We start from the raw sequence: 144,179 nt of genomic DNA on the forward strand, positions 1-144,179 counted from the left end.
GAGACGACACTTTATGGGAATTCAAGAGATGAGGAAAGAGCCAAACGACGACCCGACTAAAAGCAGGTGGGAGACAATAAAAAATATATAGGAGTGACATAATCCTCTTATAGGTCACTGTCTATTGCTCAGTTTTTTTCCCAGTTAGTGTATTCCACCTCTCATGCAAGATTCGGGAAGGTTTTCAAATTACCCACCAACCGCTAGCATAAGCTCTTCGTAATCTAGTAAATAGGGCGGATATTGCAGCAGTTCATTCTCCAAGTTCCTTAGCTGTGGCTGAACACATTGTCCTCAACAAACGTGTTATTTTTTGTGGATAGACTTATTGACCTCAACAAACGTGTCATTTTTTGTGGATGGGCGTATTGTCCTCAACAAACCGGACATTTTTTTCTTTTGTGCCTCTTTGCATATTTTGTTTCCACTCACCTGGCTCAGAAGCCTACAAAGGTAATCAATAATAATAAACCAGTTACAATCATCACACTCTGGCGATAGACTCATAGCATTAACATCGATTTTTTTTAAAACAATCCAAGCATGATTAAGAAATTCAACCACATTTTCTTTGTCTCTTTCTTTTGATACGGTCACTTTGTCAGGTATTTCACGCACCTTGAAGGTTGCCTCTTACACCTGCAACTTCCAGTTTTCCATGTTTTATACATCTGATAACTCGGGAGTAGATTTGTTATGATATTTCTGTGTTCACTAGCCGACACCTCTCATGTAAAGAATTGTTGCAGAATGGTACTGGTCTGTTTTGAAGACACTCTTTGGTGAGCGGTAAGGTTCAGTTAACAGGGTTGCAGCACAGCCAGTGTGAGAGCAGTATGATAAGTGTTTGAATGTGGAACAAAAGGCTCTGTTCTGTACTACTGTGTCCTGTGGTGCTGTGGTGGATGCACGATGGAAGTGTGGCTGCTCTGGAGACGACCATCGACCTAGTGTAGCAAAAACGGTACTCAACTGAAGAGCCGACACATTTCCATTGATCGACTGTCGAATCCCGAAAGTCCCGTGTGCTCTGCAATCCTAACTGACAATTTTGTTGGGTCAACATGTGAACACGTAGAAATGGTCTGTTGCGGAGCTCCATGTTCAACAATGTATGATGAACGGTGTACTCTGATACACTTGTGCGTGCAACATCATTGTGTTCTTTCGTCAGAGATGCTACAGTCCCGTGTGCACTGCAGTCCTAACTGACGCCGGCCTGAGTGGCCGAGCGGTTCTAGGCTCTACAATCTGGAACCGCGCGACCGCTACGGTCGCAGGTTCGAATCCTGCCTCGGGCATGGATGTGTGTGATGTCCTTAGGTTAGTTAGGTTTAAGTAGTTCTATGTTCTAGGGGACTGATGACCCGAGAAGTTAAGTCTCATAGTGCTCAGAGCCATTTCCCCTAACTGACGATGTTGTTTGGTCAACATGTGAACATGTAGAGATGGTCTGCTGCGGAGCTCCATGTTCAACAATGTATGATGGACGGTGTACTCCAAAACACTTGTACGTGCAACAGCATTGCGCTCTTTCGTCAGAGATGCCACAGATTACTATTCACCATACTTTACAGAACAGACAAGCCTCCGAAACCCACGTTCTGTGAAGAGTCGGGGACGTCCAACCATCTGGCCGCTGGCGGAGTTTTACTGTCTTGCTACCTCTTTCCTTATGTGCTCACAACAGTAGCACGTGAACATTCGACCAATTTCGCAGTTTTGGAGATAATAGTTCGCAGGCTCTGCGTAATAATAATCTTCTATTTGTCAATGTCGCTAATCTCAATGGATTTTCCCATTTGCAGCCCCTGGCTTTGCTATTATGATCCCCGGTCCGTGTCTGCTCCGCTTACGTACTTTTGTTAACGCGTCACGTGCCCGCGACGCCGCGAGGCGGCAGCCAACATTGATCAGTGTACGTAGATACCGTCTGCTAACTGTGTTGCTTATATAATTGGTGGTAAAGAAATGATAAATCAAAGCGTCATATCTGTTACTGAAATTTTACTACTTGGACAGCGAAAAATACAGTAAGAAATAAACTTTCATAATTTTACGAAGGTTGTCAGCGAGAAAAAGTTTCGTGAAGATCTGAAATTGCGTGTAAAGTTTGTTGAGAGTCACTAAGTGCTCTCATTCTGAAATATTGGATGAATTCAGCCCGGTTATACCCACGCCATCGGTTACACTGCGTCAAGACAGACATAGGGCTTCTGATTGCAATACTTGTTTACTGTGTTAAACTTTTAACGTAAGATAAATGCCTCTTAATGAGTAGAAAATGACACCGTTTTAATTTTTTTAAATCGGTCTATAATTACATGAAATATTGAAAATAATATTTTAGATGAACTTTCAGGGGGAGTGTGGGGTACATAGGTAGTAAATATCGAAATTATCCATTAGTTATAGGTGGAGAGCATCCATTGACTGGGAAAATTACACGTTTATCACAGGAGGCAGAAGCAAAGATTCATGTGAAGTTCTTCTAGGAGCGCTCTCAACATACAACCTTGAGCAATTGGTTAGAAAACCAACTGTAGATGGGAACATATTAGATATCTTGGCGACAAACAGACCTGACCTTCTTGAGGAAGTTAATCTAGAAGAAGGTATTAGCGACCATAATGTGGTTGTGGCTTCTATGTCAGTGGAAGTTGAAAAAAATAAAAAAAATAAAAGAGCGTAGAGTTTCCTTGTTTTCTTGTTTGGGAAAGCAAAGAAAAGTGTTATCAATGAATATCTTCATAGTCAGCTCCAAGCATTCACCGCGGGACACAAAGATATTGAGCATATTTGGTCGGAATTTAAAGGTATTGTCCACCATGTGCTAGAGAAGTATGTGCCTAGCAGAAGTATAGGGGAGGGAAAGGATCCATCTTGGTACAACAAACATATTAGGAAGTTGCTGAGAAAGCAGAGAATTTTGCACAGTCGTTTTAAACGTAGTCACTGCCCCGCTGACAAACAGGAATTATGCAAAACGAAAACAGCTGTCAGAAGGGCAATGAGAGACTCTTTTAACGAATTTGAAAGCAATATTTTATCTGCAGATTCTAAAAATAACCCCAAAAAATTTTGGTCGTACGTAAAATCTATGAACGCTACAACTAATTCAATACCTTCTCTTGCTGACAGTACGGGTAACGTAACTTGTGATGATAAACAAAGGCCGAAATTCTAAACCTAGATTTCAAAAACTCGTGTACGATAGAGGACTGCAGCACCGTCCCCCCTTTCAATTATCGAACAACCGAAAGGATGGCTGAAAGTGTTTAGTGTATCTGGGATGGTAGAACAGTTAAGATCCTTAGACGCAAGAAAGGCATCTGGCCCTGACGGTATCCCCATAAGATTTTATGTTGACTATGCTACAAATATAGCTCCATTCTTATCCGTCATCTATCAGAGATCATTGGAACGGCGTAAAGTTCCACGGGACTGTAAGACGGCCCAGGTCATAGCAATCTATAAAAGGGGTAGAAAATCGGATGCACATAATTACCGGCCAATTTCACTGACACCGATTTGTTGCAGAACCATGGAACATATTTTGTGTTCAGACATAATGACCTTTCTAGACTCTGAGAAGCTCATCTGCAAAAACCAGCACGGTTTTAGGAAACAGTGGTCATGCGAGACACAGCTGGATCTCTTTGTGCATGATATACAACCGGCTCTAGACACCGGCTCCCAGGTTTATGCCATAATTCTCGACTTTCGAAAGGCGTTCGACTCAGTTCCGCACTGTAGCTTGCTACAAAAAGTGCGCGCTTACGGTCTATCCAATGACATATGAGGTTGGATAGAAAGTTTTCTAACAGACGGGGAGCAGTATGTCTTCCTGAACGGTGTAACTTCAACACAAACGAGAGTAACTTCAGATGTTCGCCAGGGCAGGGTAATAGGTCCTCTGGTTTTTACGATTTACATAAACGATCGGGTTGATGGTATTGGCAGCGGCCTTAGACTGTTTGCCGATGATGCTGTAGTCTAAATGAAAGTAGTATCACACAAAAGTTGTGAACATATCAATAAGGATTTGCAGAAAATAAGTGCGTGGTGTAATGACTGGCAGTTATCTCTCAATATTAGTAAGTGTAACCTACTTCGTATAACAATGCGAAAATCCCCATTAATGTATGAGTACAAAATAAATGATCATTCTTTGGAACCGGTAACTCCCGTCAAGTATCTGGGTGTGACTATTCGAAATGATCTCAAATGGAATGATCACATTACACAAGTAACGGGTAAGGCGAACTCTAGATTGCGGTTTATTGGTAGAACCCTGAAGTGATGCAGTCTTTCAACAAAGGAAATAGCTTACAATACATTAGTTCGTCCAGTTTTAGAGTATTGTTCGTCTCTATGGGACCTTTACCAGTTGAGTCTGATTCAAGAGATTGAGAAGGTCCAAAGAAGAGCGGCAAGATTCGTGACCGGTACATTTAGCCATCGCGAGAGCGTTACAAATCTCATAGAAAGTTTGAAGTTGGACACACTTGCAGATAGACGACGCGCTAAACAGAAGGGGCTGCTCACTAAATTCCGAAATCCAATATTCACCGAGGATGTAGAGCATATATTATTACCACCAACTTTCAAATTGCGTAATGATCATCATTCAAAGATAAGGGAAATAAGAGCTCGTACTGAGGCGTTCAGACTGTCGTTTTTCCCTCGCGCGATCCGCGAGTGGAACAGGGGGCGGGGGGAATGACTTAGGCCCGAATTGTGCCCTCCGCCACATACCGCTTGGTGGCTAGCAGAGTATACATGTAGATGTAGATATAGAAGCCATGAGATAGGCAACATGCAATTGGTAATGGGATCCTGGTCTGAGATAGTCGCTTAGTAATACAGATCACTTAGATTAATTCTGTTGTCGTTTCATTATATATATATATATATATATATATATATATATATATATATATATATATATATATATATATATCACTTTTATAACACTGGCCTTGAGTAACCAAATCACCCCAACTTTAACTGTAATTCAAAGTAAAATTACGTCCTGTAGTAGTCTTTGTTCTAAATAGGTAACTTAAGCATTCAGTTATTTTGTACAGAAAGTGTAATGCTCTCCAAAGGCTCAACTTATAGAGCTTAGTTACTCCGTCAGCAGGAAAAATTCTGGGTGCCTCCTTGGGTATTATCAAGTAAACTCTGGGTGTTCATGTGGTTAGCAGGCGTCTAGAAGGGCAAACACCTAAGCGTTCATTAATGCTATAGCTGGTTGGCCGTACTAACTGACTGCATGGCGAAAGGATTAAACATATAAAGCTTATCATTTTAACGCTACGTATGCTTTTCAGGATCCAGACCAATTGAACATTTTGAGAATTCAGAGCCTCCAATGAACGACAAATAGCAGGTCCAAGATGGTCAGATCAACTGCTCTTCAGCTTCATTAGCTGCAGATTATATTTGAGCTTCAAGCATTAATCATGAAAATGACATTGTTGTACGACTACATATCACGACTACGCCTTCAGAGTACTTGGCACTGTGCCTCAAAATCATTGCGAACCTCTTGCTGAATACAAGCTTTCACATTCTAATCTCAAGGGAGGAACGTTAAGCAACTAATCCTGAAAAACGAGTCCTTAGATAAATACAAATCGTACTTAACTCTGTACATGTCAGAACAAGACCTATTTTGCAAAGTATTTCCGCTTTATGTGACTGCTTTTAATGATGGTCATCATGGGGAATGAAACTAAACACATTAGCGATCGCACCCCTAACAAAATCCTCTAATTTGCAAGAAAAAGATGATGACTTGAAATACCACAACCAAATTCTGTATTGTCAGTAAGCTTTAGAGCGTGCATCCGCTTTCTGGTTTGTTACAAAATACCGCGAGAAATGCATCGAAAGTCATGTGGACAGATACAGAATGGGTAGAACGAAACTAAACCGAAAAAATTGTCATTTTCTTTGCAAAATGTTATATTTCTTTGAAGACACAACATACCTTTTAGACCGCTTGGTCATAATGTCTCTGTTTTTTCAAAAGCGCCCATACAATCAAATAAAGGTAACTTTAAGAACCCATGAAATTCCATGTCGAAGAATGTGGAGATACTGAATTATCTGCGCAGTATAACTCTCATAGTAAAAGACGTACAATTCTTAGTAAAGCTATACTAAATGACTTCATTGAATGCTGTGGGGCAGAAATTACTTCGCAAACATTAAACAGAATAAAAAAAAAAACAGATTCTGCAGTATTGGGTTTGATGAGACCACTGAGATTAGTCGCAATACTCAGATAACCATTTTTCTGAGTCCTATTTACCAAGATATGATAAGAGAAGGTTTCATAGGTTTTTATCTGTCAGCGGGAACCAGAACAAAGTCTGTGTACCCAAACTCTCAAAGTTCATAACAAACGTACAATGCGAGTAAATAAAGATTTCTCTTCAACTTCTGAAAGTGAAAGTGGTCAACAGGAGTTTCTTGATTATGTAAAACATGCCAATATTTATGACCAAGATGAAGCAGATGAAGAGAATAAAGATATCCCGAATAACTGTAGTAAAATTAGGTAAAACTGTGCTAAACATTATGAGAAGTCTTCATCTGGATCTTAGTAAACGCACAATTGCACTGGTATTGCAACTGATCGATGCTCGGTTATAAATTCAGAGGCTGTGGGACCAGTCGCTACAAAAAAGAAACAATGTAATAATGCATAACGAACCCCTTGTTTTAAACATTCTTTAAACTCGTCTAAGCGCTCTGATGTGCAAAAGAAGTTGTCTCTTTTTTTCAGCTTCGCCGAAAAGAATTGCTCTATTCATAAAGCTCGCAGGAAATCAGCTATTCTTCATGTTTGAATAAAACAAGATGGGTAGAAAGGCCCCTGCCTGCAGATCCTTTTCTAAAAAACATTTAAAAAAGCATTGAAAAAATCGTGTCATAAGCGTGTGCATCTCTTTGCGTTTGCCTATGTTTGACTTAAATTCCTGGACACAGAATCAGTCGTTAGAAATTATTGCGACTGTGTATAGACGGTAAAAGGATGGATAGGTAACTTAAGCGACCACTCCAATCCTAAACTGACTTGTTAGTAAGCCTCCATCATAGCTCGTCGGTTTAACGTTTGCTGTCTGAACTGTCTTCTCTCACTTCCTGTCACTAACTCACACAGTGCGTTAAAACATATAGATACCTCTTAAAATAAGACAAAATAGCAAAAGGGCTGAAAAGCACGCTCTAGATTAGTGCGAAACGTTATGTCACATAGCTGAAGGTAAGCTTCGGTCTTTCGTTTACGCCAATTCTAAGCACACAGCTTGACAATTGTTAAGAAGTAACAATACTGTTATAGGTTAAGTGAGCATGCATGCTAAGATCTTGTGAACTCCGTTATGTGTGTGTGTGTGTGTGTGTGTGAAATGAACAATAGTGGAGCATGTGTGGCATGTTGAAACTATACAACATATTCGCAGACTCCCCGTTTTCTGCTAAGAATTGTATAAAGTGAACATGCCTGTTAGTTTATATTTGCTACTTACATTTTTACATAAAACAGCGAACCTTTTTTGGCATTTACTTTCTGACTTTACCATATTTAAATATATTGGCTGGATGTGATTGAAAAATGGTTTGTACTCAGGTTTTGAGGATGACCGTTATAGACCAAAATTAAGTAGATGAACTCGAGTATTATGGAATAGTCGGGCAATATGGTATACCGTGATTTCTTATCCGTCGAGCGGTGCTCCCAAACAGGAGATGCATCGTCTGCTTCAAAACGTTTGTTTGATGCTCTGTATCGAGTCCAATTCCTCTCCAGATATGATGTGAGTTATGCCGCAGAAAAATTGTTTTCGTAATTTAACAAAAAATTTTACTTTACATTTTAAAAATTGTGCCATAATTATTGAAAATATACACTAACAATTAATACCGTCCAATTTATTAAGTAAATTAGTAGTAATTCGTTATTACTCCATTTTTGCTATGGTTAGAGTTGGTTCTGCTTCTGTGTTTTGAGGTCCAACATGGCATGTCGGGCAGTATAGAATAATACTTCGTTTTTCATAAAACTCAGCTTGACTGTGTGGCTACTGAGAGCAAAGATTGCAGTTTTGATTTACACAGATAGTTGAAAGTAAAGTTCTATTACTTATACGATTTCTTTTAAGAGTTTAAGAGCAATCTCTGAATTGTATTTTGAGTACATAGAATGTATTTCTTCCTAAATTCACGTGATTATCTGCATTGTTTACAAACCTGCTCCATATTTGGTGACTGTTCCATATTAGCGTACTGATGTAAGGTTTTTAAACGTTTTCAGTGGAAATTTTTATAAATGAAATTAAGAGAAATACAAATATTTATTGCCGCGTAGCTGAAGTCTACGATAAAGTGGTTTTAGAGCTAAGAATGAGTGTACTTTGTAGATACAACTACAAAAGTGAATGGCATTCCATAATGCCAGAACTTCATCTATCTGGTGCAATATGTTGTGGTCCATAACTGGAATAAATATAAAAAAACCACTGTGTTATTACGAGGGTTGGAACATTAATGGTGGCAACTGATGTAAAATAGATACGTGTTTCAAAGTTCCACTTTACTTCAGAATTGTCACGAGCATGGTGTACAATCCGTTGCTGGCGATGTGGAAGTCGTAGGATACCATTAGCAGCTCGAGTTGTGTTGATAATTCGAAATAATGGTCTGTCCCCAATATATTACTGTAACACTTATGAAACAATGTCACGAAGTACTTTCTCCTTCTTAGGAATCAAATCGAAGACACAAGGGATCAAATCTGGGGCGTACAGTGGATGGTACAGCATTTCTCAGCCCCATCGATCGAACAAATCAGTTACAGCAGTGTTATACAAAATGATGCGTGGTTTCTGCAGAAAGTGGTGCCGCTCCTTCCTCGAAGCTAATCGCTGGTTATGTTCCAAAAAATGAGCAGTAAAACAGCACATTGACGGTCAGCCATTGGAGAACGGTATGTGTTAGAAACGCATCGTCACAGTGGTATGTGTACATCATCATAACTTTCACACTGAAAATGGCAGCCATCTTTCTTTTCGAGAATACTACCTATCTAATCCATACAGCCGGGGCGTTACGAACTGAATTAGCCTGTAATTCTAGATGAAGCCCCCAAAACGAGCAGATGGGTCGTCTACTATGGAAGAGTTAAGTGAAGTGGGGTATCCCATTCTCCTTCACTGGAGAATACCAAAGGACCACTGCTGTCTAAAATAAAACATTCCACTCTTATTTAGTAATAAATATAACAGTACGAAAGTTTATATAATAACATAGAAGATTTCTGCTCCGATTTGTCTGTCAGGTGTTCCGCCAATGGTAGGCTTCTTGTATGATCTTCGTAATGCTCGCCTCCCTATGTCTTTGTTTACTGTGTACAAGGCGGCGTCCATCTTTGTACCCTTCTACAGTATTACACCATATTTAGTAACTCTGAAGAAAAACTATTATGTCCAAATATACCGGAACTGTTACATCAGGTGTACCTGCGGGATGGGAAGCACTTAACACTATCATGTCTCTCCGCTCAGCTCATGAATCGTTGGGCGTCAGTCAGCTCAGTATCGCGGTTAAGACTGGACATTTCTTCTTCACTGACACTGAGACGACCTAGACCAGGATATCTGTCACGTTTTGAAGACCCTCATTGAAACCCGTTATCGACCTTGCCACTGTTTTGTCAGGAATGCAGATTGTCTGCAAGCCTCTTGAAGACTTTGGCGACATTATCACGCTGTACATCCTGCGGCACACTCAGTTTTTATCCAACTTCGTTATTCTTGCTTCGAAAATATCGTAAGCAAGAAACCAAGAAACTTGTTTACTGTTGAGCTACAGTTTCCTTCCTATGCTTTCAAGATAAGTTCATCGAAAATACTTTCAGTCAACTGTGAAGATAATATTTCCCCGCACAACTTTCTTGTATTTCTCGGCAGTGGAGGAGCCTCGCGGACTATTCTAGAATAACAGCATTTCTCTTAGGTGAGAACGCCTCCGACTGCACTGCCGCTGCATTTCATTCCTATGTTAATGAGGATATCTACATCAGCGTTCTCTTCCCACGTGTTTTCCACACCGTGGGTGCAACAGCATCTGATACAAAAACAAAGGCTACCAAGAACGACATATTATCCGGCACCTACGTTCGCTGACTGCATCGATGTCTTTCACAACGACAGAGGATATAGCTCTTCCTTATCACATTATCTTGTTGCCACTTGAACAGAAAAAGTACGATCTGTGATAGTCATCTAATTTCAGGGACGGAAAGAGTTCTGCTGTTTCGTATCGTAGAGAGTATTTCCTTGAGAAAAACGCTGTCAGTTTTAAACTAACCGTGAAATTATCGTTATTCCTATACGTTGCTTGTCAAATCACGTCTTTCAGTATATATTCCGATCACTTTAATCAGACACTTGCGTAATTAAACTTGTAATTTCTATCTCATTCATATCTACTGCCACCGTATAAAAATTTTATTACTTACGTACTACCCATTCATTTACGAAAAGCGTTTTTGTCCTCATAGTGATTGGGATTCATGAATACAAACATCTTCAGTTGCCTGAAATTATCAATGTATTTTTTTGAATTTATTAGTACGTGGGGTAAGTGATAATCGTGATCCTTGACGTTTTCCCGGCGTAATGAGTAATCTCTGTGGTTTGTGATTTGCAGCCGGATGACGTCGACGTCGTGCCACGATATTTCCGCTGACAATTCATCCCTCTTCAGATGAGTTTTACACTAGAGATCTTGATTCACATCGCTGACCTTACATCGAAAATGGGCGCTGCAGCAAAAGCACATAGGTTTTCGCTGTATGACTGCCCTCTGTCGAGTTTAGTGCCGTCTGTCGAATATTGCCCTATCTGAGCCACGCAGGCGCATGCATAATGGTGATATTCCATGGCCCTCTATAGAATGCGGGCCAAGGTCAGTATGATGACAAAACTAACTGTTGCTTGACGTGTCATTAGGTGTAAAACTTTCGTCTCCCTGAGAATATAAAATTACTGTCTCCAAGTTTTATCAAGTTGAATGTCGCCATCACGATCAATAAGATCTTCCAACAACCGTGCTTGCATAGATTCTTTCGTAATTAAATCCCAGAAGGATTTCGTCATGCCCAAGACTTTCGTGATACTACAGTGTTGTGGAGATACGATACTTGGATATGATTCTCGTATTGCCTGTGAAAGGCGAGTGTAGTAACCATGTTCCACGCGCCTTTCATGAAATGTGCAATGAAGGTTCAAATGGTTCAAATGGCTCTGAGCACTATGGGACTTAACATCTGTGGTCATCAGTCCCCTAGAACTCAGAACTACTTAAACCTAACTAACCTAAGGACATCACACACATCCATGCCCGAGGCAGGATTCGAACCTGCGACCGTAGCAGTCGCGCGGTTCCGGACTGAGAGCCTAGAACCGCTAGACCGCCGCGGCCGGCTCTGCAATGAAGGCTTTTCCACAATGAGATGTTATCAGTAGACTAGTTGAGTAGGAGAGTAGTGGGCATTACAGATAACCTGTAAATGACCTTTTACAGGAAATCGTTGATGTCAACATCAGCATTCCTGGAATCACAACATCAGTGGTTCATTTCCCCTGGAATTCTTCTCCTCCCTCCCCCCATTTTCCTGGAATTCCTTCCCCCTCCAACCTTCTCCAACGGCAAATGGCGTTATGTATGGGCATCGACATCATCATATTCTCGGACAATCTCTGTGGGGCCTGTGGCACTGGACAATGGTGTGCCAGCTCAGGCCCCTACTCCTCGATTTTTATATTTCGACATCATGAGTGCCACCATTTGCTGTTTACACTTCGAGTAGTTGAGAGGACAAAGAGGCCCTTCTGGTGTAGGGCAATATGCTTCCATTCTAACTCGATGCTCTGTCATGGGAGGATTATGGTTTGCATATTTGTTATAACAAATTAACTTTTTCTTGTCATTCAAGTTAAACAAGTTTTGCCATTTGCTATAATGAGAAGACCAGCAAAGTTAAAAAATGTTGAGGTAAGATAGTCTGACGCCATAAAATGACGACATTGTAGCATAGCCTGCAAAATAATGGAACACAGTCGATTGACATCAAATCTAGAAATTGGCATATTTGTAGTAAATTGGGAGTACTGGGTGTACAACTGGCAAACTGGTAGGACACCAAATCCGGAAATTGGTAAAACTGGCAGTCAGATAAGGTGCCAAATCCAGAAATTGGTAAAACTAATAGAATAAGTTAAATTGAAGATATACCAGCTGGAAAAAAATTTAACACTTTATGAGGATGTGCTTCTACCTGCTTCATAAATGAGTCCATTCTTGCATGAAAATATGCATGCAATGAAGATGAGCATTTATATTAACTAAGTGCTGTGATCTATACTATGCGTTAATGATTGCTACAGACAAGCTGAACTACTGGAATCCATTTATTAGAGTATGATTTTGTAAAGCATGTGTTTGTTATAATACGAAATACATGACAGTCAGTTAGCAGCTTGCTTGAACTCACATTTTTGCATGTCTCAGCCAGTCCTGGAAAATGAACACTTGCACTTTGGCTAAGGCAGTGGCTGCTAGAAGTATTGGCTCACTGAGTAAGTGCATTTGCTGGTGCCACTTTGTCAGCACTTGTTGATATGAAATTGCAGACAAACATTCTGTCTACTGAGTGAAATTGATGTTGTATGCAAACCACTGCCTATGCCTCTGCATAAGTGCCACTTTAAAGCAGGAAGAGAAAGATATTTTTCATCACAGTACCATCAGATAAGGGTATTACCGAATTATGATTGAATCCTACAAACAATGTTATGTCGTGGGTGTTAAGGAAAAGAACCAGTGTATCTAATACAGACTATTATCTAGCTGTCTGCAGTTTTAATTATTTAATGAGAAACCCATACACTATTATGTAGGAGGTAGTACCTCATCTTGCAGCATATGTTTGGTCGTAGTATGCTCTGGGTGTATAGCCGCTCTCAGCTCTGCCTGCAATGCAAGACAGCCTCCTTGTAAGAATGTAATAAGTTTTCTTCATCTGATCCTGTGAAGTGTGGAAGGTTAATTGCCATAGTTCTAGCACCAGGGAGTACTCTGGCCAATCTCGTTTTGATAGCAGGTGGAGATGTTTGTGTTCTTACATACAGGGTATCTACAAAGTATCTACTTCCCGCACATACATGTCTGGCTTTTTACACATACTCACAAAGGTATGACTGCAACTTTGCTTGAAAGCTGCAAGTTTTCTCATGCCACCAACTAGTCCGTTTATGAGAGATGCACTGCGACCCAGCATTGGGCAGTTGTTCATGGCTATGAGTGAGACCCAGTAGCCGGCACACATCTAGTGCACACTGTTTCTCAGTAAACAGACACAGTTCTGCCTTCTGCTGGTTGTGAGGTCTAAAATCAGCAGGTAGCTACACACAAGCGACCTAGAATTCCGAGAATAAATTTCACTGACATTGCGTTTCCAGGAATGTTGATGCTGACATCAGCTATTTTCTTTCCAGATCAGACAGTGATACCCTATTTATTACATGCACAAACAAAGTTGACACTCGGCACTGTGACTGATATTAGTGACTGTAAAGGCATTTCCCTTTTACAGTAGCTCCCATCAGCCACTGTGTCGATTGTCAACTTTGTTTGCACAAGTAATACTCGGTCAATATACACACACCTATTGGCCTATATTGGCTCACCACTCTGCAACAAACCACAGATGGCCTTCGAAATCTGATGGACTGGGCACTCATTGTATCTGACAGAGACACCCCAACCAAGGGTCACACAACTGTTCATGAAAGGTGATGGAATATGTTGTCACAATCTGAAAGCCAAGTAAGTCAGCCATAGCCAACTGTTGCCCCTCCACAGCATTGGATGTTCTATGGATTAGCCGAATCTGCCACAAAAATCTTGGTCACGATGTGATCCTTTAGAGATTCAATTATTAAGGAATCTATGGAAATACGTTTGGTGAAAGAAGTTAGTAAGCATGATGGTGGCATCCAACTCAATAAGGCTTAGGGAACGAGCGACGTGGCACAGTGGTTAGCTCACTGCGCTCACATTCAGGGGGATAACCATCCTGATTTAGGTTGTCTATGATTTCCCTAAATCACTTCGGGAATTGCCAGGATGGTTCCTTTGAAAAGGCACAGCTGACATCCTTCCACATCCTTCCCTAATCCAATGGGACCAATGACCTTGATGTTTGTTCCCCTCTCCTGAAGCAACCAATCGCCAACCAAGGCTTAGGACATGGTGATTTCTTTTATATCTCCAGAAAAATAAAATTTTTGTGCCTAATGACAAGTTCAACAATACTTAATTTTGTTATTTTGACCACCCTGTGTTAACTCTGCAGACCTGTTGTATGATACGTATGATGGAAAATCGCCCTTTCCATTGTGCATGTGCACCTCAGATGGAGCAATGTTCAGCAGAGAGTGGTAAACATGACAGACAGTAAGTAATGAGGCAAAGATAATGTACATGCATGCATCACCCCATCAAATTCTGGCATAAAGTCAGTGGTGTGCACCAGCAACCTTCAGTGTGAAACTCACCTAAAGCTGGGGGGGGGGGGGAATGGTTTTGAGACAAAATATCTTGGTGATATGCCAATGCCATTTGGCTGCAAGCCCAAAACCATATGGAATATATAATTAATAGGAAAAATTGACAAGGATGTGAAAGTATACAATAGCAGAAGCAAACCCATTGCAGTAAACATGGGTCTGCAAATGAACGGTTTATAAGATAATTGTCACTGTGTGGTTACAATCTGCATCTGACTTCAGTCTGAGATAGTGACATAAATAAAACAGTACTGTGTTTGAAACGTAAATGTTTCTATTAAGTCCCAGCTAATTTGGCCCAAATTTCATCCACAGCCATTGGTTGGGGAATGTGGTACAAGCATGAAGGGGTGCCAGACATCAGATACCAAATAGTAAATAGGGAGAAAATAGGGAAAAGACAAGATGGCAGTGAGGAAGAGTATGCAGAATCGCCCAAACGAGGTTAGGTAATAATATCGATTTCATAAATACAATGGTATAGTTAAATTTTCACTGGAAGAAAAGAAATCAGCATATAAAACCCAAGAAATGAAATGAAAGAAATAAAATTGTCAAACAAAAGATAACTAAATGATACAAAGGAAATAAAATTCTCAAATAATAGGCTAGAAAGTCGCATAAAAATGAAAGTGTGAAATGCAAGGCAAGAGAGAAGAAACTGAAGAATTAAAAATAGAGGCGAAATCGGAACTTCAAGGCGTAAAGTATAATCGGGAAAAACAAAGATTGCACTTCAAGGAAATATACAAAACCTCATAAATAGGAATTGGTGGGGAAATAAAATTGGTAAAAAGAAGAATAATAGAAAACTAACAACAAAATAATGTCAAAGTTTTTCAAACGAGAAATGTAAACAAAGGAAATCAGAGGAAAACAAGAAAGACAACATGAACCAACTGTTCCATTTACATATGGAGTACAGTGATAATGACTACTTAAATGTCTCTTTACACTAGCGAAATGGTTTCATCATATCATATATGGTATGTACAAGGCAGCTGCGTATATCTGCACTCCTCACTGACTACTTGTCCCTGAAACTTTGTAAGGATGTTTCCATGGGATAGTTGGAGTCTATCTTCAAGTGTCAGTAAGTTCAGGTTTTCAGGATCTTTGTGACCTCTCCCATGAGTCAAACAACACCTGGGGCTGTTTGTGTATAAATTTTGTATAAATTCGTTATCCCTTTTCAGGCTTCTTTGGTAAGGGCCCCAAACACTTAAGCAATGCCTAAGATGGGCCACGTGAGTGTTTGGTAAGGAATCTCCTTTGAAGACTTTTTTCAGATACTGTTTTATTAAACATTACTATTGTTGCTATTGTCTACCATGTCGTTAATACACAATATGAACAGCAAGGGTTCCAAAACACTTCCCTTTGGCAAACCACCTCAAGCTACTTTAATTACTTCTGTTAATGATTCTCCATCCAATACAACATGGTATGCCCTCTCTAACAAGAAATCATCAGTCTAGCCACAAATTTCAGTTGATACACCTGAAGTCTATATTTTCGTTAATATTTCTTGTTGTGGTTCGTGTCAAATACTTTCGGATGGTAAAGAAATACAGTATTTACCTAATTTCTTTTATCCATGGGATGTCACATGAGTGAAGTGTGAGGTGGTTTAACATGTTCGATTTTTTTGGAAGAAAGAAGGAAAGAAGAGTAGAGTTTAACGACCTGTCAAATATGCAGTCATTGGAGATGGAGCACAACCTTGGACTGCAAAAGGATGGGAAAGGAAACTGAAAGGGCCGTTTGCAAAGGAACCATCCTGGCATTTGCCTGGAGAGATTTAGGAGTGTCACAGAAAACCGAACTCTAGATGGCCAGATGGCGATTTAAAGTGTCATCCTCTCAAACATGAATCCAGTGTGCCAACAACTGCGCCATCTCGCTTTATCCTATTTTATCGGAAATCAAGCTAGATCCCTGAATAACCGGACATCACCCATTGGTATTTTTTGTGATCTCTCAAAGGCCTTTGATTGTGTAAATCATGGAATTCTTTTAGATAAGCTAAATCATTATGGTTTGAGTGGGGCAGTGCACAAATGGTTTAATTCATACTTAACTGGAAGAATGCAGAAAGTTGAAATAAGTGGTTCGTGTAATGTTAAAACAGCTGATTCCTCAAACTGGGGTGCTATCAAGCACGGGGTCCCACAGGGTTCGGTCTTAGGTCCTTTACTGTTCTTGATATACATTAATGACTTACCATTCCACATTGATGAAGATGCAAAGTTAGTTCTTTTTGCTGATGATACAAGTATAGTAATAACATCCAAAAACCAAGAACTAAGTGATGTAATTGTAAATGATGTTTTTCACAAAATTATTAAGTGGTTCTCAGCAAACGGACTCTCTTTAAATTTTGATAAAACACAGTATATACAGTTCCGTACAGTAAATGGCACAACTCCAGTAATAAATATAGAATTTGAACAGAAGTCTGTAGCTAAGGTAGAATTTTCAAAATTTTTAGGTGTGTCCATTGATGAGAGGTTAAACTGGAAGCAACACATTGATGGTCTGCTGAAACGTCTGAGTTCAGCTACGTATGCTATTAGGGTTATTGCAAATTTTGGTGATAAGAATCTCAGTAAATTAGCTTACTATGCCTACTTTCATTCACTGCTTTCGTATGGCATCATATTCTGGGGTAATTCATCGTTGAGTAGAAAAGTATTCATTGCACAAAAACGTGTAATCAGAATAATTGCTGGAGCCCACCCACGGTCATCCTGCAGACATCTATTTAAGGATCTAGGGATCCTCACAGTAACCTCACAGTATACATATTCCCTTATGAAATTTGTTGATAATAATCCAACCCAATTCAAAAGTAATAGCAGTGTGCATACCTATAACACCAGGAGAAAGGATGATCTTCACTATGCAGGGTTAAATCTGACTTTGGCACAGAAAGGGGTAAATTATGCTGCCACAAAAGTCTTTGGGCACCTACCAAACAGCATCAAAAGCCTGACAGATAGCCAACTAACATTTAAAAATAAATTAAAAGAATTTCTAGATGACAACTCCTTCTACTCATTGGCTGAATTTTTAGATATAAAGTAAGTATAAAAAAAAAAACTTAATCATTAGTGTCATGCAATATTTTGTGTAATGTAATTTCTTGTACAGACATCTTTTATTAACCTGACACGTTCCACATCATTACGAAGTGTCATATTCATGATCTATGGAACAAGTATTAATCTAATCTAATCTAATCTAATCTCCCATGGAAGAGGTCATTCTCTTAAAGATACCTCATTGTGTTTGAGTGAAGAATATGGACTACAGTTCTAAAACAGATGGGTGCTAATGATTTTGTATAGTAGTTTTCTGGAACAGTTTGCACCCACTTAGAGAAGTATGATTTATGCTTTCTACTGGACAGTCTTTTGTCTGAGAGGAGAGGTATGTGGTGTATAATAGTTAAAAGAATCGCTAATGGCTGCTATGCTAAAAACAGGTCTGACACAACATGGAAAATTTGGCAGGAAATCTCATCATAATGTACGCTAACTCTATCGCAGCATCTCTCACAATAGTTAGATTGGCATCTCTGTGTTGTTTTCATATTTACAAACCAAACGTGTGATGAAGCACATTGCTTTACTTTGGATGTTTTTGCCTCCTCTAATAATTCCACCTGGCTACAGTCACAATCTGATAAGCAATATTTAAGAGGGTTTTGTAAGCTAATATTATGAAAATGATAGACTGCTACTCGCCATATAGTGGAGATGTTGAGTCGCAGAGAAGCAGAACAAAAAGATTGGCTTTCTAAAGTAGACAACACATACACACACATTTACACAAGCACAACTCACACACACATGACAACTGTCTCTGGCCACTGAGGGTCTAATATACAACAGTCTTTTTGTTGTGCCTGTCTGTGACTCATCATCTCCCCTATATGGAGTGTAGCAATCCATCCCTTTCATAATACTGTCATTATTCCATTCTGAATTTTCCATTAGTTGGTTTTGTAAGCTACCTCTTTGCAGAGTTTCCTTGTGCCTCTTGCAATGAATCTCAGTCTTGCACAAGATTTTAGACAATGTTTTCAAGTAATCATTAATAATTCAAAAATTACAAATAATTGATTTTTAATACTGGTCTAGTGTGATTGCCAATAATATTAGCACTGATTAATTGCCACAAGGCTGAGATACAAACTTGGTAGTGGGTAAATGTAAGAAGAAGCTAAATATTTTTTTTTAAATATTATTTATTGTGCAGAAATGTTACAAAGCTGTATCACTTTTCAACATAATCTCCCCCATCCTCAATGCAAGTCCTCCAGCGCTTACAAAGTGCATAAATTCCTTTAGACGAAAATTTTTTTGATAGTACGCGCAACCACTCATGCCCAATGTGGCGTACCTCTTCATCAGAACGGAACTTCTTTCCTCCCATTGCGTCTTTGAGTGGTCCAAACATCTGGAAATCACTTGGGGCAAGGTCTGGTGAGTATGGTGGATGAGGAAGACACTCATATTGCACGTCTGTGATTGTTGCAACTGTTGTACGGGCAGTGTGGAGCCTTGCATTGTCATGTTGCAAAAGGACACCTGCTGACAGCAAGCCTCGACGCTTTGATTTGATTGCAGGCCATAGATGATTTTTGGGGAGATCTGTGTATGATGCACTGGTGACAATGGTCCCTCTAGGTATGTAATGCTCCAAAATGACGCCTTTTTCTTCCCAAAATAGAGTCAGCATAGCCTTCCCTTCTGTTCGAAACTTCTTTGGTTTTGGTGATGAGGAATGGCGACATTCCTCGTTCGCTCTCTTCATTTGCGGTTGGTGGAAGTGAACCCAGGTGTCCTCCCCAGTAACGATTCTTGCAAGGAAGCCATCACTATCTCCTTTAAAGCACCGAAGAAGTTCTTCACATGCATGAACACGTTGTTCTCTCCTTTCAGGAGTCAGTTGCCATGGCCTCCATCTTGCAGACACTTTGTGAAACTGGAGCATATAATGCATAATGTGGCGTGCTGACCCATGACTAATCTGTAAACATGCTGCAATGTCATTCAGTGTCACTCGGCGGGTTTCCTTCACTATGGTTTCAACTGCTGCAATGTTCTGTGGAGTCACAACTCGTGCCTGACCTGGACGAGGAGAATTTTCCACTGAAGTCACACCATTTGCGAATTTCCTTGTCCTTCGTAGACTTGCTGCTGTGACAAACATGCATTAACGTAATGAACCTTCATTCGTCAATGAATTTCAATAGGTTTCACACTTTCACTACACAAAAACCGAATAACAGAACGCTGTTCTTCCCTGGTCCAATCGCAAATGAGGTAGCCATCTTTATACTGATACTGCAACGGTATGTGTGCATCTGCACTATGCTGCCACCTACAGGCACGCTTACCAACTTACAGGATAACGGCGCGACATTTCGATTTCTTATTACAAATTTGAGGTTTTCATTTGACCCACTCTCATATAAAACAAAGAGTGAATAGAAATGTCTAGTGGTTGACAGGTTCTAGGAATATGGAGTTAACCCACAGAAATGCTGCGTTCTGTTATAATGCAACTGGCAGGTGCAGTGGAAGTATATCAGCCTACTTAATGAAAACCTGAGAAAATTGTTGCAAATTATGCTACACTACTACACATCATCAAATTAAGCAAATCATGGACAGTTGAATCATATGAACATCAATTAACTAAGAACAAAGAGTAAAACAACGAAACAATGTAGAGGTTCTTGAATGGGAAGAAAAATAATTTACGAGTAGTAATGGATGTAAAAGAAAAATCCATGTTAAGCTTTCAAGTGTGGTCACTTCTTCAGAAGGACATTCTTGCAATGAAAATCAGAATCAAAGTAGATACTAAGCTTTTTTTTATAGGAATGTGATATTTGACATTTGACAGTGTAGTTCTTCTGCATTAACAGTATCTAAGACAAAATCTAAAAACGGCCTGACTAAACTATAATATGAAGTTCAGTGTATGTAACATTTGCAGATATTCTTAAAAATAGGTTGTACAATTTCTTAATTTAGATGATTTTAAAATTCACTTAATTTATTGGACTACAGTGTTTATTTTCTCCATGCAGTGTAATTGTTTACAGCAGGAACCAAGGACAAAAATTCCCTGTGTCCTAAATATTGTATTGTGGCATTCTCTGTGAAATGCATTGAAAAGAGAGTGGTAAAGATGCCAAAGAGAAAATAGGGCTCTTATGATGTGAAACACACAGTACTCTATACAGATATAGTTGTGGAATTCATACCTGAGATGTTCACCTATAATATCCAAGGATAATCAAGTCAATCTCTGTTTTCCTCTTACATCTTAAAATTATTTCTTAATTGTTTCCTCTTTTGCTTCTCCTCTACTTGGTGAAATACTCTCCACCAATGCATATAATTGAAGAGCACTCCCAGAGTGTATTTCTTTTTATGATTATCAAGAAAAAGCATTATTACACGTGACTTCAACAACCAAGTACAATGTTATGATGGAACATTCGGTTTCTGATGTGGTTAAAAACATTTATGTAGCACTTTCACATGATTCAACAAATTGTTTAATCTTGGCACTCAAGTCTTTCTTCAAATATAATTAGTTTTCCCAACAAAATTAGTTCATTACTGTAGAAATACTATTCACTTATAAATCATCATATGTGGCATCATATGTGTATCTGCTTGAAACATAAACAAAACATACCTCCTTCTCTCCCTCTGTGTCCACCTCTCCCTCACTCCCTCTGTCCACTTCATCCAGCCACCTCTGTCTATCTCCTCCTCCCCATTGTGTCTCTTCACCTCCTCCTCCCCCTACCTTTTTGATTTCCTCCACCCCCCTTTCTGACCATATTTTCCTCTCTCTTATCATATCCTCCTCAAACTATGACAAAGATCAACTGGGTATGTATATTATGTCTTCTGTCCTGTGTCGTATGTTATCTCTCTATCTAGAAAAGCTTATGCTGTAACTGTACACAAGTAGTTTTATTACTCAGCAGATTACAAGAATGACACTTGTCACACTTTTATTTCACACACATATATCCAGCAAAACTAAAATAATTTTTATATGCAAAGCACAATCACATCCAACCAGTTTCACAATGTCCAGTACATAGCAAAAAGCAACTGTTCTGAGATTGGTTCAGCTGAGATGACTTTAAATATTATTCCTAAAACTGGTCGGACTCTAGCGATTGACAATGACTTTAAGAGTCAATAACACCACATAGTTTCCATAGTTTACATGAAAATACAAGGTACAAGTATTATCACTTTCAAACCTACACACAACATATACATAACAGAGTCAGTTATGTAATGTGTTATTATAGCAATTCTGTTATTTGCAAGGACTATCAAAAACTTTTTTAATTACTATAGCAAAGCTATTCTTAATAGAAAATCACTCTAATTAATCCAAGGTTCTAACTTTATGCAACAATACGTCATAATTCGGTTTAATTAATCCTGCAAAATTTTAAACAATTTTTGGTTTATTCTCATATACTGTTATTGATTGCATAATATATTGACACTCTTCCTGAAATAAAATAAAAATTAAATTGGTTTAAAACTTTTTGTATGTAATTATTCTTTGTGTCTTGTTATTTATTGCAAAAATCTATCTTTTCTTTTGTTGACTCAAAGATATGATAAACTTCCTCACTCAGATGCTAGTACTACATAAATAGTGTCCTTGGTCTGGAATCCTTATTACTGAAATATTAACGATAATTTTACTTAACTTTATTTTTTAGCACCATTTTATAGTTGCTTCCTGTTAAATATTACCTCGTTTAATTAGTTTCAAGTTTTTATATTTTTAATTACTGCAATTTCATGTGACTAACACAAAGAATAACAAATACCTTTGGTTGAAAATACTGTTATATGTCAGACACACTCACAAACAGTTTATCATACGCAAACTTCTCTTTAGTGAACCTATCTCCCTGCTCAGTACATCTCTATCCTTGAGTTAATTTTAAATTTGCATTCCCATGTATTGGGGTGTCTGTCAGTAGAGTTTTAATTGATGTTGTGGAAGCATGAAATTTTCTTTGCGTCTACTGTCGTACATAAGTTTGAAATAGTTTTCTTCCATTAGCTCACTGGCAGTACGTAAAAAGATGATAATTTCAAATATGTACAATGGAGGGATATATAATGTTTTTAAGTTTTTCAATAATGGGTGGCAGGGTGTTCTTGGAGGGGCAGCAAAAATTTTCTAACAATTCTTTTATGAAGTAGCAGGATTCGTGACATGTAGCTTGAATATTCCCCAAAAATTAAACCATATCTAATTATGGATTCAAAGTAACTGTGCTACACCACTTTTCTACAGCTTATGTCTATTATTCCAGATAGTATATCCACTGCAAAGGTAAGGCTGTTTATTTTTGTAGTTAAATAATCTAAATGTGCTTGCTAGCTTAGATTTTTGTCCAAGTTTAGTCCCACAAATAACTTGATTTTTATGTACAATACTGGTGTCACTGATTTATGATTGTTTGGTTCTACACTGTGTAAACAAGGTCTTTGAAAATTTAAGTTTAAAGCCATTTTGTTGAAACCATATATCTAGGTTGTTTAGTGTGTTTATTACACAATCCAGAATTTCTCCCATATTTTGTTTTTCAAGGAGTGCTGGAGTATCACCAACAAATATGACTGGTTGGGCATTGATATTAAGAGGTAAATCATTTATGTACAAGAGAAACAGTATTGGCCCAAAGACTGAGCCTTAAGGGACTCCTTGTGATACTGTATCCCACTGAGATGCATAGTTTATAGTGTTACATGTTATGATTATCCTTTGTCAGATTATCCTGTTTGTCAGAGAAGACCTGAGCCACTGCAGAGCATTTTGCCTAATGCCATATCTGTGTAGGTTATGAAGTGCTTCACAGGATCGAATCCCTTTTTAAGGTCACAGAAGATACCTTCTACTTTGTTGCATTTGTTTAATGGTGAGCAGATTTTTTCAATGAATTTATTAATATCAGTCATGGTTCTTTTGCCTTTCTGGAACCCATATTGGTTTTTAAGAATGACACCATGTTTCACAATAAAATTTGTTATCTGGACTGCAGCTATTTTTTCAAATATTTTGGATAGCACTGGGAGGATAGAGATGAGGCGATTATTTCCCATATCCTCTCTTGATCCTTTTTTGTCTAGTGCATACTTAAGCACACCAGGGGGTCACTATTCTGCTCCAGGAAAAAGAAATTCACACTGTTTTGATAAGTATTCACATTTACATCGATATTGTTTCATTTACGAGAAACTTATCAAAATATTGGGCTATTTGAGCATGGGTTGAAATAGTTTTGTTATTTTGTTTGATTTTTGAAATTTTCTTTTATTATCTGTTGTAACTAATTCTGATTTAATAACAGACCATACTGCTTTAGACTTATTCTTATGTTCCCTTTAGGACTTCTCATTTAATATTCATCTGGCAGCTTTAACAGCACTTTTAAATATAACTTCATAATGTTTCGCATAGTTAACAAATTTAGGATTTTTATAATGTTTCATTTCTTCATCTAGGTCTTGTTTTCGAGCACTATTTACTTTTAAGCCTGGAGTAATCCAGTTTAGTTTACTTTTAACTTTTGGTGCCAGATCCTAGGTGGGAATTATTCATTGAATACCTCTAAAACTTCTTACAAAATTATCAGAGATCTCAGTGCCTGACACACTATTATTCATGGGCCATTTCACTGCATCTATCGTGTCATGGAATAGGTTCAAGTTACTTCTACCAAAGTCTCTTTCCATAAAACCGTTCTGAACATTTGGTTTACTTTTTTCTGACAGCTGAATAAACAATGCAGAACGGTCAGAAATTCTTAAGTGTACACAATACTTGTTTTCACTGTCACTCACATAATTTGTTAAGATGTTGTCTACACAAGTAGCTGAATTTGCATTTTTCTCTAGTGAATCCACAAAAATTTAGTTTAATGTCAACAAACTGCTTTGAGTCACTGTCTTGACTTTCACATTAAAATCAGCTGCTATTATAATATTTTTCCTCTTTTATTTCTTAAGTTTATTAAGAACACACTTGAGTTTGGAGAAGACAATGTTAGTTACTGCACTTCCCAGAATTCTGTAAATTGATATGACTATTGTGTTCATGTCTTTTAGTTCAACACAACTACTTTCAAAGGAGCACTCCTCATTTAAATAATCAGAAACTGTCTTCATTTCATAATGCACAAGCCTCCATGGGATCTGTCTTTTCTGCAAAAGCTGATTGCTACGTTGAAATGTTTCAGTTTATTTCAACCAATGCTCATTTAAACAAGCAATTTTGATATTTTGGCTTTGATTGAGAGTAATCTGCAGTTCTTCAATTTGATACTACCTGCCTTCAGACCATTTATATTCCAAAGCATTAATAGTTTTTTTTACTTTTCTTTATCTGTCTAAGTACAGATTTTCGTAGCTTTCTTATCTCAGTGTTTTCCTCACATAACTTACCAATAAAGAATCCTTCAGATGGGCTGGTGGAGAGACTCTTCTCTTTTTAAGGAGAGAGTAGTAGTAGTAGAGGGGTTTTGGGCACACAACAGCAAGGTCTTCAGCGCCCGTTCAGTAACTTAGTGAGACGGGTGTCAAGAAAAATCCCAGAACAGGAATATAAAACGGAACAGAAAACATGGGTAATAATCGTCGAAAAACATGTGCTCACCCACACCAAAGCATTGGATGAAGCAGAGCGTCAGCAGTAAAACATGGACAACACAGGAAGAAAATGATAGAAGAAGCTAAAACAATGTAGCACATGGAAGTGGCTGGCTGACCGCAAGGAAAAAAGGGGAGGAGTCAGCCACTCTGCAATACACTAAAACCTCCAGCCTAAAATTTTAGGCCAGAGTCCAGACACATCACAAAACTTAATAACCCTAGACACACACGTCTCATCATTAGCTAAAACAGAAGGCAGATCCCCAGCAACTTGTGCTTGTGCCCGTGCATCACGGTATAAAATGCAGTCTGTTAAAATGTGCCGGACAGAGATGTGCACACCACTAGCATCCTCCCGCCGAAATAAAAAGCTATGTGTGAGAGGACAGTGCCCGATCCGAAGACATGTGAGGGCCACCTCCTCCCGCTTGAGCAACCGGCAGGAGAAACGCCACGACCGAGTGATTGACTTTATCAACCGCAGTTTATTGGCCATCACCACCAGCCATTCGTCCTGCCACAACTCCATGCACTTCCTGTGGAGTGCAGCGATGACTGACTGCAAGGGAATAGGACACTGGACCACATCCTGCTCTCTGCAGGCCTCCTTGGCAGCCCGATCGGCCTGTTCATTGCCCCAGATGCCAACATGACCAGGCACCCAGCAGAAGGATACTTCTGTACCTCGCTGTTGGAGCAAGTACAGTTGGTCATATATCAGCTGGACCATCGCCTCAGTCGGATACAGGTTCTGCAGTGATTGTAAGGCACTAAGAGAATCGGAGCAGAGAAGAAATTGATCACCCCAAACATGATTCATCTGCTCCAGTGCCTTCAGGATCGCGTGGAGCTCCGCTGCGAAAACGGTATATTCAGCAGGGAGGTGAATCTGGGTAACTTGATCAGGGAACACTACAGAACAGCCAAGGAAATTCTCCTGTTTGGAGCCATCAGTGTAAACGACAGTGAAACCGTGATGCACATCTAAAATGTTAAAAAACAGACATTGGAATGTAAAATCTGGTGTGCGATCTTTCTTAAAATTAGTCAAATCTAAAATAAGTTTGGGTCTCCGGAAGAGCCAGGGGGGGATCTGCTCCAACCGCGATGCAAAACATGAAGACCAGCCATAGACATCGCAGCGAGGCAATCCTGTGCGCGAATCCCATAGGGCTGCGTCGCACCTTGCCGGGTATGAAATAACTGTGCCAGAGGAGGCTGAGCAATGGCAGGGTATGCAGGGGTGTATGGTGTGGACAAAGTTTTATACGCCTGGCGCACTGTAAGTAGCCGTCACCCCATAGGAGGCTTGGTATGGGGCTAGTTCGGAATGCCCCAGTGGCCAATCGAAGCCCTTCATGGTGCACAACGTCCAACATCGTCAAGTAAGAAGGCCTCGCAGACCCATACACCGTGCACCCATAATCGAGCCGAGATCGCACAAACGCCCTGTAAAACTGGAGCAGGCAAGTCTTGTCAGCTCCCCATGTACTGTGGCTAAGACATTTTAAAATACCTAAAGCCTTAAGTGATCGTCGTTTCAGGTCTTTAAGATGAGGTAACCACGTGAGCTTTGAGTCAAAAATGAGCCCCAGAAACCTCACCGTGTCTTTAAAAGTGAGAATAGTGTCCTTCATCTGCAACTCAGGAAAGGTTAAAATCGAACGAGAACGGTTAAAAAGAACACATAGATTTCTCGGTGGAAAACTTAAAACCACTCTTCCGCGCCCAGTCAGCCAAACGTCTAATCGTAAGTTGCAACTGACGAGTTGTCGTTGCAAGGCTTGAAGAAGAGCAAAACAAAGAGAAATCATCTACAAACAAAGAACACTGAACAGGACTTTTCACTATGGACGTAATGCTATTAATAGCGATGGCAAAGAGAGTCACGCTTAAAACGCTACCCTGAGGGACACCGTTCTCCTGCTGAAAGCGATCAGACAGGACGTCACCAATTCGGTATCTAAAATATCGTGGCGAGAGGAAAAACTGAATAAAAAGAGGAAGACAACCCCGAAAACCCCATTCGTGAAGTTGCTCCAGGATGAGACGCATCCAAGTGGTATCGTAGGCCTTCTCAATGTCAAAAAATACACCTAGAAGGTAATGACGGCGTAGGAAAGCTTGTTGTATAGCCGCCTCCAGTAGGGCCAGGTTATCGAAGGTGGAACGAAACTTCCTGAACCCACACTGAAAGCGACTAAGGAGTTGCCGGGATTCTAACATCCAGGCGGCAGTTGACCATTTGCTCCAAGGTCTTCCCTATGCAACTAGTGAGGGCAACACTATGGTAGCTACTCAGGCTCGTGCGGTCTTTCCCAGGTTAAAACTGCTTGACGCCACGCGCCAGGAAAGTGACCCGACGCCCAAATTCCATTAAAAAGTGCGAGGAGGATTTCTTTCTTGCACATTGTGAGGTGCCATAGCATACTGTAATGGACCCTGTCGTGACCAGGAGAGGTGTCACGAGCTCCAGACAATGCAGAATCCAGCTCCCACATAGAAAATGGGCAGTTGTAAACTTCGTGAGATGTGGACTGGAAGTTCAGACTACATCTCTCACCAACGGCCCTATGGCGCTGGAAATCTGGATCCTGACTGGTTGTTGCAGTAACTGTGGCAAAATATGCTGCCATAGTCTGGGCAATGTTTCGCGGATCCGTGTGGAGAGTGCCGTTATTCATTACAGCAGCTATGGGACACCTCCCTCCTCTGCCAGAAATTCTCCTGATGGTCTCCCACACAATGGAACTTTTGGTGGAACGATTAATGGTGTTCTACATCTACATCTACATCCGTACTCCGCAAGCCACCTGACGGTGTGTGGCGGAGGGTACCCTGAGTACCTCTATCGGTTCTCCCTTCTATTCCAGTCTCGTATTGTACGTGGAAAGAAGGATTGTCGGTATGCTTCTGTGTGGGCTCTAATCTCTCTGATTTTATCCTCATGGTCTCTTCGCGAGATATACGTATGAGGGAGCAATATACTGCTTGACTCTTCGGTGAAGGTATGTTCTCGAAACTTCAACAAAAGCCCGTACCGAGCTACTGAGCGTCTCTCCTGCAGAGTCTTCCACTGGAGTTTATCTATCATCTCCGTAACGCTTTCGCAATTACTAAATGATCCTGTAACGAAGCGCGCTGCTCTCCGTTGGATCTTCTCTATCTCTTCTATCAACCCTACCTGGTGCGGATCCCACACTGCTGAGCAGTATTCAAGCATTGGGCGAACAAGCGTACTGTAACCTACTTCCTTTGTTGTCGGATTGCATTTCCTTAGGATTCTTCCAATGAATCTCAGTCTGGCATCTGCTTTACCGACGATCAACTTTATATGATCATTCCATTTTAAATCACTCCTAATGCGTACTCCCAGATAATTTATGGAATTAACTGCTTCCAGTTGCTGACCTGCTATTTTGTAGCTAAATGATAAGGGACCTATCTTTCTATGTATTCGCATCACATTACACTTCGCTACATTGAGATTCAATTGCCATTCCGTGCACCATGCGTCAATTCGCTGCAGATCCTCCTGCATTTCAGTACAATTTTCCATTGTTGCAACCTCTCGATACACCACAGCATCATCTGCAAAAAGCCTCAGTGAACTTCCGATGTCATCCACCAGGTCATTTATGTATATTGTGAATAGCAACGGTCCTATGACACTCCCCTGCGGCACACCTGAAATCACTCTTACTTCGGAAGACTTCTCTCCATTGAGAATGACGTGCTGCGTTCTGTTATCTAGGAACTCCTCAATCCAATCACACAATTGATCTGATAGTCCGTATGCTCTTACTTTGTTCATTAAACGACTATGGGGAACTGTGTCAAACGCCTTGCGGAAGTCAAGAAACACGGCATCTACCTGTGAACCCGTGTCTAAGGCCCTCTGAGTCTCGTGGACGAATAGCGCGAGCTGGGTTTCACACGATCGTCTTTTTCGAAACCCATGCTGATTCCTACAGAGTAGATTTCTATTCTCCAGAAAAGACATCATACTCGAACATAATACGTGTTCCAAAATTCTACAACTGATCGACGTTAGAGATATAGGTCTATAGTTCTGCACATCTGTTCGACGTCCCTTCTTGAGAACGGGGATGACCTGTGCCCTTTTCCAATCCTTTGGAACGCTTCGCTCTTCTAGAGACCTACAGTACACCGCTGCAAGAAGGGGGGCAAGTTCCTTCGCGTACTCTGTGTAAAATCGAACTGGTATCCCATCAGGACCAGCGGCCTTTCCTCTTTTGAGCGATTTTAATTGTTTCTCTATCCCTCTGTCGTCTACTTCGATATCTACCATTTTGTCAACTGTGCGACAATCTAGAGAAGGAAGCACAGTGCAGTCTTCCTCTGTGAAACAGCTTTGGAAGAAGACATTTAGTAATTCGGCCTTTAGTCTGTCATCCTCTGTTTCAGTACCATTTTGGTCACAGAGTGTCTGGACATTTTGTTTTGATCCACCTACCGCTTTGACATAGGACCAAAATTTCTTAGGATTTTCTGCCAAGTCAGTACATAGAACGTTACTTTCGAATTCATTGAAAGCCTCTCGCATAGCCCTCCTCACACTACATTTCGCTTCGCGTAATTTTTGTTTGTCTGCAAGGCTTTGGCTATGTTTATGTTTGCTGTGAAGTTCCCTTTGCTTCCGCAGCAGTTTTCTAACTCGGTTGTTGTACCACGGTGGCTCTTTTCCATCTCTTACGATCTTGCTTGGCACATACTCATCTAACGCATATTGTACCATGGTTTTGAACTTTGTCCACTGATCCTCAACACTATCTGCACTTGAGACAAAACTTTTGTGTTGAGCCGTCAGGTACTCTGTAATCTGCTTTTTGTCACTTTTGCTAAACAGAAAAATCTTCCTACCTTTTTTTAATATTTCTATTTACGGCTGAAATCATCGACGCAGTAACTGCTTTATGATCGCTGATTCCCTGTTCTGCATTAACTGATTCAAATAGTTCGGGTCTGTTTGTCACCAGAAGGTCTAATATATTATCGCCACGAGTCGGTTTTCTGTTTAACTGCTCAAGGTAGTTTTCAGATAAAGCACTTAAAAATATTTCACTGGATTCTTTGTCCCTGCCACACGTTATGAACGTTTGAGTCTCCCAGTCTATATCCGGCAAATTAAAATCTCCACCCAGAACTATAACATGGTGGGGAAATCTACTCGAAATATTTTCCAAATTATTCTTCAGGTGCTGAGCCACAACAGCTGCTGAGCCCGGGGGCCTATAGAGACATCCAATTACCATGTCTGAGCCTGCTTTAACCGTGACCTTCACCCAAATCATTTCACAATTCGAATCTCCGTCAATTTCCTTCGATACTATTGCACTTCTTATCGCTATAAACACGCCTCCCCCTTCACTGTCCAGCCTATCTCTGCGGTATACATTCCAATCAGAGTTTAGGATTTCATTACTGTTTACGTCTGGTTTCAGCCAACTTTCTGTTCCTAGTACTATATGGGCGTTGTGACCGTTTATTAATGAGAGCAGTTCTGGGACCTTTCTATAGACGCTTCTGCAGTTTACTATTAGCACATTAATATTGTTATTCCTTGTTGCATTTTGCCTACTCCTGCCTTGCCGCGTCTCAGGAGGCGTCTTGTCGGCCTAGGGAGGGAATTCTCTAACCTAAAAAAACCCCATGTGCACTCCACACGTACTCCGCTACCCTCGTAGCCGCTTCCGGCGTGTAGTGCACGCCTGACCTATTCAGGGGGACCCTACATTTCTCCACCCGATAGCGGAGGTCGAGAAATTTGCACCCCAGCTCTCCGCAGAATCGTCTGCGCCTCTGGTTTAAGCCTTCCACTCGGCTCCAAACCAGAGGACCGCGATCGGTTCTCGGAACGATACTACAAATAGTTAGCTCTGATTCCACCCCGCGAGCGAGGCTTTCCACCTTCACCAACTCCGCCAACCGCCTGTACGAACTGAGGATGACCTCTGAACCCAGACGGCAAGAGTCATTGGTGCCGACATGAGCAACAATTTGCAGTCGGGTGCACCCAGTGCTCTCTATCGCCGCCGGTAGGGCCTCCTCCACATCTCGGATGAGACCCCCCCGGCAAGCAGACAGAGTGAACACTGGCCTTCTTCCCCGACCTTTCCGCTATTTCCCTAAGGGGCTCCATCACCCGCCTAACGTTGGAGCTCCCAATAACTAATAAACCCCTCCCCCCGTGTGCCTGCTCGGACCTTGCTGAAGGAGCAGCCACATGTCCACTCACAGGCAGAGCGGGCGATGCCACACGGCCAGCCTCCACATTGACCCTCCGCCTCGTGCGCCGCGAACGCCGCTGAACCCGCCACTCCCCTTGGGGAGAGGGTGGCCCAACCGCGCCCGGTACCCGCGAAGATGTCTCGACAGCAGGGACAGTGGGTGAAGCATCTAACACCTGGGGTGCACCATGCGACGCACCAGACTCCCCACTGCCGCTACACTCCGAGGCAGCAGCCTGAAGACGGCTGACCGCGGCCATCAACACGCTCAGCTGTTCGCGAAGAGTGGCCAGCTCCTCCTGCGTCCGTACACAGCAGCCACACATCCTAGCCATCCTAAGAAATCAATTTACTATAGAGTGTTAATCAGCTTTTAACTAGACTGCTAATTCACTAAAGGCGGTTGATTATTGACTAAACTGTGATTGCTAACCACTTCTTGTAGAAACAAGGAAAATAGCACTACCTGTCTCTGGACGGTATTGAAAACAAACACTAGCACTACGAGCACTATGGCTGACTAAAGGGACTCTCTGACTGTATTCGAAACACACACGAGATCTATGGAACACTTAATAGCACTCTACTATTAAAGCTTCCTAAAAGCAAAAACACGCAGAAGAAGAAGTGACAAGTAAGAAAAATACAGATAATACTTAAATTAAGGTAGCTCGCTGCACAGCACACGTGAAGCAGACGGCGGTTAGGGCGACACTGACACTACTGGCACTATGGCTGACTAAAGGGACTCTCTCTGACTGTATTCAAAACAAACACGAGATCTATGGAACACTTAATAGCACTCTACTATTCAAGCTTCCTAAAAGCAAAAACACGCAGAAGAAGAAGTGACAAGTAAGAAAAATACAGATAATACTTAAATTAAGGTAGCTCGCTGCACAGCAGACGTGAAGCAGACGGCGGTTAGGGCGACACTGACACTACTGGCACTATGGCTGACTAAAGGGACTCTCTCTGACTGTATTCAAAACAAACACGAGATCTATGGAACACTTAATAGCACTCTACTATTAAAGCTTCCTAAAAGCAAAAACACGCAGAAGAAGAAGTGACAAGTAAGAAAAATACAGATAATACTTAAATTAAGGTAGCTCGCTGCACAGCAGACGTGAAGCAGACGGCGGTTAGGGCGTGTTCAGGAACTGTTGCCATGACCTCTTCTTGCTCTCACAAATAATGCGGCGACACCTTGCCCTCGCCACCAGAAATACTGCAAGATTCTCAGCAGTCGGCCGAGACTTGAACCGACGCAGAGCCGCACACCTGGTCCTGATGGCAGAGTGGCAGTCGGCACTCCACCAAGGCACAGGTGGCCTCTTCCGGGGGCCCATGGACTGTGGAATGGATGCTGCAGCGGCGTGGTGGACCGTTTCGGTAATGTGATCCACCCACACCTCAACAGTCGCACAGTGTTCGAATTGGGCTAACTGGCTATAAAGTGTCCAGTCAGCTCCACTGAACACCCATCGTGGTGGTCTCCTTTTGGGGTCCACGCCATCTGGCAGGTGAATCCAGGAATCCAGCTGGGGAAATGATCACTGCCATACAAGTCAGCGACCACTTCCCAGTGAGCACTGGCGGCAAGAGCTGGAGAGCAAAGCGAGAGATCAATGGCAGAGAACGACCCAGTCGCTGTGCAGAAATGAGTACTCTGTCCTCCATTGAGCAAGTAGGCACAGGATGACAGGAGAAGCCTCTCAATTGCTCTACCCCTGGGGCAGGTAATTGGAGAGCCCCAAAGCACATTGTGTGCATTAAAATCACCACAAATAATGAATGGTTGGGGGAGCTGTGTAAGATCGTCGGTGAGGACCACGTCATCAAGTGCCTCATGTGGGGGCAAGTAAGGTGAACAGACAGTCAATGGTTGACGTACTTGCACAGACACAGCGACAGCCTGTAAAGTCGTCATAAGCGAGAGAGGCGAGGAGTGGTAGTCCGTCCTGACGAATATACCTACACCTCCTCTAGCTCTCTCTCCACGCAGGTCGTCCTTTTTGTGGAGCGTATAGCCTCGCAGCTCAGGGGAGTATGAGGGATGGAAATAAGTCTCCTGGAGACAGAGACACAGTGGTCTACCCTGAGAGAGTAGACGAAGTTCCTCCACATGCGTCCTGAACCCTTGCAAGTTCCACTGAAGTATGGGAGCCATCTATGTTGGGGGTAGCACCTTCATCCTGTCTCTCCGACGGGGCGGGGAGACCACAGCAGGTGGAGGGGCAGGTGTGGGGTGAGCTGATTGCCCCACACATACGTCGTATTCCATCAACTCTGGTGAAGAGTCAGATGAAGCCTCACGTAAAACAACAGCCACATGGTCATACGGTTTACCAGGGGATTTGACCCGGTGTTACTGCAGTACAGGAGCTTTTTGTGATTTGGTGGGCTTTGGGGGAGCTGATGTGGGAGTGGTAATTGGCGCACTGAGCTTGGGAACAGCCTCAGCTGTTGGAGGCGAGAGGCGCTGGCCCAAGTTCGCAACTATACCCTTGTCTGCCATTCGAGAAGGGGATACCGGCTCTGAAACACTGGCTGTGTTGCAAGTGCACTGACAGCTGCAGGTGTTAGTGCCAACACTCACCACCTCGGTCTGCGTTGAGGCATCGACTTTTGCAGTAGGCTTCTGAACCAGGGATGCGAAAGATGTAGCAATTTTGGGAGGTTGCAGTCCCTACTCCAAACAGGGTGGTTCCCAGAGCAATTAATACATTTAGCCGGAGACGAGCAACCAACACCTTCAGGAGCAGCCTTACCACAGTTGCCACAAGTCGCTTCGCCTTTACATCCTAATGTGGTATGCCCAAAACTCTGGCATTTAAAACAGCGCATTGGGGTCGGGAAATAAGGCCTCACACTAAGGCGAAGGAAGCCAGCTTTAACATGTTCAGGAAGTTTTGTGCTACTGAAGGTCAGAATAAAGGAGTCAGATTTGACAAGATTGCCATCAACCCTCTTCATGATGTGTTGGACATCAACGATACCTTCTGGAGCCCACTCACGTTGCAGTTCGGCCTTGGGAATATCAACTAGATCCTGGCATGTCACAACACCTTTGCTGTAGTTCAAGGTGCTGTGCAATTCAGTGTCTATGGTGTACTCTCCAAGACATTTAGCAGATTGGAGGTTAGTTGCTTGCTGGGAAGTGGAAGTTTCCACTAGCAAGGTCCCATTACGTAAGCGCTTCACCGATTTCAAGGACCCACAGATGCCCTCCAATCCCTTTTGTATATAGAAGGGCGAAACCTTCTCGAAACTACCCTCCTTCCGTTTCACAATGAGAAACACATTCTGAGCACCAGAATGCATCCAGTTACTAAAGACTGCACTTGTCAAAGATGTGCTGCAGTCAGGGGGACTGACTGCACGAGCCCTCTTCAGAGACTGGGTGTTAGAACCCTCCAGCGGCCCACCCATTCCGCTGGGAGGAGGAAAAGAGGAGTTTGAAGAATCCATCTCGGTCCCACGAGCAGCTAGGGAACTAGAAGTCCACCTAGACAGAGCCCCGCGTGCCTAGGTAAGCCTTATACAACTGAGGTGCGGCAGGTTCCCCAGAGGTTGCCCGCTAATGACTGTTCCACCTCAACAGCCATGCATGTCATCGGCGCGCAGCACACCTTGAGATTGAGGGGTTGTTTATAGAGGTTTATTCCATCCTCGCGATCCGGGCGGCCAAGCCAAGATCCCCACTCCCGGAGACACACAACATTCGACCGCCGCGCCGCACGGTGGTCGTTGAAGCATGCCCAGAGCTTACGGTGACAGGGGACTGGCGGCGCTTACCAATCCCCAGCTCAGGAACCCCGGGGTCGCCAAGCCCGTACCCAGCAAATGAATGCTGAGCCCCTGAGGGCTGTTAAGGAGACAGGTAACTCCTGTTGCTTCTGATGTTGTTGGTGTGTTTCTGTTATTGGTGTTTCTTTTCTCCTTTGGCTCACTTCATTAGACACTACAACTGGTTCTCTTACTTCCTCATTTATTTCCACAGGACAGGCTGGAACTGCTTAATACTGTATATCTACTGTCAATCTCTGAGAGGTCTTTCTTTTGTTCCGTTTCTGAGGTTTGGGATATGTCACTGCACTTTGTATGAAACCGCTTAGCATTTTGTCGAACTGTTGTAATTTCCTGAGATAGAGGAATGGCAGTTCAACTAGATGTGTGGTGAATTGTCTCCATAGTTGCCACGATTTTATTACAGATGGGTTTTTCCAATGGCCATGACTGGTGAAGAGATCATGGTGCATATCCCCTGTGTGGAGAAAGAATGTGTTCTGAAAGGCTTTGGTAATTTTATTGCACAGAATGTTGGCTTTCTCTATCTCTTTGTTTACACAGGAGAAATTTGGGACGTCATATCTGTGCAGAATACCTACCACTATCGTTGTTTGTTTTTCCAGTAACATTAGTTTTTTTTAGGTATCTTGTAGCTCCTTTAAGATCATATTTCTAAATGTCGTTTGCGCCTGCCATTTGAACTGGGCAACGTTTATTTTTGGAGCAGTTCTTGACGATTTCACACATCGGAGCTCCTGATTTAACGTAACTAGTGGCATTTACTCGATGATCAAATTTTAAGATGTTTGCGATTCCTCTGCCATGACTGTTGGAATATAAGCAGATTTCAGAGTTATTCGTCAGGTTATCACATAGTGTTGGATTGTCACTACTAATTGCTTTCGTCTTGTTTAATGCATGTGGCATGAATAAAGGTTTAATCGCTGCACCCAGTGACGGAAGTGATTGTTCTGTGTTGCTCTTGGGTTTATTATTTACCTCCAATACTAATTTTCCGTTCCGAATAAACCTTGAATTAGTTATATTTGGTGTCAAACTATCGTATTTGTTGATTGGCATCACATGACGGTTCGTCCATTTAGCAAGGGATATAAAGTTTTTGTTTTACGAACTGATCTGAGACGAATCATTTGTTGACTTCACAGGAGTTTGAGTAATATTCCTTACCGAATCTTCAAGCATGTTTTTGTTGTATGTTTTTCAGCGTTTTTCCTATTGTCAGCTCATCCAATTGCACATATCTGGTACTTGTCGTTCGAAAAATCTACTGGTAAAACAACGATCTGAAAGTTGTATTTAATTGGAAGATGTCTTCATAGTCTTCTTGCAAAAGGTCAAATGAGGAACTGAAACTGAGAATTATATTCCATTTTTTTAGAATTTTGAACTTTATGAAGCGCAGTTGTTTTGGTATTCTACAAGGATAAAGAACACACGTAAATGAAAAGCTTATGCCCTACAATTACAATTATAACAAAAATAAATTTTGTGAAATACTTGCAGCCAGACCACTCTCGAGGCCGCCCGCCAGACTTGCTTACAAGGCAGTGACTTGCCGGCAACGATCATAGCCAGGCGACGGTTTCGTCTTTCGTGTATGAACTTTGGCACTTTGACAGTGTTGTGATGAAAGAATTGTTTACAAACCGGTATTATGTAATTGGATAAATGTTAGACCATGCTAAATAAATGCGTTCGAAAATTAAAACATGGGAAGGTGAGGTTCTCATTTACTTGCCCTTCTTTTCTATACGTAAATCTGTTCACATTTATTTTCCCGCATCTAATGAAGGGGAATGATTATCATTCTTTTTGTGCTAAAACTCCCTGCATTTAAAGCAGTGTACGTACTACATGGATTAAAATGTACAACAACCTGTTTCATTTCACATACGAAAATAAATCAGCAAGCTTTTAACTGACGACGAGTTTTATTTTTCCCTTCTTCCTTGTTTTGTATAACTTCATAAATATGTGAAGTTAAATGGCGTTAAATATAGTACTCCCACAGCGATGCAATGTTTGTGCAAGTGGATATAAACATGAACTTTACTAACATTATTATTTATACGATTTTTCAGGAGTAGAGAACAATCATTTGTACTTTGATTTTTGTTTCAGACATAAGCTGTGGAGAGCACAAGCCAAAAAGATGAGAAGAAAACGAATACGGCAAAGAATAGCACAGGAGAGGGATGCTTTGCTACAGAAAGGTTGATAGCCGGTTGTTTTAAATTTTTGCTGTTCCTAAAACTGCTGAGGCTACATGAAGCACTTCTAGGTTCACAATTATGCTGCTTCCCTGATGTATTTGTCACTTAACACGAGTGTTAAAGTGAGCTCCTGTTCTCAAGATTTCAGATATTCTCTTCAAATATTTTCCACCACTTGAACAAATCAGCTTTCAAATTTCTGCTTTTCCACTTGCTGTATAACAGAATTAACACTTACAACTTTCGCAAAGTTAGATTTTTACCTCTGTGCTCTTTTTATTTATATTTATTTTTTGTGTGTAGCCACAGCTGGCGAAAACTGTTATTTATTTCATAATTTATTCTGTCTAACCTTTTCTCCCTTTAATTGACACTGAATGCTTCTCATCATCCTTATTGTCATCATCTTTTTGACCTGCCCTGGTCCTAGTAATATTGTTACAATCTTAATTTGAAGTTTTCCTTTCAACTCATCATGGGATGTTTCAAAATGCTTCTGCTGCAGGACTAGGTATAATCACAACTGTTTTTTACTGATGTATGTGTACTACAATATTGTTTGCATTTAAAGTTCTTGTAAGCTTTCATTTGTTTCTGTGTCCAGTTTTGTGTAGGTTGCAGTGCAGTACATAAACTTCTTATTGATCATTATTCTGTTCTCCTTCCGTGCTATCATAACGAAGCATAGCTTTTGACAAAGTGTTTGTTTACAAAATTTTGTTTCATTACTGTCTTAGTTATGGAAACATGATTCATTGTGTAAGTGCCAGACAGAGAGAGAGAGACGGAGAGAGGATAGAACTTGCAGGCTTTCTAAGCAGTGAGCATAAAATATTCAGCTCATACAATCAAGATGTAGTGCACAAATGGAGTAAACTTAAAACCATTATACAATGTGCTTTAGAGATGTATGATCTGAGCAAGATTGTGAGTTAAGGGAAAGAGCATCTATGGTTTAATAGATGTATTAGAAATTTGCTACAAAGCAGAGAGAGCTTAATCTACTATTCATGTGAAGCCAAACCCTACTTGACAAACGTAAGCTGAATAAAGCCACTTTGAGTGAAAGGAGAACAATGTGAGAATCATTTGTTGAATTTGAAAGAAAAATTCTGCCCAAATATCTTACAAAAACTCCTTAAAAGTTTTGGTTGTATGTAAAGTTGGTAACTGTAATGAAATAGTGTATTCACTCACTCGGTGACCGGGCTGACACTGAAACACATTGTGAAGGAGAGGGCGAAATACTAAATACAGACTTTCAAAATTATTTCATTGTGGAAGACCATAATATAGTTCTGCTTTTCAATCATTGTGGGAGTGGCGAGACGGTAGATATTGCGGAAAGCAATTATCGAATAGAAAATCAGCTAAAATTGCTTATCATTGGAAAGGACGGGATGAGATACATGTGATGTCAGGAGATACAGAACAACTTCCGCCTTTTCTAGCAATATTTTCTTGTAGGTTGCTGGACAAACAAAGGAAAGCACATGTCATTGCCAAGTTTAAAAATGATTGCTGAATTGAGGCACATAATTATAGGCCTATACTCCTGACGCCAGTCTGTCGTAGAATTATGAAACGTGTTTTATGCTCTTGCATCATAATGTTTTTGGAGAACGAACATATTGTACCTTACTCCATTCATCTGTCAAACGCTGAGTAACATAGACAAAGGCTCCCAGGCTCATTGTGTTCTGTGACTTCCGGAAGGCATTCAGTGCAGCAGACAACACAAATGTTCATTAACAGTTGTCGGCTTTGACCAGTGTCATAATGTTAATGGCTGCAGTAACATCACTTTTTGATGACTATTTACGCAGTTTGATGTTAGTTGGTGAAGCCAGAGATTGTAGAAGCAAACAACCTGGTTGTGGTGTCAGACTGCTAAATAGCTTAGCCCACTGTCTAGGTTGGTTGGGAGGGTGACTGTTTGAGAGTTGGTGAAGCTAACAAACGTGGAGTGGGGGGGGGGGGGGGGGAGAAGCAGGATTAAGCAAAAAACCTGGTTGTTGTGGCACACTGATATGTAGCCTAGCCAGTTTCAAAAAACTCCCTGCTGATATCGCCTTATAGTTGCCATATTGTTTATAATGTTTGAAGCATGTTTACATCATCAGTAGTTATAGCTGATGACTAGTACTGAATGTTCCTCTTTGTCCCGATACAGTTCCACACTACCTTATAATGAATAAAATATGCGGATACTGAGTATCGGACCAGATTTGTGATTGGATTCAAGACTTCTTTGTAGAAAGAACTCAACATATTGTTCTTAATCGAGGAATCAGCTGTAAAATTGATTTCTGGAGTACCACAAGGGAATGAGCTTTAGAGGAATGTTACTGTTTACACTTTATTTGAATGATGAGGTGGATAGATTTGGAATTTACATTAGGCTACGTACAGATGATGATGTTGTGTTTTGGAAAGCTGCAATGCCAGAAAATTGAAGCAAAGTAAAGGAAGATGGGCAGATGATCACCATGTGGTGCGTGTACTAGCAGTTGGCCCTTAAAGTAAAAATGTAACAAATTGTACATAAATAGGTGAAGAGACTGACTGCCGTTCGAGTACTGTTATTTGTGACGACTGGAAATGATAACTGTCACAGAATTCCTAGGAATAACTGTCTGGAGTGTCTTAAAGTGGAATAACCACATAAAAATAATACTATCAAAAGCAGATGCTAGGCTGAGATTCATTCACATAACCTTAAATAAAAGTAATTCATCCACAAAAGAAGTGGTTTATTAATCACTTGTTCTGTGGATCTACATCTACATGACTACTCTGCAATTCACATTTAAGTGCTTGGCAGAGGGTTCATTGAACCACAATCATACTATCTCTCTACTATTCCACTCCCTAACAGCGCACAGGAAAAACGAACACCTAAACCTTTCTGTTTGAGCTCTGATTTCTCTTATTTTATTTTGATGATCATTCCTATCTATGTAGGTTGGGCTCAACAAAATATTTTCACATTCGGAAGAGAAAGTTGGTGACTGAAATTTCGTAAAAAGATCTCGCCGCGATGAAAAACGTCTTTGTTTTAATGACTTCCATCCCAATTCGCATGTCGTATCTGCCACACTCTCTCCCCTATTACGTAATAATACAAAACGAGCTGGCCTTTTTTTGCACCCTTTCGATGTCCTCCGTCAATCCCACCTGGTAAGGATCCCACACCACGCAGCAATATTCTATCAGAGGACGAACGAGTGTAGTGTAAGCTGTCTCTTTAGTGGACTTGTTGCATCTTCTAAGTGTTCTGCCAATGAAACGCAACCTTTGGCTCGCCTTCCCCACAATATTATCTATGTGGTCTTTCCAACTGAAGTTGTTCGTAATTTTAACACCCAGGTACTTAGTTGAATTGAAAGCCTTGAGAATTGTACTATTTATCGAGTAATCGAATTCCAACGGGTTTCTTTTGGAACTCATGTGGATCACCTCACACTTTTCGTTATTTAGTGTCAACTGCCACCTGCCACACCATACAGCAATCTTTTCTAAATTGCTTTGCAACTGATACTGGTCTTCGGTTGACCTTACTAGACGGTAAATTACAGCATCATCTGCGAACAACCTAAGAGAACTGCTCAGATTGTCACCCAGGTCATTTATATAGATCAGGAACAGCAGAGGTCCCAGGACGCTTCCCTGGGGAACACCTGATATCACTTCAGTTTTACTCGATGATTTGCCGTCTATTACTACGAACTGCGACCTTCCTGACAGGAAATCGTGAATCCAGTTGCACAACTGAGACGATACCCCGTAGGATCGCAGCTTGATTATAAGTCGCTTGTGAGGAACGGTGTCAAAAGCTTTCCGGAAATCTATAAATGCGGAATCAACTTGAGATCCCCTGTTGATAGCGGCCATTACTTCGTGCGAATAAAGAGCTAGCTGTGTGGCACAAGAACGATGTTTTCTGAAGCCATGCTGATTACGTATCAATAGATTGTACCCTTCGAGGTGATTCATAATGTTTGAATACAGTATATGCTCCAAAACCTTACTGCAAACCGACGTTGGATTCTTCATTATAGCTCACAATTCAACCTAAGTTGAATCAATCAAAGCGATAGAAAAAATCCAATGAAGAGTGGGACATTGAATCACAAGATCATTTAGTCTATATGAGAACCTTACCAGGAAGGGGAAATGAGAAAAGATAGTCATACCAGAAATGCCCTCTGCTTGCAGTTTCAGATCTAGAGGAAGACAAGGAGACTGTACCTACAGTAGCATCACTTTTAGTAAAGCATTGCCGTGTTCAAACCAACTTTCTGGTTGAGGAAACCTTCATTTAAACTCCTTAAATATTAAACATATGTACAGCTTCCAGAAATGGTAATTCGAAACCAAGATTTAAGTTCTTTCACCCTTTTCGAGATGATATTTATACTGATTTTGCTTTTTGTGGAGTCTTTGCAACATATCAAAATTTTTGATTATTCCCATGGAATAATTACCTGAAATATTTTTAAGATTATGACTAGATCTTTATAAATGGTCTTCTGTTGTTGCTACTAACGTTAAAAACTATTAAAAAAAAAAAACAGTCCTCCTAAATGTAGATTTTACGAATGTAGGCTTGTTTTGTGATTTGAAATCTCTTGCTGTATTCATATATATGTTGTGAAGAAGGAGAACAGACCACATCCCAAATGTGATCTTGCATCAGTATTGTCAGCTACTTGTTGTAGTTCATTATGTCAAAGGCACTGTGTATTTCCCATCAAGATTTTCATTGCAAAGTGCCTGACACAGCATGATATTCCCTTCTGAAACCATTTTGTTCTTTACTCAAAATTTTGTGAGTGCTGCCCATTGCTCACTAAACAACTCTGTTGGGTAGTAGAATGAAAACTGCTCCAGATTAATGTCACACACCAGCACGACGGCCAAGAACAGATGAGCAGAGAGGGCTGTGAGATGATGTCAGCCAATAGTACACTGATAGGCCCTTCTTTAGGGTGACACTGAGACAGGAGCAGCGTCTGCATGAAGAGAATATAAGCGTCGTGCTGCCTGTCCGTGGCCCAAGTTGAAGTTGAGCCGACCCATGAATGCTACAGCATTGACTTAGAAAATATATTGATATACTGAAGAGCTTGCTTATGTTTGTCTGTCACCCCTTGCTTGCGACATGTCTATATCTCACAAAGTTAAGTGTTGTAATAATTTCCTTTTAATACAATTTACTTGAAATGTTATCAAGTGATCCGAGGAAGCAGCTTTCTTGGGCACCCTATATTAGATGAGTGGGCAGAACACAACAAAAACTAATTAATTTTTGATGTTTTGAAGCAATATAGAATTGATTTAATGTTTTGGAACTGATGTGGATAGCAAATTACACTAAGCTTAATCTTCCAAAATACTGTTTATTATAGGTCCTTTACTTGTCAATAAAGTCTTAATTATTCTTGAAGCGAAGATTTGTATTTTGTATTACTCTCCGCTTTATGTTTACACTCTTCTTGTCTTTTGTTGGTTTGTTTTTGTTATGACTTCAGGTAGTCACATCCTTGTTGCTCTTCCATGTTTTTTATTTCATATATACATCTTCAATTGGGTCACCCTTTCTGACATGTTCATATGTTTTACAACCCAACAAAGAACCCCCTACGTCCAAGTACCACCAGTTGTCTATCTGTTCTTCCCAGTTCCGTTTCATTTTCATGAGAGCTGTAATTACATCTGGCATCTCAGTTTATTCTGATAAATTTGTTTATTTCTTGTTTCTCCGTGTATTTCCCAGCATATCCTTCTCACTGCTTGCTGAGCAACCCCAAGTATGCTTAATGAGTGATTTATACTGTTACCAGTTGGAATTATATCTTGACAGCTTTATTTGTAGTATTCAGGAGGTTTCTGTATTTCCTAACATTACATTTTACTCATGACTTTTTACTTGAAATTTGCAGTTCCTTGATAACCTCTCAAGATGTGCCATCACATTACTTGAAATTAAGTTTATGATGTTCTATTTATTTAATCTTATAAATAATTTTTATGTCACACTCCTTTGCTCACATATTTCATGTATTTTTTTATCCATAAAGGTTATGCAAACAGTGCACATAATTTTCAGCTTCTCTTTCATTGGTAAACCTCACCACAAGAATTGATCTGTTTGTTCAATGTGTTCTATTGACACTATTGCGAAGGAACTTATTAAGAGCTGCGGAGTGCAGTAAGAGAAGGAAATATAAAAAACTAAGTCTGTTTTTTGGTTAACATGAGCAATTACTACTCTGCTACATTCTACTGATAAATAACCAGGACAGAAACTTGACAATACATTAACCTTCACAAATTTGAATAGTAATATCTGCTGCACTATATACTTTTTGCAGCCTCTACCATATGGATCACAGCTGTTGTGCAAGTTTGTGGAAATGTCCCACTGTTCAATTTTTGAGCCTACAGACTGATATTATTCAGTTTTCTTCATACTTACAGTATTTGCAGCTCAGTGCCTCGACATCAAAATCTTCTAAAGCAGTGTTATGAACTTCTAAAAAAACTCACAAAATTAATTTTATAATGATCTCTGAATGCTGGCACATTGAAGTCATGATTAACAAATATTGCATCATTTTTTTTTATAAAAATATCTTTCTGTTTTAATTACTATATAATACTTTTGGTATAAAAAAGAAAAACATCAAATCTGCACTAATAACAAAACTGTCAAACCATCTTGTCTATCTGTCTGAACACGCTAATCTCCATAACTACTAGACGAATTTTTGTGGGGTTCCACATGTAACTTGACGGTGGCATGGGGAGCAACAAATAGACTTTATTTACCCAAAACTAGAAAAAAAGGTTATTTTAATTTCAAGTTTTGTTTTTATGGGACTTCGGAATGAACAGGGGGCAAGCTAGGGTAGTCCATGCAGTTATGCAAAGCCACTGTGCTAGGATTGCGTAGTACTAGTGCATCTGCCTAGTAGTGAGCAGAAGACCTGGGCTCAAATCCTGGTTGTGGTACAAATTTTCATTTGTCACTTCAGTCTACGTGTATACAACATAGTTGTTTGAGATTTGAAAAGATCTCTGACATCATATAGTTGCATTTGATTAAAGCACATATTCCTTGGTTTCAGGCAATATCCCTGTTTCGGTCAGTGATGATATGATATTTGAATATAGTTGGAGAGCTGCTGCAGTGCTGTTCGAGTTTAGGGGGAATAGAAAGTGGACTGAGATGAGGGGGATGAGGAGGAGGAATGCTAGGGTAGTCTGTGGCCATTGTGTCAGGATGGCATGGTGGTTAGCACATCTGCCTTGTGAGCAGGAGACCTGGATTTGAATCCTGTTCTTGGTACAAATTTTCATTTATCGCTTCAGTTTGCATATATACATTATATATGTTTGAGACTTGAAAGCGTCTCTGGAACGACATAGTTTTATTTGATTATCCAAAACTGTCTGTTCAGCTTAGTGGTTTGGATGTTTAAGCATCAGAAAGTAAACCATATAACCAGTAGATGGCACTGTTAGTTTTGTACTACACCAAAGATTAGATTAGATTTGATTAGATGAATACTTGTTCCATAGATCATGAATACGACACTTCGTAATGATGTGGAACGTGTCAGGTTAATGAAAGATGTCTGTACAAGATATTACATTACGCAAAATATTGCACGACACTAATGCTTAAGTTAGCTTTTTTTCCCTCCCTTAATTTATATCTAATTCAGCCAATGAGTAGAAGGAGTTGTCATCCAGAAATTCTTTTAATTTATTTTTAAATATTGGTTGACTATCTGTCAGGCTTTTGATGCTGTTTGGTAGGTGACCAAAGACTTTTGTGGCAGCATAATTTCCCCCTTCTGTGCCAAAGTCAGATTTAACCCTGCATAGTGAAGATCATCCTTTCTCCTGGTGTAATAGCTATGCACACTGCTATTACTTTTGAACTGGGCTGGATTATTAACAACAAATTTCATAAGTGAATATATATACTGTGAGGTTACTGTGAGGATCCCTAGATCCTTAAATAGATGTCTGCAGGATGACCGTGGGTGGGCTCCAGCAATTATTCTGATTACACGGTTTTGAGCAATGAATGCTTTTCTACTCAACAATGAATTACCCCAGAATATGATACCATACAAAAGCAGTGAATGAAAGTAGGCATAGTAAGCTAATTTACTGAGATTCTTATCACCAAAATTTGCAATAACCCTAATAGCATACGTAGCCGAACTCAGACGTTTCAGCAGACCATCAATGTGTTACTTCCAGTTTAACCTCTCATCAATGGACACACCTAAAAATTTTGAAAATTCTACCTTAGCTACAGACTTCTGTTCAAAGTCTATATTTATTACTGGAGTTGTGCCATTTACTGTACGGAACTGTATATACTGTGTTTTATCAAAATTTAAAGAGAGTCCGTTTGCTGAGAACCACTTAATAATTTTGTGAAAAACATCATTTACAATTACATCACTTAGTTCTTGGTTTTTGGATGTTATTACTATACTTGTATCATTAACAACAAGAACTAACTTTGCATCTTCATCAATATGGAATGGTAAGTCATTAATGTATATCAAGAACAGTAAAGGACCTAAGACCGAACGCTGTGGGATCCCATACTTGATAGCCCCCCCAGTTTGAGGAATCAGCTGTTGTATTAACATTACATGAACCACTTATTTCAACTTTCTGCATTCTTCCAGTTAAGTATGAATTTAACCATTTGTGCACTGCCCCCCTCAAACCATAATGATTTAGCTTATCTAAAAGAATTCCATGATTTACACAGTCAAATGCCTTTGAGAGATCACAAAAAATACCAATGGGTGAGGTCCGGTTATTCAGAGCATTTAATATTTGATCAGTGAAAGCGTATATAGCATTTCCTGTTGAAAAGCCTTTCTGAAAACCAAACTGACATTTTGTTAGTACTTTATTTTTACATATATGGGAGGCTACTCTTGAATACATTACTTTCTCAAAAATTTTTGATAGAGCTGTCAGAAGAGAGATTGGGCGATAGTTGTTGACATCCGACGTATCCCCATTTTTATGCAATGGTTTTACAATGGCATATTTCAGTCTATCGGGGAAAACACCCTGCTTCAAAGAGCTATTACATACGTGGCTGAGAATCCTACTTATCTGTGGGGAACAAGCTTTAAGTATCTTGCTGGAAATGCCATCAATTCCGTAAGAGATTTTACTTTTCAGTGAGTTTATTATTTTACTGATTTCAGAGGGAGAGGTTGGTGGAATTACAGCTGTTTCAAACTGTGCAGGTATCGCCTCTTCTATTAATAGCCTTGCCTCTTCTAGTGAAGATCTAGATCCTATTTTCTCCACAACATTTAAAAAATGATTATTCAAAATATTTTCAATTTCTGATTGTTTGTTAGTGCACTTGTCATTCAATTTTATTGCACTAAAGTCTTCCTGTGCTCTTGGTTGCCCTGTTTCCCTTTCAATAATATTCCAAATTGCTTTAATTTTATTATCAGAGTTACTGATCTCAGACATGATACACATGCTTCTGGACTTTTTAATAACTTTTCTTAGTACCGCACAATAGTTTTTATAATATTGAACAATTTCGGGGTCAGTACTCCCTCTTGCTGTTAGATACAGTTCTCTTTTACAGTTGCAAGATATTCTTATTCCTTTAGTTAGCCAAGGTTTTTTATATGTTTTCTTGGAATAATGTTTCACTGTTTTCTTGGGAAAACAATTTTCAAATACCCTTAAAAATGTATTGTGAAATAAGTTATATTTCAAGTTTGCATTGGGTTCCATATACACTTCATCCCAGTCTAGCTCCTTTAGGCTTTCCCTAAAGTTTGCAGTATTTAATTGTTAATTGGACGCACTGCTTTGAAATTCTGATTTGATATACTGCATGGAGCTATGCCATATACTGTAACTAGCTGTGCACCATGATCTGAAAGACCATTCTCAACAGGATAAGCATTTATGTCCTTAAACTTATCTTGGTCTATAAAAAAGTTATCTATCAATGTCCTGCTGTTCTTTGTTATCCGAGTAGGAAAATCAATGATGGAGCTCAAATTGAAAGAACTGAGTAATACTACAAGGTCATTCTTCCTATTACACTCTTTCAGGGAATCAACATTGAAATCCCCACAAATGATAATTTGCTTCCCCCTGTCTGACAGATAGCACAACAACCAAAGAACCAATAGGTGGTGCCGTTAGTCTTTTCAGCTCAGTGTAAAATGTATTTTTGGAAGTTTATGTCACAGACAGAGTTAAGCCCTGCAGTCTTATCTTTACGAATACAAACCAACAGTGAAATTGCTTGGGTAGGATATACAGATTTTCTGATTTCACTTTGTGTATTAAAACTTAAAGACATTCCTTTGTTTCTTTCATTGTGTTTTATTTATGTTCTTTGCTGAAAAAATCAATTTACTAAGTTTTCTTTGTGATTTGTGTACCTACTCATTACATTCTGATTTCATTTTGTTCATGAATAAAAATACCTTGAAAACTGTTGAGGCTTTCTGAATACACCAGAACTCCTGAAAGACTGAAAACTGTGTGATCTTAAGAATCCAGTGAATGTCATGATGGGAGACTAGCTACAGATCGAGAATGTCAGGCTTTAAGTCGCTCTTTGAAAACTCCTCTCAAAGAGGTGCAATAAAACTCTTATTGAGCGTCATGCATTATCTCTTTTCTCATTTATCAGAACCTATCACTCATAGAGGCTTAAATTTCCTTCTCTCCAATGTAACACCACACAAGAGAAAAATTTTGACAGGAAGTGGCAGAGGTGAGCGAATTTTTGTACACTAAGTCTTGATTAATCCTAACAGTTTATAATTTTAACATGTTCAGTTCCAGGTGAGCTTATGTTATGCCACAACAATAAGCAAACTAAAGACCAGACACTGCAAACTGTACATGACTCACCCATATTAATAAAGCAAACGAGCCCTTCCTTTTTGTCCCCAATCATACTACTTCAAATATTGTATACAAAGAAGCTTTATAAATCAAAAATAAATTCCAGGCATACAGTCTCAAACACAGCTTTAAGTAAATAGTTGTGCTATGCCAGGTTTCTTACCTAGTAGACAGTAAGTACTTTTTTATTTCAAGAGATTGAACAACATTTTTGTAACAAATTTTAATTTGTAGTGAATACTCAGATTTGTGAGAGTACACACCACTGACAGAAAAAAGTCAGAAGTGCAGATTTTGAGAGGCGGTATGATGAATTTTTCTTTACCAGCACAAATGCTGTATTCACACTTTTTAAATGTGCAGACAGATCAAACACTATGACTACGAAGTCTTTCGGGACTGAGTGCTTGCATAAAAAGTTCTCGGTTTACTTGCCGTGTCATATTTGGATCAAATTTCAAGCTTTCGATGACTACCTCCATCATCTTCATCAGTTTTACCCCTGACAAAGATAGTCATCGAAAGCTTGGGATTTTATCCAAATTTGACACGGCAAGTAAACCGAGAACTTTTTAACCAAGTTCAAACACTACTTTTACTTACTTCAGGTTATTGCTTGGCTATACATTCTCATACTGGATTGCAACGTTATGCACATATCTTTTTCAGCTTCTTTATGACCTTTAGAGGAGGTCATGTCGTAAGGTTGTCTTCTTTGAACGTTCCCTGGTATGTACGAGGGATATTCGGAAAGTAAGTTCTGATTGGTCAAGAAATGGAAACCACTGTGAAAATCTAATAAAGTTTTGCACATATGTGTTCAACAGTGTCTCTAGTATGCCTGTCGATTACATCACTTCCCTCTTTTCAGTTCTGAGCTCATGGTGAGCACATAAAGATGCATAGAAAATAGTGTCTCCCGCCAAGTATGAGGTTCTTGTGAGAGATTTCGTCTGATGTTATGCAGCCCACATTACAGAACTGTCATACGGTTCCTACTTCATGACAATTCTCGGTCGGGGCAATGAAAATGCTCCTGCAGTGTTTTTGATGGGAAGTGTTTGATCACCTACACTACAGCCCGTAATTGGCTCGCTCTGTGTTTCATCTCTGCTCACATTAACTACAGGCTGTGAAGACAACATTTTCGCACAGAAAATGAGCTACAGATGAGTGCAGAGAATTGGTGGGAAGCACAGGTGGCTGCCTTCTATGACGGGTATTAGAAAGTTGGTACAATGCTACGACAGATGTCTATGTTGTAATGGTGACTATGTAGAGCAGTGGCTGGAAGCTGTAGCTAACTGTAGCAGATAAAATATTTCTGATTTTTGATGTGATTTCCACGTTGCGATCAATCGGAACTTACTTTCTGAATAGCCTTAGTATGACCTGTGATGGTATAGTGGGGAGGGAAGGGGGTCTGAGGTCTGTGTGTGTGTGTGTGTATGTGTGTGTGTGTGTGTGTGTGTGAGAGAGAGAAGAGAGAGAGAGAGAGAGAGAGAGAGAGAGAGAGAGAGAGAGAGAGAGAGAGATTAGCTGTTTTATGATTCACAAAGGGACAAACCATTACATAGTACTTTGCCACATATGTGAAATGAAATTAGAACAAAATGAAGATGGAAAAGCAGAACATAAGAAAATAAAGTAACTGTGGAAAAGACAACAGCAACAAATCAAGGCTTATATGTTGGGTGAGACTTACATGTGCAAAATAATAGTTCACCATTCTATTAGACTTCATCTGCTGAAATAGCTGACTCATATTCGTCCAGGTAACAGTCAAATTCCTATCCAGCCATCCAGATTTAGATTTTCTGTGATTTTCCTTAACAAATCCCAAGATGGTTCCTTTGAAAAGGTATATGGAGAGTTTAAAATGCAGGATTGAATATAACTATGAGAAGGAAAGTTGCTTCTTACCATATAGCACAGATGCTGAGTCACAGATAGGTACAACAAAAAGACTCTCACAATTAAAGCTTTCGGCCATTGGACTTCGTCAACAATATTCTCTCTCTCTCTCTCTCTCTCTCTCTCTCTCTCTCTCTCTCTCTCTCTCTCTCTCTCTCGCAAACACATCCCACACACACAAATGCAGTCTCAGGCAACTGAAACCAAATCATTTCAGTTACATGAGACTGCTGTTGTGTGTGGTTTGCATTGGTGTGTGTGTGTGTGTGTGTGTGTGTGTGTGTGTGTGTGTGTGTGTGTGTGTGTGTTTGCATTTGCAGTATGTGTGTGTATTGTTGACAAAATCCATGGCCATAAGCTTTAATTATTGTGAGATTGTTATATGGACAGTTCCCTTCCCAAGTTTGAGCTTGTGCTCGATCTGCAATGACCTCATTGTTGATTGGGTGTTAAACCCTAATATTCCTTATGTGTTGATTATCATATTTCATCCTGCAAAATCCGTGAAATTGCTGGATCTGTAGTTACTTGACATAGTGCACATAAAACATGTTTAGTCTTGCATATGATCAAAGCATGATATTGTACAACACATGGCCTAAAATTTGCTGTTAGGGTACTGCCAACATTTCATGGCAGGAATTGTATGCTCGTGTTTAGCTTTCTGATAAGAGAACTTAATTGATTAACTTAATTATATAGTCTTTATACAACAGAAATCAAACAAAAAGAGAATTTAGCGATATTTGTGTAAAGAGTGAAAAATGCTGTAGTGGTGATAATTGCTTCAGTGGGTGTGCTTTGCATTGAAATAGCCTTAAATTTCATTGTATTGACATAACCAACCTAGCAATCAATTTCAGAGCAAGAAGAAAGAGAGAAATCCCCCAGATATCAGGCATGGAAAGCGTCTCAAGAAGAACTAGAAAAATTCCAGGAAGAGGAAGAAGCCCGTTTGCACCAAGAAAGGCACAAAAAGTGGGAAGAAGATGAAGCAATGGCACAAAAATTGTGGCAGGAAAGACAGGAACACCTTGCAAGAGTTAAAAAGGAGAAAGAACAGCAAGAGGTAACGTGATCTGCCAGCAAATATCTTAATTTATAGTTTATGTGAGATGAAAGATGGGTTTTGTGCTCCCTCTCATCTCTCCTCTCCTCTCTTCTCCTCTCCCAGGTCCTCTCTCACCCTCATCTCCATTACAGCAGTAAAGTAGTTCAACAAAAGCTTGAAACCTAGTGCAATTTTCATATGCTTAAGTGTACCTGGGTGTGCCACCCACTGTTCACCTACAATAATGTCATTCCTCATTTTTCTTGTTATCCAGGAATTTCTCTTATTGAAATACACTGTGTAATATTTTGAAGAAATGAATGCATTGCATTTATGAATTTGAGTAACATTGTGTTTAAGGTTTTATGCATTAAGTATATGATCTGGCCTAAATTTGTATTTGTTTGTGATAGGCGATTGCGGAAGGAAGGAAATATTTTTTATTTTTTATTTATTTATTTTTTTGTATTTGCATCCCTGATGGGAGTAGAAGCTATTGCACATTGTAACACACTCTTGAAATATTTCGTAACAAGAATGATGACAATGTTGTTCTTTTTTTGACCATTCACAGTTTTCACTTAACTCATAACGTCAAAAGCAATATAAGTCCGTTTATTTATGATTATGGGTACAGGACAGTCACGGAACCAGTAAACTGTGAATAACAGTAATAACACTCAATAACCATTCAAATTATCATAAAAATTATAACACGTATGACACTTAGTGCAGGGAGCACCAGTTAACCTTATGCATAAATAAATGTTACACATTTTACAAAAACAGCCAGAAGGACTCATTATTGTTCAGTTGCATGATTGGTGAACAGCCATTGGAAGCAGCAGTAACCATGGAATATCTAAGGAGTGTGCATCTAGAGTGTCCTAAAGCAGAACAATTATGTAACATTAGTTACATGAAACTCAGTTTCCAAAATGACATTCAGTGAATTAATCCTAGAGAAATGAAAGTTTTGGTGGATTAATCCTAGAGAAATGAAAGTTCTGGCTTACAAAACCTTTTCTAATCTATTCTTGAGTATTTTTTGTGAGATGAGGAACTAGAGGAGATAGAGAAGGTACAAAGAAGACCACATTTTGTCATATGTTTGTTTAGTAAACATAAAAGCATCATGGAGAAGCCCATCAAAATCCAATGGCACACACTAAGGGAGAGGTGCTAGTGCATCATGAAGAGATTTACTGCCAAGGTCTGAGAATGTCGATTCAAGGAAGAGTCATGAAGTATTGTTTCATACAACATTAATATTTCATAGGTGTGAGTTTGTTGAGTTTTTAACTCTTTTTTCCCCTCCGAGTCCCATCTAGTGACATTGTGCAAAATGGACATATCAGTTTGTCCAGTATAACCTCCTGCCTGCCAAAAAAATGTTATAAATTTCAGTGTTTCTAGCTGGACCTTCCAGAGCCTTTGTGCAAGCAGGTACTGCTGAGTGACCATTGAGAATGGATGCGTCAAATTGCATGGAGACTCTGCAGCTAGCATTCGTTTGTATTGGCCAGCCCACGGCCGCATCTTGCGAACACATTTCGCAGTTTGTAATATTATGGAATAAACATATTTTTATATAACAGGTTGTTTTCCATTTTATCTTTGGAGTGGAAATGAGGAGGGAACAATGAATCCTTGTGCACTATGTGCTCAAACTCAAATATACCAATGCAGGACCAGAGACCTGTAAGTGAATTGCATGCAAGATGAAATAGACATATTTGCTTCTTTAATGCATAAGATTAAAAGATAAAAGTGGACTTAATAGTCAAAATTAAACAATGGAAAATCCAGTTTGGAATAGCAAAAATATGAATTAGGATAGACTGCTAGTAATGACATAGCGGAGGCATCGTGTAGTAAACAATACATTTAAAAGTAGACTTTTGGATATGAATCAGTTAGTCTTTATGTTATAATCACAATATATATAATCAGCTTATCATAAAACAAGAACAACTTCGAAGGTATTAAAAGTTTTTATTTTTTTTAGCTCCTTATTCGGCAGGAGTGGGAAGAGCAGCAAAGAAAAGAACGTGAAGCTGAAGAGGCTGAAAGAAAACTTAAGGAAGAAAAACAGCGTAAACAGGTAAATTAGATTTCCATCAGTAGAAGTAAATAATTCAGTTTTGAAATATTCATATATATTCTGATCTTGCTATAACCATAAATAACTATTTACCAGGCTATAAGACAACCTCCTTTCTTTGGAGTGGTTTTGTTAGAAATTTTTATTTTTAACATATTTTAACAAATCAAAATTACAAATTGGTCTGCTATTATAAAGCATGTTAAGACCTGCCAAAAAAAAAAGAAAAAAAGCACTATCTCAGATAGTTTTTAGTTTAATGTCACTGGTAGCTGCTAAGATAATGTTGTTCTGGATCGTAACATAAGTACCATCCTCTTCACAACTCTAATCCACCACCTTGTACTTCCTGTAAATTCTGTGATGCAAGCAGTTGGAAAATTCCCTTTTATCTCTATTGCCTTCATTCAGATAATTTCTCAAGCAAACAAGAAGGTTTCACTGTGTGTGCCTTGCATGGGCTGCACAACCTGCTGCTCCAATTTATGAAACCTGCCATGATTTGCGGTGCTGAAAGTTTGACATCTAGAACCAGTAATCTTAACTTGTTTTTCATCTAACACCATCTACGAACATTAATTTCCATGATACCAAATTTTCTTCCTGCTGCATAGTCTTTTGTGATCTCTGCTTCATGAACCACAATTAACTGAAAATTAGTGTCATATTGCCGGCATGGACGATCTGTGAATTACAAAATCATAGATCCACATTCCTCAAGAGAGTCGCAGTTGTGATTTGCATCCATTATCATTGCAATTTACTGTTCTTACTGCATTGACAGTTTAAGCTAACTGAATAACAGCAATAAGTTATCCTTTCAGCTCATAAGTGTTGAAAGAGCTGAAATCAAACCAATGTGGGCTGAAAGTATGCTCCATCATGTGTTGCCAGTCTTGAAAATTGACGGTCCTGTCTAACGGTATCTGCTTTTGTTGTGCCACATTTTGAGTGTTCTGTGTGAAGATATATATATTGGAATTCATTTGTTTCTTGTAGAAATGTAAAGTATTGTTATGTATTTTTGTCCATTTAAAAAGTCTGTTCAATCCCAAACACATCTGAATTCAGGAAAACTGCAATTTAATCATGATACATGCTCATAAAAAAGCGTGGTATGATGGATGCATTCATGACAAAATTGGTGGCCAGCTCAATACAACACTCCCCACATTTAGCCAGAAAGATAACACTGCACCCAGTCCCACACTTATGAAATTGTCAAATAACATCTGCATGTAACCTCAACTACCAAAGCTTCCTGTACAGATGCAAGACATCCCTTACATAAGACTATTACATAACATAAAAACATTCAGTGAATGTAAGAAAACCTTGTGTTTTACAGATGACAGATTGGGGCTAAAGTCTTGTCTTGTAGTTGGTTAAATATAGTGTTCACGGTAAAGCAACAGTCTTTCTATTAATGATGAGCCCTGCATTACTCTCCTATATAACCCCTAATTCACTATACTTCCTGCAAACCTTGTTAGGTCTTAGTTTGGTGTTTTATGTTTTTTCCTAGTTTATTCTTTGTGTGAAAGCTAAAAAATATGACCAGGAGTGTATAAAACCAAGATATATGTACAAGATACAAAAACATACAAATTTAAGTGAAAGCAGCCTCTCCACATTTAGTGTGCATCTTCATGAAAATCAACGCACTTCATCTTCATTTCCTTGTGCTTTAGCTCCGCTTTGGCCCAGGGTCAGCATGGCTATTGGCCGGATGTAGCATGGTTAGTTTAACAGTTCATTGGATCCCCTCCCTGTCATCACCCTATTATGCCCTCTCCCCTCAGGACAGAATGTGTATACTCCATCTGTCTTCATACAGTGTTATTCATCTAAAAGTTAGCAAAAGTGTTCTAAATGTTTGATAATTGTGTGATGGAAGTGTGACTTAGGTACTGACCTGGTCCTAATGGGATGGGGGAAACCACCTAAAAACCACATCCATTCTGACAGGCACACTGACCCTTGTTGTTAACCTGCTGGGTGGATTCGATCCAGGGCTGGCGCACCTCCCCATTGTGGAAGCTCCACCTTAACATTCACTACTATCTGGCCAGGTTGACATTCTACAAGAGACATCTACGCTAGTCCTCCAATTGTCTTAGAGCTGAAAAAAGAAGTTACATGAACATCTTAGAGGAAATCAAAATCAACATGTTTGGCAAAAGATTCCATATAACATTTTAAACAAACAAACAGAACTTACAAGTAAAAAATTATTATTGAGAACTTTTGATACAATTTTTGTCAATGAGAAGTAATTCAGAACAGAAAACAATCCTAATTCTTCATATGATTTAAATGATTTCCATCAAAGTTGTAAATTAAATGATAAGCGATATCTCTATTACGTAAATTGATATTGTAACAGTCATGCACAAATATTACAAAAACAGTAGGTCATAATTGAAGAATAACATATAAGGCCCTATAACACAAGAAAAAATTATACATACAACCAAATAATACTAATAATAGCTCAATTGTATGTAGGTACCATTTGGGAATGACCCGTCAGTCAAAACTGGCAGTGGAAAATAAATACAACCGTATACATTCCATACATTTTTTTAAGGCTGCGAACAGCATACACAACTTGGTGTGCAAAAGAGCCTTGGATATCTTATATAGGAAGAAATGTATAATCATTAGGATATCCATAGTCTCTAAACAGATTCTGACCAGGGATCCTCCTTGCGGAAATAGGGTACACCACTATTGCGATCAACCACAGGGATTACTTGGCAGATGGTCTCCACTTTCAAGCCTAACTGCAAGGATTTCATGGCTGAAATTCAGTATGACCCTTAGCGTATTTCCTAATCCCTGGAAACTTCCTAGAACCATTAATGTGGTTCTGTCTTCCTTCTTTTATTTGTTTCCAAAAATTAATGACCCTAACACCACATTTTAGTTTGCTTAATAATCAATCATTGCCACCTAATTATCCACAGCTTAAATCAAACATAAATGTTAACACCCACCTCTTCCATGGCTTGTCTACAATTCTTATCCCATTATTACCTTGAGTTTTATCTGTCGCTGACAGTGCCACGTCCCTATGCATCAATATCTGCCATACTGATTGCAGTGCTAAAACTGTCTTCTACCATCATTATTATAATTCCAAACCTGCCATATCATTATGTATAAATACAACACACCATATCATCCCTCACACCTACACCTTTGCATGGAAGATATACAAACATATCTGTGACATGTTCATAGGCACTTGCTTACTACCCACATATGCAAATTTGTTTATGGACTCACTAGAAAGGTCTTTTTTAGCCACTCAAAAGCAAAAACCCATAGTTTTCTTCATTTTTAGGGTTCCACATCTCAGTTGGTAAAAATGGAATCCTCATCAGACCACTTTGTTGTCCTTCCGCCTCTCTGTCTGTATATCTCACTTTTAAACAAAACTTTTTCTCAGGAACAGATAGGTGTATCAAGCTAAAATTTGTCACTTACTAAGGTGTATGGTCCCTTGTCGGTGTAATAAATCTTAGCTTCGAAGTTAGTGCTTAAGGGATGTGACCATTTATATCACATTTTTTCTACATCTACATCTACATTTATACTCCACAAGCCACCCAACGGTGTGTGGCGGAGGGCACTTTATGTGCCACTGTCATTACCTCCCTTTCCTGTTCCAGTCGCGTATGGTTTGCGGGAAGAATGACTGTCTGAAAGCCTCCATGCGTGCTCTAATCTCACTAATTTTACATTCGTGATCTCCTCGGGAGGTATAAGTAGGGGGAAGCAATATGTTCGATACCTCATCCAGAAACGCACCCTCTCGAATCCTGGCGAGCAAGCTACACCGCGAGCGCCTCTCTTGCAGAGTCTGCCACTTGAGTTTGTTAAACATCTCCGTAACGCTATCACGGTTACCAAATAACCCTGTGACGAAACGCGCTGCTCTTCTTTGGATCTTCTCTATCTCCTCCGTCAACCCAATCTGGTACGGATCCCACACTGATGAGCAATAGTCAAGTATAGGTCGAACGAGTATTTTGTAAGCCACCTCCTTTGTTGATGGACTACATTTTCTAAGGACTCTCCCAATGAACCTCAACCTGGTACCCGCCTTACCAACAATTAATTTTACATTATCATTCCACTTCAAATCGTTCCGCACGCATACTCCCAGATATTTTACAGAAGGAACTGCTACCAGTGTTTGTTCCGCTATCATATAATCATACAATAAAGGATCCTTCTTTCTATGTATTCGCAATACATTACATTTGTCTATGTTAAGGGTCAGTTGCCACTCCCTGCACCAAGTGCCTACCCGCTGCAGATCTCCTGCATTTCGCTACAATTTTCTAATGTTGCACCTTCTCTGTATACTACAGCATCATCCTCGAAAAGCTGCATGGAACTTCCAACACTATCTACTAGGTCATTTATATATAATGGGAAAAGCAGTGGTCCCATAACACTCCCCTGTGGCACGCCAGAGGTTACTTTAATGTCTGTAGACGTCTCTCCGTTGATGACAACATGCTGTGTTCTGTTTGCTAAAAACTCTTCAATCCAACCACACAGCTGGTCTGATATTCCGTAGGCTCTTACTTTGTTTATCAGGCGACAGTGCGGAACTGTATCGAACGCCTTTCGGAAGTCAAGAAAAATAGCATCTACCTGGGAGCCTGTATCTAATATTTTCTGGGTCTCATGAACAAATAAAGCGAGTTGAGTCTCACACGATCGCTGTTTCCGGAATCCATGTTGATTCCTACAGAGTAGATTCTGGGTTTCCAAAAACGACATGATACTCGAGCAAAAAACATGTTCTAAAATTCTACAACAGATCGACGTCAGAGATATAGGTCTATAGTTTTGTGCATCTGCTCGGCAACCCTTATTGAAGACTGGGACTACCTGTGCTCTTTTCCAATCTTTTGGAACCTTCCATTCCTCTAGAGACTTGTGGTACACGGCTGTTAGAAGGGGGGCAAGTTCTTTCTCATACTCTGTGTAGAATCGAATTGGTATCCCGTCAGGTCCAGTGGACTTTCCTCTGTTGAGTGATTCAAGTTGCTTTTATATTCCTCGGACACTTATTTCGATGTCAGCCATTTTTTCATTTGTGCGAGGATTTAGAGAAGGAACTGCAGTGCGGTCTTCCTCTGTGAAACAGCTTTGGGAAAAGGTGTTTAGTATCTCAGCTTTACGCACGTCACCCTCTGTTTCAATGCCATCATCATCCCGGAGTGTCTGGATATGCTGTTTCGAGCCAGTTACTGATTTAACGTAAGACCAGAACTTCCTAGGATTTTCTGTCAAGTCGGTACATAGAATTTTACTTTCGAATTCACTGAACGCTTCACGCATAGCCCTCCTTACGCTAACTTTAACATCATTTAGCTTCTGTTTGTCTGAGAGGTTTTGGCTGCATTTAAACTTGGAGTGAAGCTCGCTTTGCTTTCTCAGTAGTTTCCTAATTTTTTTATTGTACCACGGTGGGTTTTTTCCGTCCTCACGGTTTTACTCAGCACGTACCTGTCTAAAATGCATTTTATGATTGCCTTGAACTTTTTCCATAAACACTCAACATTGTCAGTGTCTGAACAGAAATTTTCTTTTTGATCTGTTAGGTAGATACAAAGTCACTCATCAAAACCTATCATGTACTTCCTGTTGGTCTAAAATCACAAAATTTGACAAGAAGAAAGATTCCACTGTACAAATAAAGGGAAACATCCAAAAGTGTTAATTTATAATTATATTACACGAAAATAAATTGTCATATGTTAACCGACTGCCAGTCTGTCCCTCCATCAGCAAGACCCCTTTTTCTCAGAAATTAATCGATGTATCAACTTAATATTTGTCATATATGGAGGTCTATGGTTCTTTGGTGGTGTAAAAAAAGTTAAGCTTCTAACTCAATGAACTCAAAAGACACGGTCATTTAAGTCGTGTATTTTGGTACCCAGAAACTCACTCATTAAAACCTACATGGTACTTCCCGTTGACTTAGAAAAATGGAATTTGGCTAGGAGCAAGGTTTCAGAATACAAGTTAAGAACAAAAAATCTGAAAATTTTTAATTTGCACTAATACCACAGGAGAAAAATATTCCTTTGTCATCTATTATCCGACTTCAAACTCGAAATTAAAACATTCTCGAAAGCCTTGAAATCCCTGGGATCAATATTCTGCAAGTATCAAAGTTGATAACAAGCAAAAATGGTTGAGATCCTCAATTCCCGGAATGGATGTGTCTATATACACAATTAATTCTCTACGGGACCCTCAGTGTGAGAGTTGTACTCGCACCTGGCTTTTTTTTTTTTTTTTTTTTTTTTTTTTTTTTTTTTTTTTTTTTTTTTTCCATCATTATTTCTACCAGGGCAAAACAGATAATGCAGGTGTACACATTGCGCATTTTGGTTTCACAGCCTTTCAATTATTCCAGCCAGTCAGTGAAAATTGCGACTTGTTACATAAAGTAGTTCATGTGTCTGCTTATCATAAATTTACTCAACAAATATGGCTCTCTTCAGCTCCCCCTACAAATCCCTACAAATAAAAGACAAAGGGATTTATTTACGATGGACAGGGTCATACAGGAGGGTTCATCATCTTAGCCATTTTTCGAGGAGCATGTTATTGAAAGTAGCATATGTATACTCAGCCATCATACACTTCACTGTGCTTTGGGGACCAGGTATAGCCCTTGCTTTGCCTCAGGAAATTGTTTGTCAATAGAAGATACATTGGGCTGTTTACTGCCAAGCCTGCTGCAGCCACCACAGCATCTTGGGGATCAAGCCACGCTGATGTGTGGTGCACAGGACATGGTGAACACACTGTCAATCTTCCATTGAGAAACAATCTAAGGTAAACCAGGGTTCATACCTGGTCTGCAAAAGACATCCGTTAGTATGGTGGCCAAATATGCAGGGTCACAATCTGCATGTACTACAGAATTGTTGGTGAACAGTAGTATAGAAATTACCTCAGCCTCCATTGTATGCAAGCCAAAAGATCTGTCAGTTTGCAAATGATAATTTCTGAAGCACTAAAGGTATGGAATTTAGCAGGAGTTTGAGTTAAGTTTGCCCAAGAAGGACCAAGTGAGCGGTCACTGACAATACCATCTGAAACATTCTCATCAATGACAGTTAATGTGACAGTTCAGACATTAATAAGGTGTCCTCCAGTACCAGATGGCAATCACATGAATTGATTATACCATTTATACCAAAGGTCTCTTCATTAGTGAATAGGACTGCTTGACAAAAAGTCAAGAATGGTTGTGGCTTGTTGCAGAAAATATTGACAAGATGTCTTTCTGAAGGAGAAAAATATACTTGAGAGGTCGAAAATCGTGGTAAGTCACTGGATGTGATGTCGCTCATCAAATGCTGAAGCATATGTGGCACGTTTAGTCCTGATAGAAAAGAGTTCTGGTCACCCCATACTCAAATTGATGGTGATCTGGGTCACAGTAGACCATCAATCATCACATATGACTGTGAGTGCAATGTGTTGTTTGTTTGTCAGATACTTGTCGCCGTGTTCTGTGATGGGTTACTCATGTAGGTACAGTTCCTCAGTGGTATAGGAGATTCACAATTGACACTGTTGATCTCAATAACATGAATACATGTATAATTTCTGCTGTTATGTGACCATGCATTTTGCACCAATTATCACCCACATTCAAAGTCAATTAACTCATGGCGTACTAGCATGTTCATTACATGTCTGTCTATAACAGATTGTGTAAGATAACATGTCTACACTCACACCATACCTTGCATCTAGCTGCAGCATTCGTACTTCATACATTGCACATCTTCAAATTGGACATACATTCCTGAGATTTTTTGCCATTCATTTAACATTTGCAACAATTTTAGCACGTGTCACAGATGACAGGGATAGCAGTGGTTTTCACATAAAATACATAACCAGGCTCTGGACATACACCGAGGTGGTAGATCAGTTCCCTAAAGCCATTACTGGATTGTGCTATATGCCTTCTGCAAGCTGTCGTTCCATTTACGATGTACTGGTTTGAAATGGAAAATAATTTCGCAGAAATGCTGATAAAGGTATAGAAGTTATTAACTTTGAGTGATACACTCTGTGGGTATATTGTGCTTAGAAATTGTGCATTGTGTCCTAATATTTCCAGTTCACTTCACCGTCCCATGTTGTTTCAAATATCAATAGCCCTGCATGTAGTTCATGCAGCAGACATTGCACAACAAAAATTAGGCATAAGAGAAATATCAGAAAGTCATCTATCAAGCAAAATAAGTTTCTAGGTTAATATAAATCAACTTGGTTTTTTATGTGAGTATTCAGTCACAGCCACTTACAAATATTATAAACTTGTGGACTTTGTGTATTACTTTATAATTGTTGTTGGATGCTTTTCGGAGCAGTGGTAGTTCAACTGAATAATTTCCAATATCACATGCCTTTCTTTTTCTGTGACAAAAGTCTTGTGTGGAAAGAAGAGAAAGTTACATAGTAGTTTCAGTGTTGCAATTTTGTTCAGTTACTTTTTCACTATAATTAATGTAGAGCACTTGTTTGATTTACATATAACAGTTAATAGTGAACACAAAAAGTAATCACTTAAGATTTCATTTATTTAAGACATGGTCACTTGATATGTAAATAGAAAAAAGAAAAAAAAAGCAGAGGTGATTGCTGACACATTGCATGTGTTTTTTTTTTTCATTTGCATATATTCTTCCAGAAAAAGAAAGAAATTTTTTGTGCTCAGTGTGTTACATTGTTGTAAAATTAACCTCATGTTTCATTCATAATTAGTTGTGGAAGGTAAATTAATTTTTATTTCTCATTCTTATGTTTCAGGATGAATTGCTAAAGCAGATTGATGACTTCATAAATAAGGTGAGATGTGCTCCTTGTTTTTGTTGTTATACCAGTAACTTAAATAGTGTAATATTGCCTCCTCCTTTATGTTAGACCACTGAAAAAGTAGATGTCACCTCTCAGCACAATTTAATACATAAAAAAATAGAAGGTATTGAACTAATACACATACGCAAAAACCAAAGATTTACAAGCTTTCAGAACCTTGAATTTCTTCGCTTGCAGCAAAGGACTAGGGAAAGGTAAACATGCAGCAACTGTGATGCGTGTTGATACCTAGCTTGTTCTGTCCTGATAGGTGTTAGTTGATGTATGATCCAAAAGCGTCTCTGAATGATCTTTTAAATTTTTAAGTTTTTCACAGTCTCTGTTTCTCCAACAACACAGATTATATTAAGCACAAATTATTTATTGGTAAATCTCAGAAAGTAATAGTTCCTGACTCTTCTGGAAATACACAAAATGACAGCTTCTGTAGCTGGATACCTCGTGGACAACACAGTACTCTGGGAATGTGTTGAAAAACTCTTGCATTAGTGCATGAGAATACTGTTGATAGATTCAACTGGGCAGGCATTCAATTGTGAACCATGTGCTTGTGCATCCACATGCCTTTGATTTGTTCATAGATAAAACGACTGTCAGTTGAATTGTGAGCAAAGACAGTACTGAATTAAGTAGGCACTCAGGTAGTATGCCAGCCAAATGTTGACAGTAGGTAACAACAAAGTCCAAATTGCAGTCCAGGAGAAAACCATGTAAGGCAGGCACATTATCAATATGTACACTTGAGAGCTTGCTGTAAAAATTGGCTGAATGCAACAAGTAAGACCATGATGGTATGTGGCAGCCCTTGAATCAGCTGGAAGTGTGTTGCCATTTGACCTGGCACCAGCAGATGTGGCCTTCCGCAATGTGCATTGCAACATCACTGAATTTGTATATAATAATATTGACTGATCCATTGATATGTCTGCTGGGATTACCAGACTTTCCTCCTCCTTTTTATTAGTGAAAGGATTCTGGTTTTGAGAGCTTGAAGTAATGATGTGAATTAGAATTTGTAATTAATTATGTAAAATCCATTTTCTTTTCAGGGAGGAGAAATGCCACAAGCTATAAATGTGTCTACAGAAACCAATCCAGACAAACCTCTATGTCCATTCTTTTCTAAAACTGGTGCCTGCAGATTTGGTGACAGATGTTCCCGGTATGTGATTCTCTCTCTCTCTCTCTCTCTCTCTCTCTCTCTCTCTCTCTCTGTGTGTGTGTGTGTGTGTGTGTGTGTGTGTGTGTGTGTGTGTGTGTGTGTGTGTGTGTGTGTATGCATATGCATGCGCATATGCTTGCAGATGTATGTGCAAGCTTATTCATGGAAGCTCTCACATCAAATGTTTCTCAAGACCTGGATTTATCATAGCAAATCTTTACGTGTTTCTCTGGATTCATAATCCATATTGATGTGTTGTTCACTCCACTGTTTTGACGTATTTGTGTTATTTCATCTCTGTTGTACATTGTATATGTTGAATTTTGTTTGCAACTATTTGTTGCTATTCTGTACTATTTGATACAGTAGCTGGAGCTGACAGGCTAGGCTTTTCCTCTGAGTTCAACTTATTTCTGGGACATTTTTTGGATGTTGTATATATATATATATATTATTGATATGTACTTGGGTTGTCAGTTTTTGCAGGTTAGACAGGGTATCCTTTATGACTTATTCAAAATTTTACCTCACAATTTATAAGAAAAAAGAGATGTTTAAGATATCACCTATATGCAGTGTATTATGAACAATATATTGTTTTAATGTTGAAGAAATGTTGTAACTTTATTGTATTATTATTATTATTATTATTATTATTATTATTATTATTATTATTATTATTATTATCATCATCATCAGTGCTATATTTAGTGTGTGACCAATTACTGCTTCCGTAAGACATAGAGTGAGTATTTGTATTCTGAATTCTCTATTCGTGAATAAGAGCCCAGAGTTAGCTTTAAAATGATTGTCAATAGAAATCAGTTGTCAGTGTGCCTTAAGTAATCTACTGCATTTGTCGTGTAACATCACCCACTTGCATATATCGGTAGCAGAAAATGCTGTACTGCATAGAATATCTACATATGCAGTCGTGCATCCTCTGCATAACTGGAAATGATACCATATTCATGTGCTTATATTATCCAGTGTGCAGTCTGTTGCAAATCACTTTAAACATAGCATGTTGCAGTTCATTATTTCATAAATAATGAGTATGCCATTTCTTTTATCATAAAATTCAAATGACTAGGACAATTTTTTGGTATACATCAGATCCTGCAGTTCAGAAACAGGCAAGTATAGTGGGCCATTGCCAGATCGTGCTAGACACTTGACATCATGTGTGAATCCAAAGGCACCACAAGGTGTTTCAAGGTAACTAATGAAGTAAACAGATCTGGTCAGATATGAACCGGAGAAACTGGTGACTGCACCTCACTCACATTGTGTGTCACAGCATAGATCATGTGGAATTTCTTTGTAACATATATTTTTCCGTGGTAGCTGCAAAATAATGTATCTACATACTTTAACAATGTTTGAAATTTTTGCTGGGCCTTGATCCACATTACCGTCTGTTTATGTTGCTAAACATGATTCATTTTAGTTATTTTCAGTGCTGCATCAATTGCACCATAAGATTTCCGAGGTCTTCAGAATGAGATTTTCACTCTGCAGCAGTGTGTGCGCTGATATGAAACTTCCTGGCAGATTAAAACTGTGTGCCCAACCGACACTCGAACAGGGACCTTTGCCTTTCGCGGGCAAGTGCTCTACCATCTGAGCTACCAAAGCACGACTCATGCCCGGTCCTCACAGCTTTAATTCTGCCAGTATCTCGTCTCCTACTTTCCAGACTTTACAGAATCTCTGCTGCGAACCTTGCAGAACTAGCACTCCTGAAAGAATGGATACTGCGGAGACACAACTTAGCCACAGCCTGGGGGATGTTTCCAGAAATCTGCCAGGAAGTTTCATATTAGTGCACACTCCTCTGCAGAGTGAAAATCTCATTCTGGAAAAATCCCCCAGGCTGTGGCTAAGCCGTGTCTCTGCAGTATCCATTCTTTCAGGAGTGCTAGTTCTGCAAGGTTTGCAGCAGAGATTCTGTAAAGTTTGGAAGGTAGGAGACGAGATACTGGCAGAATTAAAGCTGTGAGGACCGGGCATGAGTTGTGCTTTGGTAGCTCAGATGGTAGAGCACTTGCCCGCGAAAGGCAAAGGTCCCCAGGTCTTGTTGAAGAGATTCTGCCACATCTTTGTATACTACATGTGTTGCGGATTGTCTTGCACAATTCAGAATTTCTTCTGAACCTCAGCATTTCTAATAATCATCTTGTAGCACCAATTTCTTGTTGTGTCAATATTGCATATTATATCTACTTTTACTTTATTTTTATGGTACCATTTCCATGGTAATGGAACAACTATTACTGTAAGTGCAGCTCTTCCTACAATTATTAAATTTATTTCAGTCAGTCTGCACCATTACTCTTTTTAAAATTTGATCAAATAGTTTTTCACTTTCTAAATACACAGAAGACCCAAAGAAACTGCCACAACATGACATGGCATGGACTTGACTAATGTCTGAAGTAGTGCTGGAGGGAACTGAAACCACGAATCCTGCAGGGCTGTCCATAAATCATTAAGAGTATGACGGTTTGGAGGTCTCTTCTGAACAGCATGTTGCAATGCATTCCAGACATGCTTAGCAGTGTTCATGTCTGGACAGTTTGACGTGCGAGGTGTCACATTGCTTGGCTGGAATTGCCCATGTACGTTGGAATGCACAGTGTACATAAATGGATGCAGATGATCAGACAGTGTGCTTACATACATGTCACGTGCCACAGTCATGTCTAGACATATCAGTGTATCACTCCAACTGCACATGCTCCATACCATTACAGAGCCTTCACCAGCTTGAATAGTTCCGTGCTGACATGCAGGATTCATGGATTCATGAGGTTGTCTCCATACTGGTACACATCCATCTGCTTGATACAATTTGAAACAAGACTCATCTGACCAGGCAACATGTTTCCAGTCATCGACAGTCCAATATCGGTGTTGATGGGCCCAGGCAAGGCATATAGCTTTGTGTCATGCAGCCATCAAGGATACACGAGTGAGCCTTAGGCTCCGAAAGCCCATACTGACGATGTTTCGTTGAATGCTTCACACGCTGACACTTGTTGATGGCCCAGCATTGAAATCTGCAGCAATTTGTGAAAAGGTTGCACTTCTATCACATTGACCAATTCTCTTTAGTTGTCATTGGTCCCATTCTTGCTGGATCTTTTTCCAGTCACAGAAATTCCGGAAATTTGATGTTTTACCAGACTCCTGATATTCGCTGTACACTTGTGAAACGGTCGTACGTGAAAATTCCCATTTCATTGCTACCTTGGAGATACTGTGTCCCATCACTTGTGCGCCACTATAACACCATATTCAAACTCACTTAAATCTTGATAACCTGTGACTGTAGCTGCAGTAACCAATCTAACAACTGCGCCAGACATTTATTGTCTTATTTAGGCGTTGTTGACCGCTGTGCCCTTTTCGGCTTGTTTACTTATCTCTGTATTTGAATACGCATACCTATACCTGCTTTTTTGGAACTTCAGTGTAGTTTGTTACAAATCCAATTACTCATAAACAATTTCACTTTCTTCCACATATGCTCCATTGCATCTATATTGGCAACAGAAAATATTCCACAGTGAGAAATGCTTCTGATGCCAACATATTTACATGGCAAAATTCTGTTCTATAAAGAATAGTATTATAATTTCTGTGTTATTGTCTTCCTGGTTGCCCCATTTGAGACCAGATTGTCATCGCTAAGACAGAATTTCTCAACATGATAATCCGTATCGTCGTAGTTTCTTTAATTTTCTGTGAGTGTAATACAATACTTTTGAAGTATTGGAATTCAGATTCAGTTTCTGTTGTAGATGGCTGGATGGTACTTGCACGGTTTAGTGTATGTTTCTTCCAACTTTTGGCCTCACAGCTCTTCACTCATACTCATTTTCATCTTCAGTAGCATCTTCCAACTGAACAGAAAGTGGCGATGTGTTCCAAGAATGCTGCACCACCCATTCTTTCGTTATATTATGCAGACAGTATTATTAATTTTTTGCCACATTGTCTCATGGTTAAAAATCTCCTTCATATCCATTGTTGCTGCCCAGTACTATCCACGCCAGCAGAGGACACACTGAGATTGTGGCTCCATTTGTGTCTGTTTCTGCCAGCATATCTATTTGTTTCTTTTCTTCTGATTCTGTAAGATATTACAAAGGACTCTGGCCCAATAGTTAGTGCATCAATATTGTTGGTGGGTTTATTGTTGTAATGCAAGCCTTGCCTGGTGAATGGGAAGAAATTGTAGTTTCACCTTCCTTTTTCAACATTATACCATTGTTGACAAATATAATTAAGAACTTATTTTTTATTTTTGTCTTTGGCCTCTTTTACTACAGGATTCTGGAAGTCATAATCATTTTCCATCTCCATTGTACACATTTGATGCTATGGATTTATTTGTCCAGTGGACATGTTTTTGATAACAATTTTAAAGTCTCAGTGTGACTCTAGTATCCGCCTGGATAACTGAGCGCATTAAAGCACCCACTTCAAGAACACAGGGAGGTGCACTGGCACTGGATTGAATCCTATCTGTGGACAGACAATGAGGGCAGTGTGCTGGCCAGCTTGTATGTCGTTTTGTAGGTGGTTTCCACTTCAACCGAAGTTAATAATGGATTGGTTCTCATATTCTGCCTCAGATACACTATTCATGAACACTTTTAAACACAGTGTCACATTTGATTGTGAAGTTCATTAGATGTAAACAGAAGACGTACACGGATTTCTCCACAATGGGGGAACTGGCAGTAGCTTTAGAATGCTTTTGGGAGTGATAACCCCATTGTAATAATACTGAATACAAAATTATGGTTGATTCTCTGTGAAACTGGTGAATTAGCATATCAGTCCCAAACCAGCAATGGTTGTATAAAGGGGAGTGGAAAGGAAGTAAGTGTGCCTCCGAACATATGCCTCTACACACAATATATGCGGTTATTTGGGACTGTATACTGACAGCTTCACTCTTCGGCACCATTCATGTACCTCTCAAGAACTGTTATAATTTGTTTGTGTGTTCTCTCTCACTTTGCAAGAATCATGTCATCTGCATATACCACCATATCTTTTATTCTTGTATTGTTTTGCATTTTTATGAGGAGTGGATATGGTGTCAAATCCCACATAACTGGGTCACATGTGGTTCCTCGCTAATAGCCCATGGAGGACCTTTTGGTACACATTTATCTGGATAATCCTTAAATAAGTTTCCTCAGTGACCTCCAACTTGTGCTAGTTATGCACAAATTGCAAATTAAACTTTCTGTTGTATCAACAAGAGCAGGCCATTAAATGTATTAACCTATAACAAATTCACATAATCCATGTAAAAGGTCATAATTTGGTCCCAAGTACAAATATCATATTTATAACATGAGAAGTCCATATCTTATAACTGAAGCAAAGGTGGAAAACTAAAGATTACAGAAGTTGTAACTCTTCAGGCTTTTCCGGCAAGATCTTGACATGTGGAATAATCGGGTCTACTGCCAGATGTTTGTGTGGCTCTGGCAAAATATTTCGGCCACGTAACTCATTGCCTTCTTCAGGTGCTACCTGAGACTGCTGTATTGGAGGATCTTGTCCAGTATTTATACCCAGAGGGCGCCGAGCGTGGACGACTGTCGAAGCAACAGGGAAGTGCCAACACCTCAGGAGCAGCACCAGGCAGGTACGGACCATGAATGGACTGCCCAATGTGGAACGGGCCTCAGAGAGCTGCCACGGCCACAGATGATGACCGAATTTGGTGCGGACGTCCGACGGAGCACCAGATAAGAGACAACACCTTACAAGCAGCACCAGGCGGGCGCGGATCATGAACAGAGCACCCAACGCGAGACGGGCCTCAGACAGCTGCCACAACTGCAGATGGTGGATGAGGCAGGCGCGGACGTCTGTCGGAGCACCAGGGAAGTGCCAACACCTCTGGAACAGCGCCAAGTGGGTGTGGACCACTAACGGAATGCCAAACGCGGGTCCAGCCCCAGACAGCTGCCACGAGCCGGGAGCACCAGGAAAGGGTCAAAACCTCAGCAATAGCAACAGGCGAGTGCGGACTGCGAACGGAACGTCCGACACAGGATGGGCCTCAGAGAGCTGCCACAGATGGCGACCAAGTCGGGCGCGGACGTCCGAGGGAGCACTGGGGACTGGGGAAGACACAACTCCTTACAAGCAGTGCCAGGTGGGTGCGGATGACAAACAGAGTGCCCAGCACCCTCTGGGCATAAATACTGGACAAGATCCTCCAATGTGGCAGTCTCAGGTAGCACCTGAAGAAGGCAACAAGTAACGTGGCCGAAATATTGTATCAGAGCGACACAAAAATCCGGCAGTAGACCCAGTTTTGGAAGTTGTTTGGAAAGACACACCAGAAATCCTACTCCGAATCAGAAATTTTATTGTATAGCTTTCTCAATAGTTGCACACACAAATTTACATGAGAATTTAAATTCCTGGAAATCTTGATGGAAAAAATACTATCATGACATGCTCACCATAAATTATGTTCTTATTTATAAACTGGTAGCTCTACTATTTTAAGTTGAATAAGTGCTGCTTACTAATTTCAAATATCATTTACTTTGAAAATGTTTTTTAAGACCTAGAAAGTGCTGCAATAGTTGAAGCATAACAATTTCTATCATATTTCAGACTGACAGGCCTTACAGCATTTCTCTTCTGGGTGTATTTTGGCATTAAAAGAGTGAGCAACATTAGTTTGACTCCAGTGCTGACCTTATGTCTCCAAAGAAGGAGAGTGCTTGATATATGAAAGTGTATCCATTTTGTGGATTATCGTTTCAGAATGGAAGATATATCCTTTACCAAATAAAATAAAAACATTTCTATTATCAGAATCAGTTATTTCGATTAGGTATAACTGTGTGAAAGAAGCATGAGAAATTTTTGGATTCTTATAATGTAAAGTCTTGAGCGATACAGGAAAATAGATGTATCAAAGTTTTTTCCTTGATGTTTCTCAGATTCAACTAAATTTGCATGTTAGCTCGTCTTGAACGTGGATCTCAAGGCAGGTGGAAGACTTGTACAACTTACTTTTAATACCATGACAGTTAATCTTATCTTATGTGTGCTATTATTAACTGCTTTTCCTTAGAAATCATCCAAGGCCAGGAATAAGCAAAGTTCTGTTGATTCCAAACTTTTACTCACATTTTGGAATGGATCAGTCAATGGCAGATGAATATGATACAGATGTTCTTTTGGAATATGAGGACAGTGAAACTTACCAGCACTTCAAGTAAGTGTTTATCAGGTTTGCAGAAACCTATGTGGATTTTTTCATTTTAAGCACATATTTACTAACACTTTATTCAACATTCATTATTATATTAATTCTGATATTTCAGAGATTTTTATGAAGATGTGCTGCCTGAATTTGAAACTTTTGGTCCAGTGGTGCAATTTAAAGTATGTTGCAACTTTGAGTCACACCTCAGAGGAAATGTTTACATAGAATATGCAAATATCAGACATGCTGTTGGAGCATTTCAGAAATTTCATGGTCGATGGTATGGTGGAAGACAGCTTAATGTGGAATTTACTTGTGTATCCTCTTGGAAATCAGCTCTTTGTGGTAAGCTGGATAAATGATACTAAATATATTGTGTACTATTCAATATTTCTTCATAGAGAAATTATGGTAACAATGCAAACAGTTTCTGCATGTAAATTATTCAAGTTCTTATCTATCAGTAATAAGTGATTTCATATGCAGAAGATTATTTTGATTTGTAATTTTTTGAAAAACACACACACACACACACACACACACACAGAGAGAGAGAGAGAGAGAGAGAGAGAGAGAGAGAGAGAGAGAGAGAGGGAGGGAGAGAGAGAGCTGCTTCAGCTTCTGTATCCTCTTCTGCCTCTTACGTCTCCTCTTAAAGGTGCAGTAATACTGAATTTAACTATTTCATTCTTTCTTGTTCATACCTCATTCTGTTGCTGCATGCATTTCTAATTGTTCAACAAAAGTAACCGTATTGACTGTATAGCAATACTTACTTTGAAAATGCACTATTTTCACTTCAACCACATAAATTGGGTAGTTGGACCATAGTTTTTTTTTTTTTTTTTTTTTTTTTTTGCAGCTCATCCTTTCAGACTTTGTATGATTTTCATTAGTGTAATAACTTGTAAAATATTCCAAAACCACTAGCAGTAAGATAGATACTGCCTACAGGAAAATTCAGGAGACCTGTGGAGAAAGCAGAACCACTTGTGTGAATATCAAGAGCTCAGATGGAAAACCACTTCTAAGCAAAGAAGGGAAGACAGAAAGGTGGAAGGAGTAGATAGAGGGTCTATACAATGGCAGTGAACTTGAGGGAATTATTGTGGAAATGGAAGAGGACATAGATGAAGATGGAATGGGAGATATGATACTGCTGAAGAATTTGACAGAGCACTGAAAGACCTATGTTGAAACAGGGCCCCGGGAGTAGACAACATTCCATTAGAACTACTGATAGCCTTGGGAGAGCCAGCCCTGACAAAACTCTTCCATCTAGTGAGTGTGATGTATGAGGCAGGTGAAATACCTTCGGACTTCAAGAAAAATATAATAATCCAATACCAAAGAAAGCAGGTGTTAACAGGTGTGAAAATTACCGAACTATCAGTTTAATAAGTCACGGCTGCAAAATACTAACACGAATTGTTTACAAACAGATGGAAAAACTGATAGAAGCCAACCTCGGAGAAGATTAGTGTGGATTCCTTAGAAATGTTGGAACACATAAGGCAATAGTGATCCTACAAATTATCTTAGAAGATAGAGTAAGGAAAGGCAAACCTACGTTTCTAGCATTTGTAGACTTAGAGAAAGCTTTTGACAATGTTGACTGGAATACTCTCTTCAAATTCTGAAGGTGGTAGGGGTCAAATACAGGGAGCAAAAGGCTATTTACAGTTTGTACAGAAATCAGAGGGCAGTTAGAGTCGAGGGGCATGAAAGGGAACAGTGGTTGGGAAGGGAGTGAGACAGGGTTGTAGCCTATCCTTGATGTTATTCAATCTGTATATTTAGCAAGCAGTAAAGGAAACAAAAGAAAAATTTGGATTAGGAATTAAAATCAATGGATAAGAAATAAAACCTGTGAGGTTTGCCGGAGATGTTATCATTCTGTCAGAGACAGCAAAGAATCTGGAAGAGCAATTGAACAGAATACACACTGTCTTGAAAGGAGGATGTAAGATGAACATCAGCGAAAGCAAATCGAGGATAATGGAATGTCCCATTGTCGCCAAATCAGGTGATACTGAGGGAATTAGATTAGGAAATGAGACACCTGAAGTATCAAATGAGTTTTGCTATTTGCGAAGCAAAATAACTGATGATGGCTGAAGTAGGGACGATATAAAATGTAGACTGGCAATGGCAAGGGAAGTGTTTCTGAAGAAGAGAAATTTGTTAACATCGGGTATAGATTTAAGTGTCAGGAAGTCGTTTCTGAAAGTATTTGTATGGCGTGTAGCCATGTATGGAAGTGAAACATGGTGATAAATAAAACTTCCTGGCAGATTAGAACTGTGTGCCCGACCGAGACTCGAACTCGGGACCTTTGCCTTTCGCGGGCAAGTGCTCTACCAACTGAGCTACCGAAGCACGACTCACGCCCAGTACTCACAGCTTTACTTCTGCCAGCATCCGTCTCCTACCTTCCAAACTTTACAGAAGCTCTTCTGCGAAACATGCAGAACTAGCATTCCTGAAAGAAAGGATACTGTGGAGACATGGCTTGGAAGGTAGGAGACGGATACTGGCAGAAGTAAAGCTGTGAGTACCGGGCGTGAGTCGTGCTTCGGTAGCTCAGTTGGTAGAGCACTTGCCCGCGAAAGGCAAAGCTCCCGAGTTCAAGTCTCGGTTGGGCACACAGTTTTAATCTGCCAGGAAGTTTCATATCAGCGCACACTCCGCTTCAGAGTGAAAATCTCATTCTGGATGGTGATAAAGTTTGGACAAGAAGAGAATAGAAGCTTTGGAAATGTGGTGCTACAGAAGAATGCTGAAGATTAGATGGGTAGGTCACATAACTAATGAGGAGCTACTGAACAGAATATGGGAGAAGAGAAATTTGTGGCATAACTTGACTAGAAGAAGGGATTGGTTGGTAGAACATATTCTGTGGGATCGCCAATTTAGTATTGTAGGGCAGCGTGGAGGGTAAAAATTGTAGAGGGAGACCAAGAGACGAATACACTAAGCAGATTCAGAAGGATGTACATTGCAGTAGTTATTTAGAGATGAAGAAGCTTGCACAGGATATAGTGGCATGGAGAGCTACATTAAACCAGTCTCTGGACTGAAGACAACAACAACAACAACAACAACAACAGTAAAATACTTTCCCATTTGAAACTTTGATACATTTATGTTTGATTTGGTGAAATTCACATTTCTATTGACCATATTCCCTAAAGTTTCACAGCTTATTTTTGTTAAGGAAAGAGATACGTACTTAACTTAAATATCATCTTAATTTTTTCATTCGCCTTTTTGTTATGATCAGAATTTAAAATTATTTATTAAGTAATAATATCACAGAAGATATAATTGTGACAAATTACGAAAAAAAACTGTATTGAATGCAAATAAAATTGTCATTAGCTTTAAGTTTGATTTGAATCTAATGCTTCATGAATCATAATAGAGAAGACACACCATTATCCTGCTGGAATATTGTAACCAGTTTATGTAGGCATTTGCAGGAAAGAATATGTTTTATTCTGAATTTTTGCTTGTGAGGTAACTTATAATTTTTCGTATTGACAGAGCTTTATTAAATACAAATTATTCAGATCAGTTCATATATTTGCTGCCTTCATAATGAATTCATAATCTCTTAGATCGGGGAATGCTCAGTCCCACACCTTCAAATCTGTCCTCCAGGGGGTAAGACCTGTTGATGTTTCCCTTTCTCACCATTGGAGGGAAGTTGATGAAAACAATGAGAGGGGTTATCTTGAGATAATTCCTGGTGATTATGTGTTGGCCCCTGCACAATCTGTATCCATTACTCTGCCAGTTTTGACAAGCTTAGTGATGAACTGACATTGGATTCTCTATCATGTTGTTGTTGTTGTTGTTGTTGTTGTCTTCAGTCCTGAGACTGGTTTGATGCAGCTCTCCATGCTACCCTATCCTGTGCCAGCTTCTTCATCTCCCAGTACTTACTGCAACCCACATCCTTCTGAATCTGCTTAGTGTATTCATCTCTTGGTCTCCCTCTATGATTTTTACCCTCCACACTGCCCTCCAATGCTAAATTAGTGATCCCTTGATGCCTCAGAACATGTTCTACTAACCGGTCCCTTCTTTTTGTCAAGTTTTGCCACATACTCCTCTTCTCCCAAATTCTATTCAATACTTCATCATTAGTTATGTGGTGTACCCATCTAATCTTCAGCATTCTTCTGTAGCACCACATTTCGAAAGCTTCTATTCTCTTCTTGTCCAAACTATTTATTGTCCAGGTTTCACTTCCATACATGGCTACACTCCATACAAATACTTTCAGAAAAGACTTCCTGACACTTAAATCTATACTTGATGTTAACAAATTTCTCTTCTTCAGAAACGCTTTCCTTGCCATTGCCAGTCTACATTTTATATCCTCTCTACTTCGACCGTCATCAGTTATTTTGCTCCCCAAATAGCAAAACTCCTTTACTACTTTAAGTGTCTCATTTCCTAATCTAATTCCCTCAGCATCACCTGATTTAATGTGACTACATTCCATTATCCTCATTTTGCTTTTGTTGATGTTCATCTTACATCTTCCTTTCAAGACACTGTCCATTCCATTCAACTGCTCTTCCAAGTCCTTTGCTCTCACTGACAGAATTACAATATCATCGGCGAACCTCAAAGTTTTTATTTCTTCTCCATGGATTTTAATACCTACTCTGATTTTTTATTTTTTATTTCCTTTACTGCTTGCTCAATAGACAGATCGAATAACATCGGGGAGAGGCTACAACCCTGTCTCACTCCCTTCCCAATCACTGTTCCCTTTCATGCCCCTCGACTCTTGTAACTGCCATCTGATTTCTGTACAAATTGTAAATAGCCTTTCGCTCCCGGTATTTTACCCCTGCCACCTTTAGAATTTGAAAGAGAGTATTCCAGTCAACATTGTCAAAAGCTTTCTCTAAGTCTACAAATGCTAGAAACGTAGGTTTGCCTTTCCTTAATCTTTCTTCTAAGATAAGTCGTAAGGTCAGTATTGCCTCACGTGTTCCAGTGTTTCTACGCAATCCAAACTGAACTTCCCCGAGGTCGGCTTCTACTAGTTTTTCCATTCGTCTGTAAAGAATTCGTGTTAGTATTTTGCAACTGTGGCTTATTAAACTGATTGTTCAGTAATTTTCACATCTGTCAACACCTGCTTTCTTTGGGATTGGAATTATTATATTCTTCTTGAAGTCTGAGGGTATTTCTCCTGTCTCGTACATCTTGCTCACCAGATGGTAGAGTTTTGTCAGGACTAGCTCTCCCAAGGCTGCCAGTAGTTCTAATGGAATGTTGTCTACTCCCGGGGCCTTGTTTCGACTCAGGTCTTTCAGTGCTCTGTAAAACTCATAAACAATTAAAAATGGGGGGGACGGGTTGTTAGGGTTTAGCATCCCTTCGACACTGAGATCATTGGAAATATTGCACAAGCTAAGATGGGGAGGAAATCAGCCATGTGCCCTCCTGGTATCATCCCAGCATTTGCCTTAAGTAAGCCAGGGAAAGCACATAAAACCTAAATCTGGATAGTCAAATGGAGATATGAACTACTGCCTCAGATGCAAGTCCAAATCTTGCCAATACTATATCTCTGTCAGGTCAATCATACACATCAGTTCAGACTTCTACAAATTAAGAATTCAATAATTTTTGTTGGTGCCATGCTTGACTATAAACTGAATCATGAAACTGTGGTAAAGGTAACTACTCTACCTCCTAAAACTCTTCTGTTTTATTCTTTAACAGCAACTGAAAACTTTGTTAATATTCGCAGTACCTTTCTTAACCATGAATTCCTGCTTCAGTGTATGGATGGCTCCAGCATCAACTCAAATGAGTTTTTAGTTCACAGATCTGTAAACTAGTTTCTGTGATATAAAGTCCATTGTCTGATAGATACATTGTTGGGCTAGCAGTTGCATACAACCAATACTTAATAGTTTCTGAATACTGGAACATTCTTGCTGAGTGAAATTACCTTTTAATGTTTGTTTCCAGTCTCTGGAAATACACCGAAACATCATAGCTATTCAAACATCACCAATTGTCATAACAGTGATGCTAAACAAGCTTCAAAATGCATCATGATGCAGAGCATCCAGTGTGATAAGTGTTATCTGCCACTTGTATCTCTGTGTTATACTGAGCTACTTATACTATTGTTTCTGGAGACATTTTATAATTAATTTAGAATTGAGTAAAATAATGACAATTTGAGAAAACTGTGTGTGTGTGTGTGTGTGTGTGTGTGTGTGTGTGTGTGTGAACACACATGCATGCGTGCACTGTAGCATCATCAGTCACATCTATACTCCAAAAATCACCATTTTGTTTTGATATTGTATGAGGATGTGCTATATAAATTAAACAGTATAGAAAAATGGTGTCAACGTGTTTTGTAACCCAAGGCGAAGAGCCAAAGTCCAACTTGACTTAAGTAATCTGTAGCCTTTTGCATTGTAGGAATGAAGCTTGATTTAACACTCTCATCTACTATAAGCAGAGTTTGTAGATGTCTCTTTGTTACCAGATGTATTAATGTGTGTTGCAATATTAGAATATTGCTCGTTAATTGCATTTATTCACATTTTAGAATCGTACATGTATTTGTATGTAATGTTTCGTTTGTGTACCCAGTTATTTCTGTTCCATGTCCTGTATTATATGTCTCTTTATAATGTGACATATGATCATAGGATGAAAAATAAATAAATATGGGATTAAATCCCTGTCTAGAATCACAATTTACATTTTCATTGTTTTTATATATCATTGTAGAAGAATGTTATGATAGTTCCGCGAATAGGTTATATTCTTCTCAGGTCCTGCTGCAGCTGAGTTAATGCTTCAGTTTGATGACCACCATATGTTGACAAGACATTTGACACTAACCTTCCTTGCAATGTTAATCACTTGACCGATTTCAGATACGATTGTATCTTCTCAGTGCTCTTTGATACTATCTAGATATAATTTACTTCTCAAATGTATTAAAGACTTCTGTCAATATTGTCCCATAGTTTCCATTTTATGTGCTTGTCTGGAATCTTACCTTGTGATTCAACAGTTCATGTGTCCTAGTTACTTTTCAGTGTTCTTTTTAAATACAAACCAAGTAATGTGGTGCAATAATGAGGCATTGGATTCATTTTCGGGATTTCCATGCAGATTTAGGTTTTCATGATTTTTTAACTTCCCTATGGCAAATGCTGGGATGACTCTTTCGAAAGGGCTCAGCTGATTTCCTTCTCACTTCAAGCATGTGCTTTGTCTCTGATGACCTTATCATCAACAGGCTTTAAATTCTAATCTCATCTCCTTTTTTAAAGACAGGATATTTTTAGCAGGCTTAAAGATCCTGTTCTGTATATGTTAATTGTTAATGTCATTTCCTCTGCTGTATTCATTACATGCCATGCTTCTAAAATACGTTCTCATTATTGGAGGAAAATGGGAGGCGTAAATCTCTGACTTCCAGTTGACGGCTTTATTGTGTAAGTTGTGTCCACTTCTCTTAGCCATCTTATGTAGTCATGAATCAGCCTCTCTGATTTGCAACCGTGACCACATTTTAAGGTGCCAGTAAGCCACCTAAATCGCTAATATCGTCTGCTTATCCCAAACAAAACTACCTTATTACTAGCGGTTGCCCAGTTCGAAAGTCACTGCTATTTTATATTACGTGCTATTGAGAATTCAACAGTATTGTGCATGTGTAAAACTACCCTCATGAAAATTCTGACATATTTTATGTTCAATTTTTCTATGTACCTTACCACACTCTAAAGTATTATTTTGTACTGACAGTCACTTAATTTCTTCTGGTGTATGAAATATAGGTATTAGTAAATACAAGGTACATCCACAAATTGAGTTCCGTTTGGTTATATAAAACAAATGTGTACAGATACAGAAAAAAATATGTATTGTTCAAAAATCTACAACTGTTAAACAACATTTCTAGATAGCTTCCCAAATTTTGTAGGCACTTGTCATAGCATGGCACAAGTTTTTGTATGCCTTCCACATAGAAGGTTGCCAACTGTGTATTCCACCACGTGGTTAAATGGTCTTTCAGCTCGTCATCATTGTTGAAGTGTTGACCACCAAGGACAGATTTTAGGTGTAAGAAGGGATGAAAGTCACTAGGAGCGAGCTCCGGGCTGTACGGAGGATGATGAAAACGCGTCCCTGTGAAATTCCTGTAAGAGTTATTTGGTCACATTAACCGTGTGAGGTCGAGCATTATCGTGGAAAAACAACACTTTTTGACAGTAATCCTTGGCGCTTGTTCTGTGTTGCAGGGCTCAATTTCTTAATGGTGTCGCAGTAACCATGTGCATTGGTTGTTTGGCCTCGTGGTAAGAAAGCAATCAGCAAAATACCTTTTCTGTCCCAAAAAAAATGGTGCACATGACTTTTCAAGGTGTCAAGATTTGCTTATGCTTAACCTTCGTTTTCGAAATTTCAGTTTTTCAGTAACAATTTCATGAATTAGTGCTCATAGGATTTGCAGAACTTCCATAGCAAGGGCACCTAGTGTAAACTTACGGTTGTGCTTAATCTTCTCTTCAGTTGTGTGAACCAGTTCATCAGTAACCAAAGACGGGTGTTCACTTCATTCTTAATCGTACACTTGGTTTAACTTTCTTTGCATTTAGAAAATGAATCACTGATCTGATTTCACACATGCGGCATTTTCAATTACAGCCGACATTATAAAGAAGCACTAGAAAGCATACGTAAGCAGTTGCGATCTGAAAATGGTGTACATATCTTCTCCTTGAGTCAGAGTAACTGCTGCGCATGCTTGGAACTGCGATCGTATGCTGTCGCGGGTAGAAATAGAAATGGAACTTACTTTGTGGGCGACCCTCATATTTCCAATTTCATGTAACTAATACATCTGTGATTTGGCACTGAAGGAATGTAACAATTTATTCTCATTGTAGGTTTATTCTTCAAAGGAAAGTGCCCAAAGGGTAGAAGTTGCAACTTCCTTCATGTATTTCGTAATCCTTCAAATCAGTTTGCATGGGCTGATAGAGACTTCCAACATTATAGGCAGAGGAAAAGGCATCGCTCCAGATCAAGATCTCCATCAAGCTCTTTCAGTCCAAAGCACAATGGTCAAAGGTAATTAAATTAGTTTCCTTTTTTTCCATATTTTGTAGGTGTGGGATCAAGATAACTCTTATACACCTGTGATTTGACTTTTTTGTTCTTACTGCCAAATATTCATTTTTTTGATGTAGCCTCTAAAACCATTTTTGAAGTCTTTGATTTTCTGTTATTTTGCATGAACTGCATGAAATCGCCTGAGATTTGATATTTCTCGTCTAACTTGTTACGTTGTTCATTCAGTGCAAGTTTTCACAGCCAATATTTGTGTCGTTGCCTTTTTTTTTTTTTTTTTTTTTTTTTTTTTTTTTTTTTTTTTTTTTTTTATGGGCAACAGATGCAGACATAAATTTTCATAACTGTAAACTATCTAATGAATGAAGATTTATCAGTACATTACATAACATGGAATTTTTTAATTGAGTTATAGAAGTTAGTCTATACTTTTGTTACAAGTTTCATGCAGGAGGCTACGAGTACAGTCTGGGGTATTCCAAAAGGATAGAAGAAGTTAATCTCTGTAATGATTATTTTATTTAGAGCTATAACATCTTTAATAAACTAAGAATTTCTGAAAGTTTCCAAAAACCAGAGGCATGAGATGATGAAAGTGCCACTTTTGAAAAGAGAGAAAATAAATAATAATTATTTGCCTGTTGATGAAGGCGTGCTAATCCTGTGATTTCTTGCTGAATACTTTTATGAAACCTACCATAAATCTCATCCAATTACAGTTCAGCAGTAAAAAATATCCTACCTTCAATCTGATTTTGTGAATGTCATTTACATGTTTGAGAGTTTGGCAGTTGACAGTCATGAGAGTGAACATACTGATCTGAAATTGTGTTTCTTGTCAGGCAGCAGAACTATTACAATGTCTCAAAAGTTTCTAGGAAGTAAGTTAGGGCACAGACAAAATTTACAAAATTGCTTTCCCAATTTAAAAGTAGTCAAATACTGCCCCCAGAATGCATACTGAGTAGCTTTTATTACGGAAAATTTTGTTCATGTTTGACATTGACACAACAGTAGATGAATTAGTAGAACTTATAAGAAATTTTTACAAATTGTTTTGAAGTTTGAGTTTTCATAAATTATGATGGACATTTTTAAGCTTAAAGACATTACTGTGGATTCCTTACAAATGTGCTTTGCAATGCATAGAGGTGCAACCATTGAATGTTTGCCATGAATTGAAGGAATAGACAGAAATGAATACAGAATTTTTGACTGTGTCATCATAGGTGATAGATTTTGGCCTTGTGGTAATTGCTGAGAAATTAAGCAGTCATCTGGTCAAAACTACAGGAACGAAGATGGAAGATGGAGTGGATCCATTGTGTGGTAAATCAAGTTGATGTTCTTGTTTCTGTAAAAAGCTAACAAATATGTGGCTCATATTCATGGCTTTGTGTTCAGTAGTACTATAATTAACCAACATTACTACTGTCTGTCTTAATGGTTGCATTAAGTGCAAGTCAATGAAGAGAAAATGCCTACATTGTGTCAAATTATGGCAGTGGCTCCACCACCCATACAGTGTTCTTTGTGTGCATGCAGCATTGATTTCATATAATTTTCGTCAGTGTGTGAAAGTATCGAAGTGGTTTCTTGGGAACACAAGGTTACACCTAAGCCACATAAGTTGTTTCTGTCTTTTATAATGAAGAGATCAAGAAAGAAATGTTTTAGAAAGAGGCAGTTTCATAATATGAAAATTGTTGAAGCAAATTTACTGGTGGCAGTAAACATCATCGCTGTGGATAAATTTAAAAACTCTTTCCAGTGTTGGGTGAAATATTACAATTGATGCATTGTTTGAAAGACATACTTCAAAGATGTTTTGAGTTCTGAGATACAGTCACAAATAGTGCTTAAGCAAATTATTATTTTCACTTTTGTGCATCATTTTTTTTATTTAAAACATTTTTTTGACATAAAATGTAGTATAGGCAATTAGCGATAAACTTAACATTAAAGTTGGCGACCACAATGTAGATGAACTTCAGCAATTCTGGTAGCTTAGAAACAGAATAACACAATATGGATGAAACAAGGAGGACTAAAAGAGTAATCTAGTACAATCAAAGAAGGCATTCCTGGCCAAGAGAAGTCTCCTAGTATCGAATATTGACCTTAATTTGCGGAAGCAATTTCTGAGAATGTATTCAAGGAGCACAGAATTATATTGTAGTGAATCATAGAAGTGTAGAAAAATCAGAAAAGAATAGAACTGAAGTGCTGGAGATATGGTACTGTAGAAGGATGTTGAAATTTTGATGTATGTATAAGATGATGATTTGAAGTAGTTCTCCACAAAGTCATTGAAATGGGAACATTTGAAAACCACAGGCATGAAGAAGGGACAGGTTGATAGAATGTGTGTTAAGATGCCAGGGTATAATTTCCGTGGTACTAGAAGAATCTGTAGAGGATAACAACAAATAATCAGCGAAGTATGGTACAAGTGCTACTCTAATATGAATATGTTGCCACAGAGAGAAATTCTATCAGTCAGAAGAATGATGATTTAAAAAACTGTGGCATTATAATACTTTAAGTAGCAGACACATATGCTGATTAACATATGAAAAGTTACAAGTACTGCTGTTAACTTCATAAATTGGAACAAGTGCTAACAGGTTCTCCAAATATTATTATTTATTTTCATGGCATGTAAATGCAAAGTGGCATAGTTCCTCTTAAGTCAAACACTTAACATGCAGTTACACTGAGCTCACAGACCTGTAGTGACAAACTATAAAAGATCTAAACTGGCTTGTTGCTCCCCCTTATGTAGTTATACATCAGTTTGGGCTCCAAAATAATTGCTAAATGTTAATGGAATGGTTTGCCTTTTGAATTTAGTGTAAATGATGTAAAAGAAACATCCAGCATTCCCCAAGAGAAAGTTACAGGACCATTACATTTCACAGCACATGATTATGACCTGGGGGATAATATTTTAACTTTCATGAAACTTTTAATGGATGATGCTGTTGCATTCAGATAAATTGAAACACTAAAAAATTGTGGCTAAATGCAAGATGACCCGAAGAGGATCATTGCTTGTTGCTGGAATTGGCAGTTGACCCTCAGCATAAGCAAGTATAAAGTATTGAGCATAAACAGGCAGAAAGGCCCATTATTAAATGGTTCCATGATTTCAGAACAATTACTGGAAGCAGTCACATCCATAAAGCATCTAGGAGTATGCCTACTGAATGATTTAAAGGGAAATGACCACATAAAACTAATGACAGGTAAGGCAGATTCCTGACTGAAATTCATTGGAAGAATCCTCAGGAGTATAGTCCACTCATAAGTGAGGTAACTTATAAAAACCTTGTTCGACATATACTTGAATATTGCTCATCACTCTGGGATCTGTACCATGTATGATTTAAGGAGGAAATAAGGAAGGTCCAAAGAAGAGCAACAGACTTTATTAAAGGTTCATTTGCCATGTGCAAAAGCATCATGTAGGTGCTCAGCCGACTCCAGTGACAGACACTGCAAGAAAGACATTCTGAATCACAGTGTGGTTTACTGTTCAAATTCTCAGAATATATATTCGTGGAAGAGTCAACTAATATATTGCTTCTGCATACATGTATCTCACAAAAAAATCATGAAAGAGAGATTTGTGCTTGCATTGAGGTTTGCCAACAATTGTTCTTCTCTGGAACTGTTTGTGACTGGCACAGGAAAACGGGAGACAGTGGTACATGAAGTACCCACCACCACACACTATGAGTTGACTTGCAGAGTGGGGGTGTAGATATAGAAATTAGGTTCAAAGTTAATTATTATGTTAGAGAGGCACCTCTCCTTGCTGTTCATTTCCAAACCTTCATCCTGTGTCCTAGATCACTAATAAGACTGGTGACAATGGAATTTTTTTCATAAAGGTAAAGGGTTTTGCTTGTGTATTTTTGGATACTGATTTCAGTCACAGATAGGCACAACAAAAAAAAAACTATCACAAATAATAGCTTTCAGCTAGTAAGGCCTTCCTCAGAATTAGATGGCAAACACCCCCCCCCCCCCCCCCCCCCCACACACGACTGCAGTCTGAGGCAGTTGAGGCCACACTGCAAGCAGCAGCACCGGTGCAAGATGGGAGTGGCGGCTGGGTGGGAGGAAGGAGGAAGCTGGCGTAGGGAGGGGGAGGGATAGTAGGGTAGATGTGGCGGACAGTGACGTGTGTGACAGTGTGGAGGGATGAGGTGGAAAGAGGGTAGGGCAGCTATGTGCAGTCGGGAGGTTAGGTAGAGGGAGCGGAGAGGTGGGAGGGGAGGGGAGGGGCGGGGGGAGATAGCAGAAAAGGTGAGAAGTAAAAAGACTTTGTGCGATGATGGAGGAACGAGGGCTGTGTAGTGTTGGAATCTAAACAGAGAAGGGTCTGGATGGGAGAGGACAATGACTAACAAAGGTTGAAGCCAGGAGGGTTACAGGAATGTAGGATATATTGCAGGGAAAGGTCCCACCTGCACACGTCAGAAAAGCTGGTGTTAGTGGGAAGGATCTATATGGCACAGGCTGTGAAGCGGTCATTGAAATGAAGGATGTCATATTTGCCAGTGTGCTCAGCAACAGGGTGGTCCACTTGTTTCTTGGCCGTCCATGCAAACAGACAGCTTGTTAGTTGTCATGCCCACATAGAATGCAGCACAGTGGTTGCAGCTTAGCTTGTAAATCACATGGCTGGTTTCACAGGTAGCCCTGCCTTTGATGGGATAGGTGATGTTTGTGACCGGACTGGAATAGGTGGTGGTGGGAGGATGTATAGGACAGGTCTTGCATCTAGGTCTATTACAGGGGCATGAGCCTTGAGGTAAGGGGTTGGGAGCAGGCATTGTGTAGGAATAGGCGAGCATATTGTGTAGGCTCGGTGGATGGTGGAATACCACTATGGGAGGAGTGGGAAGGTTAGTGGGCAGGAAATTTGTTTCGGGGCACGGCGAGAGGTAGTCGAAACCCTGGCGGAGAATGTAATTCAGTTGCTCGAATCCTGGGTGGTACTGTGTAATTCAGTTGCTCGAATCCTGGGTGATACTGTATTACGAGGGGAATGCCCCTCTGTGGCTGGACGGTGAGACATTGTGTGACGGTGGCAGACTAGAAAGATATGGCACAGGAGATTTGTTTTTGTACAAGGTTTGGAGGGTAATTAACTGCAAAGACCTAATTTATGAGAATATACAGTCATAAGAAACATGCTGCCTAACTTGAAAGTACTTGCATCAGGTGTTGTGAGTGAGGAACAGGGAGAAAGATTCCTTCAAGACATTAAACAAATGGAACAGGAGTACAATGACCAATCGGATGTCAACATGACAGTTGACTGCCACTGTATGCTGCACAGGGAGTGTCCTCAGACAGCACTCACTAGAAAATGCAGTGAAGATTTGATCCGCTCCCGGGATTGGAATGACTCCTTACCCTCTCCCTTAAAACCCACATCCTTTCGTCTTTCCCTCTCCTTCCCTCTTTCCTGAAGAAGCAACCGTTGGTTGCAAAAGCTTGTATTTTGTGTGTATGTTTGTGTTTGTTTGTGTATCTATCGACCTGCCAGTGTTTTTGTTTGGTAAGTCACATCAACTTTGTTTATATATGGATTTCGTATCAGTTTTCAGGATCATCACCTTTTCTTTGTGAAGAAACCTTATGTAATAGAGGGGAAATCCTTTGCATTTCTGAACTTAGCATATCAGAAACATTAGAACCATCTAAAATGATTAAGGACATAATTGAAAATTTGTAGGCCTATGTATTTATGAAAATAGATTGTCAGTTCAGACAATAGAAACATCATTAAATCTTTTGTTAACCTGCTTACTTGAACTCTTTTTAGTGGTCGTGATTTCAAAATTTACAATGGTTGCAACATATTCAAAATGTGTGCCTAAGCGAATATTTGCTTTAGTAACTACCAAACATCTCTTCAGTCAAACATCTGATACATTTGAAGAAATGAATTGGTTAAGATTGCTTTTATGCAATTTCTGTGGAGGAGTCTTAAGTCCTGAGACATTTTCATAATTAGATACATCGGAAATTACTGTAATTTTAATTGTATTTGGGATCATTTGAGGTTGTCGGTGGTAACAACTGTCATCTTCACATGCTGTACACCGTTAATTTTTACGAAATTTTGTGTAAATATTGACTTATACAAATGGTTCTTACTTTCTTAATTTTTGTAGTCCAGTTATCCCCAAAGTGGCAGTGAACCTATCGTACTGAGTATCATTTTCCTGTATCTTGAATTTCTGTATATTTATTGCAAGATGTGGGATTTAGTTTCTGTACTGTTGACAAAGATCATTTTCATTTAATATTTATTTATTTATTTTTATTTTTGAAGAGAGATACTGCAATTGTGTAATTCAGAAAATCTTATGTTCACATTTATGTCATGCATCTGAGTCTGTGGAAATATACAGTGCATTTGCCAGAAATCGGAATGCTTACTTTTCTCTTTTACATGGAGGGCAGGCCTCCCCCCATGAACCATGGACCTTGCCGTTGGTGGGGAGGCTTGGGTGCCTCAGCGATACAGATAGGCGTACCGTAGGTACAACCAGAACGGAGGGGTATCTGTTGAGAGGCCAGACAAACATCTGGTTCCTGAAGAGGGGCAGCAGTCTTTTCAGTAGTTGCAAGGGCAACAGTCTGGATGATTGACTGATCTGGCCCTGTAACAATAACCAAAACAGCCTTGCTGTGCTTGTACTGCGAACGGCTGAAAGCAAGGGGAAACTATGGCCATAATTTTTCCCGAGGGCATGCAGCTTTACTGTATGATTAAATGATGATGGCGTCCTCTTGGGTAAAATATTCCGGAGGTAAAATAGTCCTCCATTCGGATCTCCGGGCGGGGACTACTCAAGAGGACGTCGTTATCAGGAGAAAGAAAACTGGCGTTCTACTGATCGGAGTGTGGAATGGCAGATCTCTTAATCGGGCAAGTAGGTTAGAAAATTTAAAAAGGGAAATGGATAGGTTAAAGTTAGATATAGTGGGAATGAGTGAAGTTCGGTGGCAGGAGGAACAAGACTTCTGGTCAGGTGACTATAGGGTTATAAACACAAAATCAAATAGGGGTACTGCAGGAGTAGGTTTAATAATGAATAGGAAAATAGGAATGCGGGTAAGCTACTACAAACAGCATAGTGAACGCATTATTGTGGTCAAGATAGATACGAAGCCCATGCCTACTACAGTAGTACAAGTTTATATGCCAACACTTGGTTTCAGAATCATGAAAGAAGGTTGTATACATGGAAGAACCCTGGAGATACTAAAATGTATCAGATAGATTATATAATGGTAAGACAAAGATTTAGGAACCAAGTTTTAAATTGTAAGACATTTCCAGGGGCAGATGTGGACTCTGACCACAACCTGTAGATTAAAACTGAAGAAACTGGATAAACTGAAAGAACCAGAGGTTGTACTGAGTTTCAGGGAGAGCATAAGGGAACAATTGACAGGAATGGGGGAAAGAAATACAGTAGAAGAAGAATGGGTAGCTTTGAGGGACGAAGTAGTAAAGGTAGCAGAGGATCAAGTAGGTAAAAAGACAAGGGCTAGTAGAAATCTTTGGGTAACAGAAGAAATATTAAATTTAATTGATGAAAGGAGAAAATATAAAAATGCAGTAAATGAAGCAGGCAAAAAGGAATACAAACGTCTCAAAAATGAGATCGACAGGAAGTGCAAAATGGCTAAGCAGGGATGGCAGAGGACAAATGTAAGGATGTAGAGGCTTGTCTCAGTAGGGGTAAGATAGATACTGCCTACATGAAAATTAAAGAGACCTTTGGAGAAAAGAGAGCCACTTGTATGAACACCAAGAGCTCAGATGGAAACCCAGTTCTAACCAAAGAAGGGAAAGCAGAAAGGTGGAAGGAGTATATAGAGGGTCTATACAAGGGCGATGTACTTGAGGACAATATTATGGAAATGGAAGAGGATGTAGATGAAGACGAAATGGGAGTTACGATACTGCGTGGAGAGTTTGACAGAGCACTGAAAGACCTGAGTCGAAACAAGGCCCCGGGAGTAGACAACATTCCATTAGAACTACTGGCAGCCTTGGGAGAGCCAGTCCTGACAAAACTCTACCACCTGGTGAGCAAGATGTACGAGACAGGAGAAATACCCTCAGACTTCAAGAAGAATATAATAATTCCAATCCCAAAGAAAGCAGGTGTTGACAGATGTGAAAATTACTGAACAATCAGTTTAATAAGCCACAGTTGCAAAGTACTAACACGAATTCTTTACAGACGAATGGAAAAACTAGTAGAAGCCGACCTCGGGGAAGTTCAGTTTGGATTGCGTAGAAACACTGGAACACGTGAGGCAATACTGACCTTACGACTTATCTTAGAAGAAAGATTAAGGAAAGGCAAACCTACGTTTCTAGCATTTGTAGACTTAGAGAAAGCTTTTGACAATGTTGACTGGAATACTCTCTTTCAAATTCTAAAGGTGGCAGGGGTAAAATACCGGGAGCGAAAGGCTATTTACAATTTGTACAGAAATCAGATGGCAGTTACAAGAGTCGAGGGGCATGAAAGGGAAACAGTGATTGGGAAGAGAGTGAGACAGGGTTGTAGCCTCTCCCCGATGTTATTCGATCTGTCTATTGAGCAAGCAGTAAAGGAAATAAAAAATAAAAAATCAGAGTAGGTATTAAAATCCATGGAGAAGAAATAAAAACTTTGAGGTTCGCCGATGATATTGTAATTCTGTCAGTGAGAGCAAAGGACTTGGAAGAGCAGTTGAATGGAATGGACAATGTCTTGAAAGGAAGATGTAAGATGAACATCAACAAAAGCAAAATGAGGATAATGGAATGTAGTCACATTAAATCGGGTGATGCTGAGGGAATTAGATTAGGAAATGAGACACTTAAAGTAGTAAAGGAGTTTTGCTATTTGGGGAGCAAAATAACTGATGATGGTCGAAGTAGAGAGGATATAAAATGTAGACTGGCAATGGCAAGGAAAGCGTTTCTGAAGAAGAGAAATTTGTTAACATCAAGTATAGATTTAAGTGTCAGGAAGTCTTTTCTGAAAGTATTTGTATGGAGTGTAGCCATGTATGGAAGTGAAACCTGGACAATAAATAGTTTGGACAAGAAGAGAATAGAAGCTTTTGAAATGTGGTGCTACAGAAGAATGCTGAAGATTAGATGGGTAGATCACATAACTAATGAGGAAGTATTGGATAGGATTGGGGAGAAGAGAAGTTTGTGGTACAACTTGTCCAGAAGAAGGGATCGGTTGGTAGGACATGTTCTGAGGCATCAAGGGATCGCCAATTTAGTATTAGAGGGCAGCGTGGAGGGTAAAAATCGTAGAGGGAGACCAAGAGATGAATACACTAAGCAGATTCAGAAGAATGCATGTTGCAGTAGGTACTGGGAGATAAAGAAGCTTGCACAGGATAGAGTAGCATGGAGAGCTTCATCAAACCAGTCTCAGGACTGAAGACCACAACAACAACAAATCCAGACCCCCACCACTACGTGCCATTCTTTTTCACATGGTGGCCAGGAAAATGCAAACCCCCTAGCCATATGCTGTGTTAGACTGTTGCTCCCATTGCTGTCTTGTTCACTTGTTCAGTACACAGTTGGTTACAGCCACACTCCTACATTTACTATTCTTGGTCCATGTTGTGCAGACCAGCCAGTGTAATCAAACTTGTGACAGAACTGTCTCAGGCAGTCTGCGTGCACTGTAAAGCAAGGTTATTTCAGTTGCGACATTACTTAATATGAAAATGCCGTTTAATCTGCCTTACCTGTTTATCATTGCCTGCTTCGTGTATTACATTAGAGTTATCTGTCTGTGCCCTTTAGTTACAGTTACAATGTACAGAATTCCTTAACATATTTCTGTTTGTGTATGTACTGTATGAGTGAGTGCCTAACATGTTTCATTAACTGTCTTGCAGAAACCGAGAAGAAAAGAATAACTGGCGTTGGTCTGAATCCCCAGAGCCCATTGACAGATTAGAAAAGAGAAATGCTGCCAACGAGAAACAAGATAAAGCATCATCGCATCATAATAGTAAAAAGAAGAGGAGCAAAGCATCTCATAGACACAGCAGCTCAGCCAGCAGCAGCAGCAGCAGAAATGATCACAGGAGCAGAGACCACAAACGAAAGAGACACAAACGCTCAAGATCTCGATCTAGATCACGATCGAGGTCATAATGTGAGAGATGTTTGACCTTCTGAATTTGCACATGCTCTCATTCATGTTAATGGTAAGGCAATTTGATATCCAACTCCATATTTATTTTGATTGAAACATGTAGTTAATTTATCTGATTGTTTATCAGTAACCTTAATGTCAGTGTTGAACTAGAATAGCTTTATTAACATGAGTTGTAATATTATCATGATACCAACAAGCGGGAAATGCAGGGACAGTTCTGTTGATAAGACTAGGACAAATTCTTTCTAATATCTTTGTACAACTTCTTTTGTACTTGGTCACTAAAAAGGAAAGGAAAGAAAGAGTCTAAGAGCAGCAAGGTTTTATTTACTACTACTAAAATACATATTTGTTTCCGAAGACTGTTATTAAAGTTATAACACATTGTCAGTTTGGAAAAGGGTAGGAGAAGCGACTGGTCTGGCTTTGCCAGATGAACTACTTAATGATTGTCAGAAATGCTGAAGTGAAACAGTTTACGACTTGTATCACATGTCTGAACTGACTTCTCCTGAATATGAATCTTCAGTTTTGTTCTATCTTTCTGTGTCTCATTTCTTTTATAACTACTATTTAACTATGGGGAAATAAAGGAAAGTCTTAATGAGTAAAATGAGTGGATCTTCTGTTATTGCCAAACTTTATGAGCATCAGCTGTCTGTGAAAGAATTATCATTGTGGACTTTAGTTGTGGTTGAAAAATGTGTACATCCATCACAGTCCAGATCTTACTTCTTTGAAATAAACTTTAATTTTATATCACTTCGTTATAGCCATCAGTATATTTTACAAAAAGATAGCGTAAAATTGATTCACTGAATTGTGAACTTCTACGTAAAACTGTGTGTTTCCTCTTCTTGCCTTACAACAGCAAGGGAGTTTCAGCATTGTACTTGGTGTTGGTAAATCCTCACTGTGAGGCATTAAAAAGTAAAATAAAGTTGTATACCATTGTTGAATAGAAGTTGCTGCATAATTGCAAACATGATTGTAGTTTATGTTTATTCAGTAATTATTTTACTTGAGTTACATATGTCATCCTATTGATGTACAGTACATCTGACTTTTTTCTATCATAATGGAAAATACAGGATGTAATGTAACAGTTTATGAAAAGGATAGTTGCTACTCACCATATAGCAGAGATGTTGAGTTGCAGATAGATACAACAAAAAGACTATTGCAAAGTGAACTTTCAGCCAGCAATATATTTGTTGCGCGCACGTGCACGCACGCGCGCGCGGACACACACACACACACACACACACACACACACACACACACACACACACACACAACCTCAGTCTCTGGCTCCAGCTGTGGTCTTGTGTGTGTGAGTTGCATTTTCATGAGTGTGTGTAGGGGTGGGGGGATGTTGTCTATGTTTGACAAAAGCCTTGTTGGCTGAAAGCTCACTTTCCAGTAGTCCTTTTGTTTTGCCTATATGCGACTTAACATCTCGCTGTCTGGTGAGTAGCAATTATCTTTTTCATAATATTGTTTTTTCTATCTATACCTTTCTTGGGCGGTGCATATCTTGTTCAATTTGTGCTGCTTATTGGTATTTACATTTGTTTAATATAAATATGAGCAGTATTTTAGAGTAAAATGGCTATAACGAAGTGATATAAAATTAAAGTTTATTTCAAAGAAGTAAGATCTGGACTGTGATGGATGTACACATTTTTCAACCACAACTAAAGTCCACAATGATAATTCTTTCACAGACAGCCGATGCTCATAAAGTTTGGCAATAACAGAAGATCCACTCATTTTACTGTTTTCTCTGAGTCACTATTTTGTTGATTTTCATTGAAGATTATACTGAAGACCATTCATAGACATCTTGTGAATTACCTCAATTTTTAGACTTTCCAAAATGTTTTTAATCATTTTTATTGCTAACATATACATTTATATCTGTTTTCTCAAAACCCCTGGCTGTTACATTATTGAAGATACATGTTGTCAATATCTTTAACTTTGATTTCAATCCCAGTCCCAAGTGCAAAAAGTAAACAAATACACATTTAAGGTTATAATTTCTCTTTATCTTATTGTTATCCATTTATAACTTAAGGCACATCTGCTCATAACACTGATAAAGTGAATGTGTATGTTGTCATTATAAATACCTTTTCCATTTGCTAAGAGACATATGTCAGTTTAATTTAGTATGTGATATCAATCCACAATAATTTAGGTTTTCTTCTGTTTATGTAACCTGTAATGAGCTTTTGAACTATTTTCACCTATTTCTTTTACAGCTAACAAACTGTATTTTCTAGTCCACTGCAGCCATCAAGTCAGTTGTGGATGTCTTCTTTGCCCAGTAGGATACCACTTTCTGGAAACTGTATTGAGTGTAATACTAGTTATAAAGAACAAGGTTCTGTCCTTTTCTTCCTGTGATAAAATGTTACTGTTGTGTAATAAAAGTTACTTATACTGAACATTGAGTCCAGTTATTTTTCTCATTGTGTGTTCAAATAACAATAATTACTATGTGAGATTTTATAACTAAATTGAAGTAAAATTCAAAATTCCAGCGGTGACTGTCAGCATGTCATTCTGAACAGAGATAAGTCTTCAGACATGAAACTAACTTTGAACGTGCCCCAGGTGAGTGTTATAGGACCACCACTTTTCACAACATATATGAGTGACCAAGTAGATAGTGTCAGAAATTCTATGAGGTTATTGTGGATGATATTGTTTCACACAGAGAAGTCATGATGCTAGAAAACTGTCACAAAATGCAGGAAGACCTGCAGAGGACCAATCCTTGTTAGAGGAAGTGGTAGTTGACCCTCAGTATAAACAAATGTAACATATTGCAAATATGTAGACAGAAAAACCCTTTATTGTATGACTACACAATTGTGGAACAATCACTAGAGCAGTTACTTTCACGAAAATCTAGGAGCATATGTAAAGAGCAATATGAGTTGGAATGATCACATAAAATTTGTCTTGAGTAAGGCACATGCCAGACTGAGATTCATTGGTAGTATCCTCAATAAATGTAGTACATCAACAAAGGAAGTAGTGTATAAAACATTTATTCAACATTTTCCACCAATACTTGAAAACTGCTCATCAATATGGGATGTGTACCAGACAGGACTATTATAGGAACCAGAGAATATCCAAAGAAGAGCAGCATGTTTCGTTACAGGTTCAATTACTTAGCATGAAAGTATAATAGAGAAGATCGATCAACTCCAGTGACATATGCTGCATGAGAGGCATTCTGCATCATGCTGTGCTTGATTGTTAATGTTTTGGGAGTGCACATTCCTAGAAGAGCCACATGGTGGCTTGTGGAGTATACATGTAGATGTAGATACAGTTGTACAGAGTAACAACAAACATATGTAAGTGGTTTTATCAGTTTTTGGCTGATAAAACCCAATGTGTTACACTGTGTCGTCAGTCTTCAGTACTGTAGTAATGAAAGTAACCTCAGGTTTACTCCAAGGAAAAGTACGGTAGGATTAGTAATGGTCACATTAAACATAAGTGACCTATCAGATAGAATAAGTAGCACTATTACATTATTTGCCCTGATGATACTGTTGTCCACAAGGCAGTATACTGTTTCTAATACTTCTTGTTTGTATGTGTTTAGCGTACATTTCTTGCAACTAACACGGTGTTAGAGAGGTGGTACATATGCTAACTAAAACAAATTTGTATAAATATGTACATGCACATGGTATGTGGTAGCAGATGTTAACAACAACTGGCAAACAAATACAAAGTTTTTAGATTAATGAGGGAGGGCGGTAGTTAAAGAATAGTACAAACATGCTCATTTGTTCCAGAAGTGATATCTTCCTATAACACAATGGCTTTCATAAGGTAAAGATTAAGAAATTTATAGATATGGCAGTATTGTCTGATGGACAGTTAATGGTACTGAACAGAAGCTCTCCATGAGAATAGAAATCCTGTTATAAGTGTAAATTCCAATCTCTTCAAAAGCTTCTGTAATCTGTTGCAGTTTATGATGCAAGGATAATGGTGATGTTAGTGAGGTGTTAGTCTCTTGGGAACAATTAACTGTTGCTAGCCATACCATTTGCGCGCGCGCGCACACACACACACACACACACACACACACACACACACACACACACACACACACACACACACACATTGTCTGTTCTACTCATGGATAGGTAGAAACAAAATTCTTGATCTGTTGCACATACAGTGGTGCGGAGATCAGTGGAAGAAACGGGCAGTTCCATGTGGTCTCTAATTACAATGTTTACGCACTGAACATCCAACCAGAAGTGAAGCCTAGACACATTAAATGATGTTATAAAGCAAGATAATGTGTCCAATGAGTAATCCATATCAGGAACAGTAAATAGGGGAGATCAAAATCTGTCATTTGCTTTGATAACTACGACTTTGTAGACTACAAGAGTAAATGCAGTTTTGCTGCTACAGTGTTTAATTGGTGGTATCATGCTTTGCCCACCTCACAGTTCGGTTGTGCCCAAGGAGGTTAGAATATAGGGAGACATGATTACTTGTGCAGAGAGTAGCAATTGTTTAAAGCCAGATGACATAGTTGTGTATTATCTTAGGGAGACCAAGATGTGGGTTTCTCCATTACAGCATTTTGAGAAATTTGTCCTCTCAGCTTAAAGTCACTGAAGTGCCAGTCACATCTATGTATTTAGATATGATGTACTTTCATAGAGGAACACTAGTCAGACAGTGGGCAACCTGATTTGTTGTTGAAGTGGAAAGTGTGGGTTGCATTGTGGTAAAAAAAAAATCAATAATTGTATTCCTATTTTCATTGAAGTTAAGCTGTTAGCTGTAGTAGTTCACAGTAGAATTGCACAAGATCCTTCTGATCATTTCACTGCAAAATTGTACAAATTTCCAGAATCTCCACACCAAAGTGATGCTCCCTAGTCACAGAACATAACAACCAGGTATAAAAATTATTTGTTGAGCTTCTGTGCATTTAAGCATTCCTCCTAAAATGAAAAAGAGATAAAGCCTTTCTTCGTGTGTCTCATATTTTTTCTCTCCTAAAAACGCTTAGGTGATTCTACACAATACCAGTTTCATTTTATAATTTTGCATGATGAAAGATAATTTCAGTCATAGTTTTAACTTAACTAGTATAATTACTAGTGCACATACACTGAGCTGTGAAGTCATTAAAGGAATTTTAACAACAGAGGGGCTGTACATTTTAATAATTATTTTATTTTCAGCGTAAACAGTACTCCCATGCTTCATCAGACTTTTATTTCATTTTCACAAACAAAACAAACTTTCTGTTTATAACTGATTACAAACCTTGTTTATTGTCCTTAAAATAATTTAGCTTAGAGTATTTGGTTCTAGGTTGGTCTGTGGGTAAAGTTATTCATCATTCTCACTGCATGAAGTGGTTAGCACACTGGACTCGCATTCGGGAGGACGACGGTTCAATCCCGTCTCCGGCCATCCTGATTTAGGTTTTCCGTGATTTCCCTAAATCGCTTCAGGCAAATGCCGGGATGGTTCCTTTGAAAGGGCACGGCCGATTTCCTTCCCAATCCTTCCCTAACCCGAGCTTGCGCTCCGTCTCTAATGACCTCGTTGTCGACGGGACGTTAAACACTAACCACCACCACCACCACTCACTGCATGAGCTGTAGTAGACTATAAATACAAAGTGTTTCAAAAAGAATGCCCTTATTTCAAAACTCCACAATTTATTGATAAAAACATTACAAACATGGAATGCATTTCAAAACACTTACAAAATCTTGAAGTTTTAGCTGTGCTATTACAAATGCTCTGTATGTCCACGGCAGTAGCATGAACATCTAGGTGATAGCTAAATTCATTAAAAACTTCACACAATGCATTTGCTTCCACAGAAGTTATGGTGGCCGTTATTCTGTTCTCCACTCTTTATTTCACATATTACTCCAAGAAAAAAAATCACAAGAACTCATATCTGGCAATCTTGCAGGCCAAAAATATAGGGCAGTGTCTCAGGGTCCTGTTTGCCCCTCTGGGATTTAGACAGGGTGTCATTGAAAAATTGATGTATGTTGTGCCAATGTGGAGCTCCATTCTGTTGGAAAAGGCTGTCATCAGAGTCCTCCTGAAGTTGTGGAAAAAGCCAGTTCCTCAGCATTTGAAGACACTTCGATGCTGTACAGAGGGCATGGGACCCCGAGACATTGTCTTGCATTCTTGGCCTCCAATATCACCAGATATGATGCAATGTGATTTTTTTCTTGTGGGGTCATGTGAATGAAAGTGTGTTGCTGACATAGAAGGAGTGAAGAACAGAATAACATATGTAAAATCATCTACATCTACACTCTGTAAACCATCGTGAAGTGCATGGCAGAGGGTACATCCTATAGTACCAGTTATTAGGGTTTCTTTCTGTTCCATTTATGTACGGAGCATAGGAAGAATGGTTGTTCGAATGCCTCTTGTACATTCTGTAATTATTCTAATCTTATTTTCATTATCCCTATGTAAGTGGTACATATGGGGTCGAAGTATGTCCATAGTCATCATTTAAAGGCAGTGCTTGAAACTTTGTTAGTAGACTATCTTGGGATAGTTTATGTCTATATTCAAGAGTGTACCAGTTCAGTTTCTTCAGTATCTCTGTGACACTCTCCCATGGATGAAACAAATCTGTGAACGTTCTTATTGCCCTTCTTTGTACACATTCAGTATCCCCTGTTGGTCCTATTTGGTACAGATCTCATACACTTGAGTGATTTGTGAACAATCTTTTTGTAGACTGATTGCACTTCTCCAGTATTCTACCAGTAAACTGAAGTCTGACACCTGCTTTACCCACGACTGAGCCTATGTGATCATTCCATTTCACATCCCTATAAAGTCTTGCACACAGGTATTTGTATGAGTTGGACAATTCCAACAGTGACTCATTCATGTTAAGGTCATAGGATAATATGTTCTTTTTTCATTTTGTGAAGTGCATAATTTTACATTTTTGAACATTTGAAGCAATCTGTACACCATTTTGGAACCTTATCAAGATCTGACTGGAACTTGTTTCAGGCAGTACTTCATTACTGACAACTGCATCATCTGCAAAAAGTCTGAGATTACTATTAATATTGTCTGCAAGGTCATTAATATACAAAATGAACAGCAAGGGTTCCAACACACTTCCCTGGGGCACACCTGAAGTTACTTCTACATGGTGACTCTCCATCAACATAACATGTTTTGTCCTCCATAACAAAATGTCCTCAATCTAGTTACAAAATTCACTTGATGCCCCAAAAGATTGTACTTTTAACAATAAGCATAACAGATACAGCGTGTGAAGTTTACGTTAACTTTAGCTGTCACCTACATGTTGTACGTGCTGCTGCTGGTGAACACACAGCATATTTGTAACAACACAGCTAAAACTTTAAGATTTTGCGAATATTTTGTAATCCGTCCCATGTTAGTAGTATGTTTTTCTCAATAAATATGGAGCTTTGAAGTAAGGGAATTGGTTTTGAAACACATTCTAATGTTTCAAAACAGCTTTTATCAATAGCAGCAGGTGGTTATCAACTGGAAGTTGAGGTCTCATGTGGACACTCAAGTTCAGAAATGAAGTCTCACGCACATACTAATAACTACATTACTGATTGAATCAGTTGTGTTGTGTGGATAGACACATTGCTTTATTAGTGAGACCAAGTGCTCCATCCACACTTTGAAACCACTTACTTATTGTTCTAGGTAATGGCAAACAAGTATCAGACATAGACCTCAAATAATCACATGATCAAGTAGAATAAAAGTTAAGAGTTGACGCAAGGGACCTCAAAGTTGAACCAAACAGAACCTGTGGTCTTTGCAAACTATCACCAACTCTTCATTTGTACCTGTTGTTGTTGTTGTTGTTGTTGTTGTGGTCTTCAGTCCTGAGACTGGTTTGATGCAGCTCTCCATGCTACTCTATCTGGTGCAAGCTCCTTCATCTCCCAGTACCTACTGCAATCTACATCCTTCTGAATCTGCTTAGTGTATTCATCTCTTGGTCTCCCTCTATGATTTTTACCCTCCACACTGCCCTATAAGGCTAAATTTGTGATCCCTTGATGCCTCAGGACATGTCCTACCAACCGATCCCTTCTTCTAGTCAAGTTGTGCCACAAACTTCTCTTCCCCCAATCCAATTCAATACCTCCTTCAACCATCATCAGTTATTTTGCTCCCCAAATAGCAAAAGTCCTTTACTACTTTAAGTGTCTCATTTCCTAATCTAATTCCCTCAGCATCACCCGACTTAATTCAACCACATTCCATTATCCTTGTTTTGCTTTTGTTGATGTTCATCTTATATCCACCCTTTCAAGACACTGTCCATTCTGTTCAACTGTTCTTCCAAGTCCTTTGTTGTCTCTGATAGAATTACAATGTCATGGGCGAACCTCAAAGTTTTTATTTCTCCTCCATGGATTTTAATACCTACTCCGAATTTTTCTTTTGTTTCCTTTACTGCTTGCTCAATATACAGATTGAATAACATCGGGGAGAGGCTACAACCCTGTCTCACTCCCTTCCAAACTACTGCTTCCCTCTCATGTCCCTCGACTCTTATAACTGCCATCTGGTTTCTGTACAAATTGTAAATAGCCTTTCGCTCCCTGTATTTTACCCCTGCCACCTTTAGAATTTGAAAGAGAGTATTCCAGTCAACATTCTCAAAAGCTTTCTCTAAGTCTACAAATGCTAGAAATGTAGGTTTGCCTTTCCTTAATCTTTCTTCTAAGATAAGTCGTAAGGTCAGTATTGCCTCATGTGTTCCAATATTTCTACGGAATCCAAACTGATCTTCCCCGAGGTCGGCTTCTACCAGTTTTTCCATTCGTCTGTAAAGAATTCGCGTTAGCATTTTGCATCTGTGACTTATTAAACTGATAGTTTGGTAATTTTCACATCTGTCAACACCTGCTTTCTTTGGGATTGGAATTATTATATTCTTCTTGAAGTCTAAGGGTATTTCTCCTGTCTCGTACATCTTGCTCACCAGATGGTAAGAGTTTTGTCAGGACTGGCTCTCCCAAGGCTGCCAGTAGTTCTAATGGAATGTTGTCTACTCCCGGGGCCTTGTTTCGACTCAGGTCTTTCAGTGCTCTGTCAAACTCTTCACGCAGTATCGTAACTCCCATTTCGTCTTCATCCACACCCTCTTCCATTTCCATAATATTGTCCTCAAGTACATCGCCCTTGTATAGACCCTCTATATATTCCTTCCACCTTTCTGCTTTCCCTTGTTTGGTTAGAACTGGGTTTCCATCTGAGCTCTTGATATTCATACAAGTGGCTCTCTTTTCTCCAAAGGTCTCCTTAATTTTCCTGTAGGCTGTATCTATCTTACCCCTAATGAGATAAGCCTCTACATCCTTACATTTGTCCTCTGCCATCCCTGCTTAGCCATTTTGCACTTCCTGTCGATCTCATTTTTGAGACGTTTGTATTCCTTTTTGCCTGCTTCATTTACTGCATTTTTATATTTTCTCCTTTCATCAATTAAATTCAATATTTCTTCTGTTACCCAAGGATTTCTACTTGCCTTTGTCTTTTTACCTACTTGATCCTATTCTGCCTCCACTACTTCATCCCTCAGAGCTACCCATTCGTCTTCTACTGTATTGCTTTCCCCCATTTCTGTCAATTGTTCCCTTATGCTTTCCCTGAAACTCTGTAAAACCTCTGGTTCTTTCAGTTTATCCAGGTCCCATCTCCTTAAATTCCCACCTTTTTGCTATTTCTTCAGTTTTAATCTACAGTTCATAACCAATAGATTGTGGTCCGAGTCCACATCTGCCCTTGGAAATGTCATACAATTTAAAACCTGGTTCCTAAATCTCTTTCTGACCATTATATAATCTATCTGATACCTTTTAGTATCTCCAGGATTCTTCCATATATACAACCTTCTTTTATGATTCCTGAACCAAGTGTTAGCTATCATTAAGTTGTGCTCTGTGCAAAATTCTACCGGGCGGATTCCTCTTTCATTTCTTAGCCCCAATCCATATTCACCTACTACGTTTCCTTCTCTCCCTTTTCCTACTGTCGAATTCCAGTCACCCATGACTATTAAATTTTTGTCTCCCTTCACTAAGTGAATAATTTCTTTTATCTAATCATACATTTCTTCAATTTCTTCGTGAGCTGCAGAGCTAGTTGGCATATAAACTTGTACTACTGTAGTAGGCATGGGCTTCGTATCTATCTTGGCCACTATAATACGTTCACTATGCTGTTTGTAGTAGCTTACCTGCACTCCTATTTTTTTTATTCATTGTTAAACCTACTCCTGCATCACCCCTATTCGATTTTGTATTTATAATCCTGTATTCACCTGACCAGAAGTCTTGTTCCTCCTGCCACCAAACTTCACTAATTCCCACTATATCTAACTTTAACCTATCCATTTCCCTTTTTAAATTTTCTAACCTACATGCTCCGATCCATAGAATGCCAGTTTTCTTTCTCCTATAACGACACCCTCTTGAGTAGTCCCCGCCCGGAGATCCGAATGGGGGACTATTTTACCTCCGGAATATTTTACCCAAGAGGACGCCATCATCATTTAACCATACAGTAAAGCTGCATACCCTCAGGAAAAATTACAGCTGTAGTTTCCCCGTGCTTTCAGCCGTTCGCAGTACCACAACAGCAAGGCCGTTTTGGTTAGTGTTACAAGGCCAGATCAGTCAATCATCCAGACTGTTGCACCTGCAACTACTGACAAGGCTGCTGCCCCTCTTCAGGAACCACATGTTTGTCTGGCCTCTCAACAGATACCCCTCCGTTGTGGTTGCACCTATGGTACAGCTATATGTATCGTTGAGGCACCCAAGCCTCCCCACCAATGGCAAGGTCCATGGCTCATGGGGGGAGGGGGGGGGGGCATTTGTACCTGACACATCTTTAATCAATGAAACACTCTACACCTCATTGCAGATATTCTGCAAAGAATTTATCATATCACTAAAAATACTATTTTGCTGCTTCAGGTGACAGTTTGATTGCTGAAGAAGTTTGATTTTCTTTCTGCTTTGCATGTTTGTGTCATACACGGTGTTCAATATTCTCTTGATATGAAAAACAAGGTCATGAATTGGTGTACCTATATTGAAAGGAACATCTTTGGCAACACTAGAAAAGAAATAAATGAATAAAATTATAAAAATTGCCCTTCATGAACTTACGTGTTGTAAACATAGAAGTTTGAAACCAGTGGACGAAAAAATTGAAACGAAAAGTCCACATTAAAATGAAAAATATTAATTGAGCTAGAGTATTTACTTGTAGAAAGTAGCAGCTGACTTTCCACTTATGTTTGTGCATCCTTGGGCAAAACAAGTGGCCATTTTTAATCATATTTATCTTTTTTATATGATGGATAATACTACAAAACACACTCAACTCTCAAGTTTTTGGTGTCTCTATCATGTTTGGAGTGCAGAAATGGCTAGATTTTGTATTACAGTGACAGGACATCTCCACAGTTTCTAAACTCCTTTGTTGTGCCCTCCACAGCACCAAGGGACGATTTGCCAGCTGGACAGTACGAATATCTCTGACTGGGTATTAATATTGATACCTGGGCTGTGCTACCAGCTACTGAACCACTTCCCCCTTTAAATGACACATAGGGCTGAAATTGACCACATTTGTACTGGTCTACCAAGGAAAGGGAGAGAAAGATGCTGGAATTCTCATCAAAGAAATGCGTGACATGTCTACGTTGGCTAATTCAGGCTTTAGTCCTGGTGATGTGGGAAGTACACTTGCTGATGTCACACCTATGGACTGCAGCTTAGGCCTGCCTGTAGGATAGTTGGTGCTAGCAGTAGTTTGGAGGACAGCAGCAGTTCCTCCTCGACAGGCATCTCACTGCATCTACGTTTGATCTCTCTGTCTTTTCTTGTTTGTGCAGTGGTTTATTTATTTATTAGATTCCATGGGACTTTGCAAGCCAAAGCTACTTTATCATGGGATAATGCAGTACATAGTTTACAGAATGCTGATTAGAAACTTTAGTAGCAAAGAATTAAAGAATTCATATAACACAAAAGTAACAGAGAGAATACAAATAAATAACGTATTACAGATAAAAATTCTCATCTACTTTGAGGAACTATAAAGAATAGAAAGTGTGTGCCTCAAGCAGACGTTTCAACTTTGATGTCAATTACTTGGGGTGTATCACTCAATTTTTTCTGTTCTACTAGAAGCCTATTGAAAATTAAACTGGCTAAATAGTACACACCTTTTATACAGAGCTGAATAAAGTGTTATCCAAGTATATACAGTATTGTTTTCCCATCTAGTGTTCACTGAATGAATATGGTAATTTCTTCTCAATGAGCAGATATTGCCAACAACAGATCCCATGTTGGAATATAGTACAAACACATATAGCAGAGCTAGAATTCCAAGACACCCGAACAAAGGCTACACAATGTTCATGAATGGACACATTAGACCAGTCAGATCACCTGCTTCTGAGTTAAGAATATTCTGGTTGAGTGCACAGATTTCCCACAGAATACACCACTATACAAAATAATAGACTGAAAGCAAGCAAAGTGAACAAGACTTCATGCTTCAGTGTAACAGACAGTGATGATTCGTACAGTGAAGACGGCAGCATTCATTTTCTGGTTTGATCTAGAAAATAGCCCAAGTTGTGAAATTCGGTTCTTTTTATTTAATTGGCGACTAGTTTCAGATATTGGAACCCGTTCTCAAATCATCCACACAAGAAAACTGTGTACTCTGTGGTAGCATGCAAATAATGTTAATGATGTACATAATTTAGTCTATGTCAAGATTTTCAGTGACCATTGGCGGAACAAACATAAAATTCGAGGGTGCTGGAAATCCTCTCATTTTCTGTACAAGGCCTTGAATGTGATACTTCCAAGAAAGCCTTCCATCTACTCTCTGTTCTAAGAATATAAAATTGTGCATTTCATAAACTTTGGATAGTAAAATTTTCTTTTTATAAAACTGTAAGCACTGTATTTTGATACAGTTAAGTGTTAATCTGCTCACTGAAAGCCATTTGCTGGTTTTACAGACTATGCTATTAGATGCATCATTTATTTTTCATTCAATGTCTTTCAAAATAACAATTGTGTCATCTGCAAAGCGGACAATTTTTGTCTCATCTGTCATGTTATGAGGCAGATGATTGATATATATAAAAAAAGGGAATGAGGCTAGAACAGAATCTTGTGACACCAGTCACATTCAACCCTCTTTGCTATTTGTTGACGTTGAAGGATAACCTTCTGCTTCTTACTTTCCGGATATGAAGTGAACCATTACTGAGTTTTCTCCCAAACAACATAATGTTTGAACTTATACAAAAGTATTGTATGTTCTGCACAATAAAATAATTATGTTGAATGAAAGAAAATATCCACGGTTCTCTGCCTGTTGTTTAGATCTGCTAATGCCTCACCCAAGATACATCTAGTACCTTAATCTTAAACAATGCATTAGTGTCTAGTGGTAACCGCAGTGAAGCACATCACATCTGTAGGTGTGATCTTGTAAAGGAAAAAAAAAATCAACAGTACAAACACAATTGAATGTCTAACAGTGTTCCACCAGAAGATTCAGTGTATCAAAAACAAAGTGCAGCAGCTTGAAGTCAAGTTGCAAACCCTAAATAGCTCTGTTATATGCTTCACTGAGCACTGGTGTAAGGAGGGTGACATTGCCTGTGTAACTTTACCCTCATATATAATAGCATCTTCTTATTGCAGAGTATCAATTAAAGGGGAAGGGGCATGTATTGATATTAAGAATGAACTCCAGTATAAGGTAACAAGTGACATTGTCTCTCTTGGTGAAGTAAAACACTTTCAGTTGTCAACAATATAGCTATCACCTCAAAATGTTTCCAAAAAACTTGTCATATTGTGTGTATATCATTCTTCTAATGGTGATTTTGACATATTCTGTGCAAAACTAATACAGAGTCTAGAACAGACATTCTGCTATGTGGAGCTTGTAACATAAACACAGCACAAAAAAGGATAATGTTGCTAATGCTTTTCTGAGCATTTTATGTAGCTTTGGAATGATATAACTAGTCAGCTGTGCAACAGCCCCTACTATTGATCATATTGGCACAGGAAACTGTGACTTAGTACTCAAAAATCTGGGACTTTCAGGTCATCTTTGTCAAATTGCACAAATAAATGTTTCTATGAGAAAAGCAACATGCATACAAAAGAATCTAATCCAAATCAGCCATTCAAAATTTTACTGTACGGTTAACCTGCAAAACCTGTGACGATGTATATGCACAAACAGATGCCAACAGTAAGTTTTGTGATTTCATGTCATTGTTTAAGCTCAAATTTGAAGAATTGTTTCCCAAAGCCCTGCTTCCTGTTGGAGCACAGAGCAAAACAAAATGGATTTCCAGTGGGATTACAAAATCTGCCCAAACCGCAACCCAACGCAACAACTCTGCTCTAGAAAGAATACATGTAGTGACCCTGGTTTTGTAAGCTATTACAAAAACTACAAAAAATCTACAGAAAGGTACTTCTGCAGCTAAAAAGTCAGCCAACAACAAACTGATAAAAAATGCAAATAACAAAATTAAATCTGCTTGGACTTTACTTAAATGTGAGTCTGGAAATCAAAAAAAGAGGCACCCAGACAATAATATCAAGATATCAGGCAATACAATCAGTGATCAAAAAGAGCTGGCTAACTTCATAATTTCATACTTCACTAGTATTGCAAAAGACCTGCAGAGTGAATTTCAAAAAGATCCAATATCACAGTGCAAAATTACGTAAAAATTCAATGGTTCTGCTCCCCACTTCTGAGAGAGAGATAAGCAGTACCTTAAAACAATTAAAAAACAAATCCTCAACAGGGCTGGACACAGTCCCAGTTTCTAGCATTAAAGCCCATTTAACTGGCATCATTAACCAGTCCTCTAAGACTGGCTGCTTCCCAGACTACCTGAAATTAGCTAAAACCATACCTCTTCACAAAAAAGGTGATGTTGAAAACATAGAAAATTACAGGCTAATTGCTTTACTTCTAGTATTTTCCAAAATAGAGGAGCCATTAATGAAAAACAGACTTGTGAGCTACTTAAATGTATATATAGTCTGCTCTGCAAGGAACAGCATGGCTTCAGACTGGGCAGAAGCACTGAAACCACAATAGCTCGGTTTACAAAAATTGTTCTTGAATCACTAGACAAGGACAGTTATGTAACTGGAATTTTCCTAGATCTATTGAAGGCCTTTGACATCATTGATCACGACATTCTTCTACACACGTTGGAGTCGCTGGTAATCAGGGGAGTGGTAACTAAATGGTTCCAATTATACCTAAATAATAGAGTGTATAGATTTCACATAACATCCAAATATGTGATAAATCACTTATCTGACCCACAGTATGTTAATATAAGAGCTCCACAAGGAAGTGTTCTGGGTCCAGTATTATTCTTAATTTATATTAATGATTTCTCACAATGTGTGGAGCATGGAGAAAAAGAACTTATTGCTGATGACAGTAATATACTGATTACCAGCAAGACACCTGACCTGCTATTGGAAAAAGCCAATGAAGCACTAGCAAGTGTTTACGAAAGGCCTACACAGAACAGAGTAACTCTCGACATTAAGAAAGCAAACAGCATGTACTTTAGAATAAACAAGAAGCACAAATCCATAAATTAAAACTACACAACACTAAATTCCTAGGACTGAACATCTACAGCCAACTAAAATGGAATGAACATGTCATGATTATCTCCAAGAGGGACTCCACAGCATGCTACACACTTAGAGTTCTTGCATTAGTATGCAGTGACATCTGTATAGGGTCAGCTTACTTTGAGTATGTGCATGCCATCCTTAGCTATGGAATAATCTTTAGGGGAAATAGTATCCAGAATCTACAAACAGTTTTCAGATTATGAAAGAGAGCTGTAAGAATAATGACAAAATGTAATAAATGGACTCACTGCAAAGAATTATTCAAAATATGTCAGGCATAACTTGTGGTAGGTATATCAGAAAAAAATCTTGACAATTTTAGCTTGAATAACATTATTCATGATAATAACACAAGGTTGAGTCATTGCCTCCATTTAGATAGAAAAAATAAGCTAAAAGCTCAGATCAGTCTTGATTATCAAGGTGTGATAATCTGTAATAAGCTCCACAGAATATAAAAGAAATTAGCAGTATGCGTTCTTCTTTTTAAAAAAAAAAAAAAACTGTAAAATTGTTTTTGCAAGAGCATTGTTTCTACACTTTGGATGAATATCTTAAATGAAAACCAAAGAATTGTTGGGAACACCTAGCATAAGTTATACCTGACATAATATTTTTGTTTTCATTCTTGTATTATGTATTTATGCCTATGTATTTATGTCTGCTACTTCCATATCAACACACCTCGTATATTTATTTAAATAATATAAATTATCTTTTGTCATTTATGTAATATGTATGCAGGGCTTCTTTATTTATGTATGTTAGTTCTACATCGAAATATCTATGCTTATTAAACAATGTTAAAGGCATCTGTTAAGAAAATATTTAGACTTCGTACCATAATTTGTACATTCACTGACAACATTCATACAATGTGTATTGTCTAAGGATGGATAAATAAGAAAATAAATAAATAAACAAAAGAATTAATAGAATTTCTGTGAATTCTCTCTGTGTGAGTTCTGTATAAAGTGCTTTCACTAATGAAATTTTCAAACTGTCGGAACTGACCACACCTGGAAGACACATTAAACGAGTAACCGAGTAGAGAACTAACATGCAGTACACTGATTTCATAATCATACTTGAAATTTCATCATGGTCATGGCGTTAGTAAAACACCATACTTATATGAAGAACAACAAATGCTTTGTGAAATTATGTGAATAGAAACCATTAAACATCTTATTGTGATTTTGTTGTAAATTAATGATGTATTCAGAAGAATGTGTCTTGCATATTGTACAAATAACTTTAATCATTACTGTTTCTTTGTACATGTGCAGTGTGCCATTCGATGTTGAATCAAGCTTTTATTATTATTATTATTATTATTATTATTATTCTTTATTCTTTAGTGGTATGATAATTAATTCTACTTCACCTTTGCTTGTTTCCTGTAGCTGCAAGTTATGTTGTTGTTGCTGTTGTGGTCATCAGTCCTGAGACTGGTTTGATGCAGCTCTCCATGCTACTCTATCCTGTGCAAGGTTCTTCATCTCCCAGTACTTACTGCAACCTACATCCTTCCGAAGCTGCTTAGTGTTTCATCTCTTGGTCTCCCTCTACGATTTTTTCCCTCCACACTGCCCTCCAATGCTAAATTCGTGATTCCCTGATGCCTCAGAACATGTCCTACCAACTGGTCACTTCTTCTTGTCAAGTTGTGCCACAAACTCCTCTTCTCCCCGATTTTATTCAATACCTCCTCATTAGTTATATGATCCACCCATCTAATCTTCAGCATTCCTCTGTAGCACCAAATTTCCAAAGCTTCTATTCTCTTCTTGTCCAAGCTATTTATCGTCCACGTTTCACTTCCATACATGGCTACACTCCATACAAATACTTTCAGAAACGACTTCCTGACACTTAAATCTATACTCAATGTTAACAAATTTCTCTTCTTCAGAAACGCTTTCCTTGCCATTGCCAGTCTACATTTTATATCCTCTCTACTTCGACCATCATCAGTTATTTTGCTCCCCAAATAGCAAAACTCCTTTACTACTTCAAGTGTCTCATTTCCTAATCTAATTCCCTCAGCATCACCCGACTTAATTCGACTACATTCCATTATCCTCGTTTTGCTTTTGTTCATGTTCATCTTATATCCTCCTTTCAAGACACTGTCCATTCCGTTAAACTGCTCTTCCAAGTCCTTTGCTGTCTCTGACAGAATTACAATGTCATCGGCGATCCTCAAAGTTTTTATTTCTTCTCCATGGTTTTTAATACCTACACCAAATTTTTTCTTTTGTTTCCTTTACTGCTTGCTCAATATACAGATTGAGTAACATCGGGGAGAGGCTACAACCCTGTCTCACTCCCTTCTCAACTACTGCTTCCCTTTCATGCCCCTTGACTCTTACAACTGCCATCTGGTTTCTGTACAAATTGTAAATAGCCTTTCACTCCCTGTATTTTACCCCTGCCACCTTCAGAATTTGAAAGAGAGTATTCCAGTCAACATTGTCAAAACCTTTCTCTAAGTCTACAAATGCTATAAATGTAGGTTTGCCTTTCCTTAATCTTTCTTCTAAGATAAGTCGTAAGTCAGTATTACCTCACATGTTCCAACATTTCTCTAAGTCTACAAATGCTAGAAATGTAGGTTTGCCTTTCCTTAATCTTTCTTCTAAGATAAGTCGTAAGTCAGTATTGCCTCACGTGTTCCAACATTTCTACGGTTATGTAGGTGTCCTGAAATAAGAGCTCTTAAGAGTTCTACATATATATCTTTACCAATGTAATTTTGATTTAAACTGCTGACTATTGACAAGAAGTGATTATTAAACATTTTGCGCAATTCTGGTGGACCACAAACATTTTCATTCTCACACAAAAGATATGTAATTTGCCAAATACCCACATTCTGCCAGGCACATCTTTCACACTTTGTAGTTTTAATCTTTTTCTGAGAACTTTCGATCCTCTTGGTGTAATACTTTGCTTTAGTCCTCTGATGACATTACTCAGCATTTTGCAGTATTTTTTACAGTCAAATTATGAAACTGTGCTCAGATTGTCCTTCATACTATGGTACAGCTACTGTTTCCTCCTATATGATACTCTAAAATCATTATTTATTCAAATCAGTTGCTTATTTGTACTGCTTATGTGCCTGTACTTCTTTTTAATGGGAAAGAAAGTGGTAAAGATTTGAAGAAACGTTATATATTTGTTGCTCAAGTTATCTATACTGTAGACTTCTTGGCAAGTTATCCATTGGAGATTGGCTGCATTGCAAGTGAACTGATATCTATAAATCATTTTTTTCCTGTTTTGGGAAGTAACTCTGCACTAAATTCTTTCAGTAATAGTATCTGTAGACCATATCGTGACAGGCCTTTACTAATTTTTCTCACACTGTGCCCATCAACTACAGAACAATCTATGAAGATATTGTCTATGATCATGCTACTGTTTCCCTTAACTCTAGTTGGAAAGTCAACTGCTTTAACCAGGTTGTGAAATTCAAGTACATTCATTAACATTCTTTTCTCTGGAGCATTAGTCAGAAAGCTTATACTGAAAACTGTACATGCTTAAGAACGGAGCCTAGCACAGCGTCAAGGCTCAGAGGTGACAGCATCATTCGCAACTGTCATTGCTCATTTACAAGCACCATTTGTTGCTGAAGGCAAAGGATGAGATGAAATGATCAAATTTTCTTACCTCTTGGGATGCAGATGCCATTAATTGAGGACGATTATTGAAAATTATCACATTAGGTGCTCCATCTACTTCTAATATGGTGGCCATTGCGTGGATGTTGTCATAATGGATGTCCACATTACATACAGAAAGTTAAGAGAACATTGACAACTGGCAGCCACATTACTCCCTGTAGTAATCTAGAAAAATGGACATGCAGTCTTGGCAGGGATCTAATGGTGCAACCAGGGATTAAAATGCTGCACAGAGGGTGGCAGTGAAAACATACCTGACCACTCTGACCTATATGTGAGATGGCAAAGTGAAAACCAAGCCAGTAGGTGTGATATCGTGGTAGTATCTTCATTTTGCACATGACGTAATGTGCTTTTTGGAGCAGCTTGAGTATGCAGAGGTGGAGCATAGTTGGGATCACAAGGCAGCATTCAGATCATCTTTAGATTTAAGAGGATATTGCCAATTATATGAAGTTGGTGTTGCAATAAAAAAAAAGAGTTCTATCATGTCAGGTATCTGGCACAACAGACAACATCCTGCAAGGTAGTGGGCAGTGGCCAGTTCCAGTCACTACTTCACTAACAACCAAATTACTCCCCGAAATGGTCTGGTGAAATCTACATGCACTATTTGCCAGGGGTGGTAAGGGTGGAACTGGGTCAATATGACTAAGAATTTATCAAGGATAGGTCCTTTTTGGTGTCCAAGGTGAACACCACAGCATCTTGTGCCTATCGAACTCCGTGTCTGGCTTGTAAGGTAGGCAGGAAAGAGCATCTGTGTTTGCATGTTGCGTGGTGGACCTATAGTGGATTTTATAACTGTAGTTACAGTGAAATCCCTATTTTATGTTTTTGTGTAGTCCAGGTTTAAAAAAAACACAAAACTAAGGAAAATGAAGAATTAAAAAAAAGTTAAAATCTACCAAAATACAAGCAAAAATATGCACAGTTGGCACATGTGATTAAAAATTGCAATCTTCTCCAACACTCTGTATAAAATCTGTCTAAGTGAAGGAAATTAAATGTACAGTGCAATGTTTCTACAATAATTTGTGGTAATGAATTTCATTAGTTATTAAAAAATCACAAATGTGTTATAGTAAGTAAAAACTCATCAAAAAATTAAAACTGGTACCTGGGTACAAGGCAATCGAGCTATTTTCTGATGTGCTATGACCCCAAATTATACATTCAAAACATGCATTTTTGACACATTATCCTTTGTGCTCACACAGAAAAAAGCAAAAGTTGACGAACACTTTGAGTTAAACCAAAAACATCACAGCAGCTAAGTGGTTAAGCCATAAACATAAATGTGTACATCTGCTTAGTGACAGACTTTGTCACCATTCCTGTTATTGTTTAATGCTTTTCTTATGAGCCACACTTGATATGCTCACCCCCCCCCCCCCCCCCATTAAACTGTTATTTTAGGCCTGATGAGTTACTTCCCAAATTGACATCACAATCTTATTAGACATCAGCTCAGTGAATTTCTGTACACTGTGTAAAATGTAAATTTGAAAGAAAGCTCAGGTGCTACAGTTTTGCTTCATGTTTTCTATCACTGCTGACAATCTTTATAATGTACAGTCTGTGGCACGTGTGGTGCAAAGTGTATACGTGAGTAGTATATGTAGTTTTGGCAACTGTATTGTGTCAGATTTGAATATGAAAGTTTTTGAAATGCGCTACTGCAAAACTGTTACTCTATTTCTCAGTGTCATTTCTGTCATAGCACATCATCTGCACAAAAGTATATTTTTAGCACTTCAAAAAATGCTTTCACACTTACCTGCACTCCACTCTCCATACGTCCATTAGGTGAGCTCATTGTAAGTGTGTTAGTATGATGTGGTAGCTGTGCTGGCTACTAGGTGACGTAACAAGCCACCAACTAATAAGAGTTCACTAGCCAGAAACGGACAATGTTTCCTCGATTAAGACTGAACATATTCTTCGAGATTCAATGTTTGAATTTCAAAGGCTGATGATTGATATTGCTACTGAATGCAGAAATACATGCAAAAAGATGAAACTGAGTTATAAGTGGCACAAGAAAAGTTGGTGGCTGGGTCTCTTTGTCAAGTATTGGCTTTGTCTGGAACACTTCGCATTGACTGTCTTGTTTTTCACTTTACCATTGCAACCTAGCAGTAGCTGTATCATAATTGTGTGGTGAAGCTAATTGTAGCAAGTTGTATTGGCAACACTGATTGTGGATTGGATCAGCATTTCCTCTCTCATGTCTCCCCTCTCCACAATGGGCATAAATATTCCCTTGACTCTGCCACCACCCATGCTGCGACCCTTTGTCTGTCTTGTGTGCCACTTATAACTCATTGATCAAATGTCAATAGAAAGAAAATGGGATGAAGCCAAGTGAGACATCGAGTAAGAACTTAGGAAGAGATGTTAAGTCGGGGAATTTTTAGCATTGATCTTATGGGCTTAATTTATGGTGTGGAACCTAAAATCAGAGCAAGTAAAATTGAAGTTCCACGGCAGTAGGAAACAGTGCCACGGCACTATTTTACTAGGGAACTGACTAGGGACCGAAAATAAGAACAGGGGTGTATGATCAGTGATAATACAGATAAGAATGAAATTTCTTGATGGTGTATTTGATTTCCAATGCCTCTTTAATTCATGAGTAGTTGCATTGGAACACACTTTACAATTTGGATGCAATGTATGTTATCACTATACAATGCAGTGGAGGTGCACCAGTATGCCAATGTATATCCAGGGTAATTAAAAATTATCTGTGCACGTCTCCAACAAGAAATCTTGTATTGCGCAACTGACTTTCAGTGTTAATATGAACACCCACAATTATTCTGTGTGTGTTTCAGCTTTTCCTTATTCAATATGTATCTCAGGTATATGTACACAGCTCAAGAAAACTACTCTCATTGTGTCGGTTGGCAAAGCAGATAATAGACTAGAAGCCACTCAAATAATGCCTAATAATTTTGTAGCCCCTGCTACAATTGTGATCCCGGTATCTAAAATAATTAGAGCAATTTGGAATACCATGAATCAGTTGCAGGAGTGCTTGCGACCACGAAATATAATCTGTTATGCTGGTCCATGTCAAATGGTGTATTAATTAGTAGAATTTACTTAATTTTATTAGGGGCAGGCAGCTGCAAATAGGCATCAGGAAAATCTGTTTTAGAGAAATAAGGAACCGCAGAAAATTTAGGTAACAACTCCTCTGGCTAAGGGACTTTATACTGATACAAACTGCTGCTCAGAGCACCAAGCTGAGAGGGGCATCAGAGATGCCACTATAGTAAGATTTCTGTACAAGACATATCACAAAATAAATAAACAAATATTAGTAGTGGCTGCTTGGGACATTAAGCTGACAGAGGTGTCAGAACAAAATTTGTATACAGTGTTCATCACAACTAGTAGCTAAAACAAACATGGGTAAAAGTGCATGAGGGAATCCTCATGTGTTATTGAACCAGTTCTGAGTGGACTTAAAATCACCACATATTCTGTTTGATCAGCAAGGAATTTTTGTAAAAACTGTTGCCATTGCCTAATGGCTTCAAGATGCTGATTATATTACTCCACCGGCTTGTAATCTGCCTAACTCCACAATGGCTTTTATATGCATGAGTAGGAGAACAGCAGGACTACGAACACACTTTTGATATCAATTTGATATCAAATTAATGTTGCAAATTAATTAATTGACCAATCAATTATTCTAGGTTTTTCCTGGCTGGCACTTGCCCCCTTCTCCCACCACCCCTCTGGGAAATCTCTGCCCTTCCCCTCCCCCACCAAGGAAAAAAAATGTTGAGAAAAATCACTCAGTCTATATTGGACTGGTAGGATCTCATATAGGTAAGAAGAGGGGGTCCGTATGCTATCAGCTACCTTTTTATGGCTACTTTTCAAGGTCATCCAACTACACATTTCCCACATCCAAAATACATGCACAGAAATCATTGTAAATAGGAAATGTCTTAGGATTTTTGGCAGGTTAATGAATAAAACAAGCAAATATTCTTGTACAAAATTGTTTTTAATTTCTGCATATACATTTATACACAGAAAACAAACCTTTCCTTATTTTTTTGGTTGTAGTTTTAATAACATATAGCTTAATTTTTAACTTACAACTTAAACCCACATCTGAATCAGATATTTATTTCTCCAGCCAATAATTTAGCAGGCACAAAGAAGGTATACTTTCAAATTGTAATTCATATTTATTTTGTTCTTGTAAACTACTTCTTTGATGGCTTTAACAATTAGCTCTGTTCCTTCTTGCAGTTCCTCTAGGCAAGAGCAATTGGGGATTTTAATTTTACTTCTTATTTCCTCCATGACACTATTGTTAAAGCACTCCACATCTTCCTGTGTGTATGCCAATACATCTTCTCCTACATATTTCTGCAGAATTTCTGTATAGAACTTAAAGTTTACAACTTTTGCAAATCATTGTCCATTAAATGTAGATATTCCATTAGTTTTGAACTCTGCAAATGGCTGTTCTGTTGGTAGAAGCACAACATCCAAATCGCCACATTTAGATATAATATAACAACTTTTAAGCCAGTCCAAAATGAAATGGAGGTTGATGTATCCTTTAATGTAGCAAACAATACAGCACTCTGACATGCAACTAGTTTCCAGTGCTGTTTACTGTAAATGTAGATATTTTATATTTTTCAGTCATAGCCAGATTTCTCCATAAACTGTATTTATGGAGAAACCTTGCTAGCACATCTGCAATATATATTTCTTTTTCTAATTGCAGTTTAAATTTTTCCTTTATGGCAGCTGTCTGTGCCATGTACTCCAGTTTTAGTTTCTTGACTTAAATGTCCTCCATTTCCAGTATTCTTTTTCATGCACATACCACATTAACTGTACTCAGGGTAGACATTTCCTTAGTAGGGTGTGATTTAAGTCTGTTCAACACATTGGTTCTTTTCCTTAACACTTGTGGAATAACATTTTCTGTGGGAACCAACCCAACTTGGTGATATCTGTATTTGATGATATTACAGCAGTGTCCTAGACTGTGAAAAATATGTTTCTCCTGCTTTAATATAGCACTTCTGTATGACACTTTCATCATCTTTGTTGGAGTCAGTGAAAAGAATCTCCATATAATTTACAAGTAGACAATTGAAACTGTATGCAGACAGAATATAACTTATAAGCTTTTCTGGCCTTGAGAGTCTGGCAAACTTAACTCATACACCAGTCAATTTATTAGTATTTTTATTACCTCAGTAGACAAACTGTAGAATTTTGTAAAGCACCACACACCAGCTGTTCTGTAAGATATAGTTAGCTCACACCACAGGGATGTGACTGACACAGAGTACAGTGTAGCACATTGAAAGTACTTTTGTTGGAGCTAACACACTTAAGCAGTCTTGGACTGGGTCTAACACATGACCCATTCTGTAGTTGTATATTGTACCTTGTAGCCTGGTAATTCCATGTTCCTTAGAAATAGAAGACTTAAAAGTTCTTTGTAGTCACATGTCTGGAGACGTTTCAAAATCTGTAAGGTGGTTACAAATAACTTTGTTTACACCTGGACTTGTGATTTGACTTATAAATTTGTTATATTTCCTTATCTACAATTGGAGCTCATCCATGTTAAACAGTCTATTTCAGCTGTGTTATCATTGTCCACAATCATATTGTTCCTTCCCTAGCAGTCTCCTTCCATTCTGACGTCATGGGTTGATATTAGGTAATTGCACATCTCAATTTTATTGAAAATTCTGTCTAGTCTCATGTCTAAACTCAAAAGATAACTATCACCTACAAGTAGCTGCAGCAATATTTCAAGTAATTCTTCCATTGGAACAACCAAAGTAATGTCAGCTAATTCCATTTTATATTTTACAGCCAAAGGATTTTTATATTTGCCTATTTTATCCCACATTTCTCTTGCTGTTACAATGCCATTCCCGTGTGGGAGAAATGATAGCTTTGCTTTGACACTGTTTTGCAGTGATGAACTTAGGAATTGACTACATAGATAATAATTAAATTAGCCATACATTTCCTTCTCTAATATTACAGATGATCTTTTCTCTAATTGCTTCTGACAGTCCACTTGATCAAAGACTTTAACTAACATAATGTTATAACAAAATTATTCTGTAACAAGAATAATCACATTTAAATTATTATTGCTATGGAGCATACCATTTTCAGTGTAATTTATTTTGCTACTCATGAGAGGCAGTTTCTCTCCACCCCACGCACACTTGGCACATAAAATAGCACTATTGGGCTAGGAGTCTACAACTGGACTGCAAGTACAACCATATTTAGTCCATATGACCAGAAGATCCCATGACCGGAAGTGACACCATCCTGGATCTGTAGCGTATAAAAGGAGGCATGAGAACTGCAACTGATCAGTATTCTGTGGTAGCTGAAAATGTCAATCTGGATTCCATCAAAGTGCTTAACATCCCTAAGCTATTGGGGAGGAGGACATGACCAACTGGTGAACGTTTTGGTTTATGATTATTACTGGAGAACCTGGACAGTCTTGTTTCTGACACCGGCAACATAAATTACACTGAAAATGGTACGTTCCATAGCAAAAAGAATTTAAATGTGATTATTCTTGTTACAGAATCATTTTATGATAACATTATGGTAGTTAAAATCTTTGATCAAGTGGACTGTCAGAAGCAATTAGAGAACAGATGATCTGTAATGTTAAAGAAGGAGATGTGTGGTTCATTTAATTATTATCTATGTAGTAAATTCTCCAAGTTCCTCAGTGCAAGAAATGGTGTAAAGGCAAAGCTACCATTTCTCCTACATGGGAATGGCATTGTAATATCAAGAGAAATATGGGATAAAATTTGCAAGGAAGCACCGGAAACCATTTCCAACTAATATAAAAATCCTGCGGCTATAAAATATAAAATGGAATTAAATTACATTAAATTGGATGTTGTAATGGATGAATGACTTGAAATATTGCAGCGGCTACTTGTAGGTGAGAGTTACCTTTTGGATTTAGACATAAGACTAGACGGAATTTTCAATAACACTGAGATGTGCAACTACCTAATATCAACCCACGATGTCAGCATGGAAGGAGACTGCTAGGGAAGGAACAATATGATTGTGGCCAATGATAACACAGCAGAAATAGACTGTTTAACATGGATGAGCTCCAATTGTAGATAAGGAAATATAACAAATTTATAAGTCAAATCACAAGTCCAGGTGTAAACAAAGTTATTTGTAACCACCTTACAGATTTTAAAACATCTCCAGACAAGTGATTACAAAGAACTTTTAAGTCTTCTTTTGCTAAGGAACATGGAATTACCAGGCTAGAAGGTACAATATACAACTACAGAATGGGTCATGTGTTAGACCCAGTCCAAGACTGTTTAAGTGTGTTAGCTCCAACAAAAGTATTTTCAATGTGCTACACTGTACTCTGTGTCAGTCACATCCCTGTGGTGTGAGCTAACTATATCTTACAGAACAGCTGGTGTGTGGTGCTTAACAAAATTCTACAATAGAGGCAAAACCTGTTTCAAGATACTTCTGGTGACAGTTTTGTAGTTTTGTAAACTTCCTCTCTCAGTCTGTTTCTTATTTCCCATTTGGGCGGATAGTGTGCTAAATGATACACACACACACACACAACACCTCCTGTCCTCTTGATCGAATACTAGTTTGCTGTACCATATAGAGTGGCTGCAGTGCAGCAACACAAACACCACTGTACAAACATTGCAAATAGTCTTTGACTGAGATGGCTCTCAATGCCAAATGACACATCCCTTTAATCCGCATTTTTTATTGCAGACCCTTAAACTTCATAATTGTTAACCCCCTGAGACTTGTCTTTCATAAGGCTGATAACCTTCTTGTTCTGTGGAACAGTACCATAAGGATTATCGGCTGCTTATTGAGATATGTCAAACTCTTCACTGTAGCATCTCATTACTTCATACGGATCACAGTTCTTCATCCAATAGATGAAGCCATCTGTATCCATATAGAGTAACTTTGGATCTGCAAAACGAGTTTCACAAACTCATAGTGGAATCAGTACACATGAAGTTTGGTCAGATCTAGTATGTACATCCCCACATAAATAGGTTTTGTAAATTGTACTGTAGTCTTTGCCATCTCCAAAGCAACAAAATCCTCACTGAATGTGATAACCTGCTTAAAATTTGGTTGGGTGATGTATTTTATTGTACCATGATGCCCATCCCATTTGGTTCTAATAAAAATTTCATGCCATTCCCTCAAATTCTCTATTGGCATTCCAAAAATAGAATTATTCTTTAACTTATAAAAAAAATTGAAGTCATACATCACAGAAGCTCTCTGTCTCATATTCAAATCAGTATATGCCTACAAGCAAGGGACTGCTTGGAGGAGATAGCCTCAGTGATTCTAACCAGCTCCATCTCCAAGCTGAGGCACTGCTGTAGGTTATGATAATGAATATAATATCTCCACTTATTCTCCAGCATTGTCATTAGTTTTGAGGCTCCTTGCAGAATTAGTTGCTCCAGAAACAGTGGCTAATAGGCATGTACATCACACAAAATAATAGGGTACATGAGTTCTGCCTCAACGGCATAACCCACATCAGAATCAGCTGCCATAGCCCCTTGATTTTTCCACCTAATCCCTTGCATTCATCTTTGGGCATCCATTTAAACTTGCCAGTCAGCACTGATTGTTGCATTGCACTCACTACCAGGTACATGATGTAACTCAAATCAAGGGATTCATTAAACATGTCACCCATCCATGGGTTATTCACCACACAGATTCCTCGCTCAAAGAAAAGAACCACGTAAGGATCAGTCAACAATTTGATGCTGCACCTCATTTTTTCAGCTCTGTATCCCAAGTCAACCCAAGTGCCATGTAGTAAAAGGCAGGATCCAGAGAATTATGTGGTTATGCATAGACTCTGGGATTTCTTGAAAAGATCCACAAGCAAGCACACATCTGTGTTCATATAAAACCGTGCATTCTCTCCTAAAGTGGAGGTGATAAGTTCCCACCAGACATTCACAACATGCTCATACTATGCATCTGTTATGGCATCACCTGTAAAGTTGCTGGAAAATGCAGTTACGTTGGGTAGCCTGGTTTCATTGAGTTTTACCATATTATCCAGATACTCATATGGGGAAACCCCCTTCCTGGTCACAAGTTGAAACTTTTTCTCATTGGGAAATGCAACTTGAGTGATGTGCATATCCTTCCAAGGTAGAGTTTCAACGAGGTTTTGGAGTGGTGCCTGCATAAAATGCAGCATGTCAGGGAAGCAATGTGTAATTCTTGGTGTCATTCACTTGGAGAATGAAATATATTTTTCAAAGTTCTCAGATAGGACACTGACCTGGTCTTTCTCCCAGCTGAAATCAGTCAACAAGAAAGTGAGCATCATACCCACTTAAATTATGGAAGAAAACAGGTATGTGCCTTGGTAATTGGTACTTCAAATTGTGTGTGTTTTGAGCTGCCCTGTGGAACTTCCCTGTATGATGGCAGTGATCCCTACTAGGAGTTTCCTTTTTCCAATCTAATGGCAACCTACAGATTTGACAGACAACCATGTTTATGTACAAATCTCCATTCTCCTTCAGTTTGGTCATGGGAATGTAGGTGCTGTAAAGATTATCAACTTCCCATGAAAGTTTTTTGAGCCAAACAACAGGATTATCCCCAACATAAGATTTGTAGAGGTTAAAACTCAAATCATGGGATGAAACAACTTGGTACCCAAACGCATATGGTACATGTTTTTCTGTGAAGGTAGCATGTGAGGTTGTGGGGTCACCTTCACAGTGAACCACAAGAGTGAGGAGGCATTCAGAGTCAGTGTACACCACAAACGGGTGTAGCTCCTGATGGTGAGCATTTTTAAAATGTATGAATTTGTGTTCCTCAGAAGGCATAATAATACAAATTGGGTTACTGGAACGGTAATCTACTAGATATGCTGCTGATAATTTGTCTGAGCAAAAATAATTCAGGCATCTTACGAAATATGTTTTTACACTTATAGTTACTCAATTTAGAGAATATGAGTCAGGATATGCCTTTGATCCAAAAATAATGATAATTGCCTTTCTCTTTATTTTTCTTGTTGGAGAACAGCAACATGCTGACATACAGCTTACGCTCACTGGTAAATTTTGAGAAATGGAGGGTACCAACAGCTGTATGTTTATCCTGCTCATTCTGCTCATCTTAATTGCATTTCTCCAGGCCATAAATATGAGCTGATATACCGGTATTCTGAGCCTCTGGATCTCGATGAGTAACTTGATACTGTCAAAATTGTACCATCTGGGGATAGTATTTTTACTCACATGGTATCTACCAGAACACTGCACAATTTTTGTGTAATTTCTCTCACAAGCCAGAATTGACCATGCAAGACAAGCCTGATCCTTTTCATTTTTGACATTCATACATGCTTTCTTGGCTGCTATATCTTTAGGTTGCTCTATATAGCTAGACTATCCATTTACTGGATCATAGACACGTATATGGATGTCCTGGTGTAGTATTCGGCTGGCTGCTTTACCTGACCCCTAACTTCCATCTTAGAAAACCAGTCCATTATAGCATGAAGCTACTCGGTGATTGATACGCTCTGCAACATCACACCATTTCCCCCCCAAAGATACTGAAGGCTCTTTTCCTCAACACTGCCTTGCTGTTTGGGGGGAGGAGGGATGCATTAACTCACAGCAGAGAACAGCAGTGCATTTAATGGCAGGATACTATGAATTACTAAGGACTCTGAAAAGTTCTGTTTCTGACACAGGAAGTCACTCCTCCAGAAACCTGGCTGGGTTTCAGTGTCCTCCTGCTGGATTTTCAGTTCTGCTGAAGGAGATTTGTCGCTTAAAGTCTTTAGAAACCAACAAGTATTTTAATGCTGACATGAAGCCAAAGATCTCATGTGCTTCACCAAAAAGGGCAGGGGAAGGAACTGCCACTAGCCACAGGATGATCACTATTACTAATACTGCTAATAGGAGATGACTGCATCCACCGCATTGATGATATCACTGGGCAGGAGCAAAGCAGTTTGTACTGAGACACACATACTTGTGAGGTTGTCAGTTCTCATGAGGATGAGATGACAGGAGGAGAAGGAGGAGCAAGTGGTGCTACTGGATCAGGCCAGTGGGAGCAGCTTGGTTGTGATGAAAGCTCTTGATGTTGCTGTTATTGTAGGTCTGACCTGCTAGCTTGAGGGGTGGGAGCACATTGCTCCTCCTGATGTCTGATCTATGGATGCCAGAACAATGCTGAGTAGACAGCAAGAGGTTGCTGAGCAGCGGCTGCAGCAGCTATCCGCACCCATACTAAAGGGTACCTGCAATGTGAGGCATGCGTTGTTGGGCCATGCTTCATGCAGAGACAACATCACTGTAGTAAAATGAACAATGAAAAAATTACAGTATAAAAAGTTGCCTTTTTTGCTCTGCATGCATGACATAAGCATTTCATCTACACACACACACACACACACACACACACACACACACACACACACACACCTCCAGTGTCACCTTCGCCACCAGATCAGCCTGCATTTATGCCATGTAAGCTATAACAAGACCATGCATGAAATAAGAAATTTTGAACATCAAACCATCGCTATTACACAAGAACAAATTACACTACTACACTGATTTTTAAACTTTTTGTATACTCACAAGGCAATTCTGGCTGTGGGAGAGTTCACCATGGTCCACCCTCCTTCTCTCCCAGTCTTGTCTCTCAGCCCAGAATGAAATCCTGGAGCTGTGCTGTAACAAGAGAAAAAAAATAACTTACAAGAAATTCATTGTAGGATTTGACATGTGAAATTTTCTCAATTTCAACAGCACAAACACAGATCTAGGGAAAACAAATTACTTACTTACATGATAGTTAACTTCTACAACTCTACAGTCATTGCTACAAAAGTTCATTTCATTTTTAAAACCAGACATGCACTGAAAGACATAGACCTATGGAAAGTGAGGATTAGGGGGGTGCATGGGTGGCTTTTATAGATCACCGCATTTCACAGGCAGCCAATCAGAGGGCTTCACTTTGCATGAGCACCCATTTGGGAAGGGCAGTTGATGGAACATTCCTGAAATCCCTTGTCTCACTGTAAGGTGACATGATTTGTGACGTCTCACTTCTTTGACAGGGCTGGGAAATGTATCCAGTAGGTCTTTGTGCTGGAGGCAATGGGGTGATCTGTGATGTAACAACAGCCAGGCATCCCAACTTGCAGCTGGGTCTCATTCAGTAGCAATCAATGGAAGTTAGTGGACCATCCTGCAGATTCTGTTTCATCCACAAAAGCAAGCATACATGGCAGCGGTGGGATGCAGTGATAATTATTAATACAGTGGGTGGTTTTCTTCAAAGTATAAAAGTATGTGAAAGTGCCTTTAGCTGACTTACAGCATGTATTTTTGAGTGTAGGATTGTCTTTCGATGTATTTCAACTTGTAGGTGAAGTGACCACACACAATTGTATGTGAATATGAATCCTGTCAAGTGGAGGTATACTGTTGAGAGGAGTAGGTGGCAGACAACCAACATCTATATGGTTACTGTAGGTGTAGGAGACGTTCAGATTTGTAAGAAAGCTTATTTAGCATTCTTTGGTATAAGAAATGGATGCCTAAACCCATGTGAATCAACAGAAGAAAACATCTGGAACTCCTAAAGTTAGTTTCTGTGTTTCATTATGCAACAAAACATTAGTTGTACATTCAAATTTACAGATTATGTGTAATGTGACATTAAAAACTAAATATTTTATTTAAGCAGGGTAAGTGGGGGACATGTAACAATCGCCCAAATGAATGCAGCAAGGAGCCCAGGAATTTCTATGGGTTGATGTACTACTCATACATGAGTCCATGCAAATTCCTGGTCCTCTGCAGCCAAGTCACTGCTCCAGGAAAAAGAATCCCAACATGGTGTATCAGTCTACACATCAAAACATTAGCAAGATGAACAGTCTTTATCAAGATAAGTGCAAAGACAGCAACAAGGAACCTCTTAGCCTTGGTACATATTGTAAAATAACTTATAATTTTTTCAATATTGGCTTTGCAAAACCTGTCAAGTTTGTTATCACTTTAAGATTCAAATTTCGTGTGAGAAAAATGCTCAGGAAAGGAACTAAATATAAGCAAAACTGAACTTCCATGTTAAACAGGCTAGTACTACATAAGAAAATCTGAAAACGGTCTCAGAATATTCAAAAACTTATAATTTTGTTGTGGTCACTGCTTTCATCATTGTTTTGCGACATCAGACTATGAAAATGGCCATTGACTCAATCTACTGGAGCGATACGTGATGTGCTATCACCAATTTTCTCTTTTACAGTATTTTTACTACAGTTAAGGATAATTTTTTGTTGTGAATGTTTGATAATGTACAAAACAAAGCTTCACATATTATTATTATTCTTTATTAATTATTATTTTTATGTTACGTTCAAATATAAAGGACATGACAGATCATAAACAATAACTGGTCCGTACTGTATGGATTTCCAGTAAACAAATAAGAATAAAATAACTTGATATATTTTTTCCAGCTTCATTTACACAACCCCATTTTTCTTCATTTCTAAATACTGTGGGTTAGCCCATTTTCCCACTCAGGTCTTCAATTAAAAAAATAATAGTACTGGCGACAAAATGCAAATTTCATTTCGAATTCATGGAGTCTTGACTCTGCGTGCTGTCGTTCTATCTATCTACCTGCAGCTATTTTGCAATGTCAACATCCAAAAGACGCAGATAATCTTAAATAGGTTTTATTTTGGCAGAGTCATGAATCAGAAAACAATTAATCTAGTGTTAATACTTTCTTAATATCTGCAAACCCATTTCTGCACAGAAAATGGCTCTTTCTTTGTTTGCTCAGTGTAGCTTTAATAACATTCAGCTTAATTTTTAGCTTACATCTAATTCTTCATCCAGTCAGACATCTTCATTTTCTCCCACGTGGTATTTGAGAGTGGGATTAGATTTCAGTTAGAATATCATTTAAAGTTATCATAAGTTATCGAAGAAATTTCACAGATTTGCTGTGGCTGTTTTATTTGACATATTGTCACAGGGCTTTGCACACATATAGAAAAACTGAAAAAGATTTTTTGTGACATTGCAAGTGCACCATATGTGTCTCCTACTGATTCTCCAGATATCAAATCGATAATCGAGTTCTTCTCACGTTCGGTACAACATGCCCCTCTCAATCTGCTCAAAAGCACTATTGATTCAGACTCGCAGTTCTGGTAGGTTGTTGGTAGAGGAGGTATAAACATTGAATCCATCACATAACCTCACAAAAAAAAAAAAAAAAAAAATGGCAGGGGATGAAGTCGAGAGAGCATGGAGACCACGACACGAGCTGCTGATCATCAATCCCAGCATGACTGATACTTTGGCTTCTCAGTTTCCTGTTTAACAATCATGAATCTCATGATGAAAGTGGGTTAGAGCTCAATTCTTTTGGTAGATGAAATCCATACTGTCAATTTGCTATTGTGGCAAACACCACCGTGACCTCATTGCGCGGGGGGAACAATAGCGAGTGGCGGGATGAGCAGTGATGGTGCAGCTTGATTGGGCCAATAAGACTCAGAATTTATTGTGTGGCATCGTGAAATATTCCCACGTCAGCCCCCACAGTTTCATGAATTTCTGATAGGAGGCGGTGCTATACAAAGCCTTCAAAATGGCGTCTGTAATGGAGGTGCTTCCCAAGCAGGGAGCTTTCATTGAGTCTGTTTTGGCGAAAACCAGAACACTGCAGATATTCAGAGGTGCTTGCAGAATGTCTACAGAGACCCAGTAGAGAATAAAAACACGGTGAGTCTTGGGTGAGGTGTCTGTCATCTCTGTAACCAGATTGCATAAAAACCTGGCTGACCTTCACAGTGCCAGCCAGCCACACACTACTATAATGCCTACAGCATTGGAACATGCAGACACTCTCATTCGAAGTGATCGACGGATCATAATCAAATACCTTGCTGCACAACGGACATCTCTGTTGCTGGTGCCGACACACTCATTCACCAGTTTGGGTACTCAAAGGTGTGTGCCCACCGCATTTCTCGCTGCCTAACAGAAGGCGATAAAGAGCAATGAAGCATGATCTGTGTGGAATTGCTTGCGCTTAACTAAGCTGATGGTGAGAATTTTTTGTCGAACATCATTACAGGTATTGAAACATGGGTTCAGTTCTTTGAACCGGAATCAAAATGGCAATCCTTGGAGTGGCACCGCACCGTGTCTCCTCTGAAGAAAAAGTTCAGAGCCGCACCCACAGCCAGTAAAGTCATGACCACAGTCTTCTGGCACTCTTAAAGGGTTATTCTGTTTGATGTCCTCTATGATAGTGCAACGATCAACTCTGAAGTGTAAACTGAAGAAACGGCGCCAGTTTGTTCGTTGCCACAAAAAAAAAAAAAATTATCCTAAAGACAAACACACACACACACCCATGCCCGAGGAAGGACTTGAACCTCCGTCGGGACCAGCCGCACAGTCCATGACTGCAGCGCCTCAGACCGCTCGGCTAATGCCGCGCGGCACAAAGATGCAATCGAGGAAGGTTTCACACAAGTTTACACACCCGAGAGGAGTTCACAAAACTTCAGTGGGCTGTTCTTCCTCATCCACCCTACAGCTCTGATCCCGCACCTTCCAACTTCCATCCGTTTGGGCCAGTTTCGGATGCACTCTGCAGGGAGCAGCACATGGATGATGGGGAGATTACTCATGCAGCAAGAGGCCCTACCAGGAAGCTGGTGTAAGGCAATCACAGTGAACATAGATTATGTTGAAAAACATGGTTTTGTAGCCAAAGCAGTCGGGAATAATATTGTGTATTGGAATTGTGTGTATACTGGAATCCTGAATGAATCCAACCTGCTTTCAGAAAAAAATGTGTTGATTTATTTATGCAGCAGTATCGAGACTTCTCTGTGATATTAGAATCGTGTACTTTAGCAGTCCATATGGAGTGTGACTGGGTATCTGAGTGATCATCAGACGAGGAATGTATGTGTGCAGCTTGGTGAACACAGGTCTTGTCATGCTGTAAAATGGGAGTGTAGACAACATACTCACCATGATAATATAGAAGACAGCGCAACACTTGTCACCTAGAACGTTGGGATAAATATCCTGGTTCATTTTGCGGTAATGAGTGATTAACTTTAACAACAAAGAATCATCTGAACCACTACATACACCGTCCACACACCGTCGATTAAACGCTTCACTGGACTGTTGTTACACATTACACCTCGAAACAGTTGAAAAGAGGCAAACTTGCCTCTCTTCGGATCACACTACACACATCCAGTCACCTATTGTCCAGTTTCTGTTTAGTTTCGCTCTCTTGAGACGTGTAGCTTTTGTACCACTGTCAGCAATGGTCTGTTGCGAGGTGTCCAGTCCTAAATGCCCATTACATGCAATATCCGCTCGAAAACTGATTGAAATGGATATACATTTACTGACAGTCTGAAAACTATTGTCATTGACAAGGCGTGAGACATGTCCTCGGTCCCTGTAGTTTAGGATTATTTTATGACCATTGTTACATGGCTATGAGTGGTCTCGAGGTCTCGAGGTCTCCACAACGTTGATGCCTTTCGGGGTAATACTAACAAGCGACATGAAATGGAATTCCTTGTAGAGACGTTGGAAAGGCCGTGTTGATACATCAACGAATTGAACAAATTAATTCACGCTTTCGTCATTGGCACATTCAAACACAACAATGAGGGCTGATTTTTTGTCACATTTCCGTGACGACTCATCTTACTTCACTGACTATATATAGTCCACTTGCATACACACTCCATTCCATTAACATAATGTACTTCAGCAGTGGAGAGTCACGTGATTGCCTGGTGCCAGTTCTACACCACCCACAGCACTCAAAAGGGAAGAGTAGGTTCTCTTTAGGAGGTGACTAATATTTTGGTGTATAATATTTTGACTTAAACCACATGAACAAGCTGGTGAGGCTCTGACAATTACAATGTTGGTGTGTTAGGAGAAATTCCGTGATCTAGCGTAAAACAGAGGAAACGTTAGCGACAGCCCTGGACATTTGCACAAACCCCACCCATTTGCCCTCCTCCACAACTGCTACCCGCCACACCAACCAAGAGTGCATCAATATGATCTTTGGTAGTCATCATCGCACATGGGCGGAGCTTAGGATATGGATTGGTGTGGAGGGCGGTGATTGGGTGGGACTTGTGCACTGTCCGGCGCTGTTGCTAATGTTACGTGTAAAACAGGAGTAGACAGCCATTTGGGGGAGATGGCCAACATCTGTGGTTCTCTAACTATGATCTTTACAGCGCTGCCTGTCAGTTGATAGTGAGTCTTTGTCGTGAGTGACATGTCGATGCTTCCTTTCACTCTTTGTGTCAACAAAAATAAGTAATTTTTATGATTTTAGTATTTAATACTCCTCCATATTACATAGTCATGTCAGTACTTTTCCATTTTTCCTTAAGTTAGTCTGTGAGTAGTAACGGAAAATTACATTTGAGGGCTGTGTAGGTCTAGGTGCATACTGTCATGTTTTTCGTTCTGTTCTCATCCGTCATGTTTGATGACGCACTATGGCTATCACTCTCTACCAACTGGGAAAGATGGCCATAACATCTTTGCAATAGTTAGGCAACTCATAATAGATTTAGTTAATTTTTTAGTTTTGACGGGAATTCATTTTTTTACAGATGCCAACTAAATATGTTCCTAAAATTGGCTCTACTAAAGGCAGATGGATAGAAGCAAACGGCTATTAATGAACTAATAATTATTCAGTTGGAAAAGGTTCTATAGTGTTTAATATTTCAAGGAAAACACAAGAGCGAAAAACAACTAACCAGTTGTGATTCAGAAACTGCAACAGGTCCTGGGTCCTGTTTCGGTTTAGCCATTGAGGACTGACTTTTGTGATTTCCAACAATTTTTTCTACAAACTTATCTGTAACAAGTAGTTGTATAAAAATGCATTAAGATTTCTGGGCACTCTTTTAATACGATTTCCGTTTTATGTTCCAAGTGCTTTGCCAGCTTACCATCTAACCCTTGTGTGTCTGGCCATCCAACCCTGACAGAAGGGTGAGATGGCCAAGTGATACATAACCGAAAAAAAATCTTAGTTAGTTGAGATTTGGTCTAACTTCCTGAACGAATTCTTATTTTGTTTTCTTATGAATATATCAAGCTATATATATCTGCCAGTGTTTTCTGTGTATTAGGGTTTGATATGGGCATTTCAAAAAATGATGGCCATCCATCCCTCTTTCATCTAAATATGTCTTCACGACGGGGTTTAGCTATCATGACTACATATCCAATGAGTAAGCCATGATTTTGTTGCTTCTCGTTAGCAGTTTATAGTAGTGGCGCCCTTACGTCATGTTTTTCCCCACCACATTCTAAGCGTTGTTTGCCCACAATTTAAGTTTAGAGATGTGGTTCAATCCATTAAAATCATGGGGACGTAAGTGCTGATTGTGTGTTGCGACTTGGTCGATCAAGTCCACATAGCCACTCTTTTTATTGGAGACCTCAGTCTATGGTACCCTGAATAGTTAAATGAAATTTGGTACCACTGTAATTCAGTCATTGCATGCACTACATTCATATGATGAAGTCTGTTCACATTACCTACTGGTGGGCTGTTAATGGATACTAAACGTGAAACTGCAATAAATACTCATAGTGGCAGGTGGCAGCACTAGCAGCGGAGGGTATATAAAGCGAGTCTGAGGTACGCGGAAAACAGTGCAGTCGTTAAAACTTCCTGGCAGATTAAAACTGTGTGCCGGACCGAGACTCGAACTCAGGACCTTTGCCTTTAGCGGGCAAGTACTAGCTCTGCAAATGTCACAAATCTCTCAGCGTACATGCATGTTCCGAAGAGCACCAGGATGAGTTTTCCGCACTCCCCCGGCCACCAAACTCCCCAGATTGAAACCCAATCAACATTCTATGGGACCACCTCAATCAGGCTGTTCACGCAGCGGATCCTCTCCTGAGAAACATGGCGCAGGTGGCCATGGCACTGGAGTCAGCATGGTTCCACATCGCTGTCCGTACTTTTCAGAACCTCACTGACTCTCGTCCAGCACGTCTTGAGCTGCAAAAGGTGATTACTTAGGCTTTTGAAAGGTGCCGGCCATTGTGGCAGAGCGGTTCTAGGCGCTTCAGTCTGGAACCGCGCGACCGCTGCCATTTGAACCATTTTTTGATTGGTGGTCGCATTAATGTGACTGGACAGTGGAAATGGAAGGTAAACCTCATAACGTATAGCAAAGACGAGATTGTGTCTGAATGAGAGATTAGTCGTGAGGCTATTGACGTGGCCCCTCCCGCCGGAGGTTCGAGTCCTCCCTCGGACATGGGTGTGTGTGTTATTATTAGCATAAATTAAAATAAATTAGTTTAAGTAGTGTGTAAGTCTAGGGACCGATGACCTCAGCAGTTTGGTCCCTTAGGAATTCACACACATTTGAGGCTCTCGAGGTCTCCACAACGTTGATGTCTTTCGGGGTAATACTAACAAGCGACATGAAATGGAATGAACACTCATCTGAATTAAGAAAAATGGATGGAAAATCTAGATTTGTTGGAAGTGTTCTGAGAAAGTAGAGAGTATGTGTAAAGAATGTTGCATGCTAGGCGCTAGTGCGTCAATTTCTAGAGTACTTAGCGTTCTCGCTTCCCGCGCTCGGGTTCCCGGGTTTGATTCCCGGTAGGGACAGGGATTTTCTCTGCCTCGTGATGGCTGGGTGTTGTGTGTTGTCCATAGGTTAGTTAGGTTTAAGTAGTTCTAAGTTCTAGGGGACTGATGACCATATATGTTAAGTCCCATAGTGCTCAGAGCCATTTGAACCATTTGAATCTAGAGTACTGCTACTGCGTTTGTAGTGATTATCAAGTAGGCATGGCAGAAGGCATAGGAAGGATTCAAAGATACACTTCTAGGATGGTGGCAGATACGGTCCATACACGAAAGTCTAGCAGAGATACTCTGGTAATTCAAATGGGAATCTCTGGGAGAAAGGCTACATTATTCTCGCGAAACATTGTTGGATAAATTTAGATTACCGATATTCGACGACGGCTAAACGACAGTTTCGTTACCACAATCGTACATTTCACGTAAGAATCGTGATAGATAGTAAGATGTGATAAAAATGGTTCAAATGGCTCTGAGCACTATAGGACTTAACTTCTGAGGTCATTAGTCCCCTAGAGCTTAGAACTACTTGAACCTAAGTAACCTAAGGACATCACACACATCCATGCCCGAGGCAGGACTCGAACCTGCGGCCGCAGCTGTCGCGCGGTTCCAGACTGTAGTGCCTAGAACTGCCTCGCCACTCTGGCTGGCATTAAGATGTGTACTCAGGCCTATAAACATTCATGTGTCCTGAACTGAATACGCGAGAGGAGTAGGGCATAAAGTCGCAAATACTGGTATGAAGAACACTTCGTCATGCATTGTACAGGTAGCTTTGCACATGTGTTTGTGTTGTGTACATAGTTCCGCGTAGTCGGCGCGTACACAACTTTCCCACTAGAGCGCGCCCCGCTAACCTCAACAGCGCAGGCGCAGCGCTCGTCCATCTCCGCACTACAAGATGGCGCTGTCTTAGAGACAGACCAAATTCTGCTCCCGCCGATCCGCGTATTAATATGTAATGCAGCCAAAGAGATTGCTGGTAATGTAGAACCTTTTCTCCTCACGGATCACACTCGCGCAGTGGTACCTGAATGCTCGAGGTATTATAATGAGTGTACAGACCTCCGATTAGTCAGTCTGCATTTGTCTGCATTAGTCTGCATTAGACTGTAGTCAAGTTTCAGTCTGCGCCTAATAAGATTATCATATTCCTGTACATAGCCATGAAGAGAAATGTATAGACACTTTGTCAACTATCAGAGATATGTGAGAATAAGATTAACGTACCAAGACCAAAGGAACTTCAGGTTGTCAATTGTAAACAGCATCCAGAATCAAGTTACGTAATATCTATGCTTTATATTATTTTAATAAATGTGTGTGAAAATTAATCAAGTTCTGTTGAAGGTTGGTCACCGTAAATCTGCTGCTCTAAGCGTGCAAGTGTCATTTCTATCGTGTGACCTAACGGCAGAATATAAAAACGCCACGATAAGACCAAGAGACATATTGCTGACACTTGCCTACTTCGTTAGAGCGACAAGTCAAATAATCTGATGGTGTGTGTACCGAAGGTCTTACAGTACGCACACCACAGTTTGATTTAGATTTAATAGATCCGTCCACTGTCTCTATTTGTTCCTTTCTCTCTCTCTCTCTCTCTCTCTCTCTCTCTCTCTCTCTCTCTGTCACTCTCTCTCTCCCATTCACTCACTCACACACACACACACACACACACACACACACACACACACACAAACTCAAATTTATAAAAGCTCCTTCTGGCGTAATACAAAACGAAATTGGGTGAGCTCCAAATTACGACCAGACTCCCACACGCTGTCTACGTAATAAATAGCAGAAAAGGGACGCTCTCTTACCTAGAACTAGTGTCTCCATTTTGCGACTGTTATTCGAAGCAGATGCACGACCCACATTTGCATAATCTTCCCGGGTGGGCTAGAAAGCGAAATTCCTCCGACATCAAAGATAGAGGAAATCTGTAATATTTGTGGCCTCGGCATTTACGGCTAAGAAGGCGACTAGAGGCTGGGATCACGTACGCGCGGCGTGCGGCACCATTATCTGCGCGGGGCGTCGGGTTTCCTAACGCAACGCCGCGCAGCGCCGAGGCGTCCCCTGGTGGGTGGCAGTTGGGCAACAGGTAGCCAGCCTGCTAGATAGCTGTGTCAGTCTAGTAGCTAGCTGGCGCTGCGGCGGCGGCTGCCGTGTCGTGGTGTGCCGTGAGAGTTCGCTCCCCGGCCCCAGCCTCCAGATAATGGGCTGCTATCTGCGTAACGCGGCCTTCCCATTTCCCCCGTTTGGCGGTTGCCGGTTGCACAAAGGCGCTGCTAATGACTCGAGGACGGAGAACCAGCTAACTGCACCGCGCAGTCTGCCGACAGCAACTTGTGCGGCCTTCCTTCTCTGACTTGCCTCGATTCCGTGATTCACACGCAGTGGCATGCTGTGTGCTTGGCGATGGAACGTTCCCCAGCTCGAACCCGTGTGGGCCTTAGTATTCCGACATTTTTTAATCAAGGTACCAAAGGACTTCATCCAATTATACCGATGTTAGAATGTGGTGGCCCTTAGCCTTTTGACTTACAACAGTACTAATCGTAACTAGACTGAATATATTACGTATATAAATTGAAGTGCTGAAATATATTTAAATTTTATGATCAAATGTTGATTGCGAGGAATAAAATAAAATGAAGGATAGAAATTGGTATTTGCGGGAATCGAACCCTAGTCTACAAATTACCAACCAACATTTCTTTTTTTTTCATTTTGTTCGTCATTATTCTTGGCATTTGCTAAAGGCGGACGTCACATACCTGTAACACCCCTTCAAGTACATCGTCGAATACATCACTCACTTATTTTATAACACAGGGCAGCCAACTCTCCGTCCAAACACGCTGAGCAGACATTATACCACATCCCCCCACAGTGGAATTTCAACCACACTTCGAAAATCCCTCATACTCTGTACTTGCACAATACGAGTACACTAGACGTAATTTCAAACAAAGATACTGACCTTTTGAATCTAGTAATCTATGGCAAATGATTGACTTCAGTTTAAATATTTGTTCAGAACATGATCTGCTGTTCCTAAAACCACCTTGACATTTACATAAATTGCTCTTCAGTTTTTTTTTTTTTTTTTTTTTTTTTTGCGCGCTGTTTGTTATAATCTTGGGAAATACTGTATGTTATACACAACTTGTTGCAAAGAAGTTCCTCTGTTGTTGTTTCACATCTTGTTTATCGCCTTTCTTATGTAGTGGATGTATCAAGGCCACCTACCACCCTCATGGGAGTTCTTCTGTTTTCCAAGTTTTCACAAAGATTAATTTTAGCTCATCTTTTTATGTTTGACAGTGACCATTTCAAAAGTTCTGCTGTAATAGAGTCGTCTACACTAGTTTTGTAGGAATTTAATAACTTCTTCAGTTTCTTTGACAGTTGGGTTAAATCTTCTTCTAGATTTTTATGAGTGTTTGAATATCTGAGTTTAAATATTGGCTCAGGACAATTAAGAGGCCGATCAAAATATTTTGCAAGTATTGCGAAGTTTCCAGTGTTGCGTAAGTCATACCGTTGAGTTTCATCCCATGTCTCTTTGTTGTAAGATATACATTCGAACTCCATCTACCTAACTTTTTAAATATCACTTTCTCCTCCAAAGGAGGCCTCTTTAGCAGAACATCTACAGATCATCTGGAGAAAACAATTTCAGCGCTCGCACATGTAACTAAAGATAGTTAGATATTAACTAATTAGAGAAACATGGTTCACTATCCACCTACAGAGTTTGTTGATATGATGTTAATTTTTGGTGGATATCATAACAACTACGCCGCAGTTGTGCAATTGTATGCGGATCGTTTCCCAAGCAGACGACATCCAAGCGAAAACATTATTCGAAATTGCACTCAACGAGCTCGAAATGGATACATGCACCGTCCACCTCGTCATCGTGAATACAATGAAAGTAACGCTCGTACCCTTACCGTTCTCGCCTGCGTTCAACTGGATACCAAAATGTGTAGTCGTGCGATTCAGAGACAAACTGGAATACTGGAATCAACTGTTTTGAGGATTTTGAAGGCACATAAATATCATGCGTATCATATCACGCTGACACAGGCATTAACGCCGAAAGATATGCAAATACGCGTGCATTTCTGCCAATGGGCCTCGTAAATGATAAGAGGTGGCAATGATTTTTTTTAGATACAGTATGTTCACCGATGATGCCACATTCAAAAACAATGGCGAATTAAATCGTCGTGATTGTCATTATTGGTTCTCTGTCAATCCATACTGGCACAAACCCGTTGACAATCAACACAAATGATCGTTAATGGTCTGTTATGGAATTTTAAACGTTTGCTCGATAGGACCGTTTGTTTTTGACCGAAATGTTACTGAGGAATCTTATTTACAACTTCTCCGCAAAAATTTGTTGGAGCTAATGGAAGATGTTGTTTTAGAAACTAAGCAACGAATGTGGCTCCAACAACACGAAGCAGCTCCTCATTATGCTAAAAACGTGCGGAACATTTTAAATTTATGGTACCCTGGTTGGTGGATGGGACGCGGCAGACCAATTCAGTGGCCTCCACGTTCACCAGATCTAACATCTTCTGATTTTTTCTTGTGGGGTTATTTGAAAAATATTATTTATGACAGGCAGCCCACAACCCAAAACGATATGGATCAATGCATTCGAAGAGCGTGTGCAGCCATACCATGGGATGTGCTGCTCAAAACTGGGGACAACTTTCGCAGACAATTGACTTTATGCATTGAAGCAAATGGGGATGATTTTGAACAATTTCTTCGTGGTTAATTTCATTAATTAAGCAACCCAAATTGAGAGAGGAAAGTGGACTCGCACTAATGAAGCATCCCATATGTGAGAGGCAAGAGACTCACACTAATGAAGCACCCTATGGGAGCATCATTCTACACTCCTGGAAATTGAAATAAGAACACCGTGAATTCATTGTCCCAGGAAGGGGAAACTTTATTGACACATTCCTGGGGTCAGATACATCACATGATCACACTGACAGAACCACAGGCACATAGACACAGGCAACAGAGCATGCACAATGTCGGCACTAGTACAGTGTATATCCACCTTTCGCAGCAATGCAGGCTGCTATTCTCCCATGGAGACGATCGTAGAGATGCTGGATGTAGTCCTGTGGAACGGCTTGCCATGCCATTTCCACCTGGCGCCTCAGTTGGACCAGCGTTCGTGCTAGACGTGCAGACCGCGTGAGACGACGCTTCATCCAGTCCCAAACATGCTCAATGGGGGACAGATCCGGAGATCTTGCTGGCCAGGGTAGTTGACTTACACCTTCTAGAGCACGTTGGGTGGCACGGGATACATGCGGAGGTGCATTGTCCTGTTGGAACAGCAAGTTCCCTTGCCGGTCTAGGAATGGTAGAACGATGGGTTCGATGACGGTTTGGATGTACCGTGCACTATTCAGTGTCCCCTCGACGATCACCAGAGGTGTACGGCCAGTGTAGGAGATCGCTCCCCACACCATGATGCCGGGTGTTGGCCCTGTGTGCCTCGGTCGTATGCAGTCCTGATTGTGGCGCTCACCTGCACCGCGCCTTACACGCATACTACCATCATTGGCACCAAGGCAGAAGCGACTCTCATCGATGAAGACTACACGTCTCCATTCGTCCCTCCATTCACGCCTGTCGCGACACCACTGGAGGCGGGCTGCACGATGTTGGGGCGTGAGCGGAAGACGGCCTAACGGTGTGCGGGACCGTAGCCCAGCTTCATGGAGACGGTTGCGAATGGTCCTCGCCGATACCCCAGGAGCAACAGTGTCCCTAATTTGCTGGGAGGTGGCGGTGCGGTCCCCTACGGCACTGCGTAGGATCCTACAGTCTTGGCGTGCATCCGTGAGTCGCTGCGGTCCGGTCCCAGGTCGACGGGCACGTGCACCTTCTGCCGACCACTGGCGACAACATCGATGTACTGTGGAGACCTCACGCCCCACGTGTTGAGCAATTCGGCGGTACGTCCACCCGGCCTCCCGCACGCCCACTATACGCGCTCGCTCAAAGTCCGTCAACTGCACATATGGTTCACGTCCACGCTGTCGCGGCATGCTACCAGTGTTAAAGACTGCGATGGAGCTCCGTATGCCACGGCAAACTGGCTGACACTGACGGCGGCGGTGTACAAATGCTCCGCAGCTAGCGCCATTCGACGGTCAACACCGCGGTTCCTGGTGTGTCCGCTGTGCTGTGCGTGTGATCATTGCTTGTACAGCCCTCTCGCAGTGTCCGGAGCAAGTATGGTGGGTCTGACACACCGGTGTCAATGTGTTCTTTTTTCCATTTCCAGGAGTGTACTATGTCCATGTCGTTGTTCCTGGGCAACGCTAAAAGTAGGATACAGTACATTTTGCACAAAAGTAGCTTAATTTGGCGTAACGAAAGAATTGGTGCACATTTTTTATCGATTTGATGTGTTTTTCTCGGATAATTCTAAATAAGTTAGTGTTCTTCCCCAATTTTACTTAAAAAATGTTTCAGACAAAACTTGATTACTTTTTTATGGAGAATCTGAATCTGCAATAAAAAATGGGGGTTTCCATTTAAGATTTAAAAGTTGCCCCCACTTAAGGGGGCGGGGGCTGAAAGTCACGTGTAGTGTCATTTGATGTCCCCCTTTGAGCTTATGAACTTGTCTTACCCACTATTTTTATCCGATGTATAGTTTTCGAGATAATCTCGTCCGAAACTTCAGACGGACCACCCTGTATATTGTAGAAAAAGTGGCGTGGCTGGAGTTACGCGTGGGAAGCAGAGATGATCCTTGTCAAAGATAAAACTTAACCGTCGATTGTCATCCTGTCAAAGATAAAACTGTTTAGCGATTCTGCAGACGCACTGTTCATATGTCATTAAGTCTCATGGTTCCTCTTTCCTATTAAATTATTCCCATGTTGATATATTTCAATGGCTTCTCTACATAGCTGTGGGTAATAGAACGTCAGCTCAGATAAAATTTTCGTTTCAGAAAACTTCACTTCGTGACTTCCTCGCTGAAGAGTGTACTGTGCTACAGCCGATTTGTCTATTTTTTCTAGTCGGCAAAGACTTTTGTGTTCCTGTAACTGTATATTCACGCTTCTCTTAATTGTTCCAATATAAACTTTACCACATTACACGGAGTTCTCTATATGCCATATGCTGATAGAGGAGGGCGTTTATCCTCCACAGGTCGGAGTGCATCACCTGTTTTCTTTATTGGTCTGTATTTCTGCAGAATTGCTAAACAGTTTTTTGTCTTTGAAAAGAAGACAATCGATAGTTAAGTTTTTATCTTTGATAATGATAAGCTCTGCTTATCACGTGTAAAACCAACCACGCCCCTTTTTCTACATTTTATATGTCGCACTCAAACGACCGACCCATCATTCGCCAAGACTCAATGGAGGAGTAACGCCTATGAAGATGTTCAGCACAGTTCTGGACTAAACGTTAGGAACAGAAGAGTTTCATGGACCACGACCAAATACCCCGAAAAGTTTACCAGCAGCAATCGCAGTGAAAATCAAAAATGTTTTATTTGTAAAAGTTTGCACCACCTTCCAACTACTTCTCTACACAGCCAACTTGTATGACAGACATTTGTCTTAGCATTGTACCAACTTTTCAATACCTTCGTCATAGAAGGCAGTCGCCTGTGCTTCCAGTCACTTCTCTACGCTGGTCTGCAGTTCGTTGTTCGTTGTCTACCCAAAGTATTGTCTTCACTGCCAGCGGTTTGTGCAAGCAAAGACGAATATCAGAGGGAGCCAAGTCCATGCTGTATGCTGGGTGATCAAACACTTCACATCCAGAAAGTGCAGAAGCGTAGCCGGCCGGTGTGGCCGTGCGGTTCTAGGCACTTCAGTCTGGAGCCGCGTGACCCCTCTGGTTGCAGGTTCGAATCCTGCCTAGGGCATAGATGTGTGTGATGCCCTTAGGTTAGTTAGGTTTAAGTAGTTCTAAGTTATAGGTGAGTGAGGACCATATACACTCCTGGAAATGGAAAAAAGAACACATTGACACCGGTGTGTCAGACCCACCATACTTGCTCCGGACACTGCGAGAGGGCTGTACAAGCAATGATCACACGCACGGCACAGCGGACACACCAGGAACCGCGGTGTTGGCCGTCGAATGGCGCTAGCTGCGCAGCATTTGTGCACCGCTGCCGTCAGTGTCAGCCAGTTTGCCGTGACATACGGAGCTCCATCGCAGTCTTTAACACTGGTAGCATGCCGCGACAGCGTGGACGTGAACCGTATGTGCAGTTGACGGACTTTGAGCGAGGGCGTATAGTGGGCATGCAGGAGGCCGGGTGGACGTATCGGCGAATTGCTCAACACGTGGGGCGTGAGGTCTCCACAGTACATCGATGTTGTCGCCAGTGGTCGGCTGTGCACGTGCCCGTCGACCTGGGACCGGACCGCAACGACGCACGGATGCACGCCAAGACCGTAGGACCCTACGCAGTGCCGTAGGGGACCGCACCGCCACTTCCCAGCAAATTAGAGACACTGTTGGAGCAACCGTCTCCATGAAGCTGGGCTGCGGTCCCGCACACCGTTAGGCCGTCTTCCGCTCACGCCCCAACATCGTGCAGCCCGCCTCCAGTGGTGTCGCGACAGGCGTGAATGGAGGGACGAATGGAGACGTGTCGTCTTCAGCGATGAGAGTCGCTTCTGCCTTGGTGCCAATGATGGTCGTATGCGTGTTTGGCGCCGTGCAGGTGAGCGCCACAATCAGGACTGCATACGACCGAGGCACACAGGGCCAACTCCCGGCATCATGGTGTGGGGAGCGATCTCCTACACTGGCCGTACACCTCTGGTGATCGTCGAGGGGACACTGAATAGTGCACGGTACATCCAAACCGTCATCGAACCCATCGTTCTACCATTCCTAGACCGGCAAGGGAACTTGCTGTTCCAACAGGACAATGCACGTCCGCATGTATCCCGTGCCACCCAACGTGCTCTAGAAGGTGTAAGTCAACTACCCTGGCCAGCAAGATCTCCGGATCTGTCCCCCATTGAGCGTGTTTGGGACTGGATGAAGCGTCGTCTCACGCGGTCTGCACGTCCAGCACGAACGCTGGTCCAACTGAGGCGCCAGGTGGAAATGGCATGGCAAGCCGTTCCACAGGACTACATCCAGCATCTATGCGATCGTCTCCATGGGAGAATAGCAGCCTGCATTGCTGCGAAAGGTGGATATACACTGTACTAGTGCCGACATTGTGCATGCTCTGTTGCCTGTGTCTATGTGCCTGTGGTTCTGTCAGTGTGATCATGTGATGTATCTGACCCCAGGAATGTGTCAATAAAGTTTCCCCTTCCTGGGACAATGAATTCACGGTGTTCTTATTTCAATTTCCAGGAGTGTATGTTAAGTCCCATAGTGCTCAGAGCCATTTGAACTTTTTTTTTTTTTTTTTTTTTTTTTTTTTTTTTTTTTTTTTTTTTTTGCAGAAGCGTCCTCATTGCCCCTGCATTGTGTGTCCAAAAGCTGTCATGAAGAAGTGAACGCAAGAAAGATACGTTATGCGGGGTTGCATGGAATCAGGCGCAACCTCGCAGCAGGCACCGATACTTGGCGGGAGACACTATTGTTCTAGGCAAAAGAGCGATGTGATACGATCGAAAGGCATGCTAGGGACACTTGACCAACATGTCTTTGGGAAGCTTCATCGGGTTTTCACTGTTGTTTCCATTTCGTGACATATCGGACCTTACTTTCCCAGTAGGCCTTGTATGTTCAACTAAAGTATCGAAATAATAGCTACCATAATATGACCCATCTACCAAGCGCCGAGATGGATACATCAGTTCCCGTCGGATCACCAAAGTTAAGCAGCGTTGGACGTGGTTGGCACTTTAATGGGTTAGCATGTGAGCCACCATGCACTGTTGATCTGCTGGGGTGCACTCAGCCTCGTGAAGTCAATAGAAGAGCTGCTTGACCGAAGAGTAGCGGATCCAGGTCTCGAAAACTGCCAATGGCCCAGAGAGCAGTGTGCTGACTCCACGCCCCTCCATATCGGTCTCAGATGACACCAGTCACCTGATCGGTTCGGTATCACTTGGCGTTCCAAGACATGGTTGGACCGAGAGGAGGATATATACATTTGTATCTATCACGACCAGTCTTACTTATGTAAAAATTCACGTCCTCTAACCCTGTGCAAGGTTAACACGGAAGTAAACATTATCCTACGCAACCGTCCGCATTTATTACCTCACTGGTGTCTCCTTCAGGTACAGTCATTAGGTGAATATTGTCATGTGCGGAAATAAAACGGTAACTGCGAGCCTAAAATGGTGTCGAAGTTTCTGACAGGTGCATTTTTAAGTGCTCAACAGTGGGGCGTGGTTGGCACTGAGGGTATTGCCGAACTGAAGAGTCTTAGAGTGACCCTTTGTTGCTTTATTCACGCACATAACAATATAGCACGCCACCCCCGTGATAGCGCCACAGTTGTGCGGGAGAGAAGTGCTGAAAAATAAAAATCCCCTTTGCTGCTTCGGATCACGTTCTAGTGGTTTCACCCCTTATATCAGAGCAAAATTTGCGGTAGCACTAAACTGCAGAGGGGTCAGATAACGTACACTGGGATTCGAGCCCAACGTTATCTTTAGGGTACGGTTAAACACCCATGGGTGGTGGTGGTGGGGGGGGGGGGGTGGGGGGAGGAGGCAGCAATGTCGAACGTTGTCAAGAACGTCGTCCTGTTACTCAGCGCACTGCCAGCTGTCGTTTTCGACGGCAAAATGTCTGGGAATCAACTCCCCAAAGGAAGGGGCGTTTCATTGGCGCTTTTTATGCCACCTCCTGAGTCCTTTTCGCGTCATTCTGAGCGATGATGTTGTCTGAAATATTTTCCTCGGCAACGCATAAGGAAACCACGTGATTTCAATGCTGTGTATCGCCGTTATAGTCTCCATCGCAGGCCTGCAAAAGAAGGGGTGAAATGTGGGTAAGAGGGCGTGTGACGATCTTCCCATTGAGTGACACGTCCACTTTGGCATTGGGCAGAATTTTGTTGGTATTGGGTGCCAATGTGACATAATTAACCCACCTTAAAGCTGACAGGAAATTCTGAGCTATGGCCTTTTCTGTCGAATGTTTCGACACCTTGTTGTCTGAAGCGTCTCTAAGGCCAAGGGCGACGTCGAAGGGCGCTACACTTTTGCGCCATTACAGAGGAAGGTTATAGGCACCTGCGAGCCAAATTTCCAAGTTATTTGTCGGAACAGGCGACAATTAGAAGGTTTCTAAAAGGTGATCCTTTAATTTCGTTTGGCTATGTATTATCTCAAACCGGAAGCTGTTTGTACCATACATCACATTCAAGAGCACTGTCACAGCACATCACAGACCTTCGTCAGTAGCGCACCGAAAGAGATGACGCGGTAATTAATCAGTCTCCTGAGATATCTCTTGTTTTCTCGGAGTGTTTTTGATTAATGACGTCCTCTCGGCTGTTCAGCTGAGTTATTGATGCCACTTTTGTGCACGATATTTCGACGACTGACACAATCGTTTCCTTGGTTGCTTGGTAGTATGTTAAGGGTACGTGCTGACTGCATTCCAACCAGACTGTAAGGCAGTGTTGGAGCCACACCACTGTTCGACTTCCGGCACCCGCTATACCCACTGAGGCTCATTTGTGTTTCGGAGCCTGCACCATGAAACGACCATTTTCTCAGCGCTTTCCAGCTCTGATGCGTCAAATGGTTGGAGAAATCTTAATAATCTGACTGCTGGACCCCAAGATTTGGCTGAATTAAATTCTCTCTTACGGTTTACTGGATTATACGACATTTTTTTTTCCATACACTCCTTAATTTCGATGTCTCAACAACTTTTAGTTTGGGTCACGGCGATAATCTCATCGTGTTGCATTTCATGATTACACTTGAGGAGAGCTCGATGGCAGCTGATTTGCTGAGTTGTTTTAAACAGATGAACCAAAAAATTAGGACGACCTGCTTAATAGTATGTTTGCCCGTCTTTGGAAATACATCACTGATTCTGTGTGTCAGGGATCCGACAGTTTATTGGTAGGTTTGTGGAGCTATGTGGCATTAGGTATCTATGCACAGATCATGCAGTTCGCGTAAATAATGGGCCATTGTTTTGCGTACGCTGTGGTGGTGCCCGATAGCGACCCAGTTGGGTTCCACAGCATCCACAACAGGCGAATTTGGTCACCGAGCCATCAACGTGAGTTCCTTATAATGCTCCTCAAACCACTATAGAACGACTCTGGCTCCGAGACACTTACAGTTATATTGCTGAAAGGTGACATCACCGTCGGGGAAGACATCAAACATGAAGGGATGCAGGTGGTTCTGCACAGGATAATGTATCCTATAGCATAATACTGTTTCCACCACCCTGCGTCCGTGGAGCGGTGCAAGTTTCGAGCCTCCGTTCACTATTCACCCGAAGAGCTGACACGTTTCCATTGATCGGTGATCGAATCCCCATGGTCTCATGCCCACTGCAATCGTAACTGACGATGCCAGTGGGCCAACATGAACATATAGGGGTGATCTGCTGCGGAGTTCCATGTTAAACATTGCACGATGACCGGTGTGCTTCGAAACACTTGTGCGTGCACCAACATTGTGCTCTTTCGGCAGAGATGACACAGATCACCCACCATCTGTCTTTCTACATCTTTCCGTAGATGCTCGGTACCGTAGCACGTGAATATGCGACAGCTTCAATGTATTTTTTGTGAGAGATGGTGATGGATCGAGGAATGGAGATGGTGCTCAGTGTGCGTGGGTTTGCCATAAACACTGTGACCTTGGAGTTTTACTCTCAACCAACTCGTAGAGGCACAGTATCTGGCTCTCTTTAGCAAGTTCCACCCTGAATTTCGTATGAGGATTGCTAGAGTTTAAATGACACTCAATAACAGGCATTGCGTAATAATAATCTGTCCTTTGTCAAAGTCACTTACCTCAATGGATTTTCCCATTTTCAGCTATCTTTGCTAGGTTGGTCCCCCGCCGGTATCCGCCCCGCTGAAATGTTTTTGTTACCTCGTCACGTGCCCGCAACGCCACCATGCCCAACGTCGCGGTGGGCAGTGATCGTAATGTTTTGAGTTATCAGTGTAGTCGGTTGTGTCACTGATGTTGTTTGCATCTCTCTTCGACTGTTCTAAAAGTCTGCCCCACGTGAGACGTGCACCATCCGCATCGAATGCTGCACACACCTAGCTTTGAGAGATCTAGATCGTCTTTTACGTTACGAGGAATACCTTTTTACCTTTGTTGACGCGAGCGAAATACATTGGATGCCATCTTTCCATAGGAATCTACAGATATTTCCGGAATTTTAGCCATCTTCTCTTTTCCATTGTCAGACTCAGCATATTCCTCAGTTGTTGCTGATTCTGATAGCAGCGACTGCTCCATTTCTGAGTAGCCTACCCATTCATTCGGAACACAATTCCTGACAGTCGCTGTTCTGTGGCGAGACTAATCCTGCGTTCGAGCAGTATGGACCAGAGTCCGTAGCACGATATTTCTTTGTGAGGGCTAGTGATGGCTCGAGGAATGGAGATGCCGCTGTGTGTATTGGTATTTTACTCTCAACTAACATGTACACGTAAGGTATCTGGTCCTCTTTAGCTAGTTACATAGTGAATTTTGTATGGGGACTGATAGAGTTTCAATGTTCCAGAAGCTCTTCAAGTTATTTTTTTGTTGCATGCGGGCATGCCACAAATATGTGGTCGAAACAAGTTGGCTTAAACTTGGCAGATTCAAGGGCATTTGTTCCAAGGTACCAATGTATAGGTTCTCCACGACAGGAGATAACGGACTACCCATTGCCACGTCATTAGTTTGTTAATATCATTTTTGTGTCACAGGGGAAATAGGCAGACGAGAGAACTTGTCTGAAGAGTTCACTGAAACAATAGTTGAATTTTTACACAAATAGTTCTAAGAATTCAGAAAGTGGCATTCTCGTAAAGAGAGAAACTGGATCGAAACTGATCATTATATCCGTATCCTGGAGCAGCAAAGCAGAGTTGTGAATGTGTTTCTCACAATTCCCCACCAAATCGCTGAAATGAATTACTGATATTTGGCCACCTGGTAGGTAGATGTGCCAATATCACCAATTGTTCATCTTATGGGAATAGGTTCACTGTGTTGCGTAGAAAATTTCAATGTGTTCAAGACTTGGAGTCCAGCACTCAGTGTATTAAGATATCGTCACTCATCTGTTTCGCGGAATGACCGTGCTAGTTCTGAAAAACAAATGAGCAACAAATGAACATCAAAGAGTATAGTGGCCGCCGTGAGTCGAACCCTGTTACAAGCAGTATCGCGATACTAACAATACTTAGCGGACTGAGGGAGGTCTAGGCAGCGATTACGCATAATAGCATAGTTCGCAGCACC

The 144,179-nt window shown here is 39.9% G+C and overlaps 1 protein-coding gene and 1 non-coding gene across 2 annotated transcripts; one reads left to right on the forward strand and one right to left on the reverse strand.

The window, feature by feature from the left end:
- The first annotated feature begins 37,036 nt into the window (after nt 1–37,036).
- LOC126267382 (U2 small nuclear ribonucleoprotein auxiliary factor 35 kDa subunit-related protein 2) lies at nt 37,037–92,851 on the forward strand. Its single transcript, XM_049972567.1, has 11 exons — nt 37,037–37,159; nt 37,564–37,655; nt 51,377–51,582; nt 53,573–53,668; nt 62,540–62,578; nt 63,658–63,770; nt 70,897–71,040; nt 71,150–71,376; nt 79,989–80,172; nt 90,133–90,447; nt 92,666–92,851. Exons 1-10 carry the CDS (start codon nt 37,152–37,154, stop codon nt 90,392–90,394), a joined length of 1,371 nt encoding a protein of 456 aa, XP_049828524.1. The 5' UTR covers nt 37,037–37,151; the 3' UTR covers nt 90,395–90,447; nt 92,666–92,851.
- Nucleotides 73,337–73,411, reverse strand: Trnas-cga (transfer RNA serine (anticodon CGA)). Its single transcript has one exon. It is a non-coding gene; the product is annotated as a tRNA-Ser (tRNA).
- Nucleotides 92,852–144,179: the final 51,328 nt, after the last annotated feature.

The sequence above is a fragment of the Schistocerca gregaria genome, chromosome 4 (genome assembly GCF_023897955.1).
Source record: "Schistocerca gregaria isolate iqSchGreg1 chromosome 4, iqSchGreg1.2, whole genome shotgun sequence".
NCBI classification, from domain to species: Eukaryota; Metazoa; Arthropoda; class Insecta; order Orthoptera; family Acrididae; genus Schistocerca; species Schistocerca gregaria.

What these genes read in the sequence shown, in the direction of transcription:
- LOC126267382 (XM_049972567.1), top strand. An exon ending in TTTGGTGACAGATGTTCCCG is followed by an intron (nt 63,771 to 70,896) that starts GTATGTGATTCT and finishes GCTTTTCCTTAG; the next exon opens with AAATCATCCAAGGCCAGGAA. An exon ending in GAAACTTACCAGCACTTCAA is followed by an intron (nt 71,041 to 71,149) that starts GTAAGTGTTTAT and finishes CTGATATTTCAG; the next exon opens with AGATTTTTATGAAGATGTGC.